The 144,179-nt window shown below is 43.7% G+C and overlaps 2 protein-coding genes and 1 long non-coding RNA gene across 6 annotated transcripts; 2 read left to right on the top strand and 1 right to left on the bottom strand.

The window, feature by feature from the left end:
- The first annotated feature begins 19,890 nt into the window (after positions 1-19,890).
- Positions 19,891-110,024, top strand: LOC149980702 (uncharacterized). The gene is made up of 12 exons (XM_090183253.1): positions 19,891-20,161; positions 26,555-26,911; positions 30,993-31,277; positions 31,466-31,579; positions 32,261-32,287; positions 33,280-33,312; positions 33,627-33,875; positions 93,471-93,713; positions 102,438-102,881; positions 103,157-103,177; positions 104,314-104,334; positions 105,970-110,024. Exons 1-12 carry the CDS (start codon positions 20,089-20,091, stop codon positions 106,173-106,175), a joined length of 2,073 nt encoding a protein of 690 aa, XP_090039379.1. The 5' UTR covers positions 19,891-20,088; the 3' UTR covers positions 106,176-110,024.
- LOC149980703 (uncharacterized) lies at positions 60,764-63,652 on the bottom strand. The gene is made up of 3 exons (XR_016482995.1): positions 63,547-63,652; positions 61,370-62,846; positions 60,764-61,012 (listed from the first exon to the last, which is right to left on the bottom strand). It is a non-coding gene; the product is annotated as an uncharacterized LOC149980703 (long non-coding RNA).
- Positions 110,025-121,000: 10,976 nt separating the features above from the next.
- Positions 121,001-139,983, top strand: LOC110510465 (high mobility group protein B2). 4 transcript variants are annotated; one of them, XM_090185702.1, is made up of 6 exons: positions 121,001-121,153; positions 121,798-121,961; positions 122,577-122,728; positions 127,120-127,178; positions 132,882-132,997; positions 139,128-139,983. In XM_090185702.1, exons 2-6 carry the CDS (start codon positions 121,812-121,814, stop codon positions 139,290-139,292), a joined length of 642 nt encoding a protein of 213 aa, XP_090041828.1. In that variant the 5' UTR covers positions 121,001-121,153; positions 121,798-121,811; the 3' UTR covers positions 139,293-139,983. The 4 variants fall into 4 exon arrangements, with proteins under 4 accessions (XP_090041828.1, XP_090041829.1, XP_090041830.1 ...); XM_090185703.1 differs by lacking the exon at positions 139,128-139,983 and adding an exon at positions 134,489-134,611 and having other exon boundaries at positions 121,027-121,153; XM_090185704.1 differs by lacking the exon at positions 139,128-139,983 and adding an exon at positions 138,008-138,073 and having other exon boundaries at positions 121,035-121,153.
- Positions 139,984-144,179: the final 4,196 nt, after the last annotated feature.

Raw genomic sequence — 144,179 nt, forward strand, 5'->3', positions numbered from 1 at the left:
CTTACTGATGAGCTCTGGCTTTTACTGGACATGAAGTGACAAAATGACCAGCAGAACCGCAATAGAGACAGAGGCGGTTGGTGATTCTCCGTTCCCTCTCCTTAGTCGAGATGCGGATACCTCCCAGCTGCATAGGCTCAGCTCCCGAGCCGGCAGAGGAAGATGGTAGTGATGCGGAGAGGGGAGCAACGGAGAGCGCGAGCTCCTTTCCACGAGCTCGGTGACGAAGATCAACCCGTCGCTCAATGCGAATAGCGAGTTCAATCAAGGAATCCACTCTGGAAGGAACCTCCCGGGAGAGAATCTCATCCTTTACCTCTGCGCGGAGACCCTACAGAAGACGAGCGAGCAAGGCCGGCTCGTTCCAGCCACTGGAGGCAGCAAGAGTGCGAAACTCAATAGAGTAGTCAGTTATGGATCGATTGCCTTGACATAGGGAAGACAGGGCCCTGGAAGCCTCCTCCCCAAAAACAGATCGATCAAAAACCCGTATCATCTCCTCCTTAAAGTCCTGATACTGGTTAGTACACTCAGCCCTTGCCTCCCAGATTGCCGTGCCCCACTCACGAGCCCGTCCAGTAAGGAGAGATATGACGTAGGCGACACGAGCAGTGCTCCTGGCGTAAGTGTTGGGCTGGAGAGAAAACACAATATCACACTGGGTGAGGAACGAGCGGCATTCAGTGGGCTCCCCAGAGTAACACGGCGGGTTATTGATTCTGGGCTCCGGAGATTCGAAAGCCCTGGAAGTGGCCGGTGGATCGAGGCGGAGATGGTGAACCTGTTCTGTGAGGTTGGAGACTTGGGTGGCCAGGGTCTCAACGGCATGTCGAGCAGCAGACAATTCCTGCTCGTGTCTGCCTAGCATCGCTCCCTGGATCTCGACGGCTGAGTGGAGAGGATCCGAAGTCGCTGGGTCCATTCTTGGTCGGATTCTTCTGTCACGGTGAGTGAATGAGGACCCAAAAGCGAATTAACTTAACAGAGCTTCTTTAATAACCAAACATAGGTAGGTTCAGACAGACCGGCAGATTCCGACAGGACAGGACAAGGTTACAGCAAACATGACGATAGTCTGGTTCAGGCATGAAACACAACAAACAAGAATCCGACAAAGACAGGAGCAGAAACAGAGAGAGATATAGGGACCTAATCAGAGGGAAAAAGGGAACAGGTGGGAAACGGGGTGAATGGGTAGTTAGGAGGAGACAAGGAACAGCTGGGGGAAAGCGGGGGAGAAAAGGTAACCTAATACGACCAGCAGAGGGAGACAGGGTGAAAGGAAAGGACAGAAAGACACAACATGACAATACATGACACAACTAGCTTGTGTCTGTTACATGGTGTCTAGAGAGAAACAACTAGCTTGTGTCTGTTACATGGTGTCTAGAGAGAAACAACTAGCTTGTGTCTGTTACATGGTGTCTAGAGAGAAACAACTAGCTTGTGTCTGTTACATGGTGTCTAGAGAGAAACAACTAGCTTGTGTCTGTTACATGGTGTCTATAGTAACAACTAGCTTGTGTCTGTTACATGGTGTCTAGAGAAACAACTAGCTTGTGTCTGTTACATGGTGTCTAGAGAAACAACTAGCTTGTGTCTGTTACATGGTGTCTATAGAAACAACTAGCTTGTGTCTGTTACATGGTGTCTATAGAAACAACTAGCTTGTGTCTGGTACATGGTGTCTAGAGAAACAACTAGCTCTGCAGGACACACACACACACAACATATTTTCAGAGAAATGTTACTATTATAGAACAGGTGATGAATATAGAGAAATGTTACTATTATAGAACAGGTGATGAATATAGATAAATGTTACTATTATAGAACAGGTGAGGAATATAGAGAAATGTTACTATTATAGAACAGGTGATGAATATAGATAAATGTTACTATTATAGAACAGGTGATGAATATAGAGAAATGTTACTATTATAGAACAGGTGATGAATATAGATAAATGTTACTATTATAGAACAGGTGAGGAATATAGAGAAATGTTACTATTATAGAACAGGTGATGAATATAGATAAATGTTACTATTATAGAACAGGTGATGAATATAGAGAAATGTTACTATTATAGAACAGGTGATGAATATAGAGAAATGTTACTATTATAGAACAGGTGATGAATATAGAGAAATGTTACTATTATAGAACAGGTGATGAATATAGAGAAATGTACTCACCTCCACCTTGTCCGAGGCTACAGTATACCAGTGTACTCAACAGCACTGAAACACACAGAGAGAACGATCACTATGGTACATTATGTAAACACTGAAACACACAGAGAGAACTATCACCATGGTACATGATGTAAACACTGAAACACACAGAGAGAACTATCACTATGGTACATGATGGAAACACTGAAACACACAGAGAGAACTATCACTATGGTACATGATGGAAACACTGAAACACACAGAGAGAACTATCACTATGGTACATGATGTAAACACTGAAACACACAGAGAGAACTGTCACTATGGTACATGATGGAAACACTGAAACACACAGAGAGAACTATCACTATGGTACATGATGTAAACACTGAAACACACAGAGAGAACAATCACTATGGTACATGATGTAAACACTGAAACACACAGAGAGAACAATCACTATGGTACATGATGTAAACACTGAAACACACAGAGAGAACAATCACTATGGTACATGATGTAAACACTGAAACACACAGAGAGAACAATCACTATGGTACATGATGTAAACACTGAAACACACAGAGAGAACTATCACTATGGCACATGATGGAAACACTGAAACACACAGAGAGAACAATCACTATGGTACATGATGTAAACACTGAAACACACAGAGAGAAATATCACCATGGTACATGATGTAAACACTGAAACACACAGAGAGAACTATCACTATGGCACATGATGTAAACACTGAAACACACAGAGAGAACTATCACTATGGTACATGATGTAAACACTGAAACACACAGAGAGAAATATCACCATGGTACATGATGGAAACACTGAAACACACAGAGAGAACTATCACTATGGTACATGATGGAAATACTGAGCTGAACCACAGACATTAATTTAATTTAGAGTCTGTTGAAGTGTGTTTCAATCGAAATTAACATAATACAAAAATAAACTCGGCAAAAACTCACTGTCAACTGTTATTTTCATCAAACTTAACATGTGCAAATATTTGTAGGAACATAACAAGATTCAACAACAGACATAAACTGAACAAGTTCCACAGACATGTGACTAACATAAATGGAATAATAATGTGTCCCTGAACAAAGGGGGGGGGGGGGGGGGTCAAAATCAAAAGTAACAGTCAGTATCTGGTGTGGCCACCAACTGCATTAGATTTGCCAGTTCTTGCTGTGAGATGTTACCCCACTCTTCCACCAAGGCACCTGCAAGTTCCCTGACATTTCTGGGGGGAATGGCCCTAGCCCTCACCCTCTGATCCAACAGGTCCCAGACATGCTCAATGGGATTGAGATCCGGGCTCTTCGCTGCCCATGGCAGAACACTGACATTCCTGTCTTGCAGGAAGTCACGCACAGAATGATCAATATGGCTGGTGGAAGGGTGTCATTACTTCTCCTTGTTCGGGCGGCGTTCGGCGGTCGACATCACCGAATTTCTAGTCGCCACCGATCCATGTTTCATTTTTGTTTGGTTTTGTCTTCATTATTGATTTATTATTGATTATTGATTTATATTCCATTAATGATGTTCCTTATTTAGGATCTTATCTGGCTTCTGTATTGTTTGTCATGTTCGTGCTTTTGTTTTATGTATTGTTGAGTAAATCTTGGATTATTACTCAGAACTCCTCTGCCTTTATTCAATTTTACCAACGGCCTCACAAAGGGTACCACATGAGGGAGGAGGATGTCTTCCCTGTAAGGCACAGCGTTGAGATTGCCTGTAATTACAACAAGCTCAGTCCGATGATGCTGTGACACACTGCCCCAGACCAGGACCGACCCTCCACCTCCAAAACGATCAGAGTACAGGCCTTGGTGTAACAATCATTCCTCGGAGATAAACGTGAATCCGATCATGGTGAGACAAAACCGCGAGTCGTCAGTGAAGAGCACTTTTTGCCAGTCCTGTCTGGTCCAGCAACGGTGGGTTTGTGCCCATAGGTGACGTTGTTGCCGGTGATGTCTGGTGAGGACCTGCCTTACAACAGGCCTACAAGCCCTCAGTCCAGCCTCTCTGTCTATTGTGGACAGTCTGAGAACTGTTGGAGGGATTGTGTGTTCCTGGTGTAACTCGGGCAGTTGTTGTTGCCATCCTGTACCTGTCCCACAGGTGTGATGTTCGGATGTACCGATCCTGTGCAGGTGTTGTTACACATGGTCTGTAGTGCTGCCTTCGGTGTCTCACAGTACCGACATTGCAATGTATTACCCTGGCCACATCTGCAGTCCTCATGCCACCTTGCAGCATGCCTAAGGCACGTTCACGCAGATGAAAAGGGACCCTGGGCATCTTTCTTTTGGTGTTTTTCAGAGTCAGTAGAAAGGCCTCTTTAGTGTCCTAAGTTTTCATAACTGTGACCTTAATTGCCCATCGTCTCTAAGGTGTTAGTGTCTAAAGACCGTTCCACAGGTGCATGTTCATTAATTATTGATGGTTCATTGAACAAGCATGGGAAACAGTGTTTAAACCCTTTACAATGAAGATCTGTGAAGTTATTTGGATTTTCACGAATTATCTTTGAAAGACAGGGTCCTGAAAAAGGGACGTTTCTTTTTTTGCTTAGTTTACATCCGTCAGTTTAAAAGTGATATTTTTTTATGGTGTCCCAATCCAACGCTTATGACTTCCACATCGGCGGTAGAAATTTTGCTCATCAACCCCACAAGTGTCACAGGACTCGTCTGAATTTAACAAATACAAATGATTGGAAGTATGAAGGTAGTTTACAAAAATAGGGAGTTAAAAACACAAATAAAAATATCAAGCTGATCTTATATCTCCAAAACATTACTCATCTTTATTTACTATTTTTTATTTTATCATTATAAAAATATTTGTAAAAAGTTAGAGACAGGGGTCCTAAAATCCCAAATGAAATAGCTTAATGATCCATTTGTTAGCTTAGTAGAACCTTCCCTCCTATTAAAGTGTATAGATATTAAACTATACAGTTATTGAACCATATAGATATTAAACCATATAGATAGTAAACCATGCAGATATTACACTATATAGATATTAAACCATACAGATATTAAACCATATAGATATTAAACTATACAGATATTAAACTATACAGATTTTAAACTATATAGATATTAAACCATACAGATATTAAACTATATAGATATTAAACCATACAGATATTAAACTATATAGATATTAAACCATACAGATATTAAACTATATAGATATTAAACCATACAGATATTAAACTATATAGATATTAAACTATACAGATATTAAACTATATAGATATTAAACCAGAAAGATATTAAACGATATAGATATTAAACTGTATAGATATTAAACTATATAGATATTAAACCAGAAATATATTAAACTCTATCTATATTAAACTATATAGATATTAAACCAGAAAGATATTAAACTCTATAGATATTAAACTATACAGATATTAAACTCTATAGATATTAAACTATATAGATATTAATAAACCAGAAAGATATTAAACTCTATAGATATTAAACTATATAGATATTAAACCAGAAAGATATTAAACTCTATAGATATTAAACTATACAGATATTAAACTCTATAAATATTAAACCATATATATATTAAACCAGAAAGATATTAAACTCTATAGATATTAAACTATACAGATATTAAACTCTATAGATATTAAACTATACAAATAATCTCACAGAACTCACAGAGCAGAAAACAGGTCCAGTCCATCTCAACGTGTTGATCACTAACAATCTAAACTCTCATGACTTGTAGCCTGCCCATTCCCCCACCTCTCCTCTCCACCCATCTGTACTTCCTGTCTGCTGAGAAGGACTGAGAGGTGTGAAAGATGTGTGTAGCAGAAGGAGGGGGCCTGGAGAGAAGAGAGACAGAGAGAGAAGGGTGACAGAGAGCGAGAGAGAGAGAAAGAGAGAGAGAGACAGAGCGGGAGGGGGAGAAAGAGATAGGGAGGGAGGGATATATAGGAGACAGAGAGAGACATAGAAAAGAGAGAGAGAGAGACAGCCAGACAGACATACAATGAGAGAGAGAGAGAGAGAGAGAGAGAGAGAGAGAGAGAGAGAGAGAGAGAGAGGGATATGTAGAAGAGAGGGACAGAGAGCTAGAGATAGATACAAAGAAAGAGGCGAGAGAGAGAGGTAGATATATACAGAGAGAGACAAACACCAAATTGAGACTGCAGAATTCTGCAAAATTATCCAACGTAGAGTAGAGCACACAAACAACTATACATACAGTACCTCTGCCTAAACATCAGCACCAGTAACTTAAACAAAGCTGTGAATGATCTGAGAGACAAGGCAAGAAGGGCCTTCTATGCCATCAAAAGAAACATAACATTTGACATACCAATTAGGATCTGGCTAAAAATACTTGCATCAGTCATAAAGCCCAGATACTACAGACAGACACAGAGAGAGATAAAGAATCAGTTATAGAACCCATTGCCCTTTATGGTTGTGAGGTCTGGGGTCCGCTCACCAACCAAGAATTCACTAAATGGGACAAACACCAAATTGAGACTTGACTTGAAAATATCCTCCGTGTACAACGTAGAACACCAAATAATGCATGTAGAGCAGAATTAGGGCGATACCCACTAATTATCAAAATCCAGAAAAGAGTTAAATTCGTTAAATTCTATAACCACCTAAAAGGAAGCGATTCCCAAACCTTCCATAACAAAGACATCACCTACAGAGAGATGAACCTAGAGAAGAGTCCCCTAAGCAAGCTGGTCCTGGGGCTCTGTTCACAAACAGACCCCACAGAGCCCCAGGACAGCAACACAATTAGACCCAACCAAATCACGAGAAAACAAAAAGATAATTACTTGGCACATTGGTAAGAATTAACAAAAAACAGAGCAAACTAGAAGGCTATTTGGCCATAAACAGAGAGTACACAGTGACAGAATACCTGTCCACTGTGACTGACCCAAACTTAAGGAAAGCTTTGACTATGTACAGACTCAGTGAGCATAGCCTTGCTATTGAGAAAGGCCGCCGTAGGCAGACCTGGCTCTCAAGAGAAGACAGGCTATGTGCACACTGCCCACAAAATGAGGTGGAAACTGAGCTGCACTTCCTAACCTCCTGCCAAATGTATGACCATATTAGAGACACATATTTCCATCAGATTACACAGATCGACAAAGAATTCAAAAACAAACCTGATTTTGATAAACTCCCATATCTACTGGGTGAAAAACCACATTGTTCCATCACAGCAGCAAGATTTGTGACCTGTTGCCACATGAAAAGGTCAACTACTAAAGAACAAACACCATTGTAAATACAACCCATATTTATGTTTATTTATTTTCCCTTTTGTACTTTAACTATTTGTACATCGTTACAACACTGTATACAGACATAATATGACATTTGAAATGTCTTTATTCTTTTAGAACGTCTGTGAGTGTAATGTTTACTGTTCATTTTTATTGTTTATTTCACTTTTGTTTATTATCTACTTGCTTTGGCAATGTTAACATATGTTTCCCATGGCAATATGAAATTGAATTGAGGCAGGCAGGCAGGCAGGCAGGCAGGCAGGCAGGCAGGCAGGCAGGCAGGCAGGCAGGCAGGCAGGCAGGCATCCAGCAGGCAGGCAGGCAGGCAGGCAGGCAGGCAGGCAGGCAGGCAGGCAGGCAGGCAGGGAGGGAGAGGAGACACCAAGGATCAGATTGTCATGAATCATGATTAGAGTTGTTCAGGTCATCCACCTGGAGCTGGTGAGGAGAACCCTCCTGGGGCATATACAGAATTCCTGTGGTTCTCTGTGGTACTACAGCTACAGAGGACAGGAACAAGGTAGTGTAGTGAACAACATTGTATTGGTTCCTCTCTGGTTCTCTGTGGTACTACAGCTACAGAGGACAGGAACAAGGTAGTGTAGTGAACAACATTGTATTGGTTCCTCTCTGGTTCTCTGTGGTACTACAGCTACAGAGGACAGGGACAAGGTAGTGTAGTGAACAACATTGTATTGGTTCCTCTCTGGTTCTCTGTGGTACTACAGCTACAGAGGACAGGAACAAGGTAGTGTAGTGAACAACATTGTATTGGTTCCTCTCTGGTTCTCTGTGGTACTACAGCTACAGAGGACAGGGACAAGGTAGTGTAGTGAACAACATTGTATTGGTTCCTCTCTGGTTCTCTGTGGTACTACAGCTACAGAGGACAGGAACAAGGTAGTGTAGTGAACAACATTGTATTGGTTCCTCTCTGGTTCTCTGTGGTACTACAGCTACAGAGGACAGGGACAAGGTAGTGTAGTGAACAACATTGTATTGGTTCCTCTCTGGTTCTCTGTGGTACTACAGCTACAGAGGACAGGAACAAGGTAGTGTAGTGAACAACATTGTATTGGTTCCTCTCTGGTTCTCTGTGGTACTACAGCTACAGAGGACAGGAACAAGGTAGTGTAGTGAACAACATTGTATTGCTTCTCTGTGGTACTACAGCTACAGAGGACAGGAACAAGGTGGTGTAGTGAACAACATTGTATTGGTTCTCTGTGGTACTACAGCTACAGAGGACAGGAACAAGGTGGTGTAGTGAACAACATTGTATTGGTTCTCTGTGGTACTACAGCTACAGAGGACAGGAACAAGGTGGTGTAGTGAACAACATTGTATTGGTTCTCTGTGGTACTACAGCTACAGAGGACAGGAACAAGGTGGTGTAGTGAACAACATTGTATTGGTTCTCTGTGGTACTACAGCTACAGAGGACAGGAACAAGGTGGTGTAGTGAACAACATTGTATTGGTTCTCTGTGGTACTACAGCTACAGAGGACAGGAACAAGGTGGTGTAGTGAACAACATTGTATTGCTTCTCTGTGGTATTACAGCTACATTAAGGGGTGGCGTTATGTCAGTAGACTCTGTAACTATTTTCTTCTGATGAAAATAACCAATCCAACAAAAACTGGATTTTCCAAATATATATATAGGAAAATCCAGTTTTTGTTGGATTGGTTATTTTTGACAAGGATTTTTTCTCAGTTGACACAGATATCCGGTGGAGGTAGTTGAGCAACAGTAGGATTTGACAGGAGATGGAAAGGTGGAGGGGTTAGGAGTTGAGGAAGGACAGAGTGTAGTGGTAGAAAAAGGTGGAGGTATAGTCAAAGTAATGGTTTTAAGGAGACTTTGCAGGTCTTGTCAGAGGAGAGGTAGTGGAGATCAAGGTGTTGGTGGAATGTAAGGATCAAGGTGGAGTCCCGGCGGTGAGTCCGATCGCTTTGAACAGGAATTTGGAGAGTAGGTATTCCAGAAACAGTCTGGTCACCTAGAAGAGCAGGTATTCCAGAAACAGTCTGGTTACCTAGAAGAGCAGGTATTCCATAAACAGTCTGGTTACCTAGAAGAGCAGGTATTCCAGAAACAGTCTGGTTACCTAGAAGAGCAGGTAATCCAGAAACAGTCTGGTCACCTAGAAGAGCAGGTATTCCAGAAACAGTCTGGTCACCTAGAAGAGCAGGTATTCCAGAAACAATCTGGTCACCTAGAAGAGCAGGTATTCCAGAAACAATCTGGTCACCTAGAAGAGCAGGTATTCCAGAAACAATCTGGTCACCTAGAAGAGCAGGTATTCCAGAAACAATCTGGTCACCTAGAAGAGCAGGTATTCCAGAAACAATCTGGTCACCTAGAAGAGCAGGTATTCCAGAAACAGTCTGGTCACCTAGAAGAGCAGGTATTCCAGAAACAGTCTGGTTACCTAGAAGAGCAGGTATTCCAGAAACAGTCTGGTCACCTAGAAGAGCAGGTATTCCAGAAACAGTCTGGTTACCTAGAAGAGCAGGTATTCCAGAAACAGTCTGGTTACCTAGAAGAGCAGGTATTCCAGAAACAATCTGGTCACCTAGAAGAGCAGGTATTCCAGGGCAGAGTGAGATGCAGGTTTGGCATGAGGGAGGGAGCAGAATGGGGGAGAACACCAGACTAAAGGACACATGAGGAAGGTTGTTTCATTTGTGACAGCAGCAATCAACTGCACAGACAATCTAATACTAAGAAGATACAGATCATAGTGGAGCAGGAGGTGAGGTTCTTGGGATCACAGGATTGACATGGGAAAATGTACAGGATAATACAATGGGTAAGGAGGAGGGTGTGATATCTTTATAAAGCAAGGGATCCATATGGCTGTGTGGAAGAGGGAGTTGAACAGGAGTATGTAGTGGTAGAGGTGTAGTTAGGAGGGGGGAATATGTTAATAGTGAACTTTTACAACCTGTATAAGAGACTGGAGTTGCTGGCCCTTGGGAATGTAAAAAGTTAAGATAGGAGATGGGTCACGTGGTGTGTGGATTTTAATGTTCATAGTATGCTCTGGTGTGGTAGGGGGATTTTAATGTTATAGACTGATAGATGGGTAATGTGGTGGGTGGATTTTAATGGTTACAGACTGATAGGAGATGGGTACTGTGGTGGGTGGATTTTAATGGTTACAGACTGATAGGAGATGGGTAATGTGGTGGTGGATTTTAATGGTTACAGACTGATAGGAGATGGGTAATGTGGTGGGTGGATTTTAATGGTTACAGACTGATAGGAGATGGGTAATGTGGTGGGTGGATTTTAATGGTTACAGACTGATAGGAGATGGGTAATGTGGTGGGTGGATTTTAATGGTTACAGACTGATAGGAGATGGGTAATGTGGTGGTGGATTTTAATGGTTACAGACTGATAGGAGATGGGTAATGTGGTGGGTGGATTTTAATGGTTACAGACTGATAGGAGATGGGTAATGTGGTGGGTGGATTTTAATGGTTACAGACTGATAGGAGATGGGTAATGTGGTGGGTGGATTTTAATGGTTACAGACTGATAGGAGATGGGTAATGTGGTGGGTGGATTTTAATGGTTACAGACTGATAGGAGATGGGTAATGTGGTGGGTGGATTTTAATGGTTACAGACTGATAGGTGATGGGTAATGTGGTGTGGGATTTTAATGGTTACAGACTGATAGGAGATGGGTAATGGTGTGGGTGGATTTTAATGGTTACAGACTGATAGGAGATGGGTAATGTGGTGGGTGGATTTTAATGGTTATAGTATGCTTTAGGGAGGATTATGGACTATCAGTCTGTAACCATCAAAATGTGATGGGTGGATTTTAATGGTTACAGACTGATAGGAGATGGGTACTGTGGTGTGGGATTTGAATGGTTACAGGCTGATAGGAGATGGGTAATGTGGTGGGTGGATTTTAATGGTTACAGACTGATAGGAGATGGGTAATGTGGTGGGTGGATTTTAATGGTTACAGACTGATAGGAGATGGGTAATGTGGTGGGTGGATTTTAATGGTTACAGACTGATAGGAGATGGGTAATGTGGTGGGTGGATTTTAATGGTTACAGACTGATAGGAGATGGGTAATGTGTTGGGTGGATTTTAATGGTTACAGACTGATAGGAGATGGGTAATGTGGTGGGTGGATTTTAATGGTTACAGACTGATAGGAGATGGGTAATGTGGTGGGTGGATTTTAATGGTTACAGACTGATAGGAGATGGGTAATGTGGTGGGTGGATTTTAATGGTTACAGACTGATAGGAGATGGGTAATGTGGTGGGTGGATTTTAATGGTTACAGACTGATAGGAGATGGGTAATGTGGTGGGTGGATTTTAATGGTTACAGACTGATAGGAGATGGGTAATGTGGTGGGTGGATTTTAATGGTTACAGACTGATAGGAGATGGGTAATGTGGTGGGTGGATTTTAATGGTTACAGACTGATAGGAGATGGGTAATGTGGTGGGTGGATTTTAATGGTTACAGACTGATAGGAGATGGGTAATGGTGTGGGTGGATTTTAATGGTTACAGACTGATAGGAGATGGGTAATGTGGTGGGTGGATTTTAATGGTTACAGACTGATAGGAGATGGGTAATGTGGTGGGTGGATTTTAATGGTTACAGACTGATAGGAGATGGGTAATGTGGTGGTGGATTTTAATGGTTACAGACTGATAGGAGATGGGTAATGTGGTGGGTGGATTTTAATGGTTACAGACTGATAGGAGATGGGTAATGTGGTGGGTGGATTTTAATGGTTACAGACTGATAGGAGATGGGTAATGTGGTGGGTGGATTTTAATGGTTACAGACTGATAGGAGATGGGTAATGTGGTGGGTGGATTTTAATGGTTACAGACTGATAGGAGATGGGTAATGTGGTGGGTGGATTTTAATGGTTACAGACTGATAGGAGATGGGTAATGTGGTGTGGGATTTTAATGGTTACAGACTGATAGGAGATGGGTAATGGTGTGGGTGGATTTTAATGGTTACAGACTGATAGGAGATGGGTAATGTGGTGGGTGGATTTTAATGGTTACAGACTGATAGGAGATGGGTAATGTGGTGGGTGGATTTTAATGGTTACAGACTGATAGGAGATGGGTAATGTGGTGGTGGATTTGAATGGTTACAGACTGATAGGAGATGGGTAATGTGGTGGGTGGATTTTAATGGTTATAGTATGCTTTAGGGAGGATTATGGACTATCAGTCTGTAACCATCAAAATGTGGTGGGTGGATTTTAATGGTTACAGACTGATAGGAGATGGGTAATGTGGTGGGTGGATTTTAATGGTTACAGACTGATAGGAGATGGGTACTGTGGTGTGGGATTTTAATGGTTACAGGCTGATAGGAGATGGGTAATGTGGTGGGTGGATTTTAATGGTTATAGTATGCTTTAGGGAGGATTATGGACTATCAGTCTGTAACCATCAAAATGTGGTGGGTGGATTTTAATGGTTACAGACTGATAGGAGATGGGTAATGTGGTGTGGGATTTTAATGGTTACAGACTGATAGGAGATGGGTAATGTGGTGGGTGGATTTTAATGGTTATAGTATGCTTTAGGGAGGATTATGGACTAGAGGTCGGCCGATTAAGAATTTTTAACGCCGATACCGATGCCGCTTATTGGAGGACCAAAAAAGTTGATATCGATTAAATCGGCAGATTTTTAATAATAATGACAATTACAACAATACTGAATGAACACTTATTTTAACTTAATATAATACATCAATAAAATAAATTTAGCCTCAAGTAAATAATGAAACATGTTCAATTTGGTTTAAATAAGACAAAAACCAAGTGTTGGAGAAGAAAGTAAAAGTGCAATATGTGCCATGTAAGAAAGCTAACGTTTCAGTTCCTTGCTCAGAACATGAGAACATATGAAAGCTGGTGGTTCCTTTTAAGATAACAGTGTAAGAAATAATACATTAAAAAACAAAATACTGCATAGTTTCCTGTACTGCTTTATAATATATATATATATTATATATATATATATATATATATATATATATAATATAGTTTCCTAAGAACGCGAAGCGAGGAGACCATCTCTGTCATTGTCATGGGTTCAAGATAACAATCACAGAAGTAGCAGAAACACAATAAAACAATTATGATCCACATGAGTGACATATGGTATCAAGGGCCTTGCTAAACTGAACTGTTAGTTGTTGATGAACAAGTTGTTGATGAACTATTTGAGATGTTACAATGTACAACTTCTCACCAGTGATGTAGATAATTGTGTCTATCACAAAGATACATCTACCTTATCAGTTTGTGGTTTCCATCAAGTTGCCATAACGAGTTTGGTTCAGCAACACGGTATGATCTTCTATGCAGCCTCTGTGACATGGCCCTCGGGTTGACACGAAGCATGCTGTCCCTCACTCTGTGCTCAAACAGCCTCCTGTCCACGTTTGTCACGCCACCAAGTCCTTAATCTTTTCATCCAGAACGAAGTGTCTGGATAAAAAGAGTAAATATGGACAGGTAATGAATATAATCATAGACATTTTAATAATCAACACGTTTGTAAAATGTAAAATTGTGCCGGAGCAGAAGACAGACAACAACAAAAACAGTTGTGTTTTTTTGGTTCATTTATTTGTTTGTGACTTATTTTTTTACTTATTTTGTACATAATGTTGCCGTTACCGTCTCTTATGACCGAAAATAAATTCTAGACATCAGGACTGCGATTACTCACCATGGACAAACAGAATCGTTTTTCTTCTTTCACGACTCTGACGAGCCCGAGGTGGAGGATATACGGCTCCCTCGGGAACAGACCCCGACCCTAGTGATCTGCATGAAGAGGAGGTGAAGGATATACGGCTCCCTCAGGAACAGGCCCCGACCCCAGTTATCTGCATGAAGAGGAGGTGAAGGATATACAACTCCCTCGGGAACAGGCCCCGAGCCCAGTGATCTGCATGAAGAGGAGGTGAAGGATATACAACTCCCTCGGGAACAGGCCCCGACCCCAGTGATCTGCATGAAGACGGGTTGAAGGATATACGACTCCCTCAGGAACAGGCCCCGACCCCAGTGATCTGCATGAAGACGGGGTGAAGGATATACGGCTCCCTCAGGAACAGGCCCCGACCCCAGTGATCTGCATGAAGAGGAGGTGAAGGATATAAGGCTCTCTCGAGAACAGGCCCCGAACCCAGTGATCTGCATGAAGAGGAGGTGAAGGATATACGACTCCCTCAGGAACAGGCCCCGAACCCAGTGATCTGCATGAAGAGGAGGTGGAGGATATACGGCTCCCTCGGGAACAGGCCCCGACCCCAGTGATCTGCATGAAGAGGAGGTGGAGCATATACGACTGCCTCGGGAACAGGCCCCGACCCCAGTGATCTGCATGAAGAGGAGGCGGAGAAAGAGAGGCCGGAGGGCAGGCTGCCTTCTGAGGAGACGGAGGCGATCGAATAAACCCCCACTTCCCCAATTCTGCTCGCAAACATGCAATCTTTGGACAATACAATTGATGAATTACGCAGAAAACTACCAACGGGACAAACTACCAACTGTAACATCTTATGCTTCACTGAGTCATGGCTGAACGACGACAACATCAACATATGGTTATACGATGGACCGGCATGATAGAACAGCGGCATCTGGTAAGACGAGGGGTGGCGGTCTATGTATTTTTTTGTAAACAACAGCTGGTGCACGATATATAAGGAAGTCTCTAGCTATTGCTCGCCTGAGGTAGAGTTTCTCATGATAAGCTGTAGACCACACTACTGTCATGATGTTGGTCTATTTGGGTACAGCAAGCCCCATCCCCCTCTCCCTGCCTCTCCCTGCCCCCTATAACTAAGCTGCTGTAGTCAAAGAGAGGTCATAAATTCCTGAGTAGAAGACCCTGGCCATGCAGTATAGCAGAGGGTACACTTTCATAGAGAACAAAGGGCTTTCTGCCACCTCACAGAACTTGAGGTACGAACAAATTTCATGTTCCGGAAAAAGTATAAAAGATCCGTGAAGAATCCAGCTAGCAACTGGTTTGTTTGTCACAACTTGGGAAGCTCATGGGAGACGGTGTGGCCACATTACCATACCGCTGTTTATATAATAGCCTCAGATATGAGGTTTAATCTAATTGTTGTATAAGATGAATGAATGAGTATGATACTGTTTGTATAATTGTGTAATATGATTTTGGACTGTTTAATGAAGAAAAATCCAATTCCATTTTGATTTGAACTAGTCAGTGGACTGCCCCTGAGCCCAGTTAGGGTCAGACATCCTGGGATAGCCCTTTTCTGCAATTCCGAATAAAACCCAACTTTGAGAAATTATCACCAGACCATGTTTTTCTCCATTAGGAGTGGACTATGGTTGTGGACCATTGCTGAATCTTTTAAACATACCAAACCACGTGGTTAAACTCTTAGACTATCGATACCGACAGAATAAGAACAAGTCTTTGATATTGATGACTAGTCTGCAGCTAGGAATTCGGTATCATTGAATGCGAACAACAACAATCGCCAAAACATTCCTTCTATAACGAATGTCACTCTGAACTATCCACAATAACCACGACAGGGAGAGAGGACGAAACTCTCCAACACAAACTTTTCACCAGCGATCAAGACGACACACTGAGCGTAAAAATATATATATTGATTGCAATTGTTCCCGAATGAGTGAGCGTTCATGTGCAAAGGATTAGCATCTCAATTGTTATAGTTATCAGTTTGTAGTGACTTCTTAGTCGACCCCCAATTCCCCTTTGTCTAACAAGCCGCCATGCCGGTTCAGCCCACTAGGGCATATTCTCCTATCATTTATTTTTCTCAGAATAGAAACACCATAATATTAATCAAATTAATGCATTATGTCAATCCCATATACTATGATATTACAAAAAAAGGTTTTAAATTCTCTGGTAATGTCAATATGGAAGACTATCAAATAATCTACTGCATCTCAAAGATGCCCTCTGGTGGTCAAACTAGCATTAAATGAAAAAATGGCTGACAAATAGATAACGTGCCACAGAATGCAGCAGCAGCTCGCAAGGTGTGCTGCAGTATGACACAACTTTTAAAGAAGTAACCACTGTATACACACTATACACACTATACACACACACAACATACACACTATACACAATATACACACACACATAACATACACACTACACACTATACACACACACAACATACACACTATACACACTATACACACACAACATACACACTATACACACTATACACACACACATAAGATACACACTATACACACTATACACACATAAGATACACACTATACACACTATACACACTATACACACTATACACACTATACACACTATACACACACATAAGATACACACTATACACACTATACACACTATACACACTATACACACTATACACACTATACACACACATAAGATACACACTATACACACTATACACACTATACACACTATACACACTATACACACACATAAGATACACACTATACACACTATACACACTATACACACTATACACACTATACACAACATACACACTATACACACACATAAGATACACACTATACACACTATACACACACGTATACCTGGATTGTGTTGTAGTGGAGTAGTGGCCTGAGAAGACACACTTAATGTATTGTGAAATCTGTTGTAAAAGGTATTTTAATGTTAAAAATGTGTATTATAATGTATATTATGCTGGACCCCAGGAAGAGAAAAATTAATACAAATCATCATTTAAACAGCTGCTACTCTGTTTATCATACTGTTACGTTTGGTTACATAAGGCCGATGGTTGAGAAGGCAATAACTAACGTGGGGTGAATGTCCTAAAGGTTACGGGATCGAATCTCGTCATGGACAACTTTAGCATTTTAGCTAATTAGCAACTTTTCAAGTACTTACTACTTTGCAGCTACTTTGCAGCTACTTAGCATGTTAGAACAGGGTTTAAAGTGTTGATAACTGTAGCTCTGATTGAAGGATGTTGTAAAGTGTTGCCAACTGTAGCTCTGATTGAACCATGTTTAAAGTGTTGATAACTGTAGCTCTGATTGAACCATGTTTAAAGTGTTGATAACTGTAGCTCTGATTGAACCATGTTTAAAGTGTTGATAACTGTATCTCTGATTGAACCATGTTGTAAAGTGTTGATAACTGTATCTCTGATTGAACCATGTTGATAACTGTAGCTCTGATTGAACCATGTTGTAAAGTGTTAAGAACTGTAGCTCTGATTGAACCATGTGTAAAGTGTTGATAACTGTAGCTCTGATTGAACCATGTTTAAAGTGTTGATAACTGTAGCTCTGATTGAACCATGTTTAAAGTGTTGTTAACTGTAGCTCTGATAGAACCATGTTGTAATGTGTTGATAACTGTAGCTCTGATTGAACCATGTTGTAAAGTGTTGATATCTGTAGCTCTGATTGAACCATGTTTAAAGTGTTGATAACTGTAGCTCTGATTGAACCATGTTTAATGTGTTGATAACTGTAGCTCTGATTGAACCATGTTTAAAGTGTTGATAACTGTAGCTCTGAATGAACCATATTTAAAGTGTTGATAACTGTAGCTCTGATTGAACCATGTTGTAATGTGTTGATAACTGTAGCTCTGATTGAACCATGTTTTAAAGTGTTGATAACTGTAGCTCTGATTGAACCATGTTTAAAGTGTTGATAACTGTAGCTCTGATTGAACCATGTTGTAAAGTGTTGATAACTGTATATCTGATTGAACCATGTTGTAAAGTGTTGATAACTCTAGCTCTGATTGAACCATGTTGTAAAGTGTTGATAACTGTAGCTCTGATTGAACCATGTTTGTAAAGTGTTGATAACTGTAGCTCTGATTGAACCATGTTGTAAAGTGTTGATAACTGTAGCTCTGATTGAACCATGTTTAAAGTGTTGATAACTGTAGCTCTGATTGAACCATGTTGTAAAGTGTTGATAACTGTATCTCTGATTGAACCATGTTGTAAAGTGTTGATAACTGTAGCTCTGATTGAACCAAGTTGATAACTGTAGCTCTGATTGAACCATGTTGTAAAGTGTTGATAACTGTAGCTCTGATTGAACCATGTTTAAAGTGTTGATAACTGTATCTCTGATTGAACCATGTTTTAAAGTGTTGATAACTGTATCTCTGATTGAACCATGTTGTAAAGTGTTGATAACTCTATCTCTGATTGAACCATGATGTAATGTGTGGATAACTGTATCTCTGATTGAACCATGTTGTAAAGTGTTGATAACTGTAGCTCTGATTGAACCAAGTTGATAACTGTAGCTCTGATTGAACCATGTTGTAAAGTGTTGATAACTGTAGCTCTGATTGAACCATGTTTAGTGTTGATAACTGTAGCTCTGATTGAACCATGTTGTAAAGTGTTGATAACTGACAATAAATGATTTTCCTCAATCATGTAGCCTGTTTTTTAATCTGTTCTGAATGACATCACAACCACTCTGTTTTTAATTTCACTCACTTCCCTTTATGTATCTTCTAAATGCTCCATTCCAGGTTTCCCCGACAGCCCCCAGGGCCTTGAGTATCTTCTAAATACTCCATTCCAGGTTTCCCCAGGGCCTTGAGTATCTTCTAAATACTCCATTCCAGGTTTCCCCTACAGCCCCCAGGGCCTTGAGTATCTTCTAAATACTCCATTCCAGGTTTCCCCTACAGCCCCCTTGAGTATCTTCTAAACGTTCCATTCCAGGTTTCCCCGACAGCCCCCAGGGCCTTGAGTATCTTCTAAATACTCCATTCCAGGTTTCCCCTACAGCCTCCAGGGCCTTGAGTATCTTCTAAATGATCCATTCCAGGTTTCCCCTACAGCCCCCAGGGCCTTGAGTATCTTCTAAATACTCCATTCCAGGTTTCCCCTACAGCCTCCAGGGCCTTGAGTATCTTCTAAATACTCCATTCCAGGTTTCCCCTACAGCCCCCTTGAGTATCTTCTATATGCTCCAGTATATCTCTCATTTTGAATTAATATTAAAGTATCATGCAGTAACATGGTGATAACTCTTCTCTCTGATTAAATTAGTGTAATTTCTGCCATACTGCTCACACCTGTCTAGCTAGTCAACAACTGACAGTGAAAGTCACATTCATTTTATATGATCAATGTTCTTGGGTCATTTCACATCGTAAGTTGTTTCTAGTTGGAATATTTACTACAGCCTACTTGTTGTCGCATTTATTTCACTATTCACGATCTAGATATCGCGAGATGACATGAAGTTAATTTCCATATCAGAACACTAGATGGAGCTAGATATCGCGAGATGATATGCAACTAGAAGTACTGTAGGTGAAAGTGAAAGTAAAGTGTGAAACTCCACCTCCCTTTTCCTCCGTTATTTCTGGAACAGACTTCGTGTAACATTCTGTTCGTTGACAAATTAGTCTTTCAACTGTTTTGGTTTATTTTTCTAAACTCCTAATAGTTTTATTCATCAGTTACAAACAGCTTTACCTTGGAGTCAGACTTGTTTTGTTCGTGAAATGAAGACCTTTCCGACCTCGGCGGTCTGGTGTTTTGGGATTCTGTTCATCAGTGTTGCATTGATAACGACAGGTAGGACACAACATTATTCCTTCATTATTTAGCCTGTAGGCTATTTTATTATCTGAACATAATATTAATAAGAAAGAGACGGGGAGAATTCAAGTGCAGGATCAAAACCGAGTGCAGGAAATGTAGATGTCTTGTCGTCTGATCAGACAGGGCAGTTTGGGTGTGGTGCTGTAGGGTGGTGCTGTCCATGGCAGAGAAACACTTTACTTTAAGTGTTCCCTTTATTTTTTTGAGCAGTGTATAAATAGGGCAGTGTGCAACTGATATGTGACACGTATTAATGCCAAAATTACATGCAAAACGGGCAACTACAAAAATATATATATATTTAGCTAGAGCCCCACCTGCCCTGAATGACGGGTCGCCACTGATCTGTTCAACTCAGATGGTAAAACGTCTCCTCTTTCTCGTCATAAACATTGCCACACTTCCTTTAGCTAAACTAAGCTTAACAATGTTCGCCAGTTTCTACTTTATGCGCCACTTCGATACAGCTACGATTTTCGTAACAAGTTAGGAGAGCATTTTGGTTAACCCTAACCATATTCCCAAACTTAAATGAATAATCCTAACCTACTTTGGGAAAATCTCCTGCTGCGAAAAAGTCACTGTCGTATCGAAGTATCGTTAAACAACACAATGTAACTCCAAGTCAATCACACTTCTGTGAAATCAAACTGTCCACTTAGGAAGCAACACTGATTGACAATAAATTGCACATGCTGTTGTGCAAATGGAATAGACAACAGGTGGAAATTATAGGCAATTAACAAGACACCCCTAATAAAGGAGTGGTTCTGCAGGTGGTGACTACAGACCACTTCTCAGTTCCTATGCTTCCTGGCTGATGTTTTGGTCACTTTTGAATGCTGGCGGTGCTTTCACTCTAGTGGTAGCATGAGACGGAGTCTACAACCCACACAAGTGGCTCAGGTAGTGCAGCTCATCCAGGATAGCACATCAATGTGAGCTGTGGCAAGAAGGTTTGCTGTGTCTGTCAGCGTAGTGTCCAGAGCATGGAGGCGCTACCAGGAGACAGGCCAGTACATCAGGAGACGTGGAGGAGGCCGTAGGAGGGCAACAACCCAGCAGCAGGACCGCTACCTCCGCCTTTGTGCAAGGAGGAGCAGGAGGAGTTCCTAAAGTTAGCAGGCCGGGGCGTCTTTACCGACGTCTAACAAGGCCGGTTGCTTGCTAGCGTAGTAACGACCACCTAACGGCTTCCCTGTTTCATCTAATGCTGTTCACTGGACCCTATGATCACTTGGCCACATAGCTGATGCTGGACTGTTCATTTATCACAGTACTCCACTTTGTTTATTATGTTCATCTGTCGGCCTCGAACTCAGGCCCTGTGTGTAGTTAACCGACCCTCTGCACATTCATCACCATTTTACCTGTGTGTAGTTAACCGACCCTCTGCCCATTCATCACTATTTTACCTGTGTGTAGTTAACCGACCCTCTGCCCATTCATCACCATTTTACCTGTGTGTAGTTAACCGACCCTCTGCCCATTCATCACCATTTTACCTGTGTGTAGTTAACCGACCCTCTGCCCATTCATCGCCGTTTTACCTGTTGTTGTCTTACCCGTTGTTGTCTTAGCTAGCTCTCCCAATCAACACCTGTGATTGCTTTATTCCTCGCTTTATGTCTCTCTAATGTCAATATGCCTTGTATACTGTTGTTTATGGTAGTTATCATTGTTTTAGTTTACAATGGAGCCCCTAGTTCCACTCATTATACCTCTGATACCTCCTTTGTCCCACCTCCCACACATGCGGTGACCTCACCCATTACAACCAGCATGTCCAGAGATACAACCTCTCTTATCATCACCCAGTGCCTGGGCTTATCTCCGCTGTACCCGCACCCCACCATACCCCTGTCTGCACATTATGCCCTGAATATATTCTACCATGCCCAGACTCCCAAACATCTAGTCTAGTGTCTGATTATGCTGCACATCATGGTTCCCCCCAGCAGCCCCAAACATCTAGTCTAGTGTCTGATTATGCTGCACATCCCGGTTCCCCAGCAGCGCCAAACATCTAGTCTAGTGTCTGATTATGCTGCACATCATGGTTCCCCCCAGCAGCCCCAAACATCTAGTCTAGTGTCTGATTATGCTGCACATCCCGGTTCACCAGCAGCCCCAAACATATAGTCTAGTGTCTGATTATGCTGAACATCATGGTTCCCCCCAGCAGCCCCAAACATCTAGTCTAGTGTCTGATTATGCTGCACATCATGGTTCCCCCAGCAGCCCCAAACATCTAGTCTAGTGTCTGGTTATGCTGCACATCCTGGTTCACCAGCAGCCCCAAACATCTAGTCTAGTGTTACTATGATTATGTCTCATCAGGGTTCGCCAGCAGCCCCAAACATCTAGTCTAGTGTCTGATAATGCTGCTCCCCCGGTTCATCAGCAGCCCCAAACAGCTACAGAATAAGATATAGACCAGCCAAAACAAGTCTGTAACAATGGTACTTAAACTCCCCCCTCATCTGGAGGTCCAGCATTTGAAGCTGATAGGCTGGCTATCTGTGGAAAAATATAGTAGCATTAATTCATCTTGGTCTGGTTCACAGAAATATAACTCAGCCTCCAAGTACCTATCCAAGTATTTTTCACTTGTTAGATAAGTCCACCAGCATAATACCAGAACCAGAGACTCTAATATTCACTGTTTTAAATAGAGTATTATATCTGGTAAGAACCCATTGTTAGAGATGTCTACCAGCATAATACCAGAACCAGAGACTCTAATATTCACTGTTTTAAATATGGTATTATATCTGGTAAGAACCCATTGTTAGATATGTCCACCAGCATAATACCAGAACCAGAGACTCTAATATTCACTGTTTTAAATAGAGTATTATACCTGGTAAGAACCCATTGTTAGAGATGTCTACCAGCATAATACCAGAACCAGAGACTCTAATAGTCACTGTTTTAAATAGAGTATTATACCTGGTAAGAACCCATTGTTAGAGATGTCTACCAGCATAATACCAGAACCAGAGACTCTAATAGTCACTGTTTTAAATAGAGTATTATACCTGGTAAGAACCCATTGTTAGAGATGTCTACCAGCATAATACCAGAACCAGAGACTCTAATAGTCACTGTTTTAAATAGAGTATTATACCTGGTAAGAACCCATTTTTAGAGATGTCTACCAGCATAATACCAGAACCAGAGACTTGAATAGTCCCTGTTTTAAATAGAGTATTATACCTGGTAAGAACCCATTGTTAGAGATGTCTACCAGCATAATACCAGAACCAGAGACTCTAATAGTCACTGTTTTAAATAGAGTATTATACCTGGTAAGAACCCATTGTTAGAGATGTCTACCAGCATAATACCAGAACCAGAGACTCTAATAGTCACTGTTTTAAATAGAGTATTATACCTGGTAAGAACCCATTGTTAGAGTTGTCTATCAGCATAATACCAGAACCAGAGACTCTAATAGTCACTGTTTTAAATCGAGTATTATACCTGGTAAGAACCCATTGTTAGAGATGTCTACCAGCATAATACCAGAACCAGAGACTCTAATAGTCACTGTTTTAAATATAGTATTATACCTGGTAAGGACCCATTGTTAGAGATGTCTACCAGCATAATACCAGAACCAGAGACTCTAATATTCACTGTTTTAAATATAGTATTATATCTGGTAAGAACCCATTGTTAGAGATGTCTACCAGCATAATACCAGAACCAGAGACTCTAATAGTCACTGTTTTAAATAGAGTATTATACCTGGTAAGAACCCATTGTTAGAGATGTCTACCAGCATAATACCAGAACCAGAGACTCTAATAGTCACTGTTTTAAATAGAGTATTATACCTGGTAAGAACCCATTGTTAGAGTTGTCTATCAGCATAATACCAGAACCAGAGACTCTAATAGTCACTGTTTTAAATAGAGTATTATACCTGGTAAGAACCCATTGTTAGAGATGTCTACCAGCATAATACCAGAACCAGAGACTCTAATAGTCACTGTTTTAAATAGAGTATTATACCTGGTAAGAACCCATTGTTAGAGATGTCTACCAGCATAATACCAGAACCAGAGACTCGAATAGTCCCTGTTTTAAATAGAGTATTATACCTGGTAAGAACCCATTGTTAGAGATGTCTACCAGCATAATACCAGAACCAGAGACTCTAATAGTCACTGTTTTAAATAGAGTATTATACCTGGTAAGAACCCATTGTTAGAGATGTCTACCAGCATAATACCAGAACCAGAGACTCTAATAGTCACTGTTTTAAATAGAGTATTATACCTGGTAAGAACCCATTGTTAGAGATGTCTACCAGCATAATACCAGAACCAGAGACTCTAATAGTCACTGTTTTAAATAGAGTATTATACCTGGTAAGAACCCATTGTTAGAGATGTCTACCAGCATAATACCAGAACCAGAGACTCTAATAGTCACTGTTTTAAATAGAGTATTATACCTGGTAAGAACCCATTGTTAGAGATGTCTACCAGCATAATACCAGAACCAGAGACTCTAATAGTCACTGTTTTAAATAGAGTATTATACCTGGTAAGAACCCATTGTTAGAGATGTCTACCAGCATAATACCAGAACCAGAGACTCTAATATTCACTGTTTTAAATATAGTATTATATCTGGTAAGAACCCATTGTTAGAGATGTCTACCAGCATAATACCAGAACCAGAGACTCTAATAGTCACTGTTTTAAATAGAGTATTATACCTGGTAAGAACCCATTGTTAGAGATGTCTACCAGCATAATACCAGAACCAGAGACTCTAATATTCACTGTTTTAAATATAGTATTATATCTGGTAAGAACCCATTGTTAGAGATGTCTACCAGCATAATACCAGAACCAGAGACTCTAATAGTCACTGTTTTAAATAGAGTATTATATCTTAAATATAGTATTATATCTGGTAAGAACCCATTGTTAGAGATGTCTACTAGCATAATACCAGAACCAGAGACTTTAATATTCACTGTTTTAAATAGAGTATTATATCTGGTAAGAACCCATTGTTAGAGATGTCTACCAGCATAATACCAGAACCAGAGACTCTAATATTCACTGTTTTAAATAGAGTATTATATCTGGTAAGAACCCATTGTTAGAGATGTCTACCAGCATAATACCAGAACCAGAGACTCTAATATTCACTGTTTTAAATAGAGTATTATATCTGGTAAGAACCCATTGTTAGAGATGTCCACCAGCATAATACCAGAACCAGAGACTCTAATATTCACTGTTTTAAATAGAGTATTATATCTGGTAAGAACCCATTGTTAGAGATGTCCACCAGCATAATACCAGAACCAGAGACTCTAATATTCACTGTTTTAAATATAGTATTATATCTGGTAAGAACCCATTGTATATACCGGTGCTGTTGACTGGAACAAACTACCACAGCCAAAGCCAACCATAACCACTTTAGAAATTTATGTGTGAACAGTAGAACCTTTTAATGTCTCTGTAATGAGTCTGTATTTACACTAGGCCTATGTAATTGTATATTTATTTATTTATGTAGAAAAAAATGGCACCACAATGGAAATGAGTCCCCGACTTCATTGTGTCAATTTTAAAATGTTAGTACAGTGTTTTATTTACGTTTTCTATCCAAACTGGCCATTTGATGAACGGGAAGAGACTTTTAAAACATGTTCTGTTTGTCGAGAGAGTCGAGTTATCAAAATGTTTTATTACAACAGCAGGGTGAAGTGCTCAAGTGACATATTTTCCCCCTAGTCTGCTTTGGGATTTAAAAAAAAATGTATTTTTTTACAATTTTCTACATTATAGAATAATAGTGAAGACATCAAAACTATGAAATAACACATATGTAATCATGTAGTAACCAAAAAAGTGTTAAACAAATCAAAATATATTTTATATTTGAGATTCTTCAAAGTAGCCACCCTTTGCCTTGATGACAAAGAGAAATTAGGTTTAGAGAATGTAGCAAGTAATTAGATGTTTTTTCTTCCTGAAATGCCTTATTTACATAAGTAATTAGACCATTTGCTATGAGACTCAAAATTGATCTCAGGTGCATCCTGTTTCCATTGATCATCCTTGAGATGTTTCTACAACTTGATTGGAGTCCACCTGTGGTAAATTCAATTAATTGGACATGATTTGGAAAGGTACACACCTGTCTATATAAGGTCCCACAGTTAACAGTGCATGTCAGAGCAAAACCCAAGACATGAGGTCGAAGGAATTGTCCGTAGAGCTCCAAGACAGGATTATGTCGAGGCACAGATCTGGGGAAGGGAACCAAAACATGAACACCCCTCTGTAGGTATGATGGATCTTTAACTGTGTGTCCTTTGTTTTTCTCCAGGGTCGTCTGAGGTTCAGGTTGTTGGACCGGCTGACCCAGTCGTTGCCTTAGCTGGTGATGACATCATTCTGCCATGTTCCCTGAAACCCAGTGTCAGTGCTGAGGATATGGCAGTGGAGTGGACAGGATTGTACCTGAAAAAAAGAAACGTCCATCTTTACCTTGACGGTCGAGACTCCAATGAGGAGCAGTTTCCATCCTACAGGGGAAGGACATCAATGTTTCATGAAGAACTGAAGAACGGCAACGTCTCCTTAAAGCTGACCAGAGTTACTCTCTCTGATGCTGGAAGCTACAGGTGCTTCATTCCAACACTGACCAGCCAGGTGAAGGAAACCACCGTACAACTCTTTGTTGGTGAGTCATGAATACTGGAGATGTGATCAGAGGTTGTATTGGTAAATCTGGCTAAATGATTGGCTGCTAAAATATCAACATCTCTTCCTCCCTCATCATTCCTTCCTCTGTTATAGATCATGTATTCAGCTGGTCTTCCTCCCTCATCATTCCTTCCTCTGTTATAGATCATGTATTCAGCTGGTCTTCCTCCCTCATCATTCCTTCCTCTGTTATAGATCATGTATTCAGCTGGTCTTCCTCCCTCATCATGTATTCAGCTGGTCTTCCTCCCTCATCATGTATTCAGCTGGTCTTCCTCCCTCATCATTCCTTCCTCTGTTATAGATCATGTATTCAGCTGGTCTTCCTCCCTCATCATGTATTCAGCTGGTCTTCCTCCCTCATCATGTATTCAGCTGCTCAGCACACAGCCTTCACAACACACTCCTCACACATCCAAACCTCCCACACTGTCACACTGTCTGTGTCCCAATATTCCTACTACCTACTGTTGACTCACTGTCTGTGTCCCAATATACCTACTACCTACTGTTGACTCACTGCTGTGTCCCAATATTCCTACTACCTACTGTTGACTCACTGCTGTGTCCCAATATACCTACTACCTACTGTTGACTCACTTCTGTGTCCCAATATTCCTACTACCTACTGTTGACTCACTGGCTGTATCCTAATATTCCTACTACCTACTGTTGACTCACTGGTTGTGTCACAATATTCCTGCTACCTACTGTTGACTCACTGCTGTGTCCCAATATTCCTACTGTTGACTCACTGTCTGTGTCCCAATATTCCTACTGTTGACTCATTGTCTGTGTCCCAATATTCCTACTGTTGACTCACTGCTGTGTCCCAATATACCTACTACCAACTGTTGACTCACTGCTGTGTCCCAATATACCTACTACCAACTGTTGACTCACTGCTGTGTCCCAATATTCCTACGGTTGTCCAAGTCTTTTGACACATGGAATAATTGATGCAGAGTCAAACAGGTCTTTAAAGTAAAGTTGTTGCTGGTTTAATAATCTCTTTAATATATTTAATTTTTTTTTTAATGTTCAGGTTCATGGCATGACTTCTGACCATCTTTCTGTTAATACTGTAGTGCTGCAGGGTTCTGTTAATACTGGAGTGCTGCAGGGTTCTGTTAATACTGTAGTGCTGCAGGGTTCTGTTAATACTGGAGTGCTGCAGGGTTCTGTTAATACTGGAGTGCTGCAGGGTTCTGTTAATACTGGAGTGCTGCAGGGTTCTGTTAATACTGGGGTGCTGCAGGGTTCTGTTAATACTGGAGTGCTGCAGGGTTCTGTTAATACTGGAGTGCTGCAGGGTTCTGTTAATACTGTAGTGCTGCAGGGTTCTGTTAATACTGGAGTGCTGCAGGGTTCTGTTAATACTGGAGTGCTGCAGGGTTCTGTTAATACTGTAGTGCTGCAGGGTTCTGTTAATACTGGGGTGCTGCAGGGTTCTGTTACTACTGGAGTGCTGCAGAGTTCTGTTAATACTGGGGTGCTGCAGGGTTCTGTTAATATTGGAGTGCTGCAGGGTTCTGTTAATACTGGGGTGCTGCAGGGTTCTGTTAATACTGGAGTGCTGCAGGGTTCTGTTAATACTGGAGTGCTGCAGGGTTATGTTAATACTGGGGTGCTGCAGGGTTCTGTTCATGACTTCTGACCATCTTTCTGTTAATACTGTAGTGCTGCAGGGTTCTGTTAATACTGGAGTGCTGCAGGGTTCTGTTCATGACTTCTGACCATCTTTCTGTTAATACTGGAGTGCTGCAGGGTTCTGTTAATACTGGGGTGCTGCAGGGTTCTGTTAATACTGGAGTGCTGCAGAGTTCTGTTAATACTGGGGTGCTGCAGGGTTCTGTTCATGACTTCTGACCATCTTTCTGTTAATACTGGAGTGCTGCAGGGTTCTGTTAATACTGGAGTGCTGCAGGGTTCTGTTAATACTGGAGTGCTGCAGGGTTCTGTTAATACTGGAGTGCTGCAGGGTTCTGTTAATACTGGAGTGCTGCAGGGTTCTGTTAATATTGGAGTGCTGCAGGGTTCTGTTAATACTGGAGTGCTGCAGGGTTCTGTTAATACTGGAGTGCTGCAGGGTTCTGTTAATACTGGAGTGCTGCAGTGTTCTGTTAATACTGGAGTGCTGCAGAGTTCTGTTAATACTGGAGTGCTGCAGGGTTCTGTTAATACTGGAGTGCTACAGGGTTCTGTTAATATTGGGGTGCTGCAGGGTTCTGTTAATACTGGAGTGCTGCAGGGTTCTGTTAATATTGGAGTGCTGCAGGGTTCTGTTAATATTGGAGTGCTGCAGGGTTCTGTTAATACTGGAGTGCTGCAGGGTTCTGTTAATACTGGAGTGCTGCAGGGTTCTGTTAATACTGGAGTGCTGCAGGGTTCTGTTAATACTGGAGTGCTGCAGGGTTCTGTTAATACTGGAGTGCTGCAGGGTTCTGTTAATACTGGAGTGCTGCAGGGTTCTGTTAATACTGGGGTGCTGCAGGGTTCTGTTCATGACTTCTGACCATCTTTCTGTTAATACTGGGGTGCTGCAGGGTTCTGTTAATACTGGAGTGCTGCAGGGTTCTGTTAATACTGGAGTGCTGCAGGGTTCTGTTAATACTGGAGTGCTGCAGGGTTCTGTTAATACTGGAGTGCTGCACGGTTCTGTTAATATTGGGGTGCTGCAGGGTTCTGTTAATACTGGAGTGCTGCAGGGTTCTGTTAATATTGGAGTGCTGCAGGGTTCTGTTAATACTGGAGTGCTGCAGGGTTCTGTTAATACTGGAGTGCTGCAGGGTTCTGTTAATACTGGAGTGCTGCACGGTTCTGTTAATATTGGGGTGCTGCAGGGTTCTGTTAATACTGGAGTGCTGCAGGGTTCTGTTAATATTGGAGTGCTGCAGGGTTCTGTTAATACTGGAGTGCTGCAGAGTTCTGTTAATACTGGAGTGCTGCAGGGTTCTGTTAATACTGGAGTGCTGCAGGGTTCTGTTAATACTGGAGTGCTGCAGGGTTCTGTTAATACTGGAGTGCTGCAGGGTTCTGTTAATACTGGAGTGCTGCAGGGTTCTGTTAATATTGGGGTGCTGCAGGGTTCTGTTAATACTGGAGTGCTGCAGGGTTCTGTTAATACTGGAGTGCTGCAGGGTTCTGTTAATACTGGAGTGCTGCAGGGTTCTGTTAATATTGGGGTGCTGCAGGGTTCTGTTAATACTGGAGTGCTGCAGGGTTCTGTTAATATTGGAGTGCTGCAGGGTTCTGTTAATACTGGAGTGCTGCAGAGTTCTGTTAATACTGGAGTGCTGCAGGGTTCTGTTAATACTGGAGTGCTGCAGGGTTCTGTTAATACTGGAGTGCTACAGGGTTCTGTTAATATTGGGGTGCTGCAGGGTTCTGTTAATACTGGAGTGCTGCAGGGTTCTGTTAATATTGGAGTGCTGCAGGGTTCTGTTAATACTGGAGTGCTGCAGGGTTCTGTTAATACTGGAGTGCTGCAGGGTTCTGTTAATACTGGAGTGCTACAGGGTTCTGTTAATATTGGGGTGCTGCAGGGTTCTGTTAATACTGGAGTGCTGCAGGGTTCTGTTAATACTGGAGTGCTGCAGGGTTCTGTTAATACTGGAGTGCTGCAGGGTTCTGTTAATACTGGAGTGCTGCAGGGTTCTGTTAATACTGGAGTGCTGCAGAGTTCTGTTAATACTGGAGTGCTGCAGGGTTCTGTTAATACTGGAGTGCTGCAGGGTTCTGTTAATACTGGAGTGCTACAGGGTTCTGTTAATATTGGGGTGCTGCAGAGTTCTGTTAATACTGGAGTGCTGCAGGGTTCTGTTAATACTGGAGTGCTGCTGGGTTCTGTTAATACTGGAGTGCTGCAGGGTTCTGTTAATACTGGAGTGCTGCAGGGTTCTGTTAATACTGGTGTGCTGCAGGGTTCTGTTCATCTTTCTGTTAATACTCTTTTAGTATCTTGTATCTGTGTAGGTGCTGTATCTCGGCCAGTGATCTCTGTTTTATCTTGTATCTGTATCTCAGCCATTGATCTCTGTTTTATCTTGTATCTGTAGGTGCTGTATCTCAGCCAGTGATCTCTGTTGTTGGAACTAAAGGCTGGGGGGTGGTCCTGAAGTGTGAGTCTGGAGGCTGGTTTCCTGAACCTGAGATGGAGTGGCTGGACAGTTCTGGAACTATCCTACCTGCTGATGGACCTCCAGAGAGACACAGGGACTCAGAGGGCCTCTACGCTCTGAGACGACATGTCACCGTGGACCAGACTGACACCAACAGGTTCACCTGTAGAGTTCAACAGCCGGAGATCAACCACCTGAAGGAGACAGAGATTCATGTCTCAGGTGAGGTCTTCATTGGTCAACCCAAATACCTGAGACCTCTAGTTAGTTAGACTAGTTAGTGGAGGACGGTTTCCTAGGGGGATGACCTTATTGGTCTGTTCAGTAGTATGTATAAATGATGCTTTACTTCCTGTACAGTATATATGTAGGTGTTGTTGTAATGGTTTGACATGGCTTCTCTGTTTCAGATGACGTGTTTCCTAAATCACACGTAGGGTTGATTATTGGTCTACTAATAGCAGCAGCTGTTGTCGTTCTTGCAGCTTCAGCTGGTGTCTACAAGTGGAGAAAACATACTGAAGGTGAGTTTAACCTTTAACCTCTGACTGGTCCTTGACGTCTGACTGGTCCTTGACGTCTGACTGGTCCTTGACGTCTGACTGGTCCTTGACGTCTGACTGGTCCTTGACGTCTGACTGGTTCTATTCATTTATACCAGGTTACCTTCAGACCAGTCCTGTATTAGATCAGAATATAACTAAGGATTGACCCATATACTGTCCATTAGACTCTATTCATTTATACCAGGTTACCTTCAGACCAGTCCTGTATTAGATCAGGATATAACTAGGAATTACCCATATACTGTCCATTAGACTCTATTCATTTATACCAGGTTACCTTCAGACCAGTCCTGTATTAGATCAGGATATGTCTAGGAATGACCCATATACTGTCCATTAGACTCTATTCATTTATACCAGGTTACCTTCAGACCAGTCCTGTATTAGATGAGGATATAACTAGGAATGACCCATATACTGTCCATTAGACTCTATTCATTTATACCAGGTTACCTTCAGACCAGTCCTGTATTAGATCAGGATATAACTAGGAATGACCCATATACTGTCCATTAGACTCTATTCATTTATACCAGGTTACCTTCAGACTATTAATTTGTGTTTTTAAAGACTGTTTTCCAGGCTTTTTAATGATTATTTTTGTAATTCTTTTATACACTTGTTTTCTTTTGTCTACAGAGCGTAGAGAACTACTGGAAGAACAAGGTAAGTTGTTGTCTTGTTAGTTTCACATATAGAGATTATGATTATTACTATAATACTGATGGGTCAACTGTTAATCACAGACCTCATGGTTTATTACTATAATACTGATGGGTCAACTGTTAATCACAGACCTCGTGGTTTATTACTATAATACTGATGGGTCAACTGTTAATCACAGACCTCATGGTTTATTACTATAATACTGATGGGTCAACTGTTAATCACAGACCTCGTGGTTTATTACTATAATACTGATGGGTCAACTGTTAATCACAGACCTCATGGTTTATTACTAGAATACTGATGGGTCAACTGTTAATCACAGACCTCATGGTTTATTACTATAATACTGATGGGTCAACTGTTAATCACAGACCTCGTGGTTTATTACTATAATACTGATGGGTCAACTGTTAATCACAGACCTCATGGTTTATTACTATAATACTGATGGGTCAACTGTTAATCACAGACCTCATGGTTTATTACTATAATACTGATGGGTCAACTGTTAATCACAGACCTCTTGGTTTATTACTATAATACTGATGGGTCAACTGTTAATCACAGACCTCATGGTTTATTACTATAATACTGATGGGTCAACTGTTAATCACAGACCTCATGGTTTATTACTAGAATACTGATGGGTCAACTGTTTATCACAGACCTCATGGTTTATTACTATAATACTGATGGGTCAACTGTTAATCACAGACCTCATGGTTTATTACTAGAATACTGATGGGTCAACTGTTAATCACAGACCTCATGGTTTATTACTATAATACTGATGGGTCAACTGTTTATCACAGACCTCATGGTTTATTACTATAATACTGATGGGTCAACTGTTAATCACAGACCTCATGGTTTATTACTATAATACTGATGGGTCAACTGTTAATCACAGACCTCATGGTTTATTACTATAATACTGATGGGTCGACTGTTAATCACAGACTGAATATTCATGTGTTTCCTGTCTACAGTGAATGACTTGAAATTGATAAGGGAAGTGAAGCGTAAGTAGTCTTTTTAGTCATCTCTTTTCTAACCTGACTAGTAATGTCCTCTACATCTAACCTGACTAGTAATGTCCTCTACATCTAACCTGACTAGTAATGTCCTCTACATCTAACCTGACTAGTAATGTCCTCTTGTTCTACAGTGTATAACTCTACATCTAACCTGACTAGTAATGTCCTCTACATCTAACCTGACTAGTAATGTCCTCTACATCTAACCTGACTAGTAATGTCCTCTACATCTAACCTGACTAGTAATGTCCTCTTGTTCTACAGTATATAACTCTACATCTGTTTTCTTTCCTGTCTAGGTGATGCCCAGTTTGTGGACATTAACAGTGTTCACCTCAGTCAGAATGTTACCATGGTGATTCCCATGGCATTTTACTTGATCCGTTCTGAGAGGTACTCTGAGATCCATGCTGCCAGGACAAGACAGGACCAGATGAGACGGTTGTACCAGGCTCTCAACTCAAGAGGGGACTCAGGAGGGAACCAGGTGAAATCAGACTTTTACAGGATTCTACTGGATCTGGAACCTGACGTTGTCAACGACCTGGGTAAGAACCTCTCTACCTCTGGTTACACATCACTGGAATATAAACCTTATCTAGTCTATCACCTGGGTAAGAACCTCTCTACCTCTGGTTACATATCACTGGAATATAAACCTTATCTAGTCTATCACCTGGGTAAGAACCTCTCTACCTCTGGTTACATATCACTGGAATATAAACCTTATCTAGTCTATCACCTGGGTAAGAACCTCTCTACCTCTGGTCACATATCACTGGAATATAAACCTTATCTAGTCTATCACCTGGGTAAGAACCTCTCTACCTCTGGTTACATATCACTGGAATATAAACCTTATCTAGTCTATCACCTGGGTAAGAACCTCTCTACCTCTGGTTACATATCACTGGAATATAAACCTTATCTAGTCTATCACCTGGGTAAGAACCTCTCTACCTCTGTCCTCTACTGGCTGTACTGGGTAGAGAGGAACCATGCTCTGAGGGGTGACCAGTCCTCTACTTGCTGTACTGGGTAGACCAGAGGAACCAGGCTCTGAGGGGTCACCAGTCCTCTACTGGCTGTACTGGGTAGAGAGGAACCAGGCTCTGAGGGGTGACCAGTCCTCTACTGACTGTACTGGGTAGACCAGAGGAACCAGGCTCTGAGGGGTGACCATTCCTCTACTGACTGTACTGGGTAGACCAGAGGAACCAGGCTCTGAGGGGTGAACAGTCCTCTACTGGCTTTACTGGGTAGACCAGAGGAACCAGGCTCTGAGGGGTGACCAGTCCTCTACTGGCCGGACTGGGTAGAGAGGAACCAGGCTCTGAGGGGTGACCAGTCCTCTACTGGCTGTACTGGGTAGACCAGAGGAACCAGGCTCTGAGGGGTGACCAGTCCTCTACTGACTGTACTGGGTAGACCAGAGGAACCAGGCTCTGAGGGGTAACCAGTCCTTTACTGGCTGTACTGGGCAGAGTGGAACCAGGCTCTGAGGGGTAACCAGTCCTCTACTGGCTGTACTGGGCAGAGTGGAACCAGGCTCTGAGGGGTGACCAGTCCTCTACTGGCTGTACTGGGTAGACCAGAGGAACCAGGCTCTGAGGGGTGACCAGTCCTCTACTGGCTGTACTGGGTAGAGAGGAACCAGGCTCTGAGGGGTGACCAGTCCTCTACTGACTGTACTGGGTAGAGTGGAACCAGGCTCTGAGGGGTCACCAGCCCTCTACTGGCTGTACTGGGTAGACCAGAGGAACCAGGCTCTGAGGGGTGACCAGTCCTCTACTGGCTGTACTGTGTAGACCAGAGGAACCAGGCTCTGAGGGGTGACCAGTCCTCTACTTGCTGTACTGGGTAGACCAGAGGAACCAGGCTCTGAGGGGTCACCAGCCCTCTACTGGCTGTACTGGGTAGACCAGAGCAACCAGGCTCTGAGGGGTGACCAGTCCTCTACTGGCTGTACTGGGTAGACCAGAGGAACCAGGCTCTGAGGGGTGACCAGTCCTCTACTGGCTGTACTGGGTCGAGAGGAACCAGGCTCTAAGGGGTGACTAGTCCTCTACTGGCTGTACTGGGTAGACCAGAGGAACCAGGCTCTGAGGGGTGACCAGTCCTCTACTGACTGTACTGGGTAGACCAGAGGAACCAGGCTCTGAGGGGTGACCAGTCCTCTACTGACTGTACTGGGTAGAGTGGAACCAGGCTCTGAGGGGTGACCAGTCCTCTACTGGCTGTACTGGGTAGACCAGAGGAACCAGGCTCTGAGGGGTGACCAGTCCTCTACTGGCTGTACTGGGTAGACCAGAGGAACCAGGCTCTGAGGGGTGACCAGTCCTCTACTGGCTGTACTGTGTAGACCAGAGGAACCAGGCTCTGAGGGGTGACCAGTCCTCTACTGACTGTACTGGGTAGAGTGGAACCAGGCTCTGAGGGGTCACCAGTCCTCTACTGACTGTACTGGGTAGACCAGAGGAACCAGGCTCTGAGGGGTGACCAGTCCTCTACTGACTGTACTGGGTAGAGTGGAACCAGGCTCTGAGGGGTGACCAGTCCTCTACTGGCTGTACTGGGTAGACCAGAGGAACCAGGTTCTGAGGGGTGACCAGTCCTCTACTGGCTGTACTGGGTAGACCAGTGGAACCAGGCTCTGAGGGGTGACCAGTCCTCTACTTGCTGTACTGGGTAGACCAGAGGAACCAGGCTCTGAGGGGTGACCAGTCCTCTACTGACTGTACTGGGTAGAGTGGAACCAGGCTCTGAGGGGTGACCAGTCCTCTACTGACTGTACTGGGTAGACCAGAGGAACCAGGCTCTGAGGGTTGACCAGTCCTCTACTGACTGTACTGGGTAGAGTGGAACCAGGCTCTGAGGGGTGACCAGTCCTCTACTGGCTGTACTGGGTCGAGAGGAACCAGGCTCTGAGGGGTGACCAGTCCTCTACTGACTGTACTGGGTAGACCAGAGGAACCAGGCTCTGAGGGGTGACCAGTCCTCTACTGGCTGTACTGGGTCGAGAGGAACCAGGCTCTAAGGGGTGACCAGTCCTCTACTGGCTGTACTGGGTAGACCAGAGGAACCAGGCTCTGAGGGGTGACCAGTCCTCTACTGACTGTACTGGGTAGACCAGAGGAACCAGGCTCTGAGGGGTGACCAGTCCTCTACTGGCTGTACTGTGTAGACCAGAGGAACCATGCTCTGAGGGGTGACCAGTCCTCTACTTGCTGTACTGGGTAGACCAGAGGAACCAGGCTCTGAGGGGTCACCAGTCCTCTACTGGCTGTACTGGGTAGAGAGGAACCAGGCTCTGAGGGGTGACCAGTCCTCTACTGACTGTACTGGGTAGACCAGAGGAACCAGGCTCTGAGGGGTGACCATTCCTCTACTGACTGTACTGGGTAGACCAGAGGAACCAGGCTCTGAGGGGTGAACAGTCCTCTACTGGCTTTACTGGGTAGAGAGGAACCAGGCTCTGAGGGGTACCCAGTCCTCTACTGGCTGTACTGGGTAGAGAGGAACCAGGCTCTACTGGCTGTACTGGGTAGACCAGAGGAACCAGGCTCTGAGGGGTGACCAGTCCTCTACTGACTGTACTGGGTAGAGTGGAACCAGGCTCTGAGGGGTGACCAGTCCTCTACTGACTGTACTGGGTAGACCAGAGGAACCAGGCTCTGAGGGGTGACCAGTCCTCTACTGACTGTACTGGGTAGACCAGAGGAACCAGGCTCTGAGGGGTGACCAGTCCTCTACTGGCTGTACTGGGTCGAGAGGAACCAGGCTCTAAGGGGTGACCAGTCCTCTACTGGCTGTACTGGGTCGAGAGGAACCAGGCTCTAAGGGGTGACCAGTCCTCTACTGGCTGTACTGGGTAGACCAGAGGAACCAGGCTCTGAGGGGTGACCAGTCCTCTACTGACTGTACTGGGTAGACCAGAGGAACCAGGCTCTGAGGGGTGACCAGTCCTCTACTGACTGTACTGGGTAGAGTGGAACCAGGCTCTGAGGGGTGACCAGTCCTCTACTGGCTGTACTGGGTAGACCAGAGGAACCAGGCTCTGAGGGGTGACCAGTCCTCTACTTGCTGTACTGGGTAGACCAGAGGAACCAGGCTCTGAGGGGTCACCAGTCCTCTACTGGCTGTACTGGGTAGAGTGGAACCAGGCTCTGAGGGGTGACCAGTCCTCTACTGGCTATACTGGGTAGACCAGAGGAACCAGGCTCTGAGGGGTGACCAGTCCTCTACTGGCTGTACTGGGTAGACCAGAGGAACCAGGCTCTGAGGGGTGACCAGTCCTCTACTGGCTGTACTGGGTAGACCAGAGGAACCAGGCTCTGAGGGGTGACCAGTCCTCTACTGGCTGTACTGGGTAGAGAGGAACCAGGCTCTACTGGCTGTACTGGGTAGACCAGAGGAACCAGGCTCTGAGGGGTGACCAGTCCTCTACTGACTGTACTGGGTAGACCAGAGGAACCAGGCTCTGAGGGGTGACCAGTCCTCTACTGGCTGTACTGTGTAGACCAGAGGAACCATGCTCTGAGGGGTGACCAGTCCTCTACTTGCTGTACTGGGTAGACCAGAGGAACCAGGCTCTGAGGGGTCACCAGTCCTCTACTGGCTGTACTGGGTAGAGAGGAACCAGGCTCTGAGGGGTGACCAGTCCTCTACTGACTGTACTGGGTAGACCAGAGGAACCAGGCTCTGAGGGGTGACCATTCCTCTACTGACTGTACTGGGTAGAGAGGAACCAGGCTCTGAGGGGTGACCAGTCCTCAACTGGCTGTACTGGGTAGACCAGAGGAACAGGCTCTGAGGGGTGACCAGTCCTCTACTGACTGTACTGGGTAGAGAGGAACCAGGCTCTGAGGGGTGACCAGTCCTCTACTGACTGTACTGGGTAGAGAGGAACCAGGCTCTGAGGGGTGACCAGTCCTCTACTGGCTGTACTGGGTAGACCAGAGGAACCAGGCTCTGAGGGGTGACCAGTCCTCTACTTGCTGTACTGGGTAGACCAGAGGAACCAGGCTCTGAGGGGTGACCAGTCCTCTACTGGCTGTACTGGGTAGACCAGAGGAACCAGGCTCTGAGGGGTGACCAGTCCTCTACTGGCTGTACTGGGTAGAGAGGAACCAGGCTCTGAGGGGTGACCAGTCCTCTACTGGCTGTACTGGGTAGAGAGGAACCAGGCTCTGAGGGGTGACCAGTCCTCTACTGGCTGTACTGTGTAGACCAGAGGAACCAGGCTCTGAGGGGTTACCAGTCCTCTACTGACTGTACTGGGTAGAGTGGAACCAGGCTCTGAGGGGTCACCAGTCCTCTACTGACTGTACTGGGTAGACCAGAGGAACCAGGCTCTGAGGGGTGACCAGTCCTCTACTGACTGTACTGGGTAGAGTGGAACCAGGCTCTGAGGGGTGACCAGTCCTCTACTGGCTGTACTGGGTAGACCAGAGGAACCAGGCTCTGAGGGGTGACCAGTCCTCTACTGGCTGTACTGGGTAGACCAGTGGAACCAGGCTCTGAGGGGTGACCAGTCCTCTACTTGCTGTACTGGGTAGACCAGAGGAACCAGGCTCTGAGGGGTGACCAGTCCTCTACTGACTGTACTGGGTAGAGTGGAACCAGGCTCTGAGGGGTGACCAGTCCTCTACTGACTGTACTGGGTAGACCAGAGGAACCAGGCTCTGAGGGTTGACCAGTCCTCTACTGACTGTACTGGGTAGAGTGGAACCAGGCTCTGAGGGGTGACCAGTCCTCTACTGGCTGTACTGGGTCGAGAGGAACCAGGCTCTGAGGGGTGACCAGTCCTCTACTGACTGTACTGGGTAGACCAGAGGAACCAGGCTCTGAGGGGTGACCATTCCTCTACTGACTGTACTGGGTAGACCAGAGGAACCAGGCTCTGAGGGGTGACCAGTCCTCTACTGGCTTTACTGGGTAGAGAGGAACCAGGCTCTGAGGGGTACCCAGTCCTCTACTGGCTGTACTGGGTAGAGAGGAACCAGGCTCTACTGGCTGTACTGGGTAGACCAGAGGAACTAGGCTCTGAGGGGTGACCAGTCCTCTACTGACTGTACTGGGTAGAGTGGAACCAGGCTCTGAGGGGTGACCAGTCCTCTACTGACTGTACTGGGTAGACCAGAGGAACCAGGCTCTGAGGGGTGACCAGTCCTCTACTGACTGTACTGGGTAGACCAGAGGAACCAGGCTCTGAGGGGTGACCAGTCCTCTACTGGCTGTACTGGGTCGAGAGGAACCAGGCTCTAAGAGGTGACCAGTCCTCTACTGGCTGTACTGGGTAGACCAGAGGAACCAGGCTCTGAGGGGTGACCAGTCCTCTACTGACTGTACTGGGTAGAGTGGAACCAGGCTCTGAGGGGTGACCAGTCCTCTACTGGCTGTACTGGGTAGACCAGAGGAACCAGGCTCTGAGGGGTGACCAGTCCTCTACTTGCTGTACTGGGTAGACCAGAGGAACCAGGCTCTGAGGGGTGACCAGTCCTCTACTGGCTGTACTGGGTAGACCAGAGGAACCAGGCTCTGAGGGGTGACCAGTCCTCTACTGGCTGTACTGGGTAGAGAGGAACCAGGCTCTACTGGCTGTACTGGGTAGACCAGAGGAACCAGGCTCTGAGGGGTGACCAGTCCTCTACTGACTGTACTGGGTAGAGTGGAACCAGGCTCTGAGGGGTGACCAGTCCTCTACTGGCTGTACTGGGTAGAGTGGAACCAGGCTCTGAGGGGTGACCAGTCCTCTACTGACTGTACTGGGTAGAGAGGAACCAGGCTCTGAGGGGTGACCAGTCCTCTACTGACTGTACTGGGTAGACCAGAGGAACCAGGCTCTGAGGGGTGACCAGTCCTCTACTGACTGTACTGGGTAGACCAGAAGAACCATGCTCTGAGGGGTGACCAGTCCTCTACTGGCTGTACTGGGTCAAGAGGAACCAGGCTCTAAGGGGTGACCAGTCCTCTACTGGCTGTACTGGGTAGACCAGAGGAACCAGGCTCTGAGGGGTGACCAGTCCTCTACTGACTGTACTGGGTAGACCAGAGGAACCAGGCTCTGAGGGGTGACCAGTCCTCTACTGGCTGTACTGGGTCGAGAGGAACCAGGCTCTAAGGGGTGACCAGTCCTCTACTGGCTGTACTGGGTAGACCAGAGGAACCAGGCTCTGAGGGGTGACCAGTCCTCTACTGACTGTACTGGGTAGACCAGAGGAACCAGGCTCTGAGGGGTGACCAGTCCTCTACTGACTGTACTGGGTAGAGTGGAACCAGGCTCTGAGGGGTGACCAGTCCTCTACTGGCTGTACTGGGTAGACCAGAGGAACCAGGCTCTGAGGGGTGACCAGTCCTCTACTTGCTGTACTGGGTAGACCAGAGGAACCAGGCTCTGAGGGGTCACCAGTCCTCTACTGGCTGTACTGGGTAGAGTGGAACCAGGCTCTGAGGGGTGACCAGTCCTCTACTGGCTATACTGGGTAGACCAGAGGAACCAGGCTCTGAGGGGTGACCAGTCCTCTACTGGCTGTACTGGGTAGACCAGAGGAACCAGGCTCTGAGGGGTGACCAGTCCTCTACTGGCTGTACTGGGTAGACCAGAGGAACCAGGCTCTGAGGGGTGACCAGTCCTCTACTGGCTGTACTGGGTAGAGAGGAACCAGGCTCTACTGGCTGTACTGGGTAGACCAGAGGAACCAGGCTCTGAGGGGTGACCAGTCCTCTACTGACTGTACTGGGTAGACCAGAGGAACCAGGCTCTGAGGGGTGACCAGTCCTCTACTGGCTGTACTGTGTAGACCAGAGGAACCATGCTCTGAGGGGTGACCAGTCCTCTACTTGCTGTACTGGGTAGACCAGAGGAACCAGGCTCTGAGGGGTCACCAGTCCTCTACTGGCTGTACTGGGTAGAGAGGAACCAGGCTCTGAGGGGTGACCAGTCCTCTACTGACTGTACTGGGTAGACCAGAGGAACCAGGCTCTGAGGGGTGACCATTCCTCTACTGACTGTACTGGGTAGAGAGGAACCAGGCTCTGAGGGGTGACCAGTCCTCAACTGGCTGTACTGGGTAGACCAGAGGAACAGGCTCTGAGGGGTGACCAGTCCTCTACTGACTGTACTGGGTAGAGAGGAACCAGGCTCTGAGGGGTGACCAGTCCTCTACTGACTGTACTGGGTAGAGAGGAACCAGGCTCTGAGGGGTGACCAGTCCTCTACTGGCTGTACTGGGTAGACCAGAGGAACCAGGCTCTGAGGGGTGACCAGTCCTCTACTTGCTGTACTGGGTAGACCAGAGGAACCAGGCTCTGAGGGGTGACCAGTCCTCTACTGGCTGTACTGGGTAGACCAGAGGAACCAGGCTCTGAGGGGTGACCAGTCCTCTACTGGCTGTACTGGGTAGAGAGGAACCAGGCTCTGAGGGGTGACCAGTCCTCTACTGGCTGTACTGGGTAGAGAGGAACCAGGCTCTGAGGGGTGACCAGTCCTCTACTGGCTGTACTGTGTAGACCAGAGGAACCAGGCTCTGAGGGGTTACCAGTCCTCTACTGACTGTACTGGGTAGAGTGGAACCAGGCTCTGAGGGGTCACCAGTCCTCTACTGACTGTACTGGGTAGACCAGAGGAACCAGGCTCTGAGGGGTGACCAGTCCTCTACTGACTGTACTGGGTAGAGTGGAACCAGGCTCTGAGGGGTGACCAGTCCTCTACTGGCTGTACTGGGTAGACCAGAGGAACCAGGCTCTGAGGGGTGACCAGTCCTCTACTGGCTGTACTGGGTAGACCAGTGGAACCAGGCTCTGAGGGGTGACCAGTCCTCTACTTGCTGTACTGGGTAGACCAGAGGAACCAGGCTCTGAGGGGTGACCAGTCCTCTACTGACTGTACTGGGTAGAGTGGAACCAGGCTCTGAGGGGTGACCAGTCCTCTACTGACTGTACTGGGTAGACCAGAGGAACCAGGCTCTGAGGGTTGACCAGTCCTCTACTGACTGTACTGGGTAGAGTGGAACCAGGCTCTGAGGGGTGACCAGTCCTCTACTGGCTGTACTGGGTCGAGAGGAACCAGGCTCTGAGGGGTGACCAGTCCTCTACTGACTGTACTGGGTAGACCAGAGGAACCAGGCTCTGAGGGGTGACCAGTCCTCTACTGGCTGTACTGGGTCGAGAGGAACCAGGCTCTAAGGGGTGACCAGTCCTCTTCTGACTGTACTGGGTAGACCAGAGGAACCAGGCTCTGAGGGGTGACCAGTCCTCTACTGGCTGTACTGTGTAGACCAGAGGAACCATGCTCTGAGGGGTGACCAGTCCTCTACTTGCTGTACTGGGTAGACCAGAGGAACCAGGCTCTGAGGGGTCACCAGTCCTCTACTGGCTGTACTGGGTAGAGAGGAACCAGGCTCTGAGGGGTGACCATTCCTCTACTGACTGTACTGGGTAGACCAGAGGAACCAGGCTCTGAGGGGTGACCATTCCTCTACTGACTGTACTGGGTAGACCAGAGGAACCAGGCTCTGAGGGGTGACCAGTCCTCTACTGGCTTTACTGGGTAGAGAGGAACCAGGCTCTGAGGGGTACCCAGTCCTCTACTGGCTGTACTGGGTAGAGAGGAACCAGGCTCTACTGGCTGTACTGGGTAGACCAGAGGAACTAGGCTCTGAGGGGTGACCAGTCCTCTACTGACTGTACTGGGTAGAGTGGAACCAGGCTCTGAGGGGTGACCAGTCCTCTACTGACTGTACTGGGTAGACCAGAGGAACCAGGCTCTGAGGGGTGACCAGTCCTCTACTGACTGTACTGGGTAGACCAGAGGAACCAGGCTCTGAGGGGTGACCAGTCCTCTACTGGCTGTACTGGGTCGAGAGGAACCAGGCTCTAAGAGGTGACCAGTCCTCTACTGGCTGTACTGGGTAGACCAGAGGAACCAGGCTCTGAGGGGTGACCAGTCCTCTACTGACTGTACTGGGTAGAGTGGAACCAGGCTCTGAGGGGTGACCAGTCCTCTACTGGCTGTACTGGGTAGACCAGAGGAACCAGGCTCTGAGGGGTGACCAGTCCTCTACTTGCTGTACTGGGTAGACCAGAGGAACCAGGCTCTGAGGGGTGACCAGTCCTCTACTGGCTGTACTGGGTAGACCAGAGGAACCAGGCTCTGAGGGGTGACCAGTCCTCTACTGGCTGTACTGGGTAGAGAGGAACCAGGCTCTACTGGCTGTACTGGGTAGACCAGAGGAACCAGGCTCTGAGGGGTGACCAGTCCTCTACTGACTGTACTGGGTAGAGTGGAACCAGGCTCTGAGGGGTGACCAGTCCTCTACTGGCTGTACTGGGTAGAGTGGAACCAGGCTCTGAGGGGTGACCAGTCCTCTACTGACTGTACTGGGTAGAGAGGAACCAGGCTCTGAGGGGTGACCAGTCCTCTACTGACTGTACTGGGTAGACCAGAGGAACCAGGCTCTGAGGGGTGACCAGTCCTCTACTGACTGTACTGGGTAGACCAGAAGAACCATGCTCTGAGGGGTGACCAGTCCTCTACTGGCTGTACTGGGTCAAGAGGAACCAGGCTCTAAGGGGTGACCAGTCCTCTACTGGCTGTACTGGGTAGACCAGAGGAACCAGGCTCTGAGGGGTGACCAGTCCTCTACTGACTGTACTGGGTAGACCAGAGGAACCAGGCTCTGAGGGGTGACCAGTCCTCTACTGGCTGTACTGTGTAGACCAGAGGAACCAGGCTCTGAGGGGTGACCAGTCCTCTACTGGCTGTACTGGGTAGACCAGAGGAACCAGGCTCTGAGGGGTGACCATTCCTCTACTGACTGTACTGGGTAGAGAGGAACCAGGCTCTGAGGGGTGACCAGTCCTCTACTGGCTGTACTGGGTAGACCAGAGGAACCAGGCTCTGAGGGGTGACCAGTCCTCAACTGGCTGTACTGGGTAGACCAGAGGAACAGGCTCTGAGGGGTGACCAGTCCTCTACTGACTGTACTGGGTAGAGAGGAACCAGGCTCTGAGGGGTGACCAGTCCTCTACTGACTGTACTGGGTAGAGAGGAACCAGGCTCTGAGGGGTGACCAGTCCTCTACTGGCTGTACTGGGTAGACCAGAGGAACCAGGCTCTGAGGGGTGACCAGTCCTCTACTTGCTGTACTGGGTAGACCAGAGGAACCAGGCTCTGAGGGGTGACCAGTCCTCTACTGACTGTACTGGGTAGAGTGGAACCAGGCTCTGAGGGGTGACCAGTCCTCTACTGGCTGTACTGGGTAGAGTGGAACCAGGCTCTGAGGGGTGACCAGTCCTCTACTGACTGTACTGGGTAGAGAGGAACCAGGCTCTGAGGGGTGACCAGTCCTCTACTGACTGTACTGGGTAGACCAGAGGAACCAGGCTCTGAGGGGTGACCAGTCCTCTACTGACTGTACTGGGTAGACCAGAAGAACCATGCTCTGAGGGGTGACCAGTCCTCTACTGGCTGTACTGGGTCAAGAGGAACCAGGCTCTAAGGGGTGACCAGTCCTCTACTGGCTGTACTGGGTAGACCAGAGGAACCAGGCTCTGAGGGGTGACCAGTCCTCTACTGACTGTACTGGGTAGACCAGAGGAACCAGGCTCTGAGGGGTGACCAGTCCTCTACTGACTGTACTGGGTAGAGTGGAACCAGGCTCTGAGGGGTGACCAGTCCTCTACTGGCTGTACTGGGTAGACCAGAGGAACCAGGCTCTGAGGGGTGACCAGTCCTCTACTTGCTGTACTGGGTAGACCAGAGGAACCAGGCTCTGAGGGGTCACCAGTCCTCTACTGGCTGTACTGGGTAGAGTGGAACCAGGCTCTGAGGGGTGACCAGTCCTCTACTGGCTATACTGGGTAGACCAGAGGAACCAGGCTCTGAGGGGTGACCAGTCCTCTACTGGCTGTACTGGGTAGACCAGAGGAACCAGGCTCTGAGGGGTGACCAGTCCTCTACTGGCTGTACTGGGTAGACCAGAGGAACCAGGCTCTGAGGGGTGACCAGTCCTCTACTGGCTGTACTGGGTAGAGAGGAACCAGGCTCTACTGGCTGTACTGGGTAGACCAGAGGAACCAGGCTCTGAGGGGTGACCAGTCCTCTACTGACTGTACTGGGTAGACCAGAGGAACCAGGCTCTGAGGGGTGACCAGTCCTCTACTGGCTGTACTGTGTAGACCAGAGGAACCATGCTCTGAGGGGTGACCAGTCCTCTACTTGCTGTACTGGGTAGACCAGAGGAACCAGGCTCTGAGGGGTCACCAGTCCTCTACTGGCTGTACTGGGTAGAGAGGAACCAGGCTCTGAGGGGTGACCAGTCCTCTACTGACTGTACTGGGTAGACCAGAGGAACCAGGCTCTGAGGGGTGACCATTCCTCTACTGACTGTACTGGGTAGAGAGGAACCAGGCTCTGAGGGGTGACCAGTCCTCAACTGGCTGTACTGGGTAGACCAGAGGAACAGGCTCTGAGGGGTGACCAGTCCTCTACTGACTGTACTGGGTAGAGAGGAACCAGGCTCTGAGGGGTGACCAGTCCTCTACTGACTGTACTGGGTAGAGAGGAACCAGGCTCTGAGGGGTGACCAGTCCTCTACTGGCTGTACTGGGTAGACCAGAGGAACCAGGCTCTGAGGGGTGACCAGTCCTCTACTTGCTGTACTGGGTAGACCAGAGGAACCAGGCTCTGAGGGGTGACCAGTCCTCTACTGGCTGTACTGGGTAGACCAGAGGAACCAGGCTCTGAGGGGTGACCAGTCCTCTACTGGCTGTACTGGGTAGAGAGGAACCAGGCTCTGAGGGGTGACCAGTCCTCTACTGGCTGTACTGGGTAGAGAGGAACCAGGCTCTGAGGGGTGACCAGTCCTCTACTGGCTGTACTGTGTAGACCAGAGGAACCAGGCTCTGAGGGGTTACCAGTCCTCTACTGACTGTACTGGGTAGAGTGGAACCAGGCTCTGAGGGGTCACCAGTCCTCTACTGACTGTACTGGGTAGACCAGAGGAACCAGGCTCTGAGGGGTGACCAGTCCTCTACTGACTGTACTGGGTAGAGTGGAACCAGGCTCTGAGGGGTGACCAGTCCTCTACTGGCTGTACTGGGTAGACCAGAGGAACCAGGCTCTGAGGGGTGACCAGTCCTCTACTGGCTGTACTGGGTAGACCAGTGGAACCAGGCTCTGAGGGGTGACCAGTCCTCTACTTGCTGTACTGGGTAGACCAGAGGAACCAGGCTCTGAGGGGTGACCAGTCCTCTACTGACTGTACTGGGTAGAGTGGAACCAGGCTCTGAGGGGTGACCAGTCCTCTACTGACTGTACTGGGTAGACCAGAGGAACCAGGCTCTGAGGGTTGACCAGTCCTCTACTGACTGTACTGGGTAGAGTGGAACCAGGCTCTGAGGGGTGACCAGTCCTCTACTGGCTGTACTGGGTCGAGAGGAACCAGGCTCTGAGGGGTGACCAGTCCTCTACTGACTGTACTGGGTAGACCAGAGGAACCAGGCTCTGAGGGGTGACCAGTCCTCTACTGGCTGTACTGGGTCGAGAGGAACCAGGCTCTAAGGGGTGACCAGTCCTCTACTGGCTGTACTGGGTAGACCAGAGGAACCAGGCTCTGAGGGGTGACCAGTCCTCTACTGACTGTACTGGGTAGACCAGAGGAACCAGGCTCTGAGGGGTGACCAGTCCTCTACTGGCTGTACTGTGTAGACCAGAGGAACCATGCTCTGAGGGGTGACCAGTCCTCTACTTGCTGTACTGGGTAGACCAGAGGAACCAGGCTCTGAGGGGTCACCAGTCCTCTACTGGCTGTACTGGGTAGAGAGGAACCAGGCTCTGAGGGGTGACCAGTCCTCTACTGACTGTACTGGGTAGACCAAAGGAACCAGGCTCTGAGGGGTGACCATTCCTCTACTGACTGTACTGGGTAGACCAGAGGAACCAGGCTCTGAGGGGTGACCAGTCCTCTACTGGCTTTACTGGGTAGAGAGGAACCAGGCTCTGAGGGGTACCCAGTCCTCTACTGGCTGTACTGGGTAGAGAGGAACCAGGCTCTACTGGCTGTACTGGGTAGACCAGAGGAACTAGGCTCTGAGGGGTGACCAGTCCTCTACTGACTGTACTGGGTAGAGTGGAACCAGGCTCTGAGGGGTGACCAGTCCTCTACTGACTGTACTGGGTAGACCAGAGGAACCAGGCTCTGAGGGGTGACCAGTCCTCTACTGACTGTACTGGGTAGACCAGAGGAACCAGGCTCTGAGGGGTGACCAGTCCTCTACTGGCTGTACTGGGTCGAGAGGAACCAGGCTCTAAGAGGTGACCAGTCCTCTACTGGCTGTACTGGGTAGACCAGAGGAACCAGGCTCTGAGGGGTGACCAGTCCTCTACTGACTGTACTGGGTAGAGTGGAACCAGGCTCTGAGGGGTGACCAGTCCTCTACTGGCTGTACTGGGTAGACCAGAGGAACCAGGCTCTGAGGGGTGACCAGTCCTCTACTTGCTGTACTGGGTAGACCAGAGGAACCAGGCTCTGAGGGGTGACCAGTCCTCTACTGGCTGTACTGGGTAGACCAGAGGAACCAGGCTCTGAGGGGTGACCAGTCCTCTACTGGCTGTACTGGGTAGAGAGGAACCAGGCTCTACTGGCTGTACTGGGTAGACCAGAGGAACCAGGCTCTGAGGGGTGACCAGTCCTCTACTGACTGTACTGGGTAGAGTGGAACCAGGCTCTGAGGGGTGACCAGTCCTCTACTGGCTGTACTGGGTAGAGTGGAACCAGGCTCTGAGGGGTGACCAGTCCTCTACTGACTGTACTGGGTAGAGAGGAACCAGGCTCTGAGGGGTGACCAGTCCTCTACTGACTGTACTGGGTAGACCAGAGGAACCAGGCTCTGAGGGGTGACCAGTCCTCTACTGACTGTACTGGGTAGACCAGAAGAACCATGCTCTGAGGGGTGACCAGTCCTCTACTGGCTGTACTGGGTCAAGAGGAACCAGGCTCTAAGGGGTGACCAGTCCTCTACTGGCTGTACTGGGTAGACCAGAGGAACCAGGCTCTGAGGGGTGACCAGTCCTCTACTGACTGTACTGGGTAGACCAGAGGAACCAGGCTCTGAGGGGTGACCAGTCCTCTACTGGCTGTACTGTGTAGACCAGAGGAACCAGGCTCTGAGGGGTGACCAGTCCTCTACTGGCTGTACTGGGTAGACCAGAGGAACCAGGCTCTGAGGGGTGACCATTCCTCTACTGACTGTACTGGGTAGAGAGGAACCAGGCTCTGAGGGGTGACCAGTCCTCAACTGGCTGTACTGGGTAGACCAGAGGAACAGGCTCTGAGGGGTGACCAGTCCTCTACTGACTGTACTGGGTAGAGAGGAACCAGGCTCTGAGGGGTGACCAGTCCTCTACTGACTGTACTGGGTAGAGAGGAACCAGGCTCTGAGGGGTGACCAGTCCTCTACTGGCTGTACTGGGTAGACCAGAGGAACCAGGCTCTGAGGGGTGACCAGTCCTCTACTTGCTGTACTGGGTAGACCAGAGGAACCAGGCTCTGAGGGGTGACCAGTCCTCTACTGGCTGTACTGGGTAGACCAGAGGAACCAGGCTCTGAGGGGTGACCATTCCTCTACTGACTGTACTGGGTAGACCAGAAGAACCATGCTCTGAGGGGTGACCAGTCCTCTACTGGCTGTACTGGGTCAAGAGGAACCAGGCTCTAAGGGGTGACCAGTCCTCTACTGGCTGTACTGGGTAGACCAGAGGAACCAGGCTCTGAGGGGTGACCAGTCCTCTACTGGCTGTACTATGTAGACCAGAGGAACCAGGCTCTGAGGGGTGACCAGTCCTCTACTGGCTGTACTGGGTAGACCAGAGGAACCAGGCTCTGAGGGGTGACCATTCCTCTACTGACTGTACTGGGTAGAGAGGAACCAGGCTCTGAGGGGTGACCAGTCCTCAACTGGCTGTACTGGGTAGACCAGAGGAACAGGCTCTGAGGGGTGACCAGTCCTCTACTGACTGTACTGGGTAGAGAGGAACCAGGCTCTGAGGGGTGACCAGTCCTCTACTGACTGTACTGGGTAGAGAGGAACCAGGCTCTGAGGGGTGACCAGTCCTCTACTGGCTGTACTGGGTAGACCAGAGGAACCAGGCTCTGAGGGGTGACCAGTCCTCTACTTGCTGTACTGGGTAGACCAGAGGAACCAGGCTCTGAGGGGTGACCAGTCCTCTACTGGCTGTACTGGGTCAAGAGGAACCAGGCTCTAAGGGGTGACCAGTCCTCTACTTGCTGTACTGGGTAGACCAGAGGAACCAGGCTCTGAGGGGTGACCAGTCCTCTACTGGCTGTACTGGGTAGACCAGAGGAACCAGGCTCTGAGGGGTGACCATTCCTCTACTGACTGTACTGGGTAGAGAGGAACCAGGCTCTGAGGGGTGACCAGTCCTCAACTGGCTGTACTGGGTAGACCAGAGGAACAGGCTCTGAGGGGTGACCAGTCCTCTACTGACTGTACTGGGTAGAGAGGAACCAGGCTCTGAGGGGTGACCAGTCCTCTACTGACTGTACTGGGTAGAGAGGAACCAGGCTCTGAGGGGTGACCAGTCCTCTACTGGCTGTACTGGGTAGACCAGAGGAACCAGGCTCTGAGGGGTGACCAGTCCTCTACTTGCTGTACTGGGTAGACCAGAGGAACCAGGCTCTGAGGGGTGACCAGTCCTCTACTGGCTGTACTGGGTAGACCAGAGGAACCAGGCTCTGAGGGGTGACCAGTCCTCTACTGGCTGTACTGGGTAGAGAGGAACCAGGCTCTACTGGCTGTACTGGGTAGACCAGAGGAACCAGGCTCTGAGGGGTGACCAGTCCTCTACTGACTGTACTGGGTAGAGTGGAACCAGGCTCTGAGGGGTGACCAGTCCTCTACTGGCTGTACTGGGTAGAGTGGAACCAGGCTCTGAGGGGTGACCAGTCCTCTACTGACTGTACTGGGTAGAGTGGAACCAGGCTCTGAGGGGTGACCAGTCCTCTACTGACTGTACTGGGTAGACCAGAGGAACCAGGCTCTGAGGGGTGACCAGTCCTCTACTGACTGTACTGGGTAGACCAGAAGAACCAGGCTCTGAGGGGTGACCAGTCCTCTACTGGCTGTACTGGGTCAAGAGGAACCAGGCTCTAAGGGGTGACCAGTCCTCTACTGGCTGTACTGGGTAGACCAGAGGAACCAGGCTCTGAGGGGTGACCAGTCCTCTACTGACTGTACTGGGTAGACCAGAGGAACTAGGCTCTGAGGGGTGACCAGTCCTCTACTGGCTGTACTGTGTAGACCAGAGGAACCATGCTCTGAGGGGTGACCAGTCCTCTACTGGCTGTACTGGGTAGACCAGAGGAACCAGGCTCTGAGGGGTGACCATTCCTCTACTGACTGTACTGGGTAGAGAGGAACCAGGCTCTGAGGGGTGACCAGTCCTCAACTGGCTGTACTGGGTAGACCAGAGGAACAGGCTCTGAGGGGTGACCAGTCCTCTACTGACTGTACTGGGTAGAGAGGAACCAGGCTCTGAGGGGTGACCAGTCCTCTACTGACTGTACTGGGTAGAGAGGAACCAGGCTCTGAGGGGTGACCAGTCCTCTACTGGCTGTACTGGGTAGACCAGAGGAACCAGGCTCTGAGGGGTGACCAGTCCTCTACTTGCTGTACTGGGTAGACCAGAGGAACCAGGCTCTGAGGGGTGACCAGTCCTCTACTGGCTGTACTGGGTCAAGAGGAACCAGGCTCTAAGGGGTGACCAGTCCTCTACTTGCTGTACTGGGTAGACCAGAGGAACCAGGCTCTGAGGGGTGACCAGTCCTCTACTGGCTGTACTGGGTAGACCAGAGGAACCAGGCTCTGAGGGGTGACCATTCCTCTACTGACTGTACTGGGTAGAGAGGAACCAGGCTCTGAGGGGTGACCAGTCCTCAACTGGCTGTACTGGGTAGACCAGAGGAACAGGCTCTGAGGGGTGACCAGTCCTCTACTGACTGTACTGGGTAGAGAGGAACCAGGCTCTGAGGGGTGACCAGTCCTCTACTGACTGTACTGGGTAGAGAGGAACCAGGCTCTGAGGGGTGACCAGTCCTCTACTGGCTGTACTGGGTAGACCAGAGGAACCAGGCTCTGAGGGGTGACCAGTCCTCTACTTGCTGTACTGGGTAGACCAGAGGAACCAGGCTCTGAGGGGTGACCAGTCCTCTACTGGCTGTACTGGGTAGACCAGAGGAACCAGGCTCTGAGGGGTGACCAGTCCTCTACTGGCTGTACTGGGTAGAGAGGAACCAGGCTCTACTGGCTGTACTGGGTAGACCAGAGGAACCAGGCTCTGAGGGGTGACCAGTCCTCTACTGACTGTACTGGGTAGAGTGGAACCAGGCTCTGAGGGGTGACCAGTCCTCTACTGGCTGTACTGGGTAGAGTGGAACCAGGCTCTGAGGGGTGACCAGTCCTCTACTGACTGTACTGGGTAGAGTGGAACCAGGCTCTGAGGGGTGACCAGTCCTCTACTGACTGTACTGGGTAGACCAGAGGAACCAGGCTCTGAGGGGTGACCAGTCCTCTACTGACTGTACTGGGTAGACCAGAAGAACCAGGCTCTGAGGGGTGACCAGTCCTCTACTGGCTGTACTGGGTCAAGAGGAACCAGGCTCTAAGGGGTGACCAGTCCTCTACTGGCTGTACTGGGTAGACCAGAGGAACCAGGCTCTGAGGGGTGACCAGTCCTCTACTTGCTGTACTGGGTAGACCAGAGGAACCATGCTCTGAGGGGTGACCAGTCCTCTACTTGCTGTACTGGGTAGACCAGAGGAACCAGGCTCTGAGGGGTCACCAGTCCTCTACTGGCTGTACTGGGTAGAGAGGAACCAGGCTCTGAGGGGTGACCAGTCCTCTACTGACTGTACTGGGTAGACCAGAGGAACCAGGCTCTGAGGGGTGACCATTCCTCTACTGACTGTACTGGGTAGACCAGAGGAACCAGGCTCTGAGGGGTGACCAGCCCTCTACTGGCTTTACTGGGTAGAGAGGAACCAGGCTCTGAGGGGTACCCAGTCCTCTACTGGCTGTACTGGGTAGAGAGGAACCAGGCTCTACTGGCTGTACTGGGTAGACCAGAGGAACCAGGCTCTGAGGGGTGACCAGTCCTCTACTGACTGTACTGGGTAGAGTGGAAACAGGCTCTGAGGGGTGACCAGTCCTCTACTGACTGTACTGGGTAGACCAGAGGAACCAGGCTCTGAGGGGTGACCAGTCCTCTACTGGCTGTACTGGGTCGAGAGGAACCAGGCTCTAAGGGGTGACCAGTCCTCTACTGGCTGTACTGGGTAGACCAGAGGAACCAGGCTCTGAGGGGTGACCAGTCCTCTACTGACTGTACTGGGTAGACCAGAGGAACCAGGCTCTGAGGGGTGACCAGTCCTCTACTGACTGTACTGGGTAGAGTGGAACCAGGCTCTGAGGGGTGACCAGTCCTCTACTGGCTGTACTGGGTAGACCAGAGGAACCAGGCTCTGAGGGGTGACCAGTCCTCTACTTGCTGTACTGGGTAGACCAGAGGAACCAGGCTCTGAGGGGTGACCAGTCCTCTACTGGCTGTACTGGGTAGACCAGAGGAACCAGGCTCTGAGGGGTGACCAGTCCTCTACTGGCTGTACTGGGTAGAGAGGAACCAGGCTCTACTGGCTGTACTGGGTAGACCAGAGGAACCAGGCTCTGAGGGGTGACCAGTCCTCTACTGACTGTACTAGGTAGAGTGGAACCAGGCTCTGAGGGGTGACCAGTCCTCTACTGACTGTACTGGGTAGACCAGAGGAACCAGGCTCTGAGGGGTGACCAGTCCTCTACTGACTGTACTGGGTAGACCAGAGGAACCAGGCTCTGAGGGGTGACCAGTCCTCTACTGGCTGTACTGGGTTGAGAGGAACCAGGCTCTAAGGGGTGACCAGTCCTCTACTGGCTGTACTGGGTAGACCAGAGGAACCAGGCTCTGAGAGGTGACCAGTCCTCTACTGACTGTACTGGGTAGAGTGGAACCAGGCTCTGAGGGGTGACCAGTCCTCTACTGGCTGTACTGGGTAGACCAGAGGAACCAGGCTCTGAGGGGTGACCAGTCCTCTACTGGCTGTACTGTGTAGACCAGAGGAACCAGGCTCTGAGGGGTGACCAGTCCTCTACTGGCTGTACTGGGTAGACCAGAGGAACCAGGCTCTGAGGGGTGACCAGTCCTCTACTGGCTGTACTGTGTAGACCAGAGGAACCATGCTCTGAGGGGTGACCAGTCCTCTACTTGCTGTACTGGGTAGACCAGAGGAACCAGGCTCTGAGGGGTCACCAGTCCTCTACTGGCTGTACTGGGTAGAGAGAAACCAGGCTCTGAGGGGTGACCAGTCCTCTACTGGCTGTACTGGGTAGACCAGAGGAACCAGGCTCTGAGGGGTGACCATTCCTCTACTGACTGTACTGGGTAGACCAGAGGAACCAGGCTCTGAGAGGTGACCAGTCCTCTACTGGCTGTACTGGGTAGAGAGGAACCAGGCTCTGAGGGGTAACCAGTCCTCTACTGGCTGTACTGGGTAGAGAGGAACCAGGCTCTACTGGCTGTACTGGGTAGACCAGAGGAACCAGGCTCTGAGGGGTGACCAGTCCTCTACTTACTGTACTGGGTAGAGTGGAACCAGGCTCTGAGGGGTGACCAGTCCTCTACTGGCTGTACTGGGTAGAGTGGAACCAGGCTCTGAGGGGTGACCAGTCCTCTACTGACTGTACTGGGTAGAGTGGAACCAGGCTCTGAGGGGTGACCAGTCCTCTACTGACTGTACTGGGTAGACCAGAGGAACCAGGCTCTGAGGGGTGACCAGTCCTCTACTGACTGTACTGGGTAGAGTGGAACCAGGCTCTGAGGGGTGACCAGTCCTCTACTGACTGTACTGGGTAGAGTGGAACCAGGCTCTGAGGGGTGACCAGTCCTCTACTGGCTGTACTGGGTAGAGAGGAACCAGGTTCTGAGGGGTGACCAGTCCTCTACTGGCTGTAATGGGTAGACCAGAGGAACCAGGCTCTGAGGGGTGAACAGTCCTCTTCTGGCTGTACTGGGTAGAGAGGAACCAGGCTCTGAGGGGTGACCAGTCCTCTACTGGCTGTACTGGGTAGAGAGCAACCAGGCTCTGAGGGGTGACCAGTCCTCTACTGGCTGTACTGGGTAGACCAGAGGAACCAGGCTCTGTGGGGTGACCAGTCCTCTGCTGACTGTACTGGGTAGAGAGGAACCAGGCTCTGAGGGATGACCAGTCCTCTACTGGCTGTACTGGGTAGATAGGAAGCAGGCTCTGAGGGATGACCAGTCCTCTACTGGCTGTACTGGGTAGAGAGGAACCAGGCTCTGAGGGGTGACCAGTCCTCTACTGGGTAGAGAGGAACCAGGCTCTGAGGGGTGACCAGTCCTCTACTGGCTGTACTGGGTAGAACCAGATGAACCAGGCTCTGAGGGGTGACCAGTCCTCTACTGGCTGTACTGGGTAGACCAGAGGAACCAGGCTCTGAGGGGTGACCAGTCCTCTACTGGTTGTACTGGGTAGACCAGAGTAACCAGGCTCTCAGAGGTGACCAGTCCTCTACTAGCTGTACTGGGTGGAGAGGAACCAGGCTCTGAGGGATGACCAGTCCTCTACTGACTGTACTGGGTAGAGAGGAACCAGGCTCTGAGGGGTGACCAGTCCTCTACTGGCTGTACTGGGTAGAGAGGAACCAGGCTCTGAGGGGTGACCAGTCCTCTACTGGCTGTACTGGGTGGAGAGGAACCAGGCTCTGAGGGATGACCAGTCCTCTACTGACTGTACTGGGTAGAGAGGAACCAGGCTCTGAGGGGTGACCAGTCCTCTACTGACTGTACTGGGTAGAGAGGAACCAGGCTCTGAGGGGTGACCAGTCCTCAACTGGCTGTACTGGGTAGACCAGAGGAACAGGCTCTGAGGGGTGACCAGTCCTCTACTGACTCTACTGGGTAGAGAGGAACCAGGCTCTGAGGGGTGACCAGTCCTCTACTGACTGTACTGGGTAGAGAGGAACCAGGCTCTGAGGGGTGACCAGTCCTCAACTGTCTGTACTGGGTAGACCAGAGGAACCAGGCTCTGAGGGGTGACCAGTCATCTACTGGCTGTACTGGGTAGACCAGAGGCACCAGGCTCTGAGGGGTAACCAGGCCTCTACTGGCTGTACTGGGTAGAGAGGAACCAGGCTCTGAGGGGTGACCAGTCCTCTACTGACTGTACTGGGTAGAGAGGAACCAGGCTCTGAGGGGTGACCAGTCCTCAACTGGCTGTACTGGGTAGACCAGAGGAACAGGCTCTGAGGGGTGACCAGTCCTCTACTGACTGTATTGGGTAGAGAGGAACCAGGCTCTGAGGGGTCACCAGTCCTCTACTGACTGTACTGGGTAGAGAGGAACCAGGCTCTGAGGGGTGACCAGTCCTCAACTGTCTGTACTGGGTAGACCAGAGGAACCAGGCTCTGAGGGGTGACCAGTCATCTACTGGCTGTACTGGGTAGACCAGAGGCACCAGGCTCTGAGGGGTAACCAGGCCTCTACTGGCTGTACTGGGTAGAGAGCAACCAGGCTCTGAGGGGTGACCAGTCATCTACTGGCTGTACTGGGTAGAGAGGAACCAGGCTCTGAGGGGTGACCAGTCCTCTATTGACTGTACTGGGTAGACCAGAGGAACCAGGCACTGAGGGGTGACCAGTCCTCTACTGGCTGTACTGGGTAGACCAGAGGAACCAGGCTCTGATGGGTGACCAGTCCTCTGCTGACTGTACTGGGTAGAGAGGAACCAGGCTCTGAGGGATGACCAGTCCTCTACTGGCTGTACTGGGTAGATAGGAACCAGGCTCTGAGGGATGACCAGTCCTCTACTGGCAGTACTGGGTAGATAGGAACCAGGCTCTGAGGGGTGACCAGTCCTCTACTGGGTAGAGAGGAACCAGGCTCTGAGGGGTGACCAGTCCTCTACTGGCTGTACTGGGTAGAACCAGAGGAACCAGGCTCTGAGGGGTGACCAGTCCTCTACTGGCTGTACTGGGTAGAACCAGAGGAACCAGGCTCTGAGGGGTGACCAGTCCTCTACTGGCTGTACTGGGTAGAGTGGAACCAGGCTCTGAGGGGTGACCAGTCCTCTACTGGCTATACTGGGTAGACCAGAGGAACCAGGCTCTTGTTCTACAGTATATAACTCTACATCTATATCTAACCTGACTAGTAATGTCCTCTACATCTAACATGACTAGTAATGTCTTCTTGTTCTACAGTATATAACTCTACATCTAACCTGACTAGTAATGTCCTCTTGTTCTACAGTATATAACTCTACATCTAACCTGACTAGTAATGTCCTCTACATCTAACCTGACTAGTAATGTCCTCTACATCTAACCTGACTAGTAATGTCCTCTTGTTCGATAGTATATAACTCTACATCTAACCTGACTAGTAATGTCCTCTAGTTCTACAGTATATAACTCTCCATCTAACCTGACAAGTAATGTCCTCTTGTTCTACAGTATATAACTCTACATCTAACCTGACTAGTAATGTCCTCTACATCTAACCTGACTAGTAATGTCCTCTACATCTAACCTGACTAGTAATGTCCTCTTGTTCTACAGTATATAACTCTACATCTAACCTGACTAGTAATGTCCTCTTGTTCTACAGTATATAACTCTACATCTAACCTGACTAGTAATGTCCTCTACATCTAACCTGACTAGTAATGTCCTCTACATCTAACCTGACTAGTAATGTCCTCTTGTTCTACAGTATATAACTCTACATCTGACCTGACTAGTAATGTCCTCTACATCTAACCTGACTAGTAATGTCCTCTTGTTCTACAGTATATAACTCTACATCTAACCTGACTAGTAATGTCCTCTTGTTCTACAGTATATAACTCTACAACTAACCTGACTAGTAATGTCCTCTAGTTCTACAGTATATAACTCTACATCTAAGCTGACTAGTAATGTCCTCTAGTTCTACAGTATATAACTCTACATATAACCTGACTAGTAATGTCCTCTTGTTCTACAGTATATAACTCTACAACTAACCTGACTAGTAATGTCCTCTACATCTAACCTGACTAGTAATGTCCTCTTGCCCCTACAGTATATAACTCTACATCTAACCTGACTAGTAATGTCCTCTACATCTAACCTGACTATTAATGTCCTCTTGTTCTACAGTATATAACTCTACATCTAACCTGACTAGTAATGTCCTCTACATCTAACCTGACTAGTAATGTCCTCTTGTCCTACAGTATATAACTCTACATCTAACCTGACTAGTAATATCCTCTACATCTAACCTGACTAGTAATGTCCTCTTGTTCTACAGTATATAACACTACATCTAACCTGACTAGTAATGTCCTCTACATCTAACCTGACTAGTAATGTCCTCTACATCTAACCTGACTAGTAATGTCCTCTTGTTCTACAGTATATAACTCTACATCTAACCTGACTAGTAATGTCCTCTACATCTAACCTGACTAGTAATATCCTCTACATCTAACCTGACTAGTAATGTCCTCTACATCTAACCTGACTAGTAATGTCCTCTTGTTCTACAGTATATAACTCTACATCTAACCTGACTAGTAATGTCCTCTAGTTCTACAGTATATAACTCTACATCTAACCTGACTAGTAATGTCCTCTACATCTAACCTGACTAGTAATGTCCTCTACATCTAACCTGACTAGTAATGTCCTCTACATCTAACCTGACTAGTAATGCCCTCTACATCTAACCTGACTAGTAATGTCCTCTCCATCTAACCTGACTAGTAATGCCCTCTACATCTAACCTGACTAGTAATGCCCTCTACATCTAACCTGACTAGTAATGTCCTCTACATCTAACCTGACTAGTAATGTCCTCTCCATCTAACCTGACTAGTAATGTCCTCTACATCTAACCGGACTAGTAATGTCCTCTCCATCTAACCTGACTAGTAATGTCCTCTACATCTAACCTGACTAGTAATGCCCTCTACATCTAACCTGACTAGTAATGTCCTCTACATCTAACCTGACTAGTAATGTCCTCTCCATCTAACCTGACTAGTAATGTCCTCTACATCTAACCTGACTAGTAATGTCCTCTTGTTCTACAGTATATAACTCTACATCTAACCTGACTAGTAATGTCCTCTTGTTCTACAGTATATAACTCTACTACTAACCTGACTAGTAATGTCCTCTTGTTCTACAGTATATAACTCTACATCTAACCTGACTAGTAATGTCCTCTACATCTAACCTGACTAGTAATGTCCTCTACATCTAACCTGACTAGTAATGCCCTCTACATCTAACCTGACTAGTAATGTCCTCTACATCTAACCTGACTAGGAATGTCCTATTGTTCTACAGTATATAACTCTACATCTAACCTGACTAGTAATGTCCTCTACATCTAACCTGACTAGTAATGCCCTCTTGTTCTACAGTATATAACTCTACATCTGACCTGACTAGTAATGTCCTCTTGTTCTACAGTATATAACTCTACATCTAACCTGACTAGTAATGTCCTCTACATCTAACCTGACTAGTAATGTCCTCTACATCTAACCTGACTAGTAATGTCCTCTTGTTCTACAGTATATAACTCTACTTCTAACCTGACTAGTAATGTCCTCTTGTTCTACAGTATATAACTCTACATCTAACCTGACTAGTAATGTCCTCTACATCTAACCTGACTAGTAATGTCCTCTACATCTAACCTGACTAGTAATGCCCTCTACATCTAACCTGACTAGTAATGTCCTCTACATCTAACCTGACTAGTAATGTCCTCTTGTTCTACAGTATATAACTCTACATCTAACCTGACTAGTAATGTCCTCTACATCTAACCTGACTAGTAATGTCCTCTACATCTAACCTGACTAGTAATGTCCTCTACATCTAACCTGACTAGTAATGTCCTCTTGTTCGATAGTATATAACTCTACATCTAACCTGACTAGTAATGTCCTCTAGTTCTACAGTATATAACTCTCCATCTAACCTGACTAGTAATGTCCTCTTGTTCTACAGTATATAACTCTACATCTAACCTGACTAGTAATGTCCTCTACATCTAACCTGACTAGTAATGTCCTCTTGTTCTACAGTATATAACTCTACATCTAACCTGACTAGTAATGTCCTCTTGTTCTACAGTATATAACTCTACATCTAACCTGACTAGTAATGTCCTCTAGTTCTACAGTATATAACTCTACATCTAAGCTGACTAGTAATGTCCTCTACATCTAACCTGACTAGTAATGTCCTCTTGCCCTACAGTATATAACTCTACATCTAACCTGACTAGTAATGTCCTCTACATCTAACCTGACTATTAATGTCCTCTTGTTCTACAGTATATAACTCTACATCTAACCTGACTAGTAATGTCCTCTACATCTAACCTGACTAGTAATGTCCTCTTGTCCTACAGTATATAACTCTACATCTAACCTGACTAGTAATATCCTCTACATCTAACCTGACTAGTAATGTCCTCTTGTTCTACAGTATATAACACTACATCTAACCTGACTAGTAATGTCCTCTACATCTAACCTGACTAGTAATGTCCTCTACATCTAACCTGACTAGTAATGTCCTCTTGTTCTACAGTATATAACTCTACATCTAACCTGACTAGTAATGTCCTCTACATCTAACCTGACTAGTAATATCCTCTACATCTAACCTGACTAGTAATGTCCTCTACATCTAACCTGACTAGTAATGTCCTCTTGTTCTACAGTATATAACTCTACATCTAACCTGACTAGTAATGTCCTCTAGTTCTACAGTATATAACTCTACATCTAACCTGACTAGTAATGTCCTCTACATCTAACCTGACTAGTAATGTCCTCTACATCTAACCTGACTAGTAATGTCCTCTACATCTAACCTGACTAGTAATGCCCTCTACATCTAACCTGACTAGTAATGTCCTCTCCATCTAACCTGACTAGTAATGTCCTCTACATCTAACCTGACTAGTAATGCCCTCTACATCTAACCTGACTAGTAATGTCCTCTACATCTAACCTGACTAGTAATGTCCTCTCCATCTAACCTGACTAGTAATGTCCTCTACATCTAACCGGACTAGTAATGTCCTCTCCATCTAACCTGACTAGTAATGTCCTCTACATCTAACCTGACTAGTAATGCCCTCTACATCTAACCTGACTAGTAATGTCCTCTACATCTAACCTGACTAGTAATGTCCTCTCCATCTAACCTGACTAGTAATGTCCTCTACATCTAACCTGACTAGTAATGTCCTCTTGTTCTACAGTATATAACTCTACATCTAACCTGACTAGTAATGTCCTCTTGTTCTACAGTATATAACTCTACTACTAACCTGACTAGTAATGTCCTCTTGTTCTACAGTATATAACTCTACATCTAACCTGACTAGTAATGTCCTCTACATCTAACCTGACTAGTAATGTCCTCTACATCTAACCTGACTAGTAATGCCCTCTACATCTAACCTGACTAGTAATGTCCTCTACATCTAACCTGACTAGGAATGTCCTATTGTTCTACAGTATATAACTCTACATCTAACCTGACTAGTAATGTCCTCTACATCTAACCTGACTAGTAATGCCCTCTTGTTCTACAGTATATAACTCTACATCTGACCTGACTAGTAATGTCCTCTTGTTCTACAGTATATAACTCTACATCTAACCTGACTAGTAATGTCCTCTACATCTAACCTGACTAGTAATGTCCTCTACATCTAACCTGACTAGTAATGTCCTCTTGTTCTACAGTATATAACTCTACTTCTAACCTGACTAGTAATGTCCTCTTGTTCTACAGTATATAACTCTACATCTAACCTGACTAGTAATGTCCTCTAGTTCTACAGTATATAACTCTACATCTAACCTGACTAGTAATGTCCTCTACATCTAACCTGACTAGTAATGTCCTCTACATCTAACCTGACTAGTAATGCCCTCTACATCTAACCTGACTAGTAATGTCCTCTACATCTAACCTGACTAGTAATGTCCTCTTGTTCTACAGTATATAACTCTACATCTAACCTGACTAGTAATGTCCTCTACATCTAACCTGACTAGTAATGTCCTCTTGTTCTACAGTATATAACTCTACTTCTAACCTGACTAGTAATGTCCTCTTGTTCTACAGTATATAACTCTACATCTAACCTGACTAGTAATGTCCTCTACATCTAACCTGACTAGTAATGTCCTCTACATCTAACCTGACTAGTAATGCCCTCTACATCTAACCTGACTAGTAATGTCCTCTACATCTAACCTGACTAGTAATGTCCTCTTGTTCTACAGTATATAACTCTACATCTAACCTGACTAGTAATGTCCTCTACATCTAACCTGACTAGTAATGTCCTCTACATCTAACCTGACTAGTAATGTCCTCTACATCTAACCTGACTAGTAATGTCCTCTTGTTCGATAGTATATAACTCTACATCTAACCTGACTAGTAATGTCCTCTAGTTCTACAGTATATAACTCTCCATCTAACCTGACTAGTAATGTCCTCTTGTTCTACAGTATATAACTCTACATCTAACCTGACTAGTAATGTCCTCTACATCTAACCTGACTAGTAATGTCCTCTTGTTCTACAGTATATAACTCTACATCTAACCTGACTAGTAATGTCCTCTTGTTCTACAGTATATAACTCTACATCTAACCTGACTAGTAATGTCCTCTAGTTCTACAGTATATAACTCTACATCTAAGCTGACTAGTAATGTCCTCTACATCTAACCTGACTAGTAATGTCCTCTTGCCCTACAGTATATAACTCTACATCTAACCTGACTAGTAATGTCCTCTACATCTAACCTGACTATTAATGTCCTCTTGTTCTACAGTATATAACTCTACATCTAACCTGACTAGTAATGTCCTCTACATCTAACCTGACTAGTAATGTCCTCTTGTCCTACAGTATATAACTCTACATCTAACCTGACTAGTAATATCCTCTACATCTAACCTGACTAGTAATGTCCTCTTGTTCTACAGTATATAACACTACATCTAACCTGACTAGTAATGTCCTCTACATCTAACCTGACTAGTAATGTCCTCTACATCTAACCTGACTAGTAATGTCCTCTTGTTCTACAGTATATAACTCTACATCTAACCTGACTAGTAATGTCCTCTACATCTAACCTGACTAGTAATATCCTCTACATCTAACCTGACTAGTAATGTCCTCTACATCTAACCTGACTAGTAATGTCCTCTTGTTCTACAGTATATAACTCTACATCTAACCTGACTAGTAATGTCCTCTAGTTCTACAGTATATAACTCTACATCTAACCTGACTAGTAATGTCCTCTACATCTAACCTGACTAGTAATGTCCTCTACATCTAACCTGACTAGTAATGTCCTCTACATCTAACCTGACTAGTAATGCCCTCTACATCTAACCTGACTAGTAATGTCCTCTCCATCTAACCTGACTAGTAATGTCCTCTACATCTAACCTGACTAGTAATGCCCTCTACATCTAACCTGACTAGTAATGTCCTCTACATCTAACCTGACTAGTAATGTCCTCTCCATCTAACCTGACTAGTAATGTCCTCTACATCTAACCGGACTAGTAATGTCCTCTCCATCTAACCTGACTAGTAATGTCCTCTACATCTAACCTGACTAGTAATGCCCTCTACATCTAACCTGACTAGTAATGTCCTCTACATCTAACCTGACTAGTAATGTCCTCTCCATCTAACCTGACTAGTAATGTCCTCTACATCTAACCTGACTAGTAATGTCCTCTTGTTCTACAGTATATAACTCTACATCTAACCTGACTAGTAATGTCCTCTTGTTCTACAGTATATAACTCTACTACTAACCTGACTAGTAATGTCCTCTTGTTCTACAGTATATAACTCTACATCTAACCTGACTAGTAATGTCCTCTACATCTAACCTGACTAGTAATGTCCTCTACATCTAACCTGACTAGTAATGCCCTCTACATCTAACCTGACTAGTAATGTCCTCTACATCTAACCTGACTAGGAATGTCCTATTGTTCTACAGTATATAACTCTACATCTAACCTGACTAGTAATGTCCTCTACATCTAACCTGACTAGTAATGCCCTCTTGTTCTACAGTATATAACTCTACATCTGACCTGACTAGTAATGTCCTCTTGTTCTACAGTATATAACTCTACATCTAACCTGACTAGTAATGTCCTCTACATCTAACCTGACTAGTAATGTCCTCTACATCTAACCTGACTAGTAATGTCCTCTTGTTCTACAGTATATAACTCTACTTCTAACCTGACTAGTAATGTCCTCTTGTTCTACAGTATATAACTCTACATCTAACCTGACTAGTAATGTCCTCTAGTTCTACAGTATATAACTCTACATCTAACCTGACTAGTAATGTCCTCTACATCTAACCTGACTAGTAATGTCCTCTACATCTAACCTGACTAGTAATGCCCTCTACATCTAACCTGACTAGTAATGTCCTCTACATCTAACCTGACTAGTAATGTCCTCTTGTTCTACAGTATATAACTCTACATCTAACCTGACTAGTAATGTCCTCTACATCTAACCTGACTAGTAATGTCCTCTTGTTCTACAGTATATAACTCTACATCTAACCTGACTAGTAATGTCCTCTTGTTCTACAGTATATAACTCTACATCTAACCTGACTAGTAATGTCCTCTACATCTAACCTGACTAGTAATGTCCTCTACATCTAACCTGACTAGTAATGTCCTCTTGTTCTACAGTATATAACTCTACATCTAACCTGACTAGTAATGTCCTCTAGTTCTACAGTATATAACTCTACATCTAACCTGACTAGTAATGTCCTCTTGTTCTACAGTATATAACTCTACATCTAACCTGACTAGTAATGTCCTCTACATCTAACCTGACTAGTAATGTCCTCTTGTTCTACAGTATATAACTCTACATCTAACCTGACTCGTAATGTCCTCTAGTTCTACAGTATATAACTCTACATCTAACCTGACTAGTAATGTCCTCTTGTTTTACAGTATATAACTCTACATCTAACCTGACTAGTAATGTCCTCTACATCTAACCTGACTAGTAATGTCCTCTTGTTCTACAGTATATAACTCTACATCTAACCTGACTAGTAATGTCCTCTAGTTCTACAGTATATAACTCTACATCTAACCTGACTAGTAATGTTCTCTAGTTCTACAGTATATGTCCTCTACATCTAACCTGACTAGTATTGTCCTTTTGTTCTACAGTATATAACTCTACATCTAACCTGACTAGTAATGTCCTCTTGTTCTACAGTATATAACTACATCTAACCTGACTAGTAATGTCCTCTACATCTAACCTGACTAGTATTGTCCTCTTGTTCTACAGTATATAACTCTACATCTAACCTGACTAGTAATGTCCTCTTCATCTAACCTGACTAGTAATGTCCTCTTGTTCTACAGTATATAACTACATCTAACCTGACTAGTAATGTCCTCTACATCTAACCTGACTAGTAATGTCCTCTTGTTCTACAGTATATAACTCTACATCTAACCTGACTAGTAATGTCCTCTTGTTCTACAGTATATAACTCCACATCTAACCTGACTAGTAATGTCCTCTACATCTAACCTGACTAGTAATGTCCTCTTGTTCTACAGTATATAACTCTACATCTAACCTGACTAGTAATGTCCTCTTGTTCTACTGTATATAACTCTACATCTAACCTGACTAGTAATGTCCTCTTGTTCTATAGTAAATAACTCTACATCTAACCTGACTAGTAATGTCCTCTACATCTAACCTGACTAGTAATGTCCTCTAGTTCTACAGTATATAACTCTACATCTAAGCTGACTAGTAATGTCCTCTACATCTAACCTGAGTAGTAATGTCCTCTTGTTCTACAGTATATAACTCTACATCTAACCTGACTAGTAATGTCCTCTACATCTAACCTGACTAGTAATGTCCTCTAGTTCTACAGTATATAACTCTACATCTAAGCTGACTAGTAATGTCCTCTACATCTAACCTGAGTAGTAATGTCCTCTACATCTAACCTGACTAGTAATGTCCTCTTGTTCTACAGTATATAACTCTACATCTAACCTGACTAGTAATGTCCTCTACATCTAACCTGACTAGTAATGTCCTCTTGTTCTACAGTATATAACTCTACATCTAACCTGACTAGTAATGTCCTCTTGTTCTACAGTATATAACTCTACATCTAACCTAACTAGTAATGTCCTCTACGTCTAACCTGACTAGTAATGTCCTCTTGTTCTACAGTATATAACTCTACATCTAACCTGACTAGTAATGTCCTCTTGTTCTACAGTATATAACTCTACATCTAACCTGACTAGTAATGTCCTCTACATCTAACCTGACTAGTAATGTCCTCTTGTTCTACAGTATATAACTCTACATCTAACCTGACTAGTAATGTCCTCTTGTTCTACAGTATATAACTCTACATCTAACCTGACTAGTAATGTCCTCTTGTTCTATAGTATATAACTCTACATCTAACCTGACTAGTAATGTCCTCTACATCTAACCTGACTAGTAATGTCCTCTTGTTCTACAGTATATAACTCTACATCTAACCTGACTAGTAATGTCCTCTTGTTCTACAGTATATAACTCTACATCAAACCTGACTAGTAATGTCCTCTTATTCTATAGTATATAACTCTACATCTAACCTGACTAGTAATGTCCTCTTGTTCTACAGTATATAACTCTACATCTAACCTGACTAGTAATGTCCTCTAGTTCTACAGTATATAACTCTACATCTAACCTGACTAGTAATGTCCTCTAGTTCTACAGTATATAACTCTACATCTAACCTGACTAGTAATGTCCTCTACATCTAACCTGACTAGTAATGTCCTCTTGTTCTACAGTATATAACTCTCCATCTAACCTGACTAGTAATGTCCTCTTATTCTACAGTATATAACTCTACATCTAACCTGACTAGTAATTTCCTCTTGTTCTACAGTATATAACTCTACATCTAACCTGACTAGTAATGTCCTCTACATCTAACCTGACTAGTATTGTCCTCTTGTTCTACAGTATATAACTCTACATCTAACCTGACTAGTAATGTCCTCTTGTTCTACAGTATATAACTACATCTAACCTGACTAGTAATGTCCTCTACATCTAACCTGACTAGTAATGTCCTCTTGTTCTACAGTATATAACTCTACATCTAACCTGACTAGTAATGTCCTCTACATCTAACCTGACTAGTAATGTCCTCTTGTTCTACAGTATATAACTCTACATCTAACCTGACTAGTAATGTCCTCTACATCTAACCTGACTAGTAATGTCCTCTACATCTAACCTGACTAGTAATGTCCTCTTGCTCTACAGTATATAACTCTACATCTAACCTGACTAGTAATGTCCTCTTGTTCTAAAGTATATAACTACATCTAACCTGACTAGTAATGTCCTCTACATCTAACCTGACTAGTATTGTCCTCTTGTTCTACAGTATATAACTCTACATCTAACCTGACTAGTAATGTCCTCTACATCTAACCTGACTAGTAATGTCCTCTTGTTCTACAGTATATAACTCTACATCTAACCTGACTAGTAATGTCCTCTACATCTAACCTGACTAGTAATGTCCTCTACATCTAACCTGACTAGTAATGTCCTCTTGCTCTACAGTATATAACTTTACATCTGACCTGACTAGTAATGTCCTCTTGTTCTACAGTATATAACTCTACATCAAACCTGACTAGTAATGTCCTCTTGTTCTACAGTATATAACTCTACATCTAACCTGACTAGTAATGTCCTCTACATCTAACCTGACTAGTAATGTCCTCTACATCTAACCTGACTAGTAATGTCCTCTTGTTCTATAGTATATAACTCTACATCTAACCTGACTAGTAATGTCCTCTACATCTAACCTGACTAGTAATGTCCTCTTGTTCTACAGTATATAACTCTACATCTAACCTGACTAGTAATGTCCTCTACATCTAACCTGACTAGTAATGTCCTCTACATCTAACCTGACTAGTAATGTCCTCTAGTTCTACAGTATATAACTCTACATCTAACCTGACTAGTAATGTCCTCTACATCTAACCTGACTAGTAATGTCCTCTTGTTCTACAGTATATAACTCTACATCTAACCTGACTAGTAATGTCCTCTAGTTCTACACTATATAACTCTACATCTAACCTGACTAGTAATGTCCTCTTGTTCTACAGTATATAACTCTACATCTAACCTGACTAGTAATGTCCTCTACATCTAACCTGACTAGTAATGTCCTCTACATCTAACCTGACTAGTAATGTCCTCTACATCTAACCTGACTAGTAATGTCCTCTACATCTAACCTGACTAGTAATGTCCTCTTGTTCTACAGTATATAACTCTACATCTAACCTGACTAGTAATGTCCTCTTGTTCTCCAGTATATAACTCTACATCTAACCTGACTAGTAATGTCCTCTAGTTCTACAGTATATAACTCTACATCTTACCTGACTAGTAATGTCCTCTAGTTCTACAGTATATAACTCTACATCTAACCTGACTAGTAATGTCCTCTACATCTAACCTGACTAGTAATGTGTTCTTGTTCTACAGTATATAACTCTACATCTAACCTGACTAGTAATGTCCTCTTGTTCTACAGTATATAACTCTACATCTAACCTGACTAGTAATGTCCTCTTGTTCTACATTATATAACTCTACATCTAACCTGACTAGTAATGTCCTCTACATCTAACCTGACTAGTATTGTCCTCTTGTTCTACAGTATATAACTCTACATCTAACCTGACTAGTAATGTCCTCTACATCTAACCTGACTAGTAATGTCCTCTTGTTCTACAGTATATAACTCTACATCTAACCTGACTAGTAATGTCCTCTACATCTAACCTGACTAGTAATGTCCTCTTGTTCTACAGTATATAACTCTACATCTAACCTGACTAGTAATGTCCTCTTGTTCTACAGTATATAACTCTACATCTAACCTGACTAGTAATGTCCTCTAGTTCTACAGTATATAACTCTACATCTAAGCTGACTAGTAATGTCCTCTACATCTAACCTGACTAGTAATGTCCTCTTGTTCTACAGTATATAACTCTACATCTAACCTGACTAGTAATGTCCTCTAGTTCTACAGTATATAACTCTACATCTAACCTGACTAGTAATGTCCTCTACATCTAACCTGACTAGTAATGTCCTCTTGTTCTACAGTATATAACTCTACATCTAACCTGACTAGTAATGTCCTCTTGTTCTACAGTATATAACTCTACATCTAACCTGACTAGTGATGTCCTCTACATCTAACCTGACTAGTAATGTCCTCTACATCTAACCTGACTAGTAATCTCCTCTTGTTCTATAGTATATCACTCTACATCTAACCTGACTAGTAATGTCCTCTTGTTCTACAGTATATAACTCTACATCTAAGCTGACTAGTAATGTCCTCTACATCTAACCTGAGTAGTAATGTCCTCTACATCTAACCTGACTAGTAATGTCCTCTTGTTCTACAGTATATAACTCTACATCTAACCTGACTAGTAATGTCCTCTTGTTCTACAGTATATAACTCTACATCTAACCTGACTAGTAATGTCCTCTTGTTCTACAGTATATAACTCTACATCTAACCTAACTAGTAATGTCCTCTACGTCTAACCTGACTAGTAATGTCCTCTTGTTCTACAGTATATAACTCTACATCTAACCTGACTAGTAATGTCCTCTTGTTCTACAGTATATAACTCTACATCTAACCTGACTAGTAATGTCCTCTACATCTAACCTGACTAGTAATGTCCTCTTGTTCTACAGTATATAACTCTACATCTAACCTGACTAGTAATGTCCTCTTGTTCTACAGTATATAACTCTACATCTAACCTGACTAGTAATGTCCTCTACATCTAACCTGACTAGTAATGTCCTCTACATCTAACCTGACTAGTAATGTCCTCTACATCTAACCTGACTAGTAATGTCCTCTTGTTCTACAGTATATAACTCTACATCTAACCTGACTAGTAATGTCCTCTTGTTCTACAGTATATAACTCTACATCAAACCTGACTAGTAATGTCCTCTTGTTCTATAGTATATAACTCTACATCTAACCTGACTAGTAATGTCCTCTTGTTCTACAGTATATAACTCTACATCTAACCTGACTAGTAATGTCCTCTTGTTCTACAGTATATAACTCTACATCTAAGCTGACTAGTAATGTCCTCTACATCTAACCTGAGTAGTAATGTCCTCTACATCTAACCTGACTAGTAATGTCCTCTTGTTCTACAGTATATAACTCTACATCTAACCTGACTAGTAATGTCCTCTTGTTCTACAGTATATAACTCTACATCTAACCTGACTAGTAATGTCCTCTTGTTCTACAGTATATAACTCTACATCTAACCTAACTAGTAATGTCCTCTACGTCTAACCTGACTAGTAATGTCCTCTTGTTCTACAGTATATAACTCTACATCTAACCTGACTAGTAATGTCCTCTACATCTAACCTGACTAGTAATGTCCTCTACATCTAACCTGACTAGTAATGTCCTCTTGCTCTACAGTATATAACTTTACATCTGACCTGACTAGTAATGTCCTCTTGTTCTACAGTATATAACTCTACATCAAACCTGACTAGTAATGTCCTCTTGTTCTATAGTATATAACTCTACATCTAACCTGACTAGTAATGTCCTCTACATCTAACCTGACTAGTAATGTCCTCTTGTTCTACAGTATATAACTCTACATCTAACCTGACTAGTAATGTCCTCTACATCTAACCTGACTAGTAATGTCCTCTACATCTAACCTGACTAGTAATGTCCTCTAGTTCTACAGTATATAACTCTACATCTAACCTGACTAGTAATGTCCTCTACATCTAACCTGACTAGTAATGTCCTCTTGTTCTACAGTATATAACTCTACATCTAACCTGACTAGTAATGTCCTCTTGTTCTACAGTATATAACTCTACATCTAACCTGACTAGTAATGTCCTCTACATCTAACCTGACTAGTAATGTCCTCTACATCTAACCTGACTAGTAATGTCCTCTACATCTAACCTGACTAGTAATGTCCTCTACATCTAACCTGACTAGTAATGTCCTCTTGTTCTACAGTATATAACTCTACATCTAACCTGACTAGTAATGTCCTCTTGTTCTCCAGTATATAACTCTACATCAAACCTGACTAGTAATGTCCTCTTGTTCTACAGTATATAACTCTACATCTTACCTGACTAGTAATGTCCTCTAGTTCTACAGTATATAACTCTACATCTAACCTGACTAGTAATGTCCTCTACATCTAACCTGACTAGTAATGTGTTCTTGTTCTACAGTATATAACTCTACATCTAACCTGACTAGTAATGTCCTCTTGTTCTACAGTATATAACTCTACATCTAACCTGACTAGTAATGTCCTCTTGTTCTACATTATATAACTCTACATCTAACCTGACTAGTAATGTCCTCTACATCTAACCTGACTAGTATTGTCCTCTTGTTCTACAGTATATAACTCTACATCTAACCTGACTAGTAATGTCCTCTACATCTAACCTGACTAGTAATGGCCTCTTGTTCTACAGTATATAACTCTACATCTAACCTGACTAGTAATGTCCTCTACATCTAACCTGACTAGTAATGTCCTCTTGTTCTACAGTATATAACTCTACATCTAACCTGACTAGTAATGTCCTCTTGTTCTACAGTATATAACTCTACATCTAACCTGACTAGTAATGTCCTCTAGTTCTACAGTATATAACTCTACATCTAAGCTGACTAGTAATGTCCTCTACATCTAACCTGACTATTAATGTCCTCTTGTTCTATAGTATATAACTCTACATCTAACCTGACTAGTAATGTCCTCTTGTTCTACAGTATATAACTCTACATCTAACCTGACTAGTAATGTCCTCTACATCTAACCTGACTAGTAATGTCCTCTAGTTCTACAGTATATAACTCTACATCTAACCTGACTAGTAATGTCCTCTACATCTAACCTGACTAGTAATGTCCTCTTCTTCTACAGTATATAACTCTACATCTAACCTGACTAGTAATGTCCTCTTGTTCTACAGTATATAACTCTACATCTAACCTGACTAGTGATGTCCTCTACATCTAACCTGACTAGTAATGTCCTCTACATCTAACCTGACTAGTAATCTCCTCTTGTTCTATAGTATATCACTCTACATCTAACCTGACTAGTAATGTCCTCTTGTTCTACAGTATATAACTCTACATCTAAGCTGACTAGTAATGTCCTCTACATCTAACCTGAGTAGTAATGTCCTCTACATCTAACCTGACTAGTAATGTCCTCTTGTTCTACAGTATATAACTCTACATCTAACCTGACTAGTAATGTCCTCTTGTTCTACAGTATATAACTCTACATCTAACCTGACTAGTAATGTCCTCTTGTTCTACAGTATATAACTCTACATCTAACCTAACTAGTAATGTCCTCTACGTCTAACCTGACTAGTAATGTCCTCTTGTTCTACAGTATATAACTCTACATCTAACCTGACTAGTAATGTCCTCTTGTTCTACAGTATATAACTCTACATCTAACCTGACTAGTAATGTCCTCTACATCTAACCTGACTAGTAATGTCCTCTTGTTCTACAGTATATAACTCTACATCTAACCTGACTAGTAATGTCCTCTTGTTCTACAGTATATAACTCTACATCTAACCTGACTAGTAATGTCCTCTTGTTCTATAGTATATAACTCTACATCTAACCTGACTAGTAATGTCCTCTACATCTAACCTGACTAGTAATGTCCTCTTGTTCTACAGTATATAACTCTACATCTAACCTGACTAGTAATGTCCTCTTGTTCTACAGTATATAACTCTACATCAAACCTGACTAGTAATGTCCTCTTGTTCTATAGTATATAACTCTACATCTAACCTGACTAGTAATGTCCTCTTGTTCTACAGTATATAACTCTACATCTAACCTGACTAGTAATGTCCTCTTGTTCTACAGTATATAACTCTACATCTAAGCTGACTAGTAATGTCCTCTACATCTAACCTGAGTAGTAATGTCCTCTACATCTAACCTGACTAGTAATGTCCTCTTGTTCTACAGTATATAACTCTACATCTAACCTGACTAGTAATGTCCTCTTGTTCTACAGTATATAACTCTACATCTAACCTAACTAGTAATGTCCTCTACGTCTAACCTGACTAGTAATGTCCTCTTGTTCTACAGTATATAACTCTACATCTAACCTGACTAGTAATGTCCTCTTGTTCTACAGTATATAACTCTACATCTAACCTGACTAGTAATGTCCTCTACATCTAACCTGACTAGTAATGTCCTCTTGTTCTACAGTATATAACTCTACATCTAACCTGACTAGTAATGTCCTCTTGTTCTACAGTATATAACTCTACATCTAACCTGACTAGTAATGTCCTCTTGTTCTATAGTATATAACTCTACATCTAACCTGACTAGTAATGTCCTCTACATCTAACCTGACTAGTAATGTCCTCTTGTTCTACAGTATATAACTCTACATCTAACCTGACTAGTAATGTCCTCTTGTTCTACAGTATATAACTCTACATCAAACCTGACTAGTAATGTCCTCTTGTTCTATAGTATATAACTCTACATCTAACCTGACTAGTAATGTCCTCTTGTTCTACAGTATATAACTCTACATCTAACCTGACTAGTAATGTCCTCTAGTTCTACAGTATATAACTCTACATCTAACCTGACTAGTAATGTCCTCTTATTCTACAGTATATAACTCTACATCTAACCTGACTAGTAATGTCCTCTACATCTAACCTGACTAGTAATGTCCTCTTGTTCTACAGTATATAACTCTCCATCTAACCTGACTAGTAATGTCCTCTTATTCTACAGTATATAACTCTACATCTAACCTGACTAGTAATTTCCTCTTGTTCTACAGTATATAACTCTACATCTAACCTGACTAGTAATGTCCTCTACATGTAACCTGACTAGTATTGTCCTCTAGTTCTACAGTATATAACTCTACATCTAACCTGACTAGTAATGTCCTCTACATCTAACCTGACTAGTAATGTCCTCTACATCTAACCTGACTAGTAATGTCCTCTACATCTAACCTGACTAGTAATGTCCTCTACATCTAACCTGACTAGTAATGTCCTCTACATCTAACCTGACTAGTAATGTCCTCTTGTTCTACAGTATATAACTCTACATCTAACCTGACTAGTAATGTCCTCTACATCTAACCTGACTAGTAATGTCCTCTACATCTAACCTGACTAGTAATGTCCTCTTGCTCTACAGTATATAACTCTACATCTAACCTGACTAGTAATGTCCTCTTGTTCTACAGTATATAACTACATCTAACCTGACTAGTAATGTCCTCTACATCTAACCTGACTAGTATTGTCCTCTTGTTCTACAGTATATAACTCTACATCTAACCTGACTAGTAATGTCCTCTACATCTAACCTGACTAGTAATGTCCTCTACATCTAACCTGACTAGTAATGTCCTCTTGCTCTACAGTATATAACTTTACATCTGACCTGACTAGTAATGTCCTCTTGTTCTACAGTATATAACTCTACATCAAACCTGACTAGTAATGTCCTCTTGTTCTATAGTATATAACTCTACATCTAACCTGACTAATAATGTCCTCTACATCTAACCTGACTAGTAATGTCCTCTTGTTCTACAGTATATAACTCTACATCTAACCTGACTAGTAATGTCCTCTACATCTAACCTGAATAGTAATGTCCTCTAGTTCTACAGTATATAACTCTACCTATAACCTGACTAGTAATGTCCTCTACATCTAACCTGACTAGTAATGTCCTCTACATCTAACCTGACTAGTAATGTCCTCTTGTTCTACAGTATATAACTCTACATCTAACCTGACTAGTAATGTCCTCTACATCTAACCTGACTAGTAATGTCCTCTACATCTAACCTGACTAGTAATGTCCTCTTGCTCTACAGTATATAACTTTACATCTGACCTGACTAGTAATGTCCTCTACATCTAACCTGAATAGTAATGTCCTCTAGTTCTACAGTATATAACTCTACATCAAACCTGACTAGTAATGTCCTCTTGTTCTATAGTATATAACTCTACATCTAACCTGACTAGTAATGTCCTCTACATCTAACCTGACTAGTAATGTCCTCTTGTTCTACAGTATATAACTCTACATCTAACCTGACTAGTAATGTCCTCTACATCTAACCTGAATAGTAATGTCCTCTAGTTCTACAGTATATAACTCTACATCTAACCTGACTAGTAATGTCCTCTACATCTAACCTGACTAGTAATGTCCTCTTGTTCTACAGTATATAACTCTACATCTAACCTGACTAGTAATGTCCTCTAGTTCTACACTATATAACTCTACATCTAACCTGACTAGTAATGTCCTCTTGTTCTACAGTATATAACTCTACATCTAACCTGACTAGTAATGTCCTCTTGTTCTATAGTATATAACTCTACATCTAACCTGACTAGTAATGTCCTCTTGTTCTACAGTATATAACTCTACATCTAACCTGACTAGTAATGTCCTCTAGTTCTACAGTATATAACTCTACATCTAACCTGACTAGTAATGTCCTCTAGTTCTACAGTATATAACTCTACATCTAACCTGACTAGTAATGTCCTCTACGTCTAACCTGACTAGTAATGTCCTCTTGTTCTACAGTATATAACTCTACATCTAACCTGACTAGTAATGTCCTCTTGTTCTACAGTATATAACTCTACATCTAACCTGACTAGTAATGTCCTCTACATCTAACCTGACTAGTAATGTCCTCTTGTTCTACAGTATATAACTCTACATCTAACCTGACTAGTAATGTCCTCTTGTTCTACAGTATATAACTCTACATCTAACCTGACTAGTAATGTCCTCTTGTTCTATAGTATATAACTCTACATCTAACCTGACTAGTAATGTCCTCTACATCTAACCTGACTAGTAATGTCCTCTTGTTCTACAGTATATAACTCTACATCTAACCTGACTAGTAATGTCCTCTTGTTCTACAGTATATAACTCTACATCAAACCTGACTAGTAATGTCCTCTTGTTCTATAGTATATAACTCTACATCTAACCTGACTAGTAATGTCCTCTTGTTCTACAGTATATAACTCTACATCTAACCTGACTAGTAATGTCCTCTAGTTCTACAGTATATAACTCTACATCTAACCTGACTAGTAATGTCCTCTAGTTCTACAGTATATAACTCTACATCTAACCTGACTAGTAATGTCCTCTACATCTAACCTGACTAGTAATGTCCTCTTGTTCTACAGTATATAACTCTCCATCTAACCTGACTAGTAATGTCCTCTTATTCTACAGTATATAACTCTACATCTAACCTGACTAGTAATTTCCTCTTGTTCTACAGTATATAACTCTACATCTAACCTGACTAGTAATGTCCTCTACATCTAACCTGACTAGTATTGTCCTCTTGTTCTACAGTATATAACTCTACATCTAACCTGACTAGTAATGTCCTCTTGTTCTACAGTATATAACTACATCTAACCTGACTAGTAATGTCCTCTACATCTAACCTGACTAGTATTGTCCTCTTGTTCTACAGTATATAACTCTACATCTAACCTGACTAGTAATGTCCTCTACATCTAACCTGACTAGTAATGTCCTCTTGTTCTACAGTATATAACTCTACATCTAACCTGACTAGTAATGTCCTCTACATCTAACCTGACTAGTAATGTCCTCTACATCTAACCTGACTAGTAATGTCCTCTTGCTCTACAGTATATAACTCTACATCTAACCTGACTAGTAATGTCCTCTTGTTCTACAGTATATAACTACATCTAACCTGACTAGTAATGTCCTCTACATCTAACCTGACTAGTATTGTCCTCTTGTTCTACAGTATATAACTCTACATCTAACCTGACTAGTAATGTCCTCTACATCTAACCTGACTAGTAATGTCCTCTAGTTCTACAGTATATAACTCTACATCTAACCTGACTAGTAATGTCCTCTACATCTAACCTGACTAGTAATGTGTTCTTGTTCTACAGTATATAACTCTACATCTAACCTGACTAGTAATGTCCTCTTGTTCTACAGTATATAACTCTACATCTAACCTGACTAGTAATGTCCTCTTGTTCTACATTATATAACTCTACATCTAACCTGACTAGTAATGTCCTCTACATCTAACCTGAATAGTAATGTCCTCTAGTTCTACAGTATATAACTCTACCTATAACCTGACTAGTAATGTCCTCTACATCTAACCTGACTAGTAATGTCCTCTACATCTAACCTGACTAGTAATGTCCTCTTGTTCTACAGTATATAACTCTACATCTAACCTGACTAGTAATGTCCTCTACATCTAACCTGACTAGTAATGTCCTCTACATCTAACCTGACTAGTAATGTCCTCTTGCTCTACAGTATATAACTTTACATCTGACCTGACTAGTAATGTCCTCTTGTTCTACAGTATATAACTCTACATCAAACCTGACTAGTAATGTCCTCTTGTTCTATAGTATATAACTCTACATCTAACCTGACTAGTAATGTCCTCTACATCTAACCTGACTAGTAATGTCCTCTTGTTCTACAGTATATAACTCTACATCTAACCTGACTAGTAATGTCCTCTACATCTAACCTGAATAGTAATGTCCTCTAGTTCTACAGTATATAACTCTACATCTAACCTGACTAGTAATGTCCTCTACATCTAACCTGACTAGTAATGTCCTCTTGTTCTACAGTATATAACTCTACATCTAACCTGACTAGTAATGTCCTCTAGTTCTACACTATATAACTCTACATCTAACCTGACTAGTAATGTCCTCTTGTTCTACAGTATATAACTCTACATCTAACCTGACTAGTAATGTCCTCTACATCTAACCTGACTAGTAATGTCCTCTACATCTAACCTGACTAGTAATGTCCTCTACATCTAACCTGACTAGTAATGTCCTCTACATCTAACCTGACTAGTAATGTCCTCTTGTTCTACAGTATATAACTCTACATCTAACCTGACTAGTAATGTCCTCTTGTTCTCCAGTATATAACTCTACATCTAACCTGACTAGTAATGTCCTCTAGTTCTACAGTATATAACTCTACATCTAACCTGACTAGTAATGTCCTCTAGTTCTACAGTATATAACTCTACATCTAACCTGACTAGTAATGTCCTCTACATCTAACCTGACTAGTAATGTGTTCTTGTTCTACAGTATATAACTCTACATCTAACCTGACTAGTAATGTCCTCTTGTTCTACAGTATATAACTCTACATCTAACCTGACTAGTAATGTCCTCTTGTTCTACATTATATAACTCTACATCTAACCTGACTAGTAATGTCCTCTACATCTAACCTGACTAGTATTGTCCTCTTGTTCTACAGTATATAACTCTACATCTAACCTGACTAGTAATGTCCTCTACATCTAACCTGACTAGTAATGTCCTCTTGTTCTACAGTATATAACTCTACATCTAACCTGACTAGTAATGTCCTCTACATCTAACCTGACTAGTAATGTCCTCTTGTTCTACAGTATATAACTCTACATCTAACCTGACTAGTAATGTCCTCTTGTTCTACAGTATATAACTCTACATCTAACCTGACTAGTAATGTCCTCTAGTTCTACAGTATATAACTCTACATCTAAGCTGACTAGTAATGTCCTCTACATCTAACCTGACTATTAATGTCCTCTTGTTCTACAGTATATAACTCTACATCTAACCTGACTAGTAATGTCCTCTAGTTCTACAGTATATAACTCTACATCTAACCTGACTAGTAATGTCCTCTAGTTCTACAGTATATAACTCTACATCTAACCTGACTAGTAATGTCCTCTACATCTAACCTGACTAGTAATGTCCTCTTGTTCTACAGTATATAACTCTACATCTAACCTGACTAGTAATGTCCTCTAGTTCTACAGTATATAACTCTACATCTAACCTGACTAGTAATGTCCTCTACATCTAACCTGACTAGTAATGTCCTCTTGTTCTACAGTATATAACTCTCCATCTAACCTGACTAGTAATGTCCTCTTATTCTACAGTATATAACTCTACATCTAACCTGACTAGTAATTTCCTCTTGTTCTACAGTATATAACTCTACATCTAACCTGACTAGTAATGTCCTCTACATCTAACCTGACTAGTATTGTCCTCTTGTTCTACAGTATATAACTCTACATCTAACCTGACTAGTAATGTCCTCTTGTTCTACAGTATATAACTACATCTAACCTGACTAGTAATGTCCTCTACATCTAACCTGACTAGTATTGTCCTCTTGTTCTACAGTATATAACTCTACATCTAACCTGACTAGTAATGTCCTCTACATCTAACCTGACTAGTAATGTCCTCTTGTTCTACAGTATATAACTCTACATCTAACCTGACTAGTAATGTCCTCTACATCTAACCTGACTAGTAATGTCCTCTACATCTAACCTGACTAGTAATGTCCTCTTGCTCTACAGTATATAACTCTACATCTAACCTGACTAGTAATGTCCTCTTGTTCTACAGTATATAACTACATCTAACCTGACTAGTAATGTCCTCTACATCTAACCTGACTAGTATTGTCCTCTTGTTCTACAGTATATAACTCTACATCTAACCTGACTAGTAATGTCCTCTACATCTAACCTGACTAGTAATGTCCTCTACATCTAACCTGACTAGTAATGTCCTCTACATCTAACCTGACTAGTAATGTCCTCTTGCTCTACAGTATATAACTTTACATCTGACCTGACTAGTAATGTCCTCTTGTTCTACAGTATATAACTCTACATCTAACCTGACTAGTAATGTCCTCTACATCTAACCTGACTAGTAATGTCCTCTTGTTCTACAGTATATAACTCTACATCTAACCTGACTAGTAATGTCCTCTACATCTAACCTGACTAGTAATGTCCTCTACATCTAACCTGACTAGTAATGTCCTCTAGTTCTACAGTATATAACTCTACATCTAACCTGACTAGTAATGTCCTCTACATCTAACCTGACTAGTAATGTCCTCTTGTTCTACAGTATATAACTCTACATCTAACCTGACTAGTAATGTCCTCTAGTTCTACACTATATAACTCTACATCTAACCTGACTAGTAATGTCCTCTTGTTCTACAGTATATAACTCTACATCTAACCTGACTAGTAATGTCCTCTACATCTAACCTGACTAGTAATGTCCTCTACATCTAACCTGACTAGTAATGTCCTCTACATCTAACCTGACTAGTAATGTCCTCTTGTTCTACAGTATATAACTCTACATCTAACCTGACTAGTAATGTCCTCTTGTTCTCCAGTATATAACTCTACATCTAACCTGACTAGTAATGTCCTCTAGTTCTACAGTATATAACTCTACATCTAACCTGACTAGTAATGTCCTCTACATCTAACCTGACTAGTAATGTGTTCTTGTTCTACAGTATATAACTCTACATCTAACCTGACTAGTAATGTCCTCTTGTTCTACAGTATATAACTCTACATCTAACCTGACTAGTAATGTCCTCTTGTTCTACATTATATAACTCTACATCTAACCTGACTAGTAATGTCCTCTACATCTAACCTGACTAGTATTGTCCTCTTGTTCTACAGTATATAACTCTACATCTAACCTGACTAGTAATGTCCTCTACATCTAACCTGACTAGTAATGTCCTCTTGTTCTACAGTATATAACTCTACATCTAACCTGACTAGTAATGTCCTCTAGTTCTACACTATATAACTCTACATCTAACCTGACTAGTAATGTCCTCTTGTTCTACAGTATATAACTCTACATCTAACCTGACTAGTAATGTCCTCTACATCTAACCTGACTAGTAATGTCCTCTACATCTAACCTGACTAGTAATGTCCTCTACATCTAACCTGACTAGTAATGTCCTCTACATCTAACCTGACTAGTAATGTCCTCTAGTTCTACAGTATATAACTCTACATCTAACCTGACTAGTAATGTGTTCTTGTTCTACAGTATATAACTCTACATCTAACCTGACTAGTAATGTCCTCTAGTTCTACACTATATAACTCTACATCTAACCTGACTAGTAATGTCCTCTTGTTCTACAGTATATAACTCTACATCTAACCTGACTAGTAATGTCCTCTACATCTAACCTGACTAGTAATGTCCTCTACATCTAACCTGACTAGTAATGTCCTCTACATCTAACCTGACTAGTAATGTCCTCTACATCTAACCTGACTAGTAATGTCCTCTAGTTCTACAGTATATAACTCTACATCTAACCTGACTAGTAATGTGTTCTTGTTCTACAGTATATAACTCTACATCTAACCTGACTAGTAATGTCCTCTTGTTCTACAGTATATAACTCTACATCTAACCTGACTAGTAATGTCCTCTTGTTCTACATTATATAACTCTACATCTAACCTGACTAGTAATGTCCTCTACATCTAACCTGACTAGTATTGTCCTCTTGTTCTACAGTATATAACTCTACATCTAACCTGACTAGTAATGTCCTCTACATCTAACCTGACTAGTAATGTCCTCTTGTTCTACAGTATATAACTCTACATCTAACCTGACTAGTAATGTCCTCTACATCTAACCTGACTAGTAATGTCCTCTTGTTCTACAGTATATAACTCTACATCTAACCTGACTAGTAATGTCCTCTAGTTCTACAGTATATAACTCTACATCTAAGCTGACTAGTAATGTCCTCTACATCTAACCTGACTATTAATGTCCTCTTGTTCTACAGTATATAACTCTACATCTAACCTGACTAGTAATGTCCTCTAGTTCTACAGTATATAACTCTACATCTAACCTGACTAGTAATGTCCTCTAGTTCTACAGTATATAACTCTACATCTAACCTGACTAGTAATGTCCTCTACATCTAACCTGACTAGTAATGTCCTCTTGTTCTACAGTATATAACTCTACATCTAACCTGACTAGTAATGTCCTCTTGTTCTACAGTATATAACTCTACATCTAACCTGACTAGTGATGTCCTCTACATCTAACCTGACTAGTAATGTCCTCTACATCTAACCTGACTAGTAATCTCCTCTTGTTCTATAGTATATCACTCTACATCTAACCTGACTAGTAATGTCCTCTTGTTCTACAGTATATAACTCTCCATCTAACCTGACTAGTAATGTTCTCTAGTTCTACAGTATATAACTCTACATCTAACCTGACTAGTAATGTCCTCTACATCTAACCTGACTAGTATTGTCCTCTTGTTCTACAGTATATAACTCTACATCTAACCTGACTAGTAATGTCCTCTTGTTCTACAGTATATAACTACATCTAACCTGACTAGTAATGTCCTCTACATCTAACCTGACTAGTAATGTCCTCTACATCTAACCTGACTAGTAATGTCCTCTTGTTCTACAGTATATAACTCTACATCTAACCTGACTAGTAATGTCCTCTTGCTCTACAGTATATAACTCTACATCTAACCTGACTAGTAATGTCCTCTTGTTCTACAGTATATAACTACATCTAACCTGACTAGTAATGTCCTCTACATCTAACCTGACTAGTATTGTCCTCTTGTTCTACAGTATATAACTCTACATCTAACCTGACTAGTAATGTCCTCTACATCTAACCTGACTAGTAATGTCCTCTTGTTCTACAGTATATAACTCTACATCTAACCTGACTAGTAATGTCCTCTTGCTCTACAGTATATAACTTTACATCTGACCTGACTAGTAATGTCCTCTTGTTCTACAGTATATAACTCTACATCAAACCTGACTAGTAATGTCCTCTTGTTCTATAGTATATAACTCTACATCTAACCTGACTAGTAATGTCCTCTACATCTAACCTGACTAGTAATGTCCTCTTGTTCTACAGTATATAACTCTACATCTAACCTGACTAGTAATGTCCTCTACATCTAACCTGACTAGTAATGTCCTCTACATCTAACCTGACTAGTAATGTCCTCTAGTTCTACAGTATATAACTCTACATCTAACCTCACTAGTAATGTCCTCTACATCTAACCTGACTAGTAATGTCCTCTTGTTCTACAGTATATAACTCTACATCTAACCTGACTAGTAATGTCCTCTAGTTCTACACTATATAACTCTACATCTAACCTGACTAGTAATGTCCTCTTGTTCTACAGTATATAACTCTACATCTAACCTGACTAGTAATGTCCTCTACATCTAACCTGACTAGTAATGTCCTCTACATCTAACCTGACTAGTAATGTCCTCTACATCTAACCTGACTAGTAATGTCCTCTTGTTCTACAGTATATAACTCTACATCTAACCTGACTAGTAATGTCCTCTTGTTCTCCAGTATATAACTCTACATCTAACCTGACTAGTAATGTCCTCTAGTTCTACAGTATATAACTCTACATCTAACCTGACTAGTAATGTCCTCTACATCTAACCTGACTAGTAATGTGTTCTTGTTCTACAGTATATAACTCTACATCTAACCTGACTAGTAATGTCCTCTTGTTCTACAGTATATAACTCTACATCTAACCTGACTAGTAATGTCCTCTTGTTCTACATTATATAACTCTACATCTAACCTGACTAGTAATGTCCTCTACATCTAACCTGACTAGTATTGTCCTCTTGTTCTACAGTATATAACTCTACATCTAACCTGACTAGTAATGTCCTCTACATCTAACCTGACTAGTAATGTCCTCTTGTTCTACAGTATATAACTCTACATCTAACCTGACTAGTAATGTCCTCTACATCTAACCTGACTAGTAATGTCCTCTTGTTCTACAGTATATAACTCTACATCTAACCTGACTAGTAATGTCCTCTTGTTCTACAGTATATAACTCTACATCTAACCTGACTAGTAATGTCCTCTAGTTCTACAGTATATAACTCTACATCTAAGCTGACTAGTAATGTCCTCTACATCTAACCTGACTATTAATGTCCTCTTGTTCTACAGTATATAACTCTACATCTAACCTGACTAGTAATGTCCTCTAGTTCTACAGTATATAACTCTACATCTAACCTGACTAGTAATGTCCTCTAGTTCTACAGTATATAACTCTACATCTAACCTGACTAGTAATGTCCTCTACATCTAACCTGACTAGTAATGTCCTCTTGTTCTACAGTATATAACTCTACATCTAACCTGACTAGTAATGTCCTCTTGTTCTCCAGTATATAACTCTACATCTAACCTGACTAGTAATGTCCTCTAGTTCTACAGTATATAACTCTACATCTAACCTGACTAGTAATGTCCTCTACATCTAACCTGACTAGTAATGTGTTCTTGTTCTACAGTATATAACTCTACATCTAACCTGACTAGTAATGTCCTCTTGTTCTCCAGTATATAACTCTACATCTAACCTGACTAGTAATGTCCTCTAGTTCTACAGTATATAACTCTACATCTAACCTGACTAGTAATGTCCTCTACATCTAACCTGACTAGTAATGTGTTCTTGTTCTACAGTATATAACTCTACATCTAACCTGACTAGTAATGTCCTCTTGTTCTACAGTATATAACTCTACATCTAACCTGACTAGTAATGTCCTCTTGTTCTACATTATATAACTCTACATCTAACCTGACTAGTAATGTCCTCTACATCTAACCTGACTAGTATTGTCCTCTTGTTCTACAGTATATAACTCTACATCTAACCTGACTAGTAATGTCCTCTACATCTAACCTGACTAGTAATGTCCTCTTGTTCTACAGTATATAACTCTACATCTAACCTGACTAGTAATGTCCTCTACATCTAACCTGACTAGTAATGTCCTCTTGTTCTACAGTATATAACTCTACATCTAACCTGACTAGTAATGTCCTCTTGTTCTACAGTATATAACTCTACATCTAACCTGACTAGTAATGTCCTCTAGTTCTACAGTATATAACTCTACATCTAAGCTGACTAGTAATGTCCTCTACATCTAACCTGACTATTAATGTCCTCTTGTTCTACAGTATATAACTCTACATCTAACCTGACTAGTAATGTCCTCTAGTTCTACAGTATATAACTCTACATCTAACCTGACTAGTAATGTCCTCTAGTTCTACAGTATATAACTCTACATCTAACCTGACTAGTAATGTCCTCTACATCTAACCTGACTAGTAATGTCCTCTTGTTCTACAGTATATAACTCTACATCTAACCTGACTAGTAATGTCCTCTTGTTCTCCAGTATATAACTCTACATCTAACCTGACTAGTAATGTCCTCTAGTTCTACAGTATATAACTCTACATCTAACCTGACTAGTAATGTCCTCTACATCTAACCTGACTAGTAATGTGTTCTTGTTCTACAGTATATAACTCTACATCTAACCTGACTAGTAATGTCCTCTTGTTCTACAGTATATAACTCTACATCTAACCTGACTAGTAATGTCCTCTTGTTCTACATTATATAACTCTACATCTAACCTGACTAGTAATGTCCTCTACATCTAACCTGACTAGTAATGTCCTCTTGTTCTACAGTATATAACTCTACATCTAACCTGACTAGTAATGTCCTCTACATCTAACCTGACTAGTAATGTCCTCTACATCTAACCTGACTAGTAATGTCCTCTACATCTAACCTGACTAGTAATGTCCTCTACATCTAACCTGACTAGTAATGTCCTCTAGTTCTACAGTATATAACTCTACATCTAACCTGACTAGTAATGTCCTCTACATCTAACCTGACTAGTAATGTGTTCTTGTTCTACAGTATATAACTCTACATCTAACCTGACTAGTAATGTCCTCTTGTTCTACAGTATATAACTCTACATCTAACCTGACTAGTAATGTCCTCTTGTTCTACATTATATAACTCTACATCTAACCTGACTAGTAATGTCCTCTACATCTAACCTGACTAGTATTGTCCTCTTGTTCTACAGTATATAACTCTACATCTAACCTGACTAGTAATGTCCTCTACATCTAACCTGACTAGTAATGTCCTCTTGTTCTACAGTATATAACTCTACATCTAACCTGACTAGTAATGTCCTCTACATCTAACCTGACTAGTAATGTCCTCTTGTTCTACAGTATATAACTCTACATCTAACCTGACTAGTAATGTCCTCTACATCTAACCTGACTAGTAATGTCCTCTACATCTAACCTGACTAGTAATGTCCTCTACATCTAACCTGACTAGTAATGTCCTCTTGTTCTACAGTATATAACTCTACATCTAACCTGACTAGTAATGTCCTCTACATCTAACCTGACTAGTAATGTCCTCTTGTTCTACAGTATATAACTCTACATCTAACCTGACTAGTAATGTCCTCTTGTTCTACAGTATATAACTCTACATCTAACCTGACTAGTAATGTCCTCTAGTTCTACAGTATATAACTCTACATCTAAGCTGACTAGTAATGTCCTCTACATCTAACCTGACTATTAATGTCCTCTTGTTCTACAGTATATAACTCTACATCTAACCTGACTAGTAATGTCCTCTAGTTCTACAGTATATAACTCTACATCTAACCTGACTAGTAATGTCCTCTAGTTCTACAGTATATAACTCTACATCTAACCTGACTAGTAATGTCCTCTACATCTAACCTGACTAGTAATGTCCTCTTGTTCTACAGTATATAACTCTACATCTAACCTGACTAGTAATGTCCTCTTGTTCTACAGTATATAACTCTACATCTAACCTGACTAGTGATGTCCTCTACATCTAACCTGACTAGTAATGTCCTCTACATCTAACCTGACTAGTAATCTCCTCTTGTTCTATAGTATATCACTCTACATCTAACCTGACTAGTAATGTCCTCTTGTTCTACAGTATATAACTCTCCATCTAACCTGACTAGTAATGTTCTCTAGTTCTACAGTATATAACTCTACATCTAACCTGACTAGTAATGTCCTCTACATCTAACCTGACTAGTATTGTCCTCTTGTTCTACAGTATATAACTCTACATCTAACCTGACTAGTAATGTCCTCTTGTTCTACAGTATATAACTACATCTAACCTGACTAGTAATGTCCTCTACATCTAACCTGACTAGTAATGTCCTCTACATCTAACCTGACTAGTAATGTCCTCTTGTTCTCCAGTATATAACTCTACATCTAACCTGACTAGTAATGTCCTCTAGTTCTACAGTATATAACTCTACATCTAACCTGACTAGTAATGTCCTCTACATCTAACCTGACTAGTAATGTGTTCTTGTTCTACAGTATATAACTCTACATCTAACCTGACTAGTAATGTCCTCTTGTTCTACAGTATATAACTCTACATCTAACCTGACTAGTAATGTCCTCTTGTTCTACATTATATAACTCTACATCTAACCTGACTAGTAATGTCCTCTACATCTAACCTGACTAGTAATGTCCTCTTGTTCTACAGTATATAACTCTACATCTAACCTGACTAGTAATGTCCTCTACATCTAACCTGACTAGTAATGTCCTCTACATCTAACCTGACTAGTAATGTCCTCTACATCTAACCTGACTAGTAATGTCCTCTACATCTAACCTGACTAGTAATGTCCTCTAGTTCTACAGTATATAACTCTACATCTAACCTGACTAGTAATGTCCTCTACATCTAACCTGACTAGTAATGTGTTCTTGTTCTACAGTATATAACTCTACATCTAACCTGACTAGTAATGTCCTCTTGTTCTACAGTATATAACTCTACATCTAACCTGACTAGTAATGTCCTCTTGTTCTACATTATATAACTCTACATCTAACCTGACTAGTAATGTCCTCTACATCTAACCTGACTAGTATTGTCCTCTTGTTCTACAGTATATAACTCTACATCTAACCTGACTAGTAATGTCCTCTACATCTAACCTGACTAGTAATGTCCTCTTGTTCTACAGTATATAACTCTACATCTAACCTGACTAGTAATGTCCTCTACATCTAACCTGACTAGTAATGTCCTCTTGTTCTACAGTATATAACTCTACATCTAACCTGACTAGTAATGTCCTCTACATCTAACCTGACTAGTAATGTCCTCTACATCTAACCTGACTAGTAATGTCCTCTACATCTAACCTGACTAGTAATGTCCTCTTGTTCTACAGTATATAACTCTACATCTAACCTGACTAGTAATGTCCTCTACATCTAACCTGACTAGTAATGTCCTCTTGTTCTACAGTATATAACTCTACATCTAACCTGACTAGTAATGTCCTCTTGTTCTACAGTATATAACTCTACATCTAACCTGACTAGTAATGTCCTCTAGTTCTACAGTATATAACTCTACATCTAAGCTGACTAGTAATGTCCTCTACATCTAACCTGACTATTAATGTCCTCTTGTTCTACAGTATATAACTCTACATCTAACCTGACTAGTAATGTCCTCTAGTTCTACAGTATATAACTCTACATCTAACCTGACTAGTAATGTCCTCTAGTTCTACAGTATATAACTCTACATCTAACCTGACTAGTAATGTCCTCTACATCTAACCTGACTAGTAATGTCCTCTTGTTCTACAGTATATAACTCTACATCTAACCTGACTAGTAATGTCCTCTTGTTCTACAGTATATAACTCTACATCTAACCTGACTAGTGATGTCCTCTACATCTAACCTGACTAGTAATGTCCTCTACATCTAACCTGACTAGTAATCTCCTCTTGTTCTATAGTATATCACTCTACATCTAACCTGACTAGTAATGTCCTCTTGTTCTACAGTATATAACTCTCCATCTAACCTGACTAGTAATGTTCTCTAGTTCTACAGTATATAACTCTACATCTAACCTGACTAGTAATGTCCTCTACATCTAACCTGACTAGTATTGTCCTCTTGTTCTACAGTATATAACTCTACATCTAACCTGACTAGTAATGTCCTCTTGTTCTACAGTATATAACTACATCTAACCTGACTAGTAATGTCCTCTACATCTAACCTGACTAGTAATGTCCTCTACATCTAACCTGACTAGTAATGTCCTCTTGTTCTACAGTATATAACTCTACATCTAACCTGACTAGTAATGTCCTCTTGTTCTACAGTATATAACTCTACATCTAATCTGACTAGTAATGTCCTCTAGTTCTACAGTATATAACTCTACATCTTACCTGAATAGTAATGTCCTCTAGTTCTACAGTATATAACTCTACATCTAACCTGACTAGTAATGTCCTCTACATCTAACCTGACTAGTAATGTCCTCTACATCTAACCTGACTAGTAATGTGTTCTTGTTCTACAGTATATAACTCTACATCTAACCTGACTAGTAATGTCCTCTTGTTCTACAGTATATAACTCTACATCTAACCTGACTAGTAATGTCCTCTAGTTCTACAGTATATAACTCTACATCTTACCTGACTAGTAATATCCTCTAGTTCTACAGTATATAACTCTACATCTTACCTGAATAGTAATGTCCTCTAGTTCTACAGTATATAACTCTACATCTAACCTGACTAGTAAAGTCCTCTACATCTAACCTGACTAGTAATGTCCTCTACATCTAACCTGACTAGTAATGTCCTCTACATCTAACCTGACTAGTAATGTACTCTTGTTCTACAGTATATAACTCTACATCTAACCTGACTAGTAATGTCCTCTACATCTAACCTGACTAGTAATGTCCTCTACATCTAACCTGACTAGTAATGTCCTCCTGTTCTACAGTATATAACTCTACATCTAACCTGACTAGTAATGTCCTCTTGTTCTACAGTATATAACTCTACATCTAATCTGACTAGTAATGTCCTCTAGTTCTACAGTATATAACTCTACATCTAACCTGACTAGTAATGTCCTCTAGTTCTACAGTATATAACTCTACATCTAACCTGACTAGTAATGTCCTCTACATCTAACCTGACTAGTAATGTCCTCTAGTTCTACAGTATATAACTCTACATCTAACCTGACTACTAATGTCCTCTTGTTCTACAGTATATAACTCTACATCTAACCTGACTAGTAATGTCCTCTAGTTCTACAGTATATAACTCTACATCTAACCTGACTAGTAATGTCCTCTACATCTAACCTGACTAGTAATGTCCTCTTGTTCTACAGTATATAACTCTACATCTAACCTGACTAGTAATGTCCTCTTGTTCTCCAGTATATAACTCTACATCTAACCTGACTAGTAATGTCCTCTAGTTCTACAGTATATAACTCTACATCTAACCTGACTAGTAATGTCCTCTACATCTAACCTGACTAGTAATGTGTTCTTGTTCTACAGTATATAACTCTACATCTAACCTGACTAGTAATGTCCTCTTGTTCTACAGTATATAACTCTACATCTAACCTGACTAGTAATGTCCTCTTGTTCTACATTATATAACTCTACATCTAACCTGACTAGTAATGTCCTCTACATCTAACCTGACTAGTAATGTCCTCTTGTTCTACAGTATATAACTCTACATCTAACCTGACTAGTAATGTCCTCTACATCTAACCTGACTAGTAATGTCCTCTACATCTAACCTGACTAGTAATGTCCTCTACATCTAACCTGACTAGTAATGTCCTCTACATCTAACCTGACTAGTAATGTCCTCTAGTTCTACAGTATATAACTCTACATCTAACCTGACTAGTAATGTCCTCTACATCTAACCTGACTAGTAATGTGTTCTTGTTCTACAGTATATAACTCTACATCTAACCTGACTAGTAATGTCCTCTTGTTCTACAGTATATAACTCTACATCTAACCTGACTAGTAATGTCCTCTTGTTCTACATTATATAACTCTACATCTAACCTGACTAGTAATGTCCTCTACATCTAACCTGACTAGTATTGTCCTCTTGTTCTACAGTATATAACTCTACATCTAACCTGACTAGTAATGTCCTCTACATCTAACCTGACTAGTAATGTCCTCTTGTTCTACAGTATATAACTCTACATCTAACCTGACTAGTAATGTCCTCTACATCTAACCTGACTAGTAATGTCCTCTTGTTCTACAGTATATAACTCTACATCTAACCTGACTAGTAATGTCCTCTTGTTCTACAGTATATAACTCTACATCTAACCTGACTAGTAATGTCCTCTAGTTCTACAGTATATAACTCTACATCTAAGCTGACTAGTAATGTCCTCTACATCTAACCTGACTATTAATGTCCTCTTGTTCTATAGTATATAACTCTACATCTAACCTGACTAGTAATGTCCTCTAGTTCTACAGTATATAACTCTACATCTAACCTGACTAGTAATGTCCTCTAGTTCTACAGTATATAACTCTACATCTAACCTGACTAGTAATGTCCTCTACATCTAACCTGACTAGTAATGTCCTCTTGTTCTACAGTATATAACTCTACATCTAACCTGACTAGTAATGTCCTCTTGTTCTACAGTATATAACTCTACATCTAACCTGACTAGTGATGTCCTCTACATCTAACCTGACTAGTAATGTCCTCTACATCTAACCTGACTAGTAATCTCCTCTTGTTCTATAGTATATCACTCTACATCTAACCTGACTAGTAATGTCCTCTTGTTCTACAGTATATAACTCTCCATCTAACCTGACTAGTAATGTCCTCTAGTTCTACAGTATATAACTCTACATCTAACCTGACTAGTAATGTCCTCTACATCTAACCTGACTAGTATTGTCCTCTTGTTCTACAGTATATAACTCTACATCTAACCTGACTAGTAATGTCCTCTTGTTCTACAGTATATAACTACATCTAACCTGACTAGTAATGTCCTCTACATCTAACCTGACTAGTAATGTCCTCTACATCTAACCTGACTAGTAATGTCCTCTTGTTCTACAGTATATAACTCTACATCTAACCTGACTAGTAATGTCCTCTACATCTGACCTGACTAGTAATGTCCTCTTGTTCTACAGTATATAAATCTACATCTAACCTGACTAGTAATGTCCTCTACATCTAACCTGACTAGTAATGTCCTCTACATCTAACCTGACTAGTAATGTCCTCTACATCTAACCTGACTAGTAATGTCCTCTACATCTAACCTGACTAGTAATGTCCTCTTGTTCTACAGTATATAACTCTACATCTAACCTGACTAGTAATGTCCTCTTGTTCTACAGTATATAACTCTACATCTAATCTGACTAGTAATGTCCTCTAGTTCTACAGTATATAACTCTACATCTTACCTGAATAGTAATGTCCTCTAGTTCTACAGTATATAACTCTACATCTAACCTGACTAGTAATGTCCTCTACATCTAACCTGACTAGTAATGTCCTCTACATCTAACCTGACTAGTAATGTGTTCTTGTTCTACAGTATATAACTCTACATCTAACCTGACTAGTAATGTCCTCTTGTTCTACAGTATATAACTCTACATCTAACCTGACTAGTAATGTCCTCTAGTTCTACAGTATATAACTCTACATCTTACCTGACTAGTAATATCCTCTAGTTCTACAGTATATAACTCTACATCTTACCTGAATAGTAATGTCCTCTAGTTCTACAGTATATAACTCTACATCTAACCTGACTAGTAAAGTCCTCTACATCTAACCTGACTAGTAATGTCCTCTACATCTAACCTGACTAGTAATGTCCTCTACATCTAACCTGACTAGTAATGTACTCTTGTTCTACAGTATATAACTCTACATCTAACCTGACTAGTAATGTCCTCTACATCTAACCTGACTAGTAATGTCCTCTACATCTAACCTGACTAGTAATGTCCTCCTGTTCTACAGTATATAACTCTACATCTAACCTGACTAGTAATGTCCTCTTGTTCTACAGTATATAACTCTACATCTAATCTGACTAGTAATGTCCTCTAGTTCTACAGTATATAACTCTACATCTAACCTGACTAGTAATGTCCTCTAGTTCTACAGTATATAACTCTACATCTAACCTGACTAGTAATGTCCTCTACATCTAACCTGACTAGTAATGTCCTCTAGTTCTACAGTATATAACTCTACATCTAACCTGACTACTAATGTCCTCTTGTTCTACAGTATATAACTCTACATCTAACCTGACTAGTAATGTCCTCTACATCTAACCTGACTAGTAATGTCCTCTTGTTCTACAGTATATAACTCTACATCTAACCTGACTAGTAATGTCCTCTACATCTAACCTGACTAGTAATGTCCTCTTGTTCTACAGTATATAACTCTACATCTAACCTGACTAGTAATGTCCTCTTGTTCTACAGTATATAACTCTACATCTAACCTGACTAGTAATGTCCTCTTGTTCTACAGTATATAACTCTACATCTAACCTGACTAGTAATGTCCTCTACATCTAACCTGACTAGTAATGTCCTCTTGTTCTACAGTATATAACTCTACATCTAACCTGACTAGTAATGTCCTCTTGTTCTACAGTATATAACTCTACATCTAACCTGACTAGTAATGTCCTCTTGTTCTACAGTATATAACTCTACATCTAACCTGACTAGTAATGTCCTCTACATCTAACCTGACTAGTATTGTCCTCTTGTTCTACAGTATATAACTCTACATCTAACCTGACTAGTAATGTTCTCTTGTTCTACAGTATATAACTCTACATCTAACCTGACTAGTAATGTCCTCTTGTTCTACAGTATATAACTCTACATCTCTTTTCAGGTCCCATATTTGTGAACGACCATAAGGATCAACTCATTCAGAAGCTTACCAAGGTGATGCCCATCTTGAAGGAGCTGTTCTATGAGACGTTGTACTGTAACACCAGGATCCACCAGATGACCAGCCAGGAACAGATGAGACTGTTGTACCAGACCCTAGAAGAAGCAGAAGACTCAAGGAGGGTGAAATCAGACTTTTACAGGATTCTACTGGATCTGGAACCTGACGTTGTCAAAGACCTGGGTAAGAACCTCTCTACATCTGGTTACACATCACTGGAATATAAACCTTATCTAGTCTATCACCTGGGTAAGAACCTCTCTACATCTGGTTACATATCACTGAAATATAAACCTTATCTAGTCTATCACCTGGGTAAGAACCTCTCTACCTCTGGTCACATATCACTGGAATATAAACCTTATCTAGTCTATCACCTGGGTAAGAACCTCTCTACATCTGGTTACATATCACTGAAATATAAACCTTATCTAGTCTATCACCTGGGTAAGAACCTCTCTACATCTGGTTACATATCACTGAAATATAAACCTTATCTAGTCTATCACCTGGGTAAGAACCTCTCTACCTCTGGTTACATATCACTGGAATATAAACCTTATCTAGTCTATCACCTGGGTAAGAACCTCTCTACCTCTGGTTACATATCACTGGAATATAAACCTCATCTAGTCTATCACCTGGGTAAGAACCTCTTACTTACTGGGTAGAGAGGAACCAGGCTCTGAGGGGTGACCAGTCCTCTGACTGTACTGGGTAGAGAGGAACCAGGCTCTGAGGGGTGACCAGTCCTCTACTGGCTGTACTGGGTAGAGAGGAACCAGGCTCTGAGGGGTGACCAGTCCTCTACTGGCTGTACTGGGTAGAGAGGAACCAGGCTCTGAGGGGTGACCAGTCCTCTACTGGCTGTACTGGGTAGACCAGAGGAACCAGGCTCTGAGGGGTGACCAGTCCTCTACTGGCTGTACTGGGTAGACCACAGGAACCAGGCTCTGAGGGGTGACCAGTCCTCTACAGGCTGTAGTGGGTAGAGAGGAACCAGGCTCTGAGGGGTGCCCAGTCCTCTACTGGCTGTACTGGGTAGACCACAGGAACCAGGCTCTGAGGGGTGACCAGTCCTCTACTGGCTGTACTGGGTAGAGAGGAACCAGGCTCTGAGGGGTGACCAGTCCTCTACTGGCTGTACTGGGTAGAGAGGAACCAGGCTCTGAGGGGTGACCAGTCCTCTACTGTGTTCCTGTCTGTCTGTCTGTCTGTCTGTCTGTCTGTCTGTCTGTCTGTCTGTCTGTCTGTCTGTCTGGTTCAGACAAAAAATACACAAACCTCTTGCAAAGGTATTTGTCCTTGGTGAAACAAGGGGAGAGAGAGACCGGCCATTTAAATCAAATCAAATCAAATTTGCTCAAAGTGCTGTACAGAAACCCAGCCTAAAACCCCAAACAGCAAGCAATGCAGGTGTAGAAGCACGGTGGCTAGGAAAAACTCCCTAGAAAGGCCAAAACCTAGGAAGAAACCTAGAGAGGAACCAGGCTATGTGGGGTGGCCAGTCCTCTTCTGGCTGTGCCGGGTGGAGATTATAACAAAACATGGTCAAGATGTTCAAATGTTCATAAATGACCAGCATGGTCGAATAATAATAAGGCAGAACAGTTGAAACTGGAGCAGCAGCACGGCCAGGTGGACTGGGGACAGCAAGGAGTCATCATGTCAGGTAGTCCTGGGGCATGGTCCTAGGGCCCAGGCCAGTTGAAACTGGAGCAGCAGCATGGCCAGGTGGACTGGGGACAGCAAGGAGTCATCATGTCAGGTAGTCCTGGGGCATGGTCCTAGGGCTCAGGTCCTCCAAGAGAGAGAAGAAAAAAAAAGAGAGAATTAGAGAGAGCATATGTGGGGTGGCCAGTCCTCTTCTGGCTGTGCCGGGTAGAGATTATAACAGAACATGGCCAAGATGTTCAAATGTTCATAAATGACCAGCATGTTCGAATAATAAGAAGGCAGAACAGTTGAAACTGGAGCAGCAGCACGGCCAGGTGGACTGGGGACAGCAAGGAGCCATCATGTCAGGTAGTCCTGAGGCATGGTCCTAGGGCTCAGGTCCTCCGAGAGAGAGAGAGAGAGAGAGAGAAAGAGAAAGAAAGAGAGAATTAGAGAGAGCACACTTAAATTCACACAGGACACCAAATAGGACAGGAGAAGTACTCCAGATATAACAAACTGACCCTAGCCCCCCGACACATAAACTACTGCAGCATAAATACTGGAGGCTGAGACAGGAGGGGTCAGGAGACACTGTGGCCCCATCCACCACCAACTTACCATCCTGAGACAAGCCTGAGTATAGCCCACAAAGATCTCCGCCACGGCCCAACTCAAGGGGGGGGGGGGGGTGCCAACCCAGACAGGATGATCACATCAGTGACTCAACCCACTCAGGTGACGCACCCCTCGCAGGGACGGTATGAGAGAGCCCCAGTAAGCCAGTGACTCAGCCCCTGTATTAGGGTTAGAGGCAGAGAATCCCAGTGGAAAGAGGGGAACCGGCCAGGCAGAGACAGCAAGGGCGGTTCGTTGCTCCAAAGCCTTTCCGTTCACCTTCCCACTCAGACACTGTGGCCCCATCCGATGATACCCCTGGACAGGGCCAAACAGGCAGGATATAACCCCACCCACTTTGCCAAAGCACAGCCCCCACACCACTGGAGGGATATCTTCAACCACCAACTTACCATCCTGAGACAAGACATAGTATAGCCCACAAAGATTTCAACCCAAGGGGGGCGCCAACCCAGACAGGAAGACCACGTCAGGGACAATTAGGAGGCCTGCGTCCTGTGACCGTAGCGTACGTGTAGGTATGTACGGCAGGACCAAATCAGAGAGATAGGTAGGAGCAAGCCCATGTAATGCTTTGTAGGTTAGCAGTAAAATCTTGAAATCAGCCCTTGCTTTGACAGGAAGCCAGTGTAGAGAGGCTAGCACTGGAGTAATATGATCAAATGTTTTGGTTCTAGTCACGATTCTAGCAGCAGTATTTAGCACTAACTGAAGTTTATTTAGTGCTTTATCCGGGTAGCCGGAAAGTAGAGCATTGCAGTAGTCTAACCTAGAAGTGACAAAAGCATGGATTCATTTTTCTGCATCATTTTTGGACAAAAAGTTTCTGATTTTTGCAATGTTACGTAGATGGAAAAATGCTGTCCTTGAAATGGTCTTGATATGTTCTTCAAAAGAGAGATCAGGGTCCAGAGTAACGCCGAGGTCCTTCACAGTTTTATTTGAGACGACTGTACAACCATTAAGATTAATTGTCAGATTCAACAGAAGATCGCTTTGTTTCTTGGGTCCTAGAACAAGCATCTCTGTTTTGTCCGAGTTTAAAAGTAGAACGTTTGCAGCCATCCACTTCCCTATGTCTGAATTTTGGGGCTTCACCATGTTTCATTGAAATGTACAGCTGTGTGTCATCCGCATAGCAGTGAAAGTTAACATTATGTTTTCGAATAACATCCCCAAGAGGTAAAATATATAGTGAAAACAATAGTGGTCCTAAAACGGAACCTTGAGGAACACCGAAATTTACAGTTGATTTGTCAGAGGACAAACCATTCACAGAGACAAACTGATATCTTTCCGACAGATAAGATCTAAACCAGGCCAGAACTTGTCCGTGTAGACCAATTTGGGTTTCCAATCTCTCCAAAAGAATGTGGTGATCGATGGTATCAAAAGCAGCACTAAGGTCTAGGAGCACGAGGACAGATGCAGAGCCTCGGTCCGATGCCATTAAAATGTAATTTACCACCTTCACAAGTGCCGTCTCAGTGCTATGATGGGGTCTAAAACCAGACTGAAGCATTTCGTATACATTGTTTGTCTTCAGGAAGGCAGTGAGTTGCTGCGCAACAGCCTTTTCTAAAATGTTTGAGAGGAATGGAAGATTCGATATAGGCCGATAGTTTTTTATATTTTCTGGGTCAAGGTTTGGCTTTTTCAAGAGAGGCTTTATTACTGCCACTTTTAGTGAGTTTGGTACACATCCGGTGGATAGAGAGCCGTTTATTATGTTTATTATGTTCAACATAGGAGGGCCAAGCACAGGAAGCAGCTCTTTCAGTAGTTTAGTTGGAATAGGGTCCAGTATGCAGCTTGAAGGTTTAGAGGCCATGATTATTTTCATCATTGTGTCAAGAGATATAGTACTAAAACACTTGAGCGTCTCTCTTGATCCTAGGTCCTGGCAGAGTTGTGCAGACTCAGAACAACTGAGCTTTGAAGGAATACGCAGATTTAAAGAGGAGTCTGTAATTTGCTTTCTAATAATCATGATATTTTCCTCAAAGAAGTTCATGAATTTATCACTGCTAAAGTGAAAGCCATCCTCTCTTGGGGAATGCTGCTTTTTAGTTAGCTTTGCGACAGTATCAAAAAGGAATTTCGGATTGTTCTTATTTTTTTTTATTTTCCTCAATTAAGTTAGAAAAATAGGATGATCGAGCAGCAGTAAGGGCTCTTCGGTACTGCACGGTACTGTCTTTCCAAGCTAGTTGGAAGACTTCCAGTTTGGTGGAGCAGCAGTAAGGGCTCTTCGATACTGCACGGTACTGTCTTTCCAAGCTAGTCGGAAGACTTCCAGTTTGGTGTGGCGCCATTTCCGTTCCAATTTTCTGGAAGCTTGCTTCAGAGCTTGGTTATTTTCTGTGTACCAGGGAGCTAGTTTCTTATGAGAAATGTTTTTAGGGGTGCAACTGCATCTAGGGTATTGCGCAAGGTTAAATTGAGTTCCTCAGTTAGGTGGTTAACTGATTTTTGTCCTCTGGCGTCCTTGGGTAGACAGAGGGAATCTGGAAGGACATCAAGGAATCTTTGTGTTGTCTGTGAATTTATAGCACAACTTTTTATGTTTCTTGGTTGGGGTTCAGTCAGGCCAATCACATCAAGATTATGATCAGTGATTAGTTCATTGACTATAATTGCCTTTGAAGTAAGGGATCTAACATTAAGTAGCCCTGTTTTGAGATGTGAGGTATCATGATCCCTTTCAATAATGACAGGAATGGAGGAGGTCCTAGTGACATTGCTAAGGCGAACACTGCCATGTTTAGTTTTGCCCAACCCAGGTCGAGGCACAGACACGGTCTTAATGGTGATAGCTGAGCTGACGACACTGACTGTGCTAGTGGCAGACTCCACTAAGCTGGCAGGCTGGCTAACAGCCTGCTGCCTGACCTGCACCCTGTCTCATTGTGGAGCTAGGGGAGTTAGAGCCCTGTCTATGTTGGTAGATAAGATAAGAGCACCCCTCCAGCTAGGATGGAGTCCGTCACTCCTCAACAGTCCATGCTTGGTCCTGTTTGTGGGTGAGTCCCAGAAAGAGGGCCAATTATCTACAAATTCTATCTTTTGGGAGGGGCAGAAAACAGTTCAACCAGCGATTGAGTTGTGAGACTCTGCTGTAGAGCTCAACACTCCCCCTAACTGGGAGGGGGCCAGAGACAATTACTCGATGCCGACACATCTTTCTAGCTGATTTACACGCAGAAGCTATGTTGCGCTTGGTGATCTCTGACTGTTTCATCCTAACATCGTTGGTGCCGACGTGGATAACAATATCTCCATCTTCAGATTAGCCTTAACGTCGGTAGCCCTGCCCCCCTGGTAAACAGTGTATGATCGCTGGATGATTCGTTTTAAGTCTAATACTGCGGGTGATGGAGTCGCCAATGACTAGAGTTTTAAATTTTTAGTAGTGGTCACTTTTAGTGGTCAATGACGCAAATGCACCAAGGTGTTGTTGAGGTCCAGATAGTTGTGGCCGGGTATGAAAAACTCTATGGGGCCGTTGTCTGTAATGGCAGAGAGTGGGGCTATCTCCACATAACTGGACCTCTCTACTGAATGTTGGGTTAAGGGAAAAGATCGAGCTCTGTTTTTATAGCTTCAGATGACATGCGGTGTAAAAGAGCTTGTTCTTTTAGAAAATACTTCAGAGTATTCTTTTTACCGTTTTTGGTCCAGACCTCCTCACTCACCCCGTCTTTGACTAACTGAGTTTCTTTTAACCTTCTTTTAGGCGCAAGCCTTCGCCTTAAACCCGGAGGTCTCTCTTTTTCGGTCTTCGAGACAACATCATCAACCCCGAGCCTTCTTGACTCTCGACATCTGGTGACGCCCTTCGGGTCATAGCATTGGCTACAACCTCACTTACTATATTTTTTTGCTGCTGATTTTAAATGCGGTTTGGCTATGCTGAGGCCTCTCTTCATAAACGGTAAAACCATCCTAAAGAGGTTATGAAATATACCTCCTGTCCCCGAACATGGTTGGGGAACCATAATAGCCGGGTAACATGGTATGAGACGGTCGAGATGTCGGTGTTCCATAACCCTTTTTCATTTATTTGTATTATCTATATAATATATAAAATACATGTAGAGAGGTTTTGGTCTAAAGTGGATTTTAACAATCGTTTTACCATAAGTAAATTCAATGTTTTCATTCTGATCCGTTTTAAGCTCAACAAGAATATTTTCAGTATATTTCTTGCTTACAGGTACGTAGTGTGGCTTGTCGTAGGTGACAGTGACTATGTCCCCATCCTTTCCGTCTATATGAACCGTTCTCAGGAGGGGCACACAGCAGTCTCCGACCCTTTGATAGGATATGATGTCGGTATACACAAATATGTTGTAAAATCCTGCATGTATATCCGCGGGGAATAATTTAATAATTTATCTTTCACATACGTCCATTTACCCGTTTATGTATAGGGTTGTACATCAGGAATATTTCCATATTGTTCTGCGATAGACGTTCATTCAACTCGGAGACGATCCTGTCGACGGTTCTACAGAACCCTTTTTTAACTTTAATAAGTTTCGCAGGTTCCGATAACTTTTTGCAATAAAAATCACGGTCCTTATCTTTGATATTATACCAGCTATGGGGATATGTAATCTCGCTGAGACCTACTTCCCAGGCCTCTGATAACTCTATAGGCTTTGGAAATTGGTTGTATAATTCGCTCTAATACCCAACTGTTGAACTTTTGGGGCCAGTTTTTCCAGCGGACCATTTTTTGAATGTTTTCTCTCTTTTGATCTAGAATCTCATCTACGTGAAACACCTTGTCTTTACCCACCTTTACCTTCTGTAATTCCTTCTCCTAAAAAGATCCCTAAGTTCCCCGTCATAATCTTTTAATTTGTAGACCGGGGGTATGCGTGGCAGACATTTCGGTAACCGTGAACAACTCATCACTGTATCCTTACTCATATTTTTTGTCGAAAACACCCCTCAACTTGGATATACGAACCAAGTCCCCCACAATGAATTTAAATTTAAATTGATTTTTTCTTACGACGAAGGGGAACAAACCATACAGATTTTTAAAGACTTGAAAGGAGTTTTCAGAAGAGGGAGGGTTTCATCCTTATACTCTTATGGTAAAAATATCTATAACCGTTAGCATGTAGCGATTTCATCATTTTATCTGCAAGGGCCTGCATGTCACATAGATCCGCCTGAAATTGGGACAATGGTTGGGTCAATGGTTGGGTCGAAAAAACTCTATTTCTTACGGGTTTATGCATCCTGCTCTGATAACCACTCACTCACTTTAACTTTAACCGGCTACCTGTTTCATCGGCTAAAGCTGTAAACGTTCCTTGCCCCCATAAGACCCAGGGTTAGAGGGATTATAATAAATGTTTTTCAACATCTGCTCTGCCATCCTTCTTGCCTCTCTGAGGTACAACGTTAAAAAATCCCCTCCTCCATCACAAATGTTTTGGTTGCGGATTTCCTCGTTGCTGATATTGAACTCCACGCATCCACATGGAAGTCCATTCTTTCTCTGTATTTTCACCCTGTGAAATATTCTTCCTGAGGAGTCAGAGGTACCTTCCCAACGGGTCTCATAGCCTGTGAACAGGCTCAGTTCGGGACACAAAACCTGGCGAAAAACGACTTTATTCTCTCTTATGTTCCTGTCTGTCTGCCTATGTGTCTGTCTGTCTATGTACCTGTCTGTCTGTCTATGTACCTGTCTATGTTCCTGTCTGTCTGTCTATGTTCCTGTCTGTCTATGTTCCTGTATGTCTGTCTATGTTCCTGTCTGTCTGTCTATGTGCCTGTCTGTCTGTCTATGTGCCTGTCTGTCTGTCTATGTGCCTGTCTGTCTGTCTATGTGCCTGTCTGTCTGTCTATGTGCCTGTCTGTCTGTCTATGTGCCTGTCTGTCTGTCTGTCTGTCTGTGTTCCTGTCTGTCTGTCTGTGTGCCTGTCTGTCTGTCTATGTTCCTGTCTGTCTATGTTCCTGTCTGTATGTCTATGTTCCTGTCTGTCTGTCTATGTTCCTGTCTGTGTGTCTGTCTGTCTAGTTCCTGTCTGTCTGTCTATGTGCCTGTCTGTCTGTCTATGTGTCTGTCTGTCTATGTTCCTGTCTGTCTATGTTCCTGTCTGTCTGTCTATGTTCCTGTCTGTCTGTCTATGTGCCTGTCTGTCTGTCTGTCTGTCTGTCTGTGTTCCTGTCTGTCTGTCTGTGTTCCTGTCTGTCTGTCTATGTGCCTGTCTGTCTATGTTCCTGTCTGTCTGTCTATGTTCCTGTCTGTCTGTCTATGTGCCTGTCTGTCTATGTTCCTGTCTGTCTGTCTATGTTCCTGTCTGTCTGTCTAGTTCCTGTCTGTCTATGTTCCTGTCTGTCTGTCTATGTTCCTGTATGTCTGTCTATGTTCCTGTCTGTCTGTGTCCCTGTCTGTCTGTCTGTCTGTCGGTGTCCCTGTCTGTCTGTCTGTCTATGTTCCTGTCTGTCTGTCTGTCTCTGTCTGTCTGTGTTCCTGTCTGTCTGTCTATGTTCCTGTCTGTCTGTGTCCCTGTCTGTCTATGTACCTGTTTGTCTGTCTGTCTGTTTTGGTCGCAAGATGAGAGAATATATTTCTCTCCCCTGAAGATGATCTTCAAAACCTGGCTGAACAGCTAAACCTGGCTGAACAGCTAAACCTGGCTGAACAGCTAAACCTGGCTGAACAGCTAAACCTGGCTGAACAGCTAAACCTGGCTGAACAGCTAAACCTGGCTGAACGGCTAAACCTGGCTGAACGGCAAAACCTGGCTGGACGGCAAAACCTGACTGAACGGCTAAACCTGACTGAACGGCTAAACCTGGCTGGACGGCTAAACCTGGCTGGACGGCTAAACCTGGCTGGACGGCTAAACCTGACTGGACGGCTAAACCTGGCTGAACAGCTAAACCTGGCTGGATGGCTAAACCTGGCTGAACGGCTAAACATGGATGAACGGCTAAACCTGGCTGGACGGCAAATCCTGACTGAACAGCTAATCCTTGCTGGACGGAAAATCCTGACTGAACGGCTAAACCTGGCCAGACAGCTGGGTAAGTGTTGTCTATGTGTTTACTATATTCATGTCATTTTCAACATTACCAACATTATTAAGGAAATAGAGGAAATTACCCATAATACATTATGTTTTATCTACTGTCTACAGAGGAGGTCAGAATAGAGAGGATGTAGTCTGTCTTCATGTTCTAGTACCCATAATACATCATGTTTTATCTACTGTCTGCAGAGGAGGTCAGAATAGAGAGGATGTAGTCTGTCTTCATGTTCTAGTACCCATAATACATAATGTTTTATCTTCTGTCTACAGACAAGGTCACAAGAGAGAGGGGTGAGTTGCACAACTGCATGTATTTCATTGATTTAAGTGAAAACACTTTCCTTAAAAGATATATACACTATATATTACACTGATTAGGATTGTCCGCAGGTTTTGGTAGCGGTCAGTGGCACTGTATTGTCCTCAAAGCAAAGAAGTTAATTTGTCTGGGACTCCGGCTGGCTTTCTTTTTGTAATCCGTGATTGACCGTAGACCCTGCCACATACCTCTCATGTCTGAGCCGTTGAAATACGACTCTACTTTGTCTCTATACTGACAGTTAGTCATAGCCAATCATTGAGAGTATCTCCACCTCTCCTGCTGTCTCTAGAGAGTTGAAACCAGCAGGTCTGGGACAGGTAGCACGTCCGGTGAACCGTAGGCAGAACAGTTGAAACTGGAGCAGCAGCACAACCAGGTGGACTGGGGACAGCAAGGAGTCATCAGGCCAGATCGGCCTGAGGCATGGTCCTAGGGCTCAGGTCCTCTGAGAGAAGAGAGAGAGGGAGACCTCACTCATGCTCTTGTGGCTGAATGGAAGCAAGTCCCCACAGCAATGTTCCATCATCTAGTGGAAAGCCTTCCCAGAATAGTGGAGGCTGTTATAGCAGCAATGTTCCAACATCTAATGGAAAGCCTTCCCAGAAGAGTGGAGGCTGTTATAGCAGCAATGTTCCTACATCTAGTGGAAAGCCTTCCCAGAAGAGTGGAGGCTGTTATAGCAGCAATGTTCCAACATCTAGTGGAAAGCCTTCCCAGAAGAGTGGAGGCTGTTATAGCAGCAATGTTCCATCTAGTGGAAAGCCTTCCCAGAAGAGTGGAGGCTGTTATAGCAGCAAAGGGGGACCAACTCCATATTAATGCCCATGATTTTGGAATGAGATGTTCAATGAGCAGGTGTCCACATACTTTTGGTCATGTAGTGTATCTACCTACTGTTAGATAATAGCAGGTGTCCATATACTTTTGGTAATGTAGTGTATCTACCTACTGTTAGATAATAGCAGGTGTCCCTATACTTTTGGTCATGTAGTGTATCTACCTACTGTTAGATAATATCAGGTGTCCCTATACTTTTGTAGTGTATAAATCTCATCATTCAATGATTATTTAATTATCACTATCTTTGTTTTAATTTTTACATCAGATGGACTACAAGGAGAGCTGAGTAAGTAGTGTGTCTGTCTGCATTGTTATGTTTTTAAGGTTTACTCACCAATAGACATAGATAGAATACATATATCTGACTATCTGTTCCTGTTCTGAAGAGACCATCTAAACCACCACTGTTATATATATATAATTGATGGTCAGTTTATTATATCCATCTATCTATCTGTTATATGTAATATATCTGTCTATCTGTTCTATCTGAAAGCTGAAGAGACCATCCCTCTCAGAGTAATCAGTCTTTATTATTCTAATATTTCTAGAATTACTGGTCAGTTTATTATGTCTCTCTCTGTCTCTCTGTCTGGTCAGTTTATTATGTCTCTCTCTCTCTCTGTCTGGTCAGTTTATTATGTCTCTCTCTCTCTCTGTCTGGTCAGTTTATTATGTCTCTCTCTCTCTCTCTGTCTGGTCAGTTTATTATCTCTCTCTGTCTGGTCAGTTTATTATATCTCTCTGTCTGGTCAGTTTATTATATCTCTCTGTCTGGTCAGGTTATTATATCTCTCTGTCTGGTCAGTTTATTATATCTCTCTGTCTGGTCAGGTTATTATATCTCTCTGTCTGGTCAGTTTATTATATCTCTCTGTCTGGTCAGTTTATTATATCTCTCTGTCTGGTCAGTTTATTATCTCTCTCTCTCTGTCTGGTCAGGTTATTATATCTCTCTGTCTGGTCAGGTTATTATATCTCTCTGTCTGGTCAGTTTATTATCTCTCTCTCTCTGTCTGGTCAGGTTATTATATCTCTCTGTCTGGTCAGGTTATTATATCTCTCTGTCTGGTCAGTTTATTATATCTCTCTCTGTCTGGTCAGGTTATTATATCTCTCTGTCTGGTCAGGTTATTATATCTCTCTGTCTGGTCAGTTTATTATCTCTCTCTGTCTGGTCAGTTTATTATATCTCTCTGTCTGGTCAGGTTATTATATCTCTCTGTCTGGTCAGTTTATTATCTCTCTCTGTCTGGTCAGGTTATTATATCTCTCTGTCTGGTCAGTTTATTATATCTCTCTGTCTGGTCAGGTTATTATATCTCTCTGTCTGGTCAGTTTATTATGTCTCTCTGTCTGGTCAGGTTATTATATCTCTCTGTCTGGTCAGTTTATTATCTCTCTCTGTCTGGTCAGTTTATTATATCTCTCTGTCTGGTCAGGTTATTATATCTCTCTGTCTGGTCAGTTTATTATATCTCTCTGTCTGGTCAGTTTATTATCTCTCTCTGTCTGGTCAGTTTATTATATCTCTCTGTCTGGTCAGGTTATTATATCTCTCTGTCTGGTCAGGTTATTATGTCTCTCTCTCTCTGTCTGGTCAGGTTATTATATCTCTCTGTCTGGTCAGGTTATTATATCTCTCTGTCTGGTCAGGTTATTATATCTCTCTGTCTGGTCAGGTTATTATATCTCTCTGTCTGGTCAGTTTATTATATCTCTCTGTCTGGTCAGTTTATTATATCTCTCTGTCTGGTCAGGTTATTATATCTCTCTCTGTCTCTCTGTCTGGTCAGTTTATTATATCTCTCTGTCTGGTCAGGTTATTATATCTCTCTGTCTGGTCAGTTTATTATATATATCTATCTCTCTCTCTGTCTGGTGAGGTTATTCTGATGTTGTTCCTTTCTATCTTTAATAGAGTCTGAGAGGATTGAAGGGATGGAGTCTTTACCTGCTCCTGAGATGAAGTCTTTACCTGGTTCAGGGAGGAAGTCTGCTCCTGAGATGGAGATGGAGTCTTTACCTGAGAAGAGGCCTTTACTGGCTGCTGGACCACAGAATTATGATCTGGATGAGATGGAGAGGGGAGGAAGAGTTACTACAGACAATAACTCTATGCTATAAGGGTTACTATAGAGAGACTATAACTATAGAGCTGAGTTACTATAGAGAGACTATAACTATAGAGAGACTATAACTATAGAGCTGAGTTACTATAGAGAGACTATAACTATAGAGCTGAGTTACTATAGAGAGACTATAACTATAGAGCTGAGTTACTATAGAGAGACTATAACTATAGAGCTGGGTTACTATAGAGAGACTATAACTATAGAGCTGAGTTACTATAGAGAGACTATAACTATAGAGCTGAGTTACTATAAAGAGACTATAACTATAGAGACTATAACTATAGAGCTAAGTTACTTTAGAGAGACTATAACTTTCTATAGAGACTTAACCCACCTAACAAAGCTGAGTTTCTGAGTATATAACTGAGTGATATGAATCTTGGTAAGACTAAGTCATCTGATAAAGGTGTTCAGTTCTCTATAATCCACTTTCAGTAGTTAGTTCTTTACTTGTTGAAGTTTTACTACCCATGTCTGTTATGGGTTTATATCCATTTCCTGGTTATTCTATATATGTTTTCCCCATAAACAATGTCTTTCTGATCCCCCTCAGGAACTGAGTTGAATTGAATGGAATGATGGACTAATGTCTCCTGTTACAGACTCTCTTATGTCCAGTACCTGATCATCAGGTATATCAACCAGACCACAGGACTAATGTCTCCTGTTACAGACTCTCTTATGTCCAGTACCTGATCATCAGGTATATCAACCAGACCACAGGACTAATGTATCCTGTTACAGACTCTCTAATGTCCAGTACCTGATCATCAGGTATATCAACCAGACCACAGGACTAATGTCTCCCGTTACAGACTCTCTTATGTCCAGTACCTGATCATCAGGTATATCAACCAGACCACAGGACTAATGTATCCTGTTACAGACTCTCTAATGTCCAGTACCTGATCATCAGGTATATCAACCAGACCACAGGACTAATGTCTCCCGTTACAGACTCTCTTATGTCCAGTACCTGATCATCAGGTATATCAACCAGACCACAGGACTAATGTCTCCTGTTACAGACTCTCTTATGTCCAGTACCTGATCATCAGGTATATCAACCAGACCACAGGACTAATGTCTCCTGGTAGAATCTGTTACAGACTCTCTTATGTCCAGTACCTGATAATCAGGTATATCAACCAGACCACAGGACTAATGTCTCCTGTTACAGACTCTCTTATGTCCAGTACCTGATCATCAGGTATATCAACCAGACCACAGGACTAATGTCTCCTGTTACAGACTCTCTTATGTCCAGTACATGATAATCAGGTATATCAACCAGACCACAGGACTAATGTCTCCTGTTACAGACTCTCTTATGTCCAGTACCTGATAATCAGGTATATCAACCAGACCACAGGACTAATGTCTCCTGTTACAGACTCTCTTATGTCCAGTACCTGATCATCAGGTATATCAACCAGACCACAGGACTGATGTCTCCTGTTAGAATCTGTTACAGACTCTCTTATGTCCAGTACCTGATAATCAGGTATATCAACCAGACCACAGGACTAATGTCTCCTGTTAGTATCTGTTACAGACTCTCTTACACATGGTTTCCATGGTATCAAATACATCAAACATGTGGTTTCCATGTTTGGTGCCGTTCCATTGGCTCCGTTCCAGCCGTTATAATGAGCCGTCCTCCCCTCAACAGCCTCCTGTGAACAAGACTGATAAAACCATTTGTTGAAATGTTTATATTTCTGTTTTAGCTTCAACCTGTCAGCTTCTATTGTAGCTTCAACCTGTCAGCTTCTATTGTAGCTTCAACCTGTCAGCTTCTATCGTAGCTTCAACCTGTCAGCTTCTATTGTAGCTTCAACCTGTCAGCTTCTATTGTAGCTTCAACCTGTCAGCTTCTATCGTAGCTTTAACCTGTCAGCTTCTATCGTAGCTTCAACCTGTCAGCTTCTATTGTAGCTTCAACCTGTCAGCTTCTATTGTAGCTTCAACCTGTCAGCTTCTATTGTAGCTTCAACCTGTCAGCTTCAACCTGTCAGCTTCAACCTGTCAGCTTCTATTGTAGCTTCAACCTGTCAGCTTCTATTGTAGCTTCAACCTGTCAGCTTCTATTGTAGCTTCAACCTGTCAGCTTCAACCTGTCAGCTTCTATCGTAGCTTCAACCTGTCAGCTTCTATTGTAGCTTCAACCTGTCAGCTTCTATCGTAGCTTCAACCTGTCAGCTTCTATTGTAGCTTCAACCTGTCAGCTTCTATTGTAGCTTCAACCTGTCAGCTTCAACCTGTCAGCTTCTATCGTAGCTTCAACCTGTCAGCTTCTATTGTAGCTTCAACCTGTCAGCTTCTATCGTAGCTTCAACCTGTCAGCTTCTATCGTAGCTTCAACCTGTCAGCTTCTATTGTAGCTTCAACCTGTCAGCTTCTATTGTAGCTTCAACCTGTCAGCCTCTATCGTAGCTTCAACCTGTCAGCTTCTATTGTAGCTTCAACCTGTCAGCTTCTATTGTAGCTTCAACCTGTCAGCTTCTATTGTAGCTTCAACCTGTCAGCTTCTATTGTAGCTTCAACCTGTCAGCTTCTATTGTAGCTTCAACCTGTCAGCTTCTATTGTAGCTTCAACCTGTCAGCTTCTATTGTAGCTTCAACCTGTCAGCTTCTATTGTAGCTTCAACCTGTCAGCTTCTATTGTAGCTTCAACCTGTCAGCTTCTATTGTAGCTTCAACCTGTCAGCTTCTATCGTAGCTTCAACCTGTCAGCTTCTATTGTAGCTTCAACCTGTCAGCTTCTATTGTAGCTTCAACCTGTCAGCTTCTATTGTAGCTTCATCCTGTCAGCTTCTATTGTAGCTTCAACCTGTCAGCTTCTATTGTAGCTTCATGTCAATGTGCCAGTTTTTTATTTGACTTTGTGAAGTGTTTATTTTGCTCTACTTGTTTAGTTTTCACCTTGATTATATACAGAGGGGTCCGAAGTTATTGACATCCTTGCTGAAGATTAGCAATAATGACTATATTAAATTAATAAATTGTAAATGATAATATTTTAAACTAATGCAATTGCTCAGAGATATGTTTTTGTAATGTATTTTTGTTGTAAAAGGTTAGGGGTCAAAATGATTGACAGCCAAAATCTACAGGAGTGTGATGATGTCATTACTATGAATATAGAACCAGATACTGACCTTCTGACTAGTTTATTACTCTTTAGGGGGTCAATCATTTAGAAAATAAATACTACTTGTTAAACTAAATATTTTAATCAGATCAATCGTATTAGTATAAAATAATATAATTTACATGTTGTTGAGCAGATAGAGCTCAGTATTTAAATTATTTATTTATACAGTCATTATTATCTTTATCAAGGGTGTCTATAATTCCAGACCCCACTGTATATTATATATTGATGTATTTAATACAGTCATTATTATCTTTATCAGGGGTGTCTATAATTCCAGACCCCACTGTATATTATATATTGATGTATTTAATACAGTCATTATTATCTTTATCAGGGGTGTCTATAATTCCAGACCCCACTGTATATTATATATTGATGTATTTAATACAGTCATTATTATCTTTATCAGGGGTGTCTATAATTCCAGACCCACTGTATATTATATATTGATGTATTTAATACAGTCATTATTATCTTTATCAGGGGTGTCTATAATTCCAGACCCCACTGTATATTATATATTGATGTATTTTATACAGTCATTATTATCTTTATCAAGGGTGTCTATAATTCCAGACCCCACTGTATATTATATATTGATCATGTATATACAGTTGAATGGTATTTTCCATGTATTGATGATTTCTTGTTTTAATAAACTATGACATCATTGTGTGAGAATGTGACTCCAGTGTGATATTTAACATTATTGAATGTTACTAGGTAGTGTCACTGTTTCCTTGGTAATCTGTGGTAGAGACATATAGGTAGTGTTACTGTTTCCTTGGTAACCTGTGGTAGAGACATTATAGGTAGTGTTGCTGTTTCCTTGGTAACCTGTGGTAGAGACATTATAGGCAGTGTTGCTGTTTCCTTGGTAACCTGTGGTAGAGACATTATAGGTAGTGTTACTGTTTCCTTGGTAACCTGTGGTAGAGACATTATAGGTAGTGTTACTGTTTCCTTGGTAACCTGTGGTAGAGACATTATAGGTAGTGTTACTGTTTCCTTGGTAACCTGTGGTAGACATTATAGGTAGTGTTACTGTTTCCTTGGTAACCTGTGGTAGAGACATTATAGGTAGTGTCACTGTTTCCTTGGTAATCTGTGGTAGAGACATTATATGTAGTGTTACTGTTTCCTTGGTAACCTGTGGTAGAGACATTATAGGTAGTGTTGCTGTTTCCTTGGTAACCTGTGGTAGAGACATTATAGGTAGTGTTACTGTTTCCTTGGTAACCTGTGGTAGAGACATTATAGGTAGTGTTACTGTTTCCTTGGTAACCTGTGGTAGAGACATTATAGGTAGTGTTACTGTTTCCTTGGTAACCTGTGGTAGAGACATTATAGGTAGTGTTAATGTTTCCTTGGTGACCTGTGGTAGAGACATTATAGGTAGTGTTACTGTTTCCTTGGTAACCTGTGGTAGAGACATTATAGGTAGTGTTACTGTTTCCTTGGTAACCTGTGGTAGAGACATTATAGGTAGTGTTACTGTTTCCTTGGTAACCTGTGGTAGAGACATTATAGGTAGTGTCACTGTTTCCTTGGTGACCTGTGGTAGAGACATTTTAGGTAGTGTTACTGTTACCTTGGTAACCTGTGGTAGAGACATTATAGGTAGTGTTACTGTTTCCTTGGTAACCTGTGGTAGAGACATTATAGGTAGTGTTACTGTTTCCTTGGTAACCTGTGGTAGAGACATTATAGGTAGTGTCACTGTTTCCTTGGTGACCTGTGGTAGAGACATTTTAGGTAGTGTTACTGTTACCTTGGTAACCTGTGGTAGAGACATTATAGGTAGTGTTACTGTTTCCTTGGTAACCTGTGGTAGAGACATTATAGGTAGTGTTACCTTACTGTTTCCTTGGTAACCTGTGATAGAGACATTGTCCTCCAGGTAGCAGGTCTTGTTATGATGTCATCATTATTGAACATGTGACTAGTGGCCCTGTCATTAACCGGTCTTGTTATGATGTCATCATTATTGAACATGCGACTAGTGGCCCTGTCATTAACCGGTCTTGTTATGATGTCATCATTATTGAACATGTGACTAGTGGCCCTGTCATTAACCGGTCTTGTTATGATGTCATCATTATTGAACATGTGACTAGTGGCCCTGTCATTAACCGGTCTTGTGATGTCATCATTATTGAACATGTGACTAGTGGCCCTGTCATTAACCGGTCTTGTTATGATGTCATCATTATTGAACATGTGACTAGTGGCCCTGTCATTAACCGGTCTTGTTATGATGTCATCATTATTGAACATGTGACTAGTGGCCCTGTCATTAACCGGTCTTGTTATGATGTCATCATTATTGAACATGTGACTAGTGGCCCTGTCATTAACCGGTCTTGTTATGATGTCATCATTATTGAACATGTGACTGGTGGGAACAAAGTGTCTCTGTCATTCTGACTGAACACTTCAAGCTGTTCAGGGACAATGGAGACGTCTCTTCCTCATCAGGACACTTATTAGTAGTGTCATTGGGGAGGATATTCCTTCTGTTTCTATCAGCTACGGAGACAATCATCAGGAGACAGGTCATCAGTCTGTTATATAGAGCTATGGAGACAGGTCATCAGTCTGTTATATAGAGCTATGGAGACAGGTCATCAGTCTGTTATATAGAGCTATGGAGACAGGTCATCAGTCTGTTATATAGAGCTATGGAGACAGGTCATCAGTCTGTTATATAGAGCTATGGAGACAGGTCATCAGTCTGTTATATAGAGCTATGGAGACAGATCATCAGTATGTAATATAGAGCTATGGAGACAGGTCATTAGTCTGTTATATAGAGCTATGGAGACAGATCATCAGTCTGTAATATAGAGCTATGGAGACAGGTCATTAGTCTGTTATATAGATCTATGGAGACAGGTGATCTGGAGACAGGTCATCAGTCTGTTATATAGATCTATGGAGACAGGTCATCAGTCTGTAATATAGAGCTATGGAGACAGGTCATCAGTCTGTAATATAGAGCTATGGAGACAGGTCATTAGTCTGTTATATAGAGCTATGGAGACAGATCATCAGTCTGTAATATAGAGTTATGGAGACAGGTCATCAGTCTGTTATATAGAGCTATGGAGACAGGTCATCAGTCTGTTATATAGAGCTATGGAGACAGGTCATCAGGAGACAGGTCATCAGTCTGATATATAGAGCTATGGAGACAGGTCATCAGTCTATTATATAGAGCTATGGAGACAGGTCATCAGTTTGTTATATAGAGCTATGGAGACAGGTCATCAGGAGACAGGTCATCAGTCTGTTATATAGAGCTATGGAGATAGGTGATCAGTCTATTATATAGAGCTATGGAGACAGGTCATCAGTCTGTTTTATAGAGCTATGGAGACAGGTCATCAGTCTGTTATATAGAGCTATGGAGACAGGTCATCATACCTGAAGGAACAGACCGAGAACCGTACCTGAAGGAACAGACAAGGAACCGTACCCGAAGGAACAGACAGAGAACAATACCCGAAGGAACAAACAGAGAACCGTACCCGAAGGAACAGATAGAGAACTGTACCTGAAGGAACAGACAGAGAACCGTACCTGAAGGGACAGAGAACCATAGCTGAAGGAACAAACAGAAAACCATACCTGAAGGAACAGACAGAGAATCATACCTGAAGGAACAGACAGAGAACCATACCTGAAGGAACAGACAGAGAACCATACCTGAAGGAACAGACAGAGAACCGTACCTGAAGGAACAGAGAGAGAACCATACCTGAAGGAACAGACAGAGAACCATACCTGAAGGAATGGAGAAAGAACCATACCTGAAAGAACAGACAGAGAACCGTACCTGAAGGAACAGACAGAGAACCAAACCCAAAGGAAGAGACAGAGATCCTTACCTGAAGGAACAGACAGAGAACCATACCTGAAGCAATGGAGAAAGAACCATACCTGAAAGAAGAGACAGAGAACCGTACCTGAAGGAACAGACAGAGAATCGTACCTGAAGGAACAGACAGAGAACCATACCTGAAGGAATGGAGAAAGAACCATACCTGAAAGAACAGACAGAGAACCATGACTGAAGGAACAGACAGAGAACCATACCTGAAGGAACAGAGAGAGAACCATACCTGATGGAACAGACAGAGAACCATACCTGATGGAACAGACAGAGAACCATACCTGAAGGAACAGACAGAGAACCATACCTGAAGGAACAGACAGAGAACCATGACTGAAGGAACAGACAGAGAACCATACCTGAAGGAACAGAGAGAGAACCATACCTGATGGAACAGACAGAGAACCATACCTGATGGAACAGACAGAGAACCATACCTGAAGGAACAGACAGAGAACCGTACCTGAAGGAACAGACAGAGAACCATACCTGAAGGAACAGACAGCGAACCATACCTGAAGGAACAGAGAACCATAGCTGAAGGAACAGACAGAGAACCATACCTGAAGGAACAGACAGAGAACCAAACCTGAAGGAACAGACAGAGAACCATACCTGAAGGAACAGAGAACCATAGCTGAAGGAACAGACAGAGAACCATACCTGAAGGAACAGACAGAGAACCAAACCTGAAGGAACAGACAGAGAACCATACCTGAAGGAACAGACAGAGAACCATACCTGAAGGAACAGAGAGAGAACCATACCTGAAGGAACAGACAGAGAACCGTACCTGAAGGAACAGAGAGAGAACCATACCTGAAGGAACAGACAGAGAACCGTACCTGAAGGAACAGACAGAGAACCATACCTGAAGGAACAGACAGAGAAATTGCTGGATGGTGAGCTGGATGTAAACTTTATCGCTAATCAACTTCCTGTTTCAGAAGAGAAACTGCAGCAACAGAAGAAGATTAAGAGTTAAGACAGTTCAACGGGATGGCCAGACACGAGAGGGGAAGTCAAAGACAGTTCAACAGGATGGCCAGACACGAGAGGGGAAGTCAGAGACAGTTCAACAGGATGGCCAGACACGAGAGGGGAAGTCAAAGACAGTTCAACAGGATGGCCAGACATGAGAGGGGAAGTCACAGAGACAGTTCAACAGGATGACCAGACACGAGAGGGGAAGTCACAGAGTAGTTCAACAGGATGACCAGACACGAGAGGGGAAGTCAGAGACAGTTCAACAGGATGACCAGACACAAGAGGGGAAGTCAGAGACAGTTCAACAGGATGACCAGACACGAGAGGGGAAGTCAGAGAGACAGTTCAACAGGATGGCCAGACACAAGAGGGGAAGGCAAAGACAGTTCAACAGGATGGCCAGACACCATAGAGAAGGTTCAATAGGATGGCCAGACACGAGAGGGGAAGTCACAGAGACAGTTCAATAGGATGGCCAGACACGAGAGGGGAAGTCACAGAGACAGTTCAACAGGATGGCCAGACACGAGAGGGGAAGTCAGAGACAGTTCAATAGGATGGCCAGACACGAGAGGGGAAGTCACAGAGACAGTTCAACAGGATGGCCAGACACGAGAGGGGAAGTCACAGAGACAGTTCAACAGGATGGCCAGACACGAGAGGGGAAGTCACAGAGACAGTTCAATAGGATGGCCAGACACGAGAGGGGAAGTCACAGAGACAGTTCAACAGGATGGCCAGACACAAGAGGGGAAGTCAAAGACAGTTCAACGGGATGGCCAGACACGAGAGGGGACGTCAAAGAGTAGTTCAACAGGATGGCCAAACACGAGAGGGGAAGTCACAGAGACAGTTCAACAGGATGACCAGACACGAGAGGGGAAGTCACAGAGATAGTTCAACAGGATGACCAGACACGAGAGGGGAAGTCACAGAGACAGTTCAACAGGATGGCCAGACACGAGAGGGGAAGTCACAGAGACAGTTCAACAGGATGACCAGACACGAGAGGGGAAGTCACAGAGACAGTTCAACAGGATGGCCAGACACGAGAGGGGAAGTCACAGAGACAGTTCAACAGGATGACCAGACACGAGAGGGGAAGTCACAGAGACAGTTCAACAGGATGACCAGACACGAGAGGGGACGTCACAGAGACAGTTCAACAGGATGACCAGACACGAGAGGGGACGTCACAGAGACAGTTCAACAGGATGACCAGACACGAGAGGGGAAGTCACAGAGACAGTTCAACAGGATGACCAGACACGAGAGGGGACGTCACAGAGACAGTTCAACAGGATGACCAGACACGAGAGGGGAAGTCACAGAGACAGTTCAACAGGATGACCAGACACGAGAGGGGAAGTCACAGAGACAGTTCAACAGGATGGCCAGATACGAAAGGGGACGTCACAGAGACAGTTCAACAGGATGACCAGATACGAGAGGGGACGTCACAGAGACAGTTCAACAGGATGGCCAGACACGAGAGGGGAAGTCACAGAGACAGTTCAACAGGATGACCAGACACGAGAGGGGACGTCACAGAGACAGTTCAACAGGATGACCAGACACGAGAGGGGAAGTCACAGAGACAGTTCAACAGGATGACCAGACACGAGAGGGGACGTCACAGAGACAGTTCAACAGGATGACCAGACACGAGAGGGGAAGTCACAGAGACAGTTCAACAGGATGACCAGACACGAGAGGGGAAGTCACAGAGACAGTTCAACAGGATGACCAGACACGAGAGGGGAAGTCACAGAGACAGTTCAACAGGATGACCAGACACGAGAGGGGAAGTCACAGAGACAGTTCAACAGGATGACCAGACACGAGAGGGGAAGTCACAGAGACAGTTCAACAGGATGACCAGACACGAGAGGGGACGTCACAGAGACAGTTCAACAGGAAGTCAGAGACAGTTCAACAGGAAGTCAGAGACACTACGGCACTACTAGACCTGCTGTTTAAAGGGTCAGAACTTGTCGTTCCTCAGAAAATGCGAGAAGACATTATGAAAACAATGCATGAAGCACACATGGGACTGGTAAAATGTAAGGAATGAGCCAGGGTTCTTCTGTTCAGTCCAGACATGGCTAAACAGATAGAAGATGTTGTAGCAAAATGTGCAGTCTGCAACACACACAACAACAACCAAAGAGAGACCCTCATGTCTAATCCAATCAGAGAGGAGCTTGGACCTCCGCCATTACAACGACACAGAATACCTACGATGTGTTGATTACTACTCAAAATACCCAGAAACCTCCAAACTCAGTGGAACAACAAGCAAACACATTATTACAGCATTATTACAGCACTACAGTCGAGCTCAGCAACAACGTTTGGTGATCCGACAATGGAAGACAGCTGGTGAATGTCAGAGTCCCCTACCAGCTAGGAGTTCACACCTGTCAGGTGGAGCTTTCCGGCCCAGATGAGAGAGCAGTTCAGACTGGGAAGAACCTGTTGAGAAAACAGCCAAGCTGAGAGAGCAGTTCAGACTGGAAAGAACCTGTTGAGAAAACAGCCAAGCTGAGAGAGCAGTTCAGACTGTGAAGAACCTGTTGAGAAAACAGCCAAGCTGAGACAGCAGTTCAGACTGGGAAGAACCTGTTGAAACAGCAATGGATATTCTTACACACCCCTGGATGGAATAGGTCTCACACCTGCACAACTACTCATGAGAAGAAGGCTAACAGCGCCACCCTCAGGCCCTCCAGGTAGTCATTAGTAACAGCACCACCCTCAGGCACTCCAGGTAGTCATTAGTAACAGCGCCACCCTCAGGCCCTCCAGGTAGTCATTAGTAACAGCACCACCCTCAGGCCCTCCAGGTAAATACATGTAGTCATTAGTAACAGCGCCACCCTCAGGCCCTCCAGGTAGTCATTAGTAACAGCACCACCCTCAGGCCCTCCAGGTAAATACATGTAATCATTAGTAACAGCACCACCCTCAGGCCCTCCAGGTAGTCATTAGTAACAGCGCCACCCTCAGGTCCTCCAGGTAGTCATTAGTAACAGCGCCACCCTCAGGCCCTCCAGGTAGTCATTAGTAACAGCACCACCCTCAGGCCCTCCAGGTAGTCGTTAGTAACAGCACCACCCTCAGTCCCTCCAGGTAGTCATTAGTAACAGCGCCACCCTCAGGCCCTCCAGGTAGTCATTAGTAACAGCGCCACCCTCAGTCCCTCCAGGTAGTCATTAGTAACAGCGCCACCCTCAGGCCCTCCATGTAGTCATTAGTAACAGCACCACCCTCAGGCACTCCAGGTAGTCATTAGTAACAGCACCACCCTCAGGCCCTCCAGGTAGTCATTAGTAACAGCGCCACCCTCAGGCCCTCCAGGTAGTCATTAGTAACAGCACCACCCTCAGGCCCTCCAGGTAGTCATTAGTAACAGCACCACCCTCAGGCCCTCCAGGTAGTCATTAGTAACAGCACCACCCTCAGGCCCTCCAGGTAGTCATTAGTAACAGCACCACCCTCAGGCCCTCCAGGTAGTCATTAGTAACAGCACCACCCTCAGGCCCTCCAGGTAGTCATTAGTAACAGCACCACCCTCAGGCCCTCCAGGTAGTCATTAGTAACAGCACCACCCTCAGGCCCTCCAGGTAGTCATTAGTAACAGCACCACCCTCAGGCCCTCCAGGTAAATACATGTAGTCATTAGTAACAGCACCACCCTCAGGCCCTCCAGGTAGTCATTAGTAACAGCACCACCCTCAGGCCCTCCAGGTAGTCATTAGTAACAGCACCACCCTCAGGCCCTCCAGGTAAATACAGGTAGTCATTAGTAACAGCACCACCCACAGGCCCTCCAGGTAGTCATTAGTAACAGCACCACCCTCAGGCCCTCCAGGTAAATGCATGTAGTCATTAGTAACAGCGCCACCCTCAGGCCCTCCAGGTAGTCATTAGTAACAGCACCACCCTCAGGCCCTCCAGGTAGTCATTAGTAACAGCACCACCCTCAGGCACTCCAGGTAGTCATTAGTAACAGCACCACCCTCAGGCCCTCCAGGTAGTCATTAGTAACAGCACCACACTCAGTCCCTCCAGGTAGTCATTAGTAACAGCACCACCCTCAGGCCCTCCAGGTAGTCATTAGTAACAGCACCACCCTCAGGCCCTCCAGGTAGTCATTAGTAACAGCACCACCCTCAGGCCCTCCAGGTAGTCATTAGTAACAGCACCACCCTCAGGCCCTCCAGGTAGTCATTAGTAACAGCACCACCCTCAGGCCCTCCAGGTAAATACATGTAGTCATTAGTAACAGCACCACCCTCAGGCCCTCCAGGTAGTCATTAGTAACAGCACCACCCTCAGGCCCTCCAGGTAGTCATTAGTAACAGCACCACCCTCAGGCCCTCCAGGTAAATACAGGTAGTCATTAGTAACAGCACCACCCACAGGCCCTCCAGGTAGTTATTAGTAACAGCACCACCCTCAGGCCCTCCAGGTAAATACATGTAGTCATTAGTAACAGCGCCACCCTCAGGCCCTCCAGGTAGTCATTAGTAACAGCACCACCCTCAGGCCCTCCAGGTAGTCATTAGTAACAGCGCCACCGTCAGGCACAAGGTGGACCTGTGTAATGATTTTATTATATTTTGACCAAATACTGCAGTGACACCTCTTGCACTGAGATGCAGTATCTTAGACCACTAAGATGCAGTATCTTAGACCACTGAGATGCAGTATCTTAGACCACTGAGATGCAGTATCTTAGACCACTGAGATGCAGTATCTTAGACCACTGAGATGCAGTATCTTAGTCCACTGAGATGCAGTGTCTTAGACCACTGAGATGCAGTATCTTAGTCCACTGAGATGCAGTATCTTAGACAACTGAGATGCAGTATCTTAGACCACTGAGATGCAGTATCTTAGACCACTGAGATGCAGTATCTTAGACCACTGAGATGCAGTATCTTAGACCACTGAGATGCAGTATCTTAGACCACTGAGATGCAGTATCTTAGACCACTGAGATGCAGTATCTTAGACCACTGAGATGCAGTATCTTAGATCACTGAGATGCAGTATCTTAGACCACTGAGATGCAGTATCTTAGACCACTGAGATGCAGTATCTTAGACCACTGAGATGCAGTATCTTAGACCACTGAGATGCAGTATCTTAGACCACTGAGATGCAGTATCTTAGACCACTGAGATGCAGTATCTTAGACCACTGAGATGAGGTATCTTAGACCACTAAGATGCGGTATCTTAGACCACTGAGATGCAGTATCTTAGACCACTGAGATGCAGTATCTTAGACCACTGAGATGAGGTATCTTAGACCACTGAGATGCAGTATCTTAGACCACTGAGATGCAGTATCTTAGACCACTGAGATGCAGTATCTTAGACCACTGAGATGCAGTATCTTAGTCCACTGAGATGCAGTATCTTAGACCACTAAGATGCAGTATCTTAGTCCACTGAGATGCAGTATCTTAGACCACTAAGATGCAGTATCTTAGATCACTGAGATGCAGTATCTTAGACCACTGAGATGCAGTATCTTAGACCACTGAGATGCAGTATCTTAGACCACTAAGATGCAGTATCTTAGACCACAGATGCAGTATCTTAGACCACTGAGATGAGGTATCTTAGACCACTAAGATGCGGTATCTTAGACCACTGAGATGCAGTATCTTAGACCACTGAGATGCAGTATCTTAGACCACTGAGATGAGGTATCTTAGACCACTGAGATGCAGTATCTTACACCACTGAGATGCAGTATCTTAGACCACTGAGATGCAGTATCTTACACCACTGAGATGCAGTATCTTAGTCCACTGAGATGCAGTATCTTAGACCACTAAGATGCAGTATCTTAGTCCACTGAGATGCAGTATCTTAGACCACTAAGATGCAGTATCTTAGATCACTGAGATGCAGTATCTTAGACCACTGAGATGCAGTATCTTAGACCACTGAGATGCAGTATCTTAGACCACTAAGATGCAGTATCTTAGACCACTGCGCCAATCAGCTTCTTGACATGCCACACCTTTCAGGTGGATGGATTATCTTGTCAAAGAACAAATTCTGAGAGAAATACGTTTTTTGTGTGAATTAAAATTTCTCGGATCTTTAATGATTTCAGCCATGGAGCACTGCTCCCGAGTGGCGCAGTGGTCTAAGGCACTGCATCTCAGTGGTAGAGGAGTCACTACAGTCACCCTGGTTCGAATCCAGGCCCATAGGGCGGTGCACAATTGGCCCAGTGTCACCTGAGCTGTCATTGTTAATAAGAATTTGTTCTTAACTGACGTGCCTACTTAAATGAAATGTTGCATTTATATCTTTGTTCAGTATAGAAAACCAAAGCAGAGGCAACGTAAGTTGCCACTTCACCCCATAGACATTAAACCCAGCTTCACCCCTCTCGCCAAAGTGAGCCAGAAAGGATTCCAATCTCTACGCTCTTGTCGTTTTCATTGTTGTGAATCGCTTCATCATATTACTAACAAGACAAGTAGTGGACAATGTTCAGATCTGATCGGACAGATACCGTTGTTAATCAGGCTAGTAATAAACTATCACAGACCCGCGCAAAAAACATCAGAATCACAATATTATTCCATTTACCGCGTACCCACCGCGTTCAACTAGGGCGAAAATCTGCCGCACGGCATGCAGTAGTCTTTGGGACCAAATGAAGGTTGAATCGAACGTACCCTGGCCAATCAGGGACGAGTTTCCGCACATCTCAACACTCGGGTCCCCGCCCCAAGCGTTCTACTGACGGTAATCAGCCAACGGGGGCGGGCTGGGGGCGGGGTCTGAGCTCCATCCAGTTTGAACCTCTATCAACTGGCCTCCGTAGCAAAGCACACAGCGTCGACAACAACAACAACAACGTGAGACGAATTATTTCTATCTGACCGGTTAAAGTAAGTCACGGAAAAGATTACACGTTAGTAGTAGTCAAATGTATTTTTTTCCCTACATGAAGCCATTTAATGAAAAATGTACCTGAATAATTGTAGAAAACGTTAGTTTCCCCTTGCATGTTTTTCTCGTATTTTTTCTGCTAAGTTACTGTACCGTTAACTGTTAACGTTACTGTACGGTAACGTTACTGTATATTAACGTTAGCTAACTACAAAGTGAGCCACCGAAACGTTACGTAGCTACATCTACATTTCACATGTAGTTAAAGTAAAAAATAAACTTGCTTTATTAAGGATGACTAATTTGATTACTCATTATTATTTTTCTTCTTCACACTAGCTAACGTTAACTAGCCGAAAGCTAGCAGCGTTAGCATCTTTAGCATAAATGCTAGCGCTGGGGGATGGGATGAGTTAGCAGCGCGTTAGGCGGGAAGCAAATGGTGGGCCCATTGTTCTCAACGAGCTAGCATGCTAGGTGGCAGCTAACCGGGCTAACCCTCACTGCAAACCCTATACAGTCTACTGCACACGGGTCTACAATGTTATCTGACGTGGATCCTAGCTAGTTAACCACTTTAGCTAGATGCTCTTGCATAAAAGTAGTTAATAAATGTGTCTATTTTTCTCCCGTGGTTCATCAGTCAGTCGTGTCACCATGGTGAAAGGGGACGTTAATAAACCCAAGGGCAAGACGTCAGCCTACGCCTTCTTCGTCCAGACCTGCCGGGAGGAACAGAAGATTAAACAACCCGACCAGTCGGTCAACTTCGCCGAGTTCTCCAAGCAGTGTTCAGAGAGATGGAGGGTACATATTAATACACACATCACAGGGTGTTATACCACCACTGTGTCTGTTATAACGGTGTCTGTTATATCACTCTGTCTGTTATAACGGTGTTATATTACTGTGCCTGTTATAATGGTGTTATACCACCACTGTGTCTGTTATAACGGTGTTATACCACTGTGTCTGTTATGATGGTGTTATATCACTGTGTCTGTTATAACGATGTTATACCACTACTGTGTCCCTGTAACGGTGTCTGTTATAACAGTGTTATATCACTGTGTCTGTTATAACGGCGTTATACCTCTGTGTCTGTTATGATGGTGTTATATCACTGTGTCTGTTATAACGGTGTTATACCACCACTGTGTCTGTTATAACGGTGTTATAATAATTGTGTGTGTAATAGAGAAGTTATAAATGTGTTTGTGTGTAATAGAGAAGTTATAACTGTGTTTGTGTGTAATAGTTATACCTGTGTTTGTGTGTAATAGTATATATATATATATAATGTAGTGTGTTTATAACTGTGTGAAGGCTTCCACTGATGATGATGTTATAATGTAGTGTGTTTTATAACTGTGTGTGTGTAATAGTATATATATATAATGTAGTGTGTTTATAACTGTGAAGGCTTCCACTGCGATTGACAAGCGTCGTTTTGAGGACATGGCGAAGAACGACAAGGTGCGTTATGAGAGGGACATGAGGGGGTACGTCCCCCCCAAGGGGATGGCCAAGAGTGGTAGGAGGAAGAAGGACCCCAACGCTCCAAAACGACCCCCGTGAGTCACACACTACTGTATATCCATCACATATGACCTGCTTCACTCTAACCCTCCTCCCTCCATCACACATGACCTGCTTCCCTCTAACCCTCCTCCCTCCATCACATATGACCTGCTTCCCTCTAACCCTCCCTCCATCACATATGACCTGCTTCCCTCTAACCCTCCTCCCTCCATCACATATGACCTGCTTCCCTCTAACCCTCCTCCGTCCATCACATATGACCTGCTTCCCTCTAACCCTCCCTCCATCACATATGACCTGCTTCCCTCTAACCCTCCTCCATCCATCACATATGACCTGCTTCCCTCTAACCCTCCCTCCATCACATATGACCTGCTTCCCTCTAACCCTCCTCCTCCCTCCATCACATATGACCTGCTTCCCTCTAACCCTCCTCCGTCCATCACATATGACCTGCTTCCCTCTAACCTTCCCTCCATCACATATGACCTGCTTCCCTCTAACCCTCCTCTGTCCATCACATATGACCTGCTTCCCTCTAACCCTCCCTCCATCACATATGACCTGCTTCCCTCTAACCCTCCTCCTCCCTCCATCACATATGACCTGCTTCCCTCTAACCCTCCTCCGTCCATCACATATGACCTGCTTCCCTCTAACCCTCCTCCCTCCATCACATATGACCTGTTTCCCTCTAACCCTCCTTCCTCCATCACATATGACCTGCTTCCCTCTAACCCTCCCTCCATCACATATGACCTGCTTCCCTCTAACCCTCCTCCATCCATCACATATGACCTGCTTCCCTCTAACCCTCCTCCCTCCATCACATATGACCTGCTTCCCTCTAATCCTCCTCCTCCCTCCATCACATATGACCTGCTTCCCTCTAACCCTCCTCCGTCCATCACATATGACCTGCTTCCCTCTAACCCTCCCTCCATCACATATGACCTGCTTCCCTCTAACCCTCCTCCTCCCTCCATCACATATGACCTGATTCCCTCTAACCCTCCATCACATATGACCTGCTTCCCTCTAACCCTCCTCCCTCCATCATAAATGACCTGCTTCCCTCTAACCCTCCTCCGTCCATCACATATGACCTGCTTCCCTCTAACCCTCCCTCCATCACATATGACCTGCTTCCCTCTAACCCTCCTCCTCCCTCCATCACATATGACCTGCTTCCCTCTAACCCTCCTCCGTCCATCACATATGACCTGCTTCCCTCTAACCCTCCTCCCTCCATCACATATGACCTGTTTCCCTCTAACCCTCCTTCCTCCATCATATATGACCTGCTTCCCTCTAACCCTCCCTCCATCACATATGACCTGCTTCCCTCTAACCCTCCTCCATCCATCACATATGACCTGCTTCCCTCAAACCCTCCTCCCTCCATCACATATGACCTGCTTCCCTCTAATCCTCCTCCGTCCATCACATATGACCTGCTTCCCTCTAACCCTCCCTCCATCACATATGACCTGCTTCCCTCTAACCCTCCTCCTCCCTCCATCACATATGACCTGCTTCCCACTAACACTCCTCCCTCCATCACAAATTACCTGCTTCCCTCTAACCCTCCTCCGTCCATCACATATGACCTGCTTCCCTCTAACCCTCCTTGGTCCATCACATATGACCTGCTTCCCTCTAACCCTCCTCCCTCCCTCCATCATATATGACCTGCTTCCCTCTAACCCTCCCTCCATCGCATATGACCTGCTTCCCTATAACCCTCCTCCGTCCATCGCATATGACCTGCTTCCCTCTAACACTCCTTCCTCCATCACATATGACCTGCTTCCCTCCTCCATCCATCACATATGACCTGCTTCCCTCTAACCCTCCATCACATATGACCTGCTTCCCTCCTCCATCCATCACATATGACCTGCTTCCCTCTAACCCTCCTCCCTCCATCACATATGACCTGTTTCCCTCTAACCCTCCTTCCTCCATCACATATGACCTGCTTCCCTCTAACCCTCTTCCGTCCATCACATATGACCTGCTTCCCTCTAACCCTCCCTCCATCACATATGACCTGCTTCCCTCTAATCCTCCTCCTCCCTCCATCACATATGACCTGCTTCCCTCTAACCCTCCTCCCTCCATCACATATGACCTGCTTCCCTCTAATCCTCCTCCTCCCTCCATCACATATGACCTGCTTCCCTCTGACCCTCCTCCGTCCATCACATATGACCTGCTTCCCTCTAACCCTCCCTCCATCACATATGACCTGCTTCCCTCTAACCCTCCTCCTCCCTCCATCACATATGACCTGATTCCCTCTAACCCTCCATCACATATGACCTGCTTCCCTCTAACCCTCCTCCCTCCATCATAAATGACCTGCTTCCCTCTAACCCTCCTCCGTCCATCACATATGACCTGCTTCCCTCTAACCCTCACTCCATCACATATGACCTGCTTCCCTCTAACCCTCCTCCTCCCTCCATCACATATGACCTGCTTCCCTCTAACCCTCCTCCGTCCATCACATATGACCTGCTTCCCTCTAACCCTCCTCCCTCCATCACATATGACCTGTTTCCCTCTAACCCTCCTTCCTCCATCACATATGACCTGCTTCCCTCTAACCCTCCCTCCATCACATATGACCTGCTTCCCTCTAACCCTCCTCCATCCATCACATATGACCTGCTTCCCTCTAACCCTCCTCCCTCCATCACATATGACCTGCTTCCCTCTAATCCTCCTCCGTCCATCACATATGACCTGCTTCCCTCTAACCCTCCCTCCATCACATATGACCTGCTTCCCTCTAACCCTCCTCCTCCCTCCATCACATATGACCTGATTCCCTCTAACCCTCCATCACATATGACCTGCTTCCCACTAACACTCCTCCCTCCATCACAAATTACCTGCTTCCCTCTAACCCTCCTCCGTCCATCACATATGACCTGCTTCCCTCTAACCCTCCTTGGTCCATCACATATGACCTGCTTCCCTCTAACCCTCCTCCCTCCCTCCATCATATATGACCTGCTTCCCTCTAACCCTCCCTCCATCGCATATGACCTGCTTCCCTATAACCCTCCTCCGTCCATCGCATATGACCTGCTTCCCTCTAACACTCCTTCCTCCATCACATATGACCTGCTTCCCTCCTCCATCCATCACATATGACCTGCTTCCCTCTAACCCTCCATCACATATGACCTGCTTCCCTCCTCCATCCATCACATATGACCTGCTTCCCTCTAACCCTCCTCCCTCCATCACATATGACCTGTTTCCCTCTAACCCTCCTTCCTCCATCACATATGACCTGCTTCCCTCTAACCCTCTTCCGTCCATCACATATGACCTGCTTCCCTCTAACCCTCCCTCCATCACATATGACCTGCTTCCCTCTAATCCTCCTCCTCCCTCCATCACATATGACCTGCTTCCCTCTAACCCTCCTCCGTCCATCACATATGACCTGCTTCCCTCTAACCCTCATCCGTCCATCACATATGACCTGCTTCCCTCTAACCCTCCCTCCATCACATATGACCTGCTTCCCTCTAACCCTCATCCTCCCTCCATCACATATGACCTGATTCCCTCTAACCCTCCATCACATATGACCTGCTTCCCTCTAACCCTCCTCGGTCCATCACATATGACCTGCTTCCCTCTAACCCTCCTCCCTCCATCATATATGACCTGCTTCCCTCTAACCCTCCCTCCATCGCATATGACCTGCTTCCCTCTAATCCTCCTCCTCCCTCCATCACATATGACCTGCTTCCCTCTAACCCTCCTCCGTCCATCACATATGACCTGCTTCCCTCTAACCCTCCTCCCTCCATCATATATGACCTGCTTCCCTCTAACCCTCCCTCCATCGCATATGACCTGCTTCCCTCTAACCCTCCTCCCTCCATCACATATGACCAGCTTCCCTATAACCCTCCTCTCTCCCTCCATCACATATGACCTGCTTCCCTCTATCCCTCCTCCGTCCATCACATATGACCTGCTTCCCTCTAACCCTCCTCCTCCCTCCATCACATATGACCTGCTTCCCTCTAACTCTTCTCCGTCCATCACATATGACCTGCTTCCCTCTAACCCTCCTCCCTCCATCCATCACATATGACCTGCTTCCCTCTAACCCTCCTCCCTCCATCCATCACATATGACCTGCTTCCCTCTAACCCTCCTCCCTCCATCCATCACATATGACCTGCTTCCCTCTAACCCTCCTCCCTCCATCCATCACATATGACCTGCTTCCCTCTAACCCTCCTCCCTCCATCCATCACATATGACCTGCTTCCCTCTAACCCTCCTCCCTCCATCCATCACATATGACCTGCTTCCCTCTAACCCTCCTCCCTCCATCCATCACATATGACCTGCTTCCCTCTAACTCTCCTTCCTCTTCCTCCCCCAGGTCTGCCTTCTTTGTGTTCTCAGCAGAGTTCCGTCCGACGGTCAAACAGGAGTTCCCAGGTACACTAATGATGATGATGATGACAGTATTACTACCAGGAGTTCCCAGGTACACTAATGATGATGATGATGACAGTATTACTACCAGGAGTTCCCAGGTACACTAATGATGATGATGATGACAGTATTACTACCAGGAGTTCCCAGGTACACTAATGATGATGATGATGACAGTATTACTACCAGGAGTTCCCAGGTACACTAATGATGATGATGATGACAGTATTACTACCAGGAGTTCCCAGGTACACTAATGATGATGATGATGACAGTATTACTACCAGGAGTTCCCAGGTACACTAATGATGATGATGATGATGCCAGTATTACTACCAGGAGTTCCCAGGGTCACTAATGATGACAGTATTACTACCAGGAGTTCCCAGGGTCACTAATGATGACAGTATTACTACCAGGAGTTCCCAGGGTCACTAATGTTGACAGTATTACTACCAGGAGTTCCCAGGGTCACTAATGATGACAGTATTACTACCAGGAGTTCCCAGGGTCACTAATGATGACAGTATTACTACCAGGAGTTCCCAGGGTCACTAATGTTGACAGTATTACTACCAGGAGTTCCCAGGGTCACTACTGATGACAGTATTACTACCAGGAGTTCCCAGGGTCACTACTGATGACAGTATTACTACCAGGAGTTCCCAGGGTCACTAATGATGACAGTATTACTACCAAGAGTTCACAGGGTCACTAATGATGACAGTATTTCTACCAGGAGTTCACAGGGTCACTAATGATGACAGTATTACTACCAGGAGTTCCCAGGGTCACTAATGTTGACAGTATTACTACCAGGAGTTCCCAGGGTCACTAATGATGACAGTATTACTACCAGGAGTTCACAGGATCACTAATGTTGACAGTATTACTACCAGGAGTTCACAGGGTCACTAATGATGACAGTATTACTACCAGGAGTTCCCAGGGTCACTAATGATGACAGTATTACTACCAGGATTTCACAGGATCACTAATGATGACAGTATTACTACCAGGAGTGCCCAGGGTCACTAATGTTGACAGTATTACTACCAGGAGTTCCCGGGGTCACTAATGTTGACAGTATTACTACCAGGAGTTCCCGGGGTCACTAATGTTGACAGTATTACTACCAGGAGTTCCCAGGGTCACTAATGATGACAGTATTACTACCAGGAGTTCCCAGGGTCACTACTGATGACAGTATTACTACCAGGATTTCACAGGATCACTAATGATGACAGTATTACTACCAGGAGTTCCCAGGGTCACTAATGATGACAGTATTACTACCAGGAGTTCCCAGGGTCACTAATGTTGACAGTATTACTACCAGGAGTTCCCAGGGTCACTAATGTTGACAGTATTACTACCAGTCTCCAGGCTTTTCTGTAGGAGAGTCTAATAGTAATGTATATACACGTATAATAATGTACAGTTGAAGTCTGTAGTTTACATACACTTAGGTTGGAGTCATTAAAACTTGTTTTTCAACCTCTCCACAAATTTCTTGTTTACAAACTATTTTTGGCAAGTCGGTTAGGACATCTACATTATGCATGACAAGTCATTTTTACAACAATTGTTTACAGTCAGATTACTTCACTTATAATTCACTGTATCACAATTCCAGTGGGTCTGACTGTGCCTTTAAACAGCTTGGAAAATTCCAGAAAATTATGTCATGGCTTTCGAAGCTTCTGTTAGGCTAATTGACATCATTTGAGTCAATTGGAGTTGTACCTGTGGATGTATTTCAAGGCCTACCTTCAAACTGTCTTCTAAAGATGAATGTACTTTGGTGTGAAAAGTACAAATCAATCCCAGAACAACAGCAAAGGACCTTGTGAAGAGGATGGAAGAAACAGGTACAAAAGTATCTATTTCCATAGTAAAACGAGTCCTATATCGACATAACCTGAAAGGCCACTCAGCAAGGAAGAAGCCACTGCTCCAAAACCACCATTAAAAAAAGCCAGACTACGGTTTGCAACTGCACATTGTCACGCCCTGACCTTAGAGATCCTTTCTATGTTTTGTATTCCATGTTTAGTTGCCTGTTCTGCACTCGCCATATTCCTTGGATAGTTTGTGGGTTGTTTTTCTATGTTTAGTTGCCTGTTCTGAGCCATATTGCTTGGATAGTTTGTGGGTTGTTTTTCTATGTTTAGTTGCCTGTTCTGAGCCATATTCCTTGGATAGTTTGTGGGTTGTTTTTCTATGTTTAGTTGCCTGTTCTGAGCCATATTGCTTGGATAGTTTGTGGGTTGTTTTTCTATTGTTTAGTTGCCTGTTCTGAGCCATATTGCTTGGATAGTTTGTGGGTTGTTTTTCTATGTTTAGTTGCCTGTTCTGAGCCATATTCCTTGGATAGTTTGTGGGTTGTTTTTCTATGTTTAGTTGCCTGTTCTGAGCCATATTCCTTGGATAGTTTGTGGGTTGTTATTCTATGTTTAGTTGCCTGTTCTGAGCCATATTCCTTGGATAGTTTGTGGGTTGTTATTCTATGTTTAGTTGCCTGTTCTGAGCCATATTCCTTGGATAGTTTGTGGGTTGTTATTCTATGTTTAGTTGCCTGTTCTGAGCCATATTGCTTGGATAGTTTGGGTTGTTATTCTATGTTTAGTTGCCTGTTCTGAGTCATATTGCTTCACGGTTCGTTTTGTTTAGTTGTGTTCAGTGTTCTCTTTAATTAAAGAGTTATGTTCCCTTACCACGCTGCGCCTCGGTCTCCTCTTTACGACGAACGTGACAACATGGGGACAAAGATCATACTTTTTGGAGAAATGTCCTCTGGTCTGATGAAACAAAAATAGAACTGTTTGGCCATAATGACCATCGTTATGTTTGGAGGAAAAAGGGGAAGGCTTGCAAACCGAAGAACTCCATCCCAACCGTGATGCACGGGGGTGGCAGCATCATGTTGTGGGGGTGCTTTGCTGCAGGAGGGACTGGTGCACTTCACAAAATAGATGGCATCATGAGGCAGGGAAATTATGTGGATATATTGAAGCAACATCTCAAGACATCAATCAGGAAGTTAAAGCTTGGTCGCAAATGGGTCTTCCAAATGATCAATGACCCCAAGTATACTTCCAGTTGTGGCAAAATGTCTTAAGGACAACAAAGTCAAGGTATTGGAGTGGCCAGCACAAGTCCTGACCTCAATCCTATAGAAAATGTGTTGGCAGAACTGAAAAAGCGTGTGCGAGCAAGGAGGCCTACAAACCTGACTCAGTTACACCAGCTTTGTCAGGAGGAATGGGCCAAAATTCACCCAACTTATTGTGGGAAGCTCGTGGAAGGCTACGCGAAATGTTTGACCCAAGTTAAACAATTTAAAGGCAATGCTACCAAATACTAATTGAGTGTATGTAAACTTATGACCCACTGGGAATGTGATGAAAGAAATAAAAGCTGAAATAAATTATTATCTCTACTATTATTCTGACATTTCACATTCTTAAAATAAAGTGGTGATCCTAACTGACCTAAAACAGGGAATTTTCACTAGGATTAAATGTCAGGAATTGTGAAAAACTGAGTTTAAATGTATTTGGCTAAGGTGTATGTAAACTTCTGACTTCAACTGTATATACTACTACCTCTTATAGAACAGCCTGGAGACAATAATATGTACATTATTATATATATATACTACCCCCTATGAGGTACTATATACACTGCTAAAAAAAATAAAGGGAACACTAAAATAACACATCCTAGATCTGAATGAATGAAATATTCTTATTAAATACTTTTTTCTTTACATAGTTGAATGTGCTGACAACAAAATCACACAAAAATGATCAATGGAAATCAAATTTATCAACCCATGGAGGTCTGGATTTGGAGTCACACTCAAAATTAAAGTGGAAAACCACAACTACAGGCTGATCCAACTTTGATGTAATGTCCTTAAAACAAGTCAAAATGAGGCTCAGTAGTATGTGTGGCCTCCACGTGCCTGTATGACCTCCCTACAACGCCTGGGCATGCTCCTGATGAGGTGGCGGATGGTCTCCTGAGGGATCTCCTCCCAGACCTGGACTAAAGCATCCGCCAATTCCTGGACAGTCTGGTGCAACGTGGCATTGGTGGATGGAGCGAGACATGATGTCCCAGATGTGCTCAATTGGATTCAGGTCTGGGGAACGGGCGGGCCAGTCCATAGCAGCAATGCCTTCCCCTTGCAGGAACTGCTGACACACTCCAGCCACGTCTAGCATTGTCTTGCATTAGGAGGAACCCAGGGCCAACCGCACCAGCATATGGTCTCACAAGGTGTCTGGGGATCTCATCTCTGTACCTAATGGCAGTCAGGCTACCTCTGGCGAGCACATGGAGGGCTGTGCGGCCCGCCAAAGAAATGCCACCCCACACCATGACTGACCCACCGCCAAACCGGTCATGCTGGAGGATGTTGCAGGCAGCAGAACGTTCTCCACGGCGTCTCCAGACTCTGTCACGTCTGTCACATGTGCTCAGTGTGAACCTGCTTTCATCTGTGAAGAGCACAGGGCACCAGTGGCGAATTTGCCAATCTTGGTGTTCTCTGGCAAATGCCAAACGTCCTGCACGGTGTTGGGCTGTAAGCACAACCCCCACCTGTGGACATCAGGCCCTCATACCACCCTGATGGAGTCTGTTTCTGACCGTTTGAGCAGACACATGCACATTTGTGGCCTGCTGGAGGTCATTTTGCAGGGCTCTGGCAGTGCTCCTCCTGCTCCTCCTTGCACAAAGGCGGAGGTAGTGGTCCTGCTGCTGGGTTGTTGCCCTCCTACGGCCTCCTCCACGTCTCCTGATGTACTGGCCTGTCTCCTGGTAGCGCCTCCATGCTCTGGACACTACGCTGACAGACACAGCAAACCTTCTTGCCACAGCTCACATTGATGTGCCATCCTGGATGAGCTGCACTACCTGAGCCACTTGTGTGGGTTGTAGACTCCGTCTCATGCTACCACTAGAGTGAAAGCACCGCCAGCATTCAAAAGCGACCAAAACATCAGCCAGGAAGCATAGGAACTGAGAAGTGGTCTGTGGTCACCCCCTGCAGAACCACTCCTTTATTTGGGGTGTCTTGCTAATTGCCTATAATTTCCACCCAACAGCATGTGAAATTTATTGTCAATTAGTGTTGCTTCCTAAGTGGACAGTTTGATTTCACAGAAGTGTGATTGACTTGGGGTTACATTGTGTTGTTTAAGTGTTCCCTTTATTTTTTTGAGCATTGTATATAGAATGTATGTATTATTGTCTCCAGGTTGTTCTATAGGGGGTAGTATATATATATATGTATATGAGGTAGTATATATAATGTATGTATTATTGTCTCCAGACTGTATATGAGGTAGTATATATATATATATATAATGTATGTATATGAGGTAGTATATATAATGTATATATTATCATCACCAGGCTGTTCTATGAGGTAGTAGTATATATATATATATATATATATATATATATATACATATATATAATGTATGTATTAATGTCTCCAGGCTGTTCTATAGGAGGTAGTAGTATATATATATATATGTATAATGTATGTATATGAGGTAGTATATATATATATATATATATATAATGTATGTATTATTGTCGCCAGGCTGTTCTATATGAGGTAGTATATATATATATATATAATGTATGTATATGAGGTAGTATATATAATGTATATATTATCGTCTCCAGGCTGTTCTATAGGAGAGACAGCTAAGAAGCTGGGGATCATGTGGGGTCAACAGACTCCAACCCAGAAACAGCCGTTTGAAGAGAAGGCTCTCCGACTGAGGGAGAAATACGACAAGGTACTCTACGTTACTACGGTAACAAACACGCACACAGATACAGGACTTTAACACGGCTTCACATTAGCTTATTTAGCCACTTGTCCTTTGGAGTAGTAGGACATACATTCTGCTTGTCCAAAATCTCCGTAACACCATTTTTACACGATGACAAGGAACCACTTAAAAAAAATTGCATTAGTATCTTTTTACCGTAGAAAATCAGATATACGGTGAATTCTGGAAGTATTCAGACCCCTTGACTTATTCCACATTTTGTAACAGCCTTATTCTAAATGGATTAAATAGTTTTCCCCCCTCATCAATCTACACACTATAATGACAAAGCAAAAAAATTGTTTTTTTTAGACATTATTGCATTTTTTTATTGGAGAAAACGTCACATTTACATAAGTATTCAGACCTTTTACTCAGTACTTTGTTGAAGCACCTTCGGCAGCGATTACAGCCTCTAGTCTTCTTGGGTTTGATGCTACCAGCTTGGCACACCTGGATGGGGAGCGGCGCTGCTCAGCTATTTTCAGGTCTCTCCAGAGATGTTCGATCAGGTTCAAGTCCGGGCTCTGGCTGCGCCACTCAAGGGCATTCAGAGACTTGAGACATTCAGAAGCCACTCCTGTGTTTTCTTGTCTGTGTGCTTAGGGTCGTTGTCCTGTTGGAAGGTGAACCTTCGCCCCAGTCTGAAGTCCTGAGTGCTCTAGAGCAGGTTTTCATCAAGGATCTCTCTGTACTTTGCTCCATTCATCTTTCCCTTGATCCTGACTAGTCTCCCAGTCCCTACCGCTGAAAGACATCCCCACAGCATGATGCTGCCACCACCATGCTTCACCGTAGGGTTGGTGCCAGGTTTCCTCCAGACGTGATGCTTGGCATTCTGGCCAAAGAGTTCAATCTTTGTTTTATCAGACCAGAGAATCTTGTTTCTCATGGTCTGAGAGTCTTTAGGTGCCTTTTGGCAAACTCTAAGCGGGCTGTCATGTGCCCTTTTATTAAGGAGTGGCTTCCGTCTGGACACTCATAAAGGTCTGATTGGTGCTCCAAAGATGAACTTTGGAGCTCTGTCAAAGTGACCATCGGGTTCCTGGTCACCTCCCTGACCTGGCCCTTCTGGAAGGCTCTCCCATCTCCACAGAGGAACTCTGGGGCCCTGTCAGAGTGACCCTTGGGTTCTTGGTCACCTCCCTGACCACGGCCCTTTTCCCCTGATTGCTCAGTTTGGCCAGGCGGCCAGCTCTAGGAAGAGTCTTGGTGGTTCCAAACATCTTCCATTTAAGGAATGATGGAGGACACTGTTCTTTCAATGCTGCAGACATTGTTTGGTACCCGTCTCCAGTTCTGTGCCTCAACACAATCCTGTCTCGGACCTCTACGGACAATTCCTTCGACCTCATGGCTTGGTTTTTGCTCTGACATGCACTGTAAACTGTGGGACCTTATATACACAGGTGTTTGCCTTTCCAAATCATGTCCAATCAATTTAATTTATCACAGGTGGACTCCAAGTTGAAGAAACATCACAAGGATGATCAATGGAAACAGGATGTACCTAAGCTCAATTTCGAGTCTCATGTCAAAGAGTCTGAATACTTATGTAAATAAGGTATGTGTTTTTTATTTTTCATGAATTTGAAAACATTTCTAAAAACCAGTTTTCTTTTTGTCATTATGGGGTATTGTGTGTAGATTGATGATGACATCATTATGGGGTATTATGTGTAGATTGGTGATGACATCATTATGGGGCACCTGTTAGAGACTGACTGACAGCTGTACCCCATCATAACACCTGTTAGAGACTGACAGACAGCTGTACCCCATCATAACACCTGTTAGAGTCTGACAGACAGCTGTACCCCATCATAACACCTGTTAGAGTCTGACAGACAGCTGTACCCCATCATAACACCTGTTAGAGACTGACAGACAGCTGTACCCCATCATAACACCTGTTAGAGTCTGACAGACAGCTGTACCCCCATCATAACACCTGTTAGAGTCTGACAGACAGCTGTACCCCATCATAACACCTGTTAGAGACTGACAGACAGCTGTACCCCATCATAACACCTGTTAGAGTCTGACAGACAGCTGTACCCCATCATAACACCTGTTAGAGTCTGACAGACAGCTGTACCCCATCATAACACCTGTTAGAGACTGACAGACAGCTGTACCCCATCATAACACCTGTTAGAGACTGACAGACAACTGTACCCCATCATAACACCTGTTAGAGACTGACAGCTGTACCCCATCATAACACCTGTTAGAGACTGACAGCTGTACCCCATCATAACACCTGTTAGAGACTGACAGCTGTACCCCATCATAACACCTGTTAGAGACTGACAGACAGCTGTACCCCATCATAACACCTGTTAGAGACTGACAGACAGCTGTACCCCATCATAACACCTGTTAGAGACTGACAGCTGTACCCCATCATAACACCTGTTAGAGACTGACAGACAGCTATACCCCATCATAACACCTGTTAGAGACTGACAGACAGCTGTACCCCATCATAACACCTGTTAGAGACTGACAGACAGCTGTACCCCATCATAACACCTGTTAGAGACTGACAGCTGTACCCCATCATAACACCTGTTAGAGACTGACAGCTGTACCCCATCATAACACCTGTTAGAGACTGAAAGCTGTACCCCCATCATAACACCTGTTAGAGTCTGACAGCTGTACCCCATCATAACACCTGTTAGAGACTGACAGCTGTACCCCCATCATAACACCTGTTAGAGTCTGACAGACAGCTGTACCCCATCATAACACCTGTTAGAGACTGACAGACAGCTGTACCCCATCATAACACCTGTTAGAGACTGACAGACAGCTGTACCCCATCATAACACCTGTTAGAGACTGACAGCTGTACCCCATCATAACACCTGTTAGAGACTGACTGACAGCTGTACCCCATCATAACACCTGTTAGAGACTGACAGCTGTACCCCATCATAACACCTGTTAGAGACTGACAGCTGTACCCCATCATAACACCTGTTAGAGACTGACAGCTGTACCCCATCATAACACCTGTTAGAGACTGACAGCTGTACCCCATCATAACACCTGTTAAAGACTGACAGCTGTACCCCATCATAACACCTGTTAGAGACTGACTGACAGCTGTACCCCATCATAACACCTGTTAGAGACTGACTGACAGCTGTACCCCATCATAACACCTGTTAGAGACTGACTGACAGCTGTACCCCATCATAACACCTGTTAGAGACTGACAGCTGTACCCCATCATAACACCTGTTAGAGACTGACAGCTGTACCCCATCATAACACCTGTTAGAGACTGACAGCTGTACCCCATCATAACACCTGTTAGAGACTGACAGCTGTACCCCATCATAACACCTGTTAGAGACTGACTGACAGCTGTACCCCATCATAACACCTGTCAGAGACTGACAGCTGTACCCCATCATAACACCTGTTAGAGACTGACAGCTGTACCCCATCATAACACCTGTTAGAGACTGACAGCTGTACCCCATCATAACACCTGTTAGAGACTGACAGCTGTACCCCATCATAACACCTGTTAGAGACTGACTGACAGCTGTACCCCATCATAACACCTGTTAGAGACTGACAGACAGCTGTACCCCATCATAACAGCTGTTAGAGACTGACAGCTGTACCCCATCATAACACCTGTTAGAGACTGACTGACAGCTGTACCCCATCATAACACCTGTTAGAGACTGACAGACAGTTGTACCCCATCATAACACCTGTTAGAGACTGACAGCTGTACCCCATCATAACACCTGTTAGAGACTGACAGCTGTACCCCATCATAACACCTGTTAGAGACTGACAGACAGCTGTACCCCATCATAACACCTGTTAGAGACTGACAGACAGCTGTACCCCATCATAACACCTGTTAGAGACTGACAGACAGCTGTACCCCATCATAACACCTGTTAGAGACTGACAGACAGCTGTACCCCATCATAACACCTGTTAGAGACTGACAGACAGCTGTACCCCATCATAACACCTGTTAGAGACTGACAGACAGCTGTACCCCATCATAACACCTGTTAGAGACTGACAGACAGCTGTACCCCATCATAACACCTGTTAGAGACTGACAGACAGCTGTACCCCATCATAACACCTGTTAGAGACTGACAGCTGTACCCCATCATAACACCTGTTAGAGACTGACAGCTGTACCCCATCATAACACCTGTTAGAGACTGACAGCTGTACCCCATCATAACACCTGTTAGAGACTGACAGCTGTACCCCATCATAACACCTGTTAAAGACTGACAGCTGTACCCCATCATAACACCTGTTAGAGACTGACTGACAGCTGTACCCCATCATAACACCTGTTAGAGACTGACTGACAGCTGTACCCCATCATAACACCTGTTAGAGACTGACTGACAGCTGTACCCCATCATAACACCTGTTAGAGACTGACAGCTGTACCCCATCATAACACCTGTTAGAGACTGACAGCTGTACCCCATCATAACACCTGTTAGAGACTGACAGCTGTACCCCATCATAACACCTGTTAGAGACTGACAGCTGTACCCCATCATAACACCTGTTAGAGACTGACTGACAGCTGTACCCCATCATAACACCTGTCAGAGACTGACAGCTGTACCCCATCATAACACCTGTTAGAGACTGACAGCTGTACCCCATCATAACACCTGTTAGAGACTGACAGCTGTACCCCATCATAACACCTGTTAGAGACTGACAGCTGTACCCCATCATAACACCTGTTAGAGACTGACTGACAGCTGTACCCCATCATAACACCTGTTAGAGACTGACAGACAGCTGTACCCCATCATAACAGCTGTTAGAGACTGACAGCTGTACCCCATCATAACACCTGTTAGAGACTGACTGACAGCTGTACCCCATCATAACACCTGTTAGAGACTGACAGCTGCATACCGCTCCAGCTGTATAACACCATCTCTCTGTCTGTAGGATATGGCTGCATACCGCTCCAGCTGTATAACACCATCTCTCTGTCTGTAGGATATGGCTGCATACCGCTCCAGCTGTATAACACCATCTCTCTGTCTGTAGGATATGGCTGCATACCGCTCCAGCTGTATAACACCATCTCTCTGTCTGTAGGATATGGCTGCATACCGCTCCAGCTGTATAACACCATCTCTCTGTCTGTAGGATATGGCTGCATACCGCTCCAGCTGTATAACACCATCTCTCTGTCTGTAGGATATGGCTGCATACCGCTCCAGCTGTATAACACCATCTCTCTGTCTGTAGGATATGGCTGCATACCGCTCCAGCTGTATAACACCATCTCTCTGTCTGTAGGATATGGCTGCATACCGCTCCAGCTGTACAACACCATCTCTGTCTGTAGGATATGGCTGCATACCGCTCCAGCTGTATAACACCATCTCTCTGTCTGTAGGATATGGCTGCATACCGCTCCAGCTGTATAACACCATCTCTCTGTCTGTAGGATATGGCTGCATACCGCTCCAGCTGTATAACACCATCTCTCTGTCTGTAGGATATGGCTGCATACCGCTCCAGCTGTATAACACCATCTCTCTGTCTGTAGGATATGGCTGCATACCGCTCCAGCTGTATAACACCATCTCTCTGTCTGTAGGATATAGCTGCATACCGCTCCAGCTGTATAACACCATCTCTCTGTCTGTAGGATATGGCTGCATACCGCTCCAGCTGTATAACACCATCTCTCTGTCTGTAGGATATAGCTGCATACCGCTCCAGCTGTATAACACCATCTCTCTGTCTGTAGGATATAGCTGCATACCGCTCCAGCTGTATAACACCATCTCTCTGTCTGTAGGATATAGCTGCATACCGCTCCAGCTGTATAACACCATCTCTCTGTCTGTAGGATATGGCTGCATACCGCTCCAGCTGTATAACACCATCTCTCTGTCTGTAGGATATAGCTGCATACCGCTCCAGCTGTATAACACCATCTCTCTGTCTGTAGGATATGGCTGCATACCGCTCCAGCTGTATAACACCATCTCTCTGTCTGTAGGATATAGCTGCATACCGCTCCAGCTGTATAACACCATCTCTCTGTCTGTAGGATATGGCTGCATACCGCTCCGGTGCGAACGTGAAGCGGGTGCCGATGCGACCCGGTCCCGGTGGCTCGTCCAATATGATGCCCCACGCCATGGCCGGTGGCGACGATGATGATGACGACGACCTGGAGGACGATGATGACGAAGATGACGATGATGATGAGTAAAGTGTTAGCGTAGTGTTCGTGCCTGTTGGATTGGTGCGTTCGATTTAGCGCTCGCCTAGTGGGCGGAGTTTGCGCATTTTGAGACCATTCCATTGGTCCTAAAGTGGAAACTCCGCCCTCCCCAGGGTCGCGGCGAGGTAAAACGAACAAACCCAGTTCCACCGGAATCCTAACGGGCCAGAGGAGGAATCTGATTGGCTGAAAGTTATGTGTGCCTGTCAGTGACCCTGCAGGGTTGAGGGCTGACCAGAGGTCAAAGGTTAGTTAGGTCAGGAGTTAGTTAGAGCTGGACTGGACCAGACACGACCTAAAGGAGACTCATAATATCACCGTGTAACTGAATAGTCGTCATCGCAAACATCTGTAACCCTGGAAACAGTTGCTGTGGGCCAACATGTCCAATAGCAGACCTCTGTTGGGGTTGGATAAGAGCTGAATGTTGTGGGTGTCTTCATTCGGTGTTGCTGTTTGTAGAAGGTTGTTGTTGTTCCCAGGGTTGTGTGTGGTCCTAGTGGTGTTCAGGCTCTACAATATTATCACGTGTCGTAACAGAGCTGTGTGACGCTACAGACTCTTTTAAAATATACACTTTATTTTTTGGTTTTTAATTTTCTTTTTTAATGGAAAAATGTGTCCTGAAACAATATGTAGAAATTGACTTTTATAATAAAAAAAATTATGATTCTGAAAATGTTTTTTTTGTGTTTTATCTAATCCTGTTCCAACACTGATGCAAATACAGTGCCTTGCGAAAGTATTCGGCCCCCTTGAACTTTGCGACCTTTTGCCACATTTCAGGCTTCAAACATAAAGATATAAAACTGTATTTTTTTGTGAAGAATCAACAACAAGTGGGACACAATCATGAAGTGGAAAACAAATCTCCGTCCCAGTCTCAGGTCTTTTGCAGACTCTCTCAGACTTTTAACCACCTTCCCTAATATTTATTGGATATTTCAAACTTTTTTAACAAATCAAAAACTGAAAAATTAGGAGTGCAAAATTATTCAGCCCCCTTAAATTAATACTTTGTAGCTCCACCTTTTGCTGCGATTACAGCTGTAAGTCGCTTGGGGTATGTCTCTATCAGTTTTGCACATCGAGAGACTGACATTTTTTCCCATTCCTCCTTGCAAAACAGCTCGAGCTCAGTGAGGTTGGATGGAGAGCATTTGTGAACAGCAGTTTTCAGTTCTTTCCACAGATTCTCGATTGGATTCAGGTCTGGACTTTGACTTGGCCATTCTAACACCTGGATATGTTTATTTTTGAACCATTCCATTGTAGATTTTGCTTTATGTTTTGGATCATTGTCTTGTTGGAAGACAACTCTCCGTCCCAGTCTCAGGTCTTTTGCAGACTCCATCAGGTTTTCTTCCAGAATGGTCCTGTATTTGGCTCCATCCATCTTCCCATCAATTTTAACCATCTTCCCTGTCCCTGCTGAAGAAAAGCAGGCCCAAACCATGATGCTGCCACCACCATGTTTGACAGTGGGGATGATGTGTTCAGGGTGATGAACTGTGTTGCTTTTACGCCAAACATAACGTCTTGCATTGTTGCCAAAAAGTTCAATTTTGGTTTCATCTGACCAGAGCACCTTCTTCCACATGTTTGGTGTGTCTCCCAGGTGGCTTGTGGCAAACTTTAAACAACAATTTTTATGGATATCTTTAAGAAATGGCTTTCTTCTTGCCACTCTTCCATAAAGGCCAGATTTGTGCAATATACGACTGATTGTTGTCCTATGGACAGAGTCTCCCACCTCAGCTGTAGATCTCTGCAGTTCATCCAGAGTGATCATGGGCCTCTTGGCTGCATCTCTGATCAGTCTTCTCCTTGTATGAGCTGAAAGTTTAGAGGGACGGCCAGGTCTTGGTAGATTTGCAGTGGTCTGATACTCCTTCCATTTCAATATTATCGCTTGCACAGTGCTCCTTGGGATGTTTAAAGCTTGAGAAATCTTTTTGTATCCAAATCCGGCTTTAAACTTCTTCACAACAGTATCTCGGACCTGTCTGGTGTGTTCCTTGTTCTTCATGATGCTCTCTGCGCTTTTAACGGACCTCTGAGACTATCACAGTGCAGGTGCATTTATACGGAGACTTGATTACACACAGGTGGATTGTATTTATCATCATTAGTCATTTAGGTCAACATTGGATCATTCAGAGATCCTCACTGAACTTCTGGAGAGAGTTTGCTGCACTGAAAGTAAAGGGGCTGAATAATTTTGCACGCCCAATTTTTCAGTTTTTAATTTGTTAAAAAAGTTTGAAATATCCAATAAATGTCGTTCCACTTCATGATTGTGTCCCACTTGATGTTGATTCTTCACAAAAAAATACTGTTTTATATCTTTATGTTTGAAGCCTGAAATGTGGCAAAAGGTTGCAAAGTTCAAGGGGGCCGAATACTTTCGCAAGGCACTGTAATTAAAGAGCGGCAGTAAGATAACAGGCCTATATACAGGGGGTACCGGTACAGAGTCAATGTGGAGGCTATATACAGGGGGTACCAGTACAGAGTCAATGTGGAGGCTATATACAGGGGGTACCAGTACAGAGTCAAATGTGGAGACTATATACAGGGGGTACTGGTACAGAGTCAATGTGGAGGCTATATACAGGGGGTACCAGTACAGAGTCAATGTGGAGGCTATATACAGGGGGTACCAGTACAGAGTCAATGTGGAGGCTATATACAGGGGGTACCGGTACAGAGTCAATATGGAGGCTATATACAGGGGGTACCGGTACAGAGTCAATGTGGAGGCTATATACAGGGGGTACCGGTACAGAGTCAATGTGGAGGCTATATACAGGGGGTACCGGTACAGAGTCAATGTGGAGGCTATATACAGGGGGTACCGGTACAGAGTCAATGTGGAGGCTATATACAGGGGGTACCGGTACAGAGTCAATGTGGAGGCTATATACAGGGTATTACGGTACAGAGTCAATGTGGAGGCTTTATACAGGGGGTATCGGTACAGAGTCAATGTGGAGGCTATATACAGGGGGTACCGGTACAGAGTCAATGTGGAGGCTGTATACAGGGGGTTATGGTACAGAGTCAATGTGGAGGCTATATACAGGGGGTACCGGTACAGAGTCAATGTGGAGGCTATATACAGGGTATTACGGTACAGAGTCAATGTGGAGGCTTTATACAGGGGGTATCGGTACAGAGTCAATGTGGAGGCTATATACAGGGGGTACCGGTACAGAGTCAATGTGGAGGCTGTATACAGGGGGTTATGGTACAGAGTCAATGTGGAGGCTATATACAGGGGGTACCGGTACAGAGTCAATGTGGAGGCTATATACAGGGGGTACCGGTACAGAGTCAATGTGGAGGCTATATACAGGGGGTACTGGTACAGAGTCAATGTGGAGGCAATATACAGGTTATTACGGTACAGAGTCAATGTGGAGGCTATATACAGGGGGTACCGGTACAGAGTCAATGTGGAGGCTATATACAGGGGGTACCGGTACAGAGTCAATGTGGAGACTATATACAGGGGGTACCGGTACAGAGTCAATATGGAGGCTATATACAGGGGGTACTGGTACAGAGTCAATGTGGAGGCTATATACAGGGGGTACCGGTACAGAGTCAATGTGGAGGCTATATACAGGGGGAACTGGTACAGAGTCAATGTGGAGGCTATATACAGGGGGAACTGGTACAGAGTCAATGTGGAGGCCAAATACAGGGTGTTACGGTACAGAGTCAATGTGCGGGGACACCGGTTAGTCGAGGTAATTGAGGTAATATGTACATGTAGGTATAGTTAGTGACTATGAATAGGTAATAAACAGAGAGTAGCAGCAGTGTTAAAGAGTTGTCTGGATAGCTCTTTGATTAGATGTTCAGGAGTGTTATGGCTTGGGAGTAGATCTAGACCACCTAGAGAGAAACCACCCCTTGTTAGTGTAGATAGAACCAGTATAGATCTAGACCACCTAGAGAGAAACCACCCTATGTTAGTGTAGATAGAACCAGTATAGATCTAGACCACCTAGAGAGAAACCACCTCATGTTAGTGTAGATATAACCAGTATAGATCTAGACCACATAGAGAGAAACCACCTCATGTTAGTGTAGATAGAACCAGTATAGATCTAGACCACATAGAGAGAAAGCACCTCATGTTAGTGTAGATAGAACCAGTATAGATCTAGACCACATAGAGAGAAACCACCTCATGTTAGTGTAGATAGAACTAGTATAGATCTAGACCACATAGAGAGAAAGCACCTCATGTTAGTGTAGATAGAACCAGTATAGACCTAGACCACATAGAGAGAAACCACCTCATGTTAGTGTAGATAGAACCAGTATAGATCTAGACCACATAGAGAGAAAGCACCTCATGTTAGTGTAGATAGAACCAGAACCATTATAGATCTAGATAGAACCAAAGTCCCGTATTTGGGAACCTGCGTGGTTCTGGTACTGTTTCGGTCCGACATTTTCTCTTATATGTGTTTTGCACTGAGCGGTAGCCCCTCACGGACATAGGACGATGTCTCTTCTGCCTGTATAAAGCAGGATGTGAAATCTGACACCACTTGAAGCTTGGAATGTCCCTCCTACCATTTCATTCGCTCTCCTGACTGTCCATCATCTCTTTGCTGAACCCTGCGTCACAGGAATCCTTACGTCGTAGCGCAGCAGGAAAGAGTGGTTTCATCACCGAAGCACATTCAGAGATCGATTTATAGCCAGTAATCTTAAATATAGCATTGATTTTAAACAAAAATCACTTTCTGTTTGTCGTAGACTGATACAAGATTAATATGAGATGAAAGGCGAGTCCAGGAAGCCAAGCTCGAGCTCTGAGACGTACACAGGAGGCGGGGGCAGACGTTTTGATCA

The sequence above is a fragment of the Oncorhynchus mykiss genome, chromosome 9, assembly GCF_057628025.1.
Source record: "Oncorhynchus mykiss isolate SJ-2025 chromosome 9, ASM5762802v1, whole genome shotgun sequence".
NCBI classification, from domain to species: domain Eukaryota; kingdom Metazoa; phylum Chordata; class Actinopteri; order Salmoniformes; family Salmonidae; genus Oncorhynchus; species Oncorhynchus mykiss.

What these genes read in the sequence shown, in the direction of transcription:
- LOC149980702 (XM_090183253.1), top strand. Translation starts at nt 20,089, where the DNA reads ATGAAGACCTTTCCGACCTCGGCGGTCTGGTGTTTTGGGATTCTGTTC. An exon ending in CACCGTACAACTCTTTGTTG is followed by an intron (nt 26,912 to 30,992) that starts GTGAGTCATGAA and finishes TTGTATCTGTAG; the next exon opens with GTGCTGTATCTCAGCCAGTG. An exon ending in AGAACTACTGGAAGAACAAG is followed by an intron (nt 32,288 to 33,279) that starts GTAAGTTGTTGT and finishes TCCTGTCTACAG; the next exon opens with TGAATGACTTGAAATTGATA.
- LOC110510465 (XM_090185702.1), top strand. Translation starts at nt 121,812, where the DNA reads ATGGTGAAAGGGGACGTTAATAAACCCAAGGGCAAGACGTCAGCCTAC. An exon ending in AACGCTCCAAAACGACCCCC is followed by an intron (nt 122,729 to 127,119) that starts GTGAGTCACACA and finishes TTCCTCCCCCAG; the next exon opens with GTCTGCCTTCTTTGTGTTCT. An exon ending in GGTCAAACAGGAGTTCCCAG is followed by an intron (nt 127,179 to 132,881) that starts GTACACTAATGA and finishes TATCGTCTCCAG; the next exon opens with GCTGTTCTATAGGAGAGACA.